This window comes from Mchenga conophoros, linkage group LG14 (genome assembly GCF_057382185.1).
Source record: "Mchenga conophoros isolate Kocher_MC1m ecotype Shallow Benthic linkage group LG14, M_conophoros_male_GT1.1, whole genome shotgun sequence".
In the NCBI taxonomy this organism is placed as follows: Eukaryota; Metazoa; Chordata; class Actinopteri; order Cichliformes; family Cichlidae; genus Mchenga; species Mchenga conophoros.
The window spans coordinates 37347819-37487897 of record NC_140539.1 but is presented as its reverse complement, the minus strand read 5'-3'; the positions used below and the strand labels follow the sequence as shown (position 1 = coordinate 37487897).

General features: G+C 41.8%; 9 protein-coding genes, 14 non-coding genes and 3 pseudogenes across 39 annotated transcripts in view; 14 read left to right on the top strand and 12 right to left on the bottom strand.

Annotated features, from left to right (window-relative positions):
• Positions 1–25579, top strand: part of LOC146560349 (uncharacterized) — a 56213-nt gene extending 30634 nt beyond the window's left edge. For 3 of the 5 annotated variants that reach the window (XM_085244322.1, XM_085244320.1, XM_085244321.1), the window contains 7 exons: positions 1738–1850; positions 13159–13381; positions 13921–14036; positions 14252–14363; positions 16579–16780; positions 20965–21291; positions 21926–25579. In XM_085244322.1, coding sequence (XP_085100448.1) covers positions 1738–1850; positions 13159–13381; positions 13921–14036; positions 14252–14363; positions 16579–16780; positions 20965–21291; positions 21926–22064 — 1232 coding nt within the window. In that variant the 3' untranslated portion in view covers positions 22065–25579. The remainder of the gene's footprint in view (positions 1–1737; positions 1851–13158; positions 13382–13920; positions 14037–14251; positions 14364–16578; positions 16781–20964; positions 21292–21925) is intronic. The other 2 variants (XM_085244324.1, XM_085244325.1) reach the window with 2 other exon arrangements.
• Positions 25580–33933: 8354 nt separating this feature from the next.
• rps3 (ribosomal protein S3) lies at positions 33934–41080 on the top strand. Its single transcript, XM_085244316.1, has 7 exons — positions 33934–34089; positions 35117–35247; positions 36347–36440; positions 38822–38916; positions 39876–40063; positions 40150–40353; positions 40991–41080. Exons 1-6 carry the CDS (start codon positions 33964–33966, stop codon positions 40347–40349), a joined length of 834 nt encoding a protein of 277 aa, XP_085100442.1. The 5' UTR covers positions 33934–33963; the 3' UTR covers positions 40350–40353; positions 40991–41080.
• On the top strand, positions 38553–38702 carry LOC146560348 (small nucleolar RNA SNORD15). The gene has a single exon (XR_014888400.1). It is a non-coding gene; the product is annotated as a small nucleolar RNA SNORD15 (small nucleolar RNA).
• LOC146560347 (small nucleolar RNA SNORD15) lies at positions 39482–39631 on the top strand. The gene has a single exon (XR_014888399.1). It is a non-coding gene; the product is annotated as a small nucleolar RNA SNORD15 (small nucleolar RNA).
• LOC146560346 (small nucleolar RNA SNORD15) lies at positions 40686–40835 on the top strand. The gene has a single exon (XR_014888398.1). It is a non-coding gene; the product is annotated as a small nucleolar RNA SNORD15 (small nucleolar RNA).
• Positions 41081–41975: 895 nt separating the features above from the next.
• On the top strand, positions 41976–46259 carry kctd14 (potassium channel tetramerization domain containing 14). Its single transcript, XM_085245115.1, has 4 exons — positions 41976–42209; positions 44136–44360; positions 44761–44895; positions 45012–46259. Exons 1-4 carry the CDS (start codon positions 42156–42158, stop codon positions 45321–45323), a joined length of 726 nt encoding a protein of 241 aa, XP_085101241.1. The 5' UTR covers positions 41976–42155; the 3' UTR covers positions 45324–46259.
• Positions 46260–49621: 3362 nt separating this feature from the next.
• LOC146560343 (uncharacterized) lies at positions 49622–52883 on the top strand. The gene is made up of 3 exons (XM_085245114.1): positions 49622–49720; positions 50794–51265; positions 51789–52883. Exons 1-3 carry the CDS (start codon positions 49681–49683, stop codon positions 52126–52128), a joined length of 852 nt encoding a protein of 283 aa, XP_085101240.1. The 5' UTR covers positions 49622–49680; the 3' UTR covers positions 52129–52883.
• A 936-nt stretch (positions 52884–53819) lies between these two features.
• Positions 53820–65248, top strand: ints4 (integrator complex subunit 4). Its single transcript, XM_085244308.1, has 24 exons — positions 53820–53931; positions 55180–55374; positions 55491–55608; positions 55692–55798; positions 55911–56025; positions 56232–56317; positions 56470–56520; positions 56615–56703; positions 57278–57398; positions 57721–57792; positions 57886–58060; positions 58513–58718; positions 58799–58941; positions 59038–59153; positions 59333–59466; positions 59639–59805; positions 60021–60114; positions 60200–60280; positions 60360–60490; positions 60580–60639; positions 60805–60964; positions 63380–63523; positions 64397–64517; positions 64633–65248. Exons 1-24 carry the CDS (start codon positions 53878–53880, stop codon positions 64821–64823), a joined length of 2931 nt encoding a protein of 976 aa, XP_085100434.1. The 5' UTR covers positions 53820–53877; the 3' UTR covers positions 64824–65248.
• On the bottom strand, positions 64993–68781 carry aamdc (adipogenesis associated, Mth938 domain containing). 4 transcript variants are annotated; one of them, XM_085244315.1, is made up of 4 exons: positions 67414–67447; positions 66518–66668; positions 66335–66430; positions 64993–65956 (listed from the first exon to the last, which is right to left on the bottom strand). In XM_085244315.1, the coding sequence occupies exons 2-4, from the start codon at positions 66647–66649 to the stop codon at positions 65816–65818; spliced, it is 369 nt and encodes a 122-aa protein (XP_085100441.1). In that variant the 5' UTR covers positions 66650–66668; positions 67414–67447; the 3' UTR covers positions 64993–65815. The 4 variants fall into 4 exon arrangements, with proteins under 4 accessions (XP_085100441.1, XP_085100438.1, XP_085100437.1 ...); XM_085244312.1 differs by lacking the exon at positions 67414–67447 and adding an exon at positions 68679–68781 and having other exon boundaries at positions 66335–66668; XM_085244311.1 differs by having other exon boundaries at positions 66335–66668.
• Positions 68153–68343, bottom strand: LOC146560341 (U2 spliceosomal RNA). Its single transcript, XR_014888430.1, has one exon. It is a non-coding gene; the product is annotated as a U2 spliceosomal RNA (small nuclear RNA).
• Positions 68782–75614: 6833 nt separating the features above from the next.
• Positions 75615–77366, top strand: LOC146560339 (E3 SUMO-protein ligase ZBED1-like; annotated as a pseudogene). The gene is made up of 3 exons (XR_014888237.1): positions 75615–75662; positions 75930–76353; positions 76465–77366. The product of XR_014888237.1 is annotated as an E3 SUMO-protein ligase ZBED1-like (transcript).
• Positions 77367–77369: 3 nt separating this feature from the next.
• LOC146560338 (U1 spliceosomal RNA) lies at positions 77370–77533 on the bottom strand. The gene has a single exon (XR_014888380.1). It is a non-coding gene; the product is annotated as a U1 spliceosomal RNA (small nuclear RNA).
• A 4255-nt stretch (positions 77534–81788) lies between these two features.
• On the bottom strand, positions 81789–81952 carry LOC146560337 (U1 spliceosomal RNA). The gene has a single exon (XR_014888444.1). It is a non-coding gene; the product is annotated as a U1 spliceosomal RNA (small nuclear RNA).
• A 2204-nt stretch (positions 81953–84156) lies between these two features.
• On the bottom strand, positions 84157–84335 carry LOC146560336 (U2 spliceosomal RNA; annotated as a pseudogene).
• A 51-nt stretch (positions 84336–84386) lies between these two features.
• Positions 84387–91226, bottom strand: LOC146560333 (uncharacterized; annotated as a pseudogene). The gene is made up of 3 exons (XR_014888236.1): positions 91211–91226; positions 90826–90896; positions 84387–85171 (listed from the first exon to the last, which is right to left on the bottom strand). The product of XR_014888236.1 is annotated as an uncharacterized LOC146560333 (transcript).
• On the bottom strand, positions 86682–86873 carry LOC146560335 (U2 spliceosomal RNA). Its single transcript, XR_014888378.1, has one exon. It is a non-coding gene; the product is annotated as a U2 spliceosomal RNA (small nuclear RNA).
• LOC146560334 (U2 spliceosomal RNA) lies at positions 89691–89886 on the bottom strand. The gene has a single exon (XR_014888449.1). It is a non-coding gene; the product is annotated as a U2 spliceosomal RNA (small nuclear RNA).
• A 2549-nt stretch (positions 91227–93775) lies between the features above and the next one.
• On the top strand, positions 93776–99082 carry eif3k (eukaryotic translation initiation factor 3, subunit K). 2 transcript variants are annotated; one of them, XM_085244310.1, is made up of 8 exons: positions 93776–93958; positions 95540–95638; positions 96051–96171; positions 96964–97038; positions 97839–97905; positions 98087–98164; positions 98412–98537; positions 98931–99082. In XM_085244310.1, the coding sequence occupies exons 1-8, from the start codon at positions 93897–93899 to the stop codon at positions 98960–98962; spliced, it is 660 nt and encodes a 219-aa protein (XP_085100436.1). In that variant the 5' UTR covers positions 93776–93896; the 3' UTR covers positions 98963–99082. The 2 variants fall into 2 exon arrangements, with proteins under 2 accessions (XP_085100436.1, XP_085100435.1); XM_085244309.1 differs by having other exon boundaries at positions 96961–97038.
• Positions 99083–100235: 1153 nt separating this feature from the next.
• On the top strand, positions 100236–129976 carry LOC146560325 (calpain-9). 3 transcript variants are annotated; one of them, XM_085244306.1, is made up of 20 exons: positions 100236–100489; positions 106362–106431; positions 107667–107785; positions 107881–108014; positions 110334–110505; positions 110645–110716; positions 110897–110988; positions 111500–111574; positions 111872–112032; positions 114035–114192; positions 115089–115297; positions 115651–115696; positions 117702–117776; positions 117894–117951; positions 119100–119164; positions 120196–120264; positions 127154–127232; positions 127742–127868; positions 128466–128524; positions 129474–129976. In XM_085244306.1, exons 1-20 carry the CDS (start codon positions 100238–100240, stop codon positions 129503–129505), a joined length of 2124 nt encoding a protein of 707 aa, XP_085100432.1. In that variant the 5' UTR covers positions 100236–100237; the 3' UTR covers positions 129506–129976. The 3 variants fall into 3 exon arrangements, with proteins under 3 accessions (XP_085100432.1, XP_085100433.1, XP_085100431.1); XM_085244307.1 differs by having other exon boundaries at positions 117891–117951; positions 127742–127858; XM_085244305.1 differs by having other exon boundaries at positions 117891–117951.
• Positions 103473–103545, top strand: trnak-uuu (transfer RNA lysine (anticodon UUU)). Its single transcript has one exon. It is a non-coding gene; the product is annotated as a tRNA-Lys (tRNA).
• Positions 112285–112357, bottom strand: trnak-uuu (transfer RNA lysine (anticodon UUU)). The gene has a single exon. It is a non-coding gene; the product is annotated as a tRNA-Lys (tRNA).
• trnak-uuu (transfer RNA lysine (anticodon UUU)) lies at positions 114613–114685 on the top strand. Its single transcript has one exon. It is a non-coding gene; the product is annotated as a tRNA-Lys (tRNA).
• trnak-uuu (transfer RNA lysine (anticodon UUU)) lies at positions 116190–116262 on the bottom strand. Its single transcript has one exon. It is a non-coding gene; the product is annotated as a tRNA-Lys (tRNA).
• Positions 117472–117544, bottom strand: trnak-uuu (transfer RNA lysine (anticodon UUU)). Its single transcript has one exon. It is a non-coding gene; the product is annotated as a tRNA-Lys (tRNA).
• trnak-uuu (transfer RNA lysine (anticodon UUU)) lies at positions 119652–119724 on the bottom strand. Its single transcript has one exon. It is a non-coding gene; the product is annotated as a tRNA-Lys (tRNA).
• Positions 129977–137790: 7814 nt separating the features above from the next.
• The window catches only part of LOC146560324 (alpha-actinin-4-like), a 56099-nt gene continuing 53810 nt past the window's right edge, over positions 137791–140079 (top strand). For 3 of the 5 annotated variants that reach the window (XM_085244303.1, XM_085244304.1, XM_085244300.1), the window contains exon 1: positions 137792–138196. In XM_085244303.1, coding sequence (XP_085100429.1) covers positions 138071–138196 — 126 coding nt within the window. In that variant the 5' untranslated portion in view covers positions 137792–138070. Of the gene's footprint in view, positions 138197–140079 lie in introns of all 5 variants that reach the window. The other 2 variants (XM_085244302.1, XM_085244301.1) reach the window with 2 other exon arrangements.

Below are 140079 nucleotides of genomic sequence, written 5' to 3'. Positions count from 1 at the left end.
TCGACTTTTGCTGACCGCTCAAGCTTAGAATGTTTTTGTTCACTGTTTTTCTACGGATTTTAAGGATTTGATAACAAATAAAGGAGTTTTAACTTGGAACTTTGACTAACGCTTTAAACAGCGGGCGCGTCAACATTATTCCCCTATTCAGCTGCTCGGCGACTCAAAGGCTTGACAGTCGCCAATACAGTCATTGTGCAAATGTACTGTTTATAAGATTGGGGAAATCTGCAGTCAGCTGAGACTGAAGAAGTCACTTGGACTAGTGACGAAATGTTTCTTCCACTGAAAACACTACATCCAGATGAATCAACCTTTTGGGATATTGTATTTAGCTGCATAAAACCACAGTGAAAGGGGGTACAATGAATACAGATTAGCTGGAGTGGAATACAGAACTTAAATGAAATACAAATAAGACTGCATAAATTATCAAAATGATTACCATGATTACCAAAAGTTATAAATTTATAGTATAAGTAATTAAAGGTGCTCAGCTTTATTGTGAAATATTTAATATCTGTAATTTAAGTTGTTAGGTTGTTCCATAGATCTTTATGGAGAATGCCTGATTGAACAACAGCGCCGTAAAATAAGAAGAATGGTGCCTAATTACAGAGTTAATAATACAGACTTGGTAATATGTCACGTGAGGATCCACCAGCCAGAAGAAGTGTTTACTGGCAATTGACAGTGATAGCGGACATCATCATCACTATTCCAACAATCCTCTCCACACAGACAAGCATAAACACACTCGATTATCACTAAATCAAATTTAACACACGTTTGTAATGACGCTAATTCAGTTTACAATAGGGTTCATTCGCTCAGTCAGCAGGTGGCGGTATCCTCGTACACTGGGGAGTAAACTGCCATTAAACGAACAGAAGAAGAAGAAAACCCCTGCACATGCACGGTACGGATTGGGTAGACCCGATTTGTACGGTCCGACTTTGCACATGCGCAGTAAGGATCGGGAGTCCTGATCTGTCACTGTCTTTTGTTTTTGTCTACATTATATTAAATGTTTCATTATCGGAAACATTTTAAGAGATACTTGTTATTCTTAACATCTTAACAGATACTCTGACCTGTAACTATCGTAAAATGCTTTGACCAGAAGTAGACACCTTTCACGCATGCGGGGTACCGATCGGGTTTCCAGTACGGATCGGGTAGTGACAATGCTAAATGTTCAGTTTAACATTCACACTCCCATGATGCATTGGGTGTTTCTTCTTCACCCACCTTTTTAGTCACTATGTTTATATACCATTCTGCATTTTCATTTCCTATTATTAATCTCTGGTTCTCTTCCTCAATGTTTCTTTTGTCCTGTCTACCTCCCATCACCCCCAACTGGTAGCAGCAGATGGCAGCCCCTCCCTGAGCTTGGTTCTGTCTGAGGTTTCTTCCTGTTAAAAGGGGAGTTTTTCCTTCCCACAGTCGCTACATGCTTACTCCAAATTTTGTTGTTACATCTGCGTTGTTACATTGTTACATCTTGCAATATAAAGTACCTTGAGGAGACTATTGTAGTGATTTAACACTAGATAAATAAAACTGAATTGAATATCTACAGCTTTGGAACTGCGAAGAACAATTCTCCTAGTAACTTTATTACTGGGAGCTTGTCTAGACTTTGGATGCAGAGAATGTGATAAAGTTGGGAACAAGAAAAAATTCTGACGTCATTATGGACAAAGCGGTGTCATCTTTTTTTCACCTATGCAGTTCCTCAGAGACCATCCGCCCAGAGACCGTACACATACACTCTTGCAATGGTTAAAGGCACAAAGACACTACTGGTATCGGCTTATCTGGAACACCGCACAGACAAAAAAAAGGTCAGTAAAGAGATAAAGGTTGTAGTGTTCCATTATTTAAATCTCTATATTGGTTCCAATAATGCATGAACAGTACTGTGCAAAGGTTTTAGGCAGGTGAGGAAAAAATGCTGTAAACAAGGAATGCTTTCAAAAATGGAAGTGTTAATCATTTGTTTTCATCAATCAACAAAATGCAGTGAATGAACAAAAGAGAAATCAAATCAATATTTTGTGTGGCCACCTTTTGCCTTTAAAGCAGCATTAGTTCTTCTAGGTGCACTTGCACACAGTTTTTGAAGGAACTCAGCTGGTAGGTTGTTCCAAACATCTTGGAGAACTAACCACATATCTTATGTGGATGCAGGCTTCCTCACATCCTTCTGTCTTCATAAAATCCCAGACACACTCAATGATGTTGCGATCAGTGCTCTGTGGGGACCGTACCATCACTTCCAGTACTTCTTGTTCTTCTTTACCCTAAAGATAGCTCTTAATAACTTTGGCTGTATGTTTAGGGTTGTTCTCCTGCTGCAGAATACATTTGGGGTCAATAAACAATCATTTATATTTCTGAAAGCATTCTTTGTTTACAGCATTTTTTCATAACTGCCTAAACGTTTTGCACAGTAATAATAATAATAATAATAATAATAATAATAATAATAATAATAATAATAATGAATTGGATTTATATAGCGCTTTTCAAGGCATCCAAAGCGCTTTACAATGCCACTATTCATTCACTCTCGCATTCACACACTGGTGGAGGCAAGCTACGGTTGTAGCCACAGCTGCCCTGGGGCAGACTGACAGAAGCGAGGCTGCCATATCGCGCCATCGGCCCCTCTGGCCAACACCAGTAGGCGTTAGGGTAAAGTGTCTTGCCCAAAGACACAACGACCAGGACAGAGAGCCCGGGGATCGAACCGGCAACCTTCCGGTTACAGATACGCGACCTGGGGGCGACCTGAGCCACGGTCGCCCCCAGTACTGTATGTTTGGGGGTCACTGAACATTCAGAAAATGCCAGACAAGGATTTGACAAGAAATTGACATAAAGACATTGTTAAGGTCTCAGTAATATTTTTTATATGAATCGGTTTTGGGTGGCAAAAATAAATGGAATTTTCTTGTAGAAATTATAGAAATACATATTAAGGAGAAGAGACAGAGGACACAGACAGAGGGGAACATAGGAAGCACAATAGAAGGAAAAACCATCATGTTATGCTATAATGCAACAGGACAATGAAGTGAGCAGCTTTGAAAAGGTAGGATTAATCATAGGTAGGCATTAACTTCAGAGAGGGTAAGCCACTGATGAAATCTAGTGAAACGTGAGTCTTGCGGCTACTCCAACCAATGGCCGCGGCAGGCTAAACATGAGGACCCTGATGACGCGCAACAATAAACGCACAGAACACTTCTGTATCATTCGCTTCTTTATTTCCACATGCAACCGTCCAAACCACAAATCAGCACATGGGATTAACTATCAAACAAACGCACAGACTGCACAAGCAAAATAACTGCAACTCGTCAATAACTGTACTAACTATTATGTCCAATTAAAACCTGGTCTATGGCATTAATTAGTACTCCGATATACAAACACCATCAAGTTACAGTCAAATATATCAAATCATTCAAATTGTGCTCAAGTTGCGCTCAAGTTGCGGTCAACAGAAAGTTTTGCCTCGTGCTCACCCTACCTTCTGCTCATCACAACTGGTGCTGTGAACAGGTGAGTGCAACCACATTTATTATCTACCACACCCATGAGACACGCCCAACACCCATACACCAATATAGTGAGTCCATTTAAACCAACCCACTTCAGACGGGAACCACTCATATGGCTCCTACATACCGGCCCCTAATTATTTTAGAGCAATAATTACCTCACACTTACCATGTAGGAGTCATACTAATAAACATGATCAATCCTTTATCAAACATTCAAAGATACAATTTTAATTCAACATAATAAAATACACAGTAATACATATAGACACTTAGAAAAAGTCAATCTTCATGACTCTTCTGCTTCCTGTAGAAGACACACTTTAGTGATCGGCCTGTCCAAACAACCAGTCTTTGTCTTAACACGAACCCGACGTACAAGTCCTTTACTGTCAGAAATTGCTTCCACAATCCTTCCAGTCACCCAAGAGTTACGAGGCGCAGAATCATCGACAACGATAACCACATCCCCAGGAATGAAGTTCCGTCCGATTTTCTGCCACTTCTGACGCTCTTGAAGCTGGGGCAGGTACTCCTTGACCCAGCGCTTCCAGAACAGGTCAGACATGTACTGAACTTGCCTCCATCGACGTCGTCCATACACGTCCCCCTTCTGAAACACTCCTGGTGGTATCAATGGCTTGGTCTTAAGCAACAACAGATGGTTAGGAGTCAAGGCCTCCAAATCATTAGGATCAGTAGAGGCTTTAGTTATTGGTCTACTGTTCACAATAGCCTCTGCCTCACAAAGAACTGTACAAAGGCCTTCTTCGTCCAAATTCTGCACTTTCAAAATGGAATTTAACACCTTCCTAACAGACCTTATGAGACGTTCCCAAACACCGCCATGATGGGAACCAGCAGGAGGATTAAAAATCCATTTTATGCCCTTTTGCAGCAGCATCTCATGAATCTGTGCCTGATTCCATCCTTCCACTGCCTCTTTCAACTCACGTTCACCACCCACAAAGTTCACAGAGTACACTTCTTCCAGTGTAATCTCCTGGTCCAGTATTATGTCATTTCTTCTGGGAATATTCCTGTCCTGTTGCTGTCGGTTGCCACCAAACATGAAAACAAAGTCACCAAAGAAACTGGGGAAGACATTGCTGTGAAAGCTGTGGTGACCCTCTTTGAGCCTGTATTCTCCATACACGTCATACTGTTTCCTTTTCTCCTTATCTGAGAGAACCTCGTAGGCTGCCCCCAAGTCTGCGAACTTGTCCAGGGCTTGCGGGTCGTCTTTGTTTCTGTCGGGGTGTAACTGCAAAGCCAGCTTTCTGTAGGCCTTCTGGATGTTCCTGATTGATGCACTCTTGTGTTCATTTGCATCAACAGCATGAACTAAAATGTCCATTTTAATTTCTGGATCATTTATGGAGATCTTTCCAAGATCAAGATTCACTGGCCAATTAATTTCTGGTTCAGCAAGAAACTTTGGCCCTGACAACCAGGAATCATCCTTGACAAACATCTGTTTAAGGCTCATAGCTCGCTGTTCTACAGCCTTCCTATTATTTGGCATGTTTACCTGATTGCACCTAAAAGGTAAACCAATGGTGTAATGACCATCAACCAACTTGACAGAGTCCATCACTGACTTCATAAACTGCTGGTCTTCTCTAGATAAAGCCAACTGCTCATCTTGAATACATTCTGGAAAGTCAGTCTTCATTTGACGTTCCCACAGTTCATCCAATCTTGCTACGGAAATCCTATTGACACTCACATCAAAAATGTCAGTCTTACGATCCTCTCTGAGAGGACCATTCACCGTCCAACCCAGCATAGTTTTTACTGCATAGGGACCTCCATTTTGACTTCTGACAACCTCCCATGGCTCTAAAGCCTTGGGCACATTGGTCCCGATCAACAGGTCTACCCCGGAATTTATCTCCAGTACGTTAATATGGCGCAAATGTGGCCATCTGTCGAGATCTTCCTGTCGGGGAATATTACGTTGATGAACAGGCATGCTTTTCTGAGTAAATAAGTCAGGCAAGTCACAGTAGTGATCTAAACCCAAACCAGCTACTTCCAAATCTGAAACCACGTAGCTACTGACCATTTTCTCCTGACCCATTGTCCGCAAAAGAATGCCAGTTTTCCTTCCTGAAAGATTCAGTCTATTCATGAGCGCTTCCGTACAAAATGAAGCTGAGCTCCCAGGATCTAGAAAAACATAGGTTACTAATGACTGAGTACCTTTTTTAGACTTCACTCTAACTGGTATTATGGACAGAGCACTATTTTGCTCACCGGCCCCAGTAACACCACTGCTTTGCACAGCACATGAAGGACCTTCATCTGGTGGTTCTCTCCCTCCTATAGTTTGCACTGCAACACTTTCCCTCTGCTTGGAGTGAATATGTAAGAGTGTGGGGTGTTTCTGATTACAAACTTTACACAAGAGACGTTTCCTACAGTCCCTGCTTCTGTGTCCAATGCGCAGACAACCATAACACACACCATTCTCTTTCAAAAAAGATAATCTTTCACAGTGTAACTTTCTTTCAAATGAAGGACACAACTCCAACATATGCCCTGCTCCACAAAACAAGCAGGCCTTGGTCATAACTGAACCATTTTCTCGCCTCAATGCTGGCTCAATCTTCCCTTCTACCTTGGCTACTGTAGTAGCAAAACTACTCCGCTTAGCCTTAGGGTAAAACTGAGATTTACTATTCCTCGCATCTTTTCTGGTGGCTGTCGGAGGATCCTGTATATCCCCAAACAATGGATCACTTGCAATCTTAACTTGCCTTTCAACAAACTCAACAACATCGCAAAAAGACACTTTACGTTGAAATCTCTCCTGCAAATCGCAGACAACATTTCTCCACTTATCCCTGAGCTTGTAAGGCAACTTTTTTATAACTGCTTGCATATTAGCAGAGACATCCAACTCATGCAAGGACTCAACGTCTCCCATTGCATTACAACATTGCCTTAGTAAAAATCCATATTCCTGCAAAGCCTTCACATCATCAGATTTTATAGATGGCCATTTACTGACCCTTTCAATGTAGGCAGCAGCAATTTTCAGCGAATTGCCAAAGTTCTCTTGGAGCAAAGATTTAGCTTTAGCATATCCATACTCAACAGGCATATACTGACAGCTTCGGACCATTTCTCTGGGATGGCCTCTAGTGTATTGCTCGAGAAAATATAAACAATCCTTAGCACTGTGAGTTTGACTCTCCACCATGTGCCCAAAAGCTCTCATAAATGTTTGATATTGCAAAGGATCGCCATCAAATAACTGAATGTCACGTCTTGGTAACAAAAACAGAGACTGCTGCTCAGCCAATAAAGTTGTAATTTCATTTTGTTTCTTCAAAACTGTGACTAGATGATCATGACCCTCACCACCTTGCACTGTATGTGTGAGAGGTTTTGATTGTGCGTGAGACTGCGAAATCATCTGAGTAGTTGAAACTGCACCTGGAAATACTTGATGTAACTTAGTCTCTGCCCTTTCCAATGAAACGACCTTGGGTTGAAAAGTATTTTTAACCTTGGGCCTTACATCCAATACCTGTGCTTGATGATCACTAGCATCCACACCCTGATATGGTTGTTCTGGTAACACAGGTTTGAACGTCGGAGCATTAGGATTTAAAACGGCTAAACGCCCCTGCTCTCGTTCTAAATACGAATTCATTCCATCAGATTTAACATTAGCAGCACTTGAGACTCGGGACATTTCAGAAGTTTTTAAAACATTCACCTTTGCTGCTGAGGCTGCTATTTCAGTTTCCAAGTCAAGCAGCTCCTTTCTTTTCTTAAGCTGTATTTCTTGTTCTTCCAAAGCATGCTTTTCTTTCAACAACCTCTGTCGAACAAGAAGGGCAGCCATGTCAGCTTCTGCCATTATGCGTGCTGACAAGGCAGATGAAACCATTGAGCCACTGAGTGATGATTTGCTTTTCTTACAACTTTTATTTCCAACATTAGAGATGCTATCACTTGGTTTAACATCATCTATCGCAGCACCTTTACCAACATTCCCGGTGTGCCTAGCAGCACCAGAACCATTTCCAGCAGGTAATGGATCAGAGGAATCAACACCAGGTGGATTTAAATCTGGCAAATCAAGCTCAGACACCTGATTTTTGCTCTGAGGGTTTCCTTTTGCATCATGAAGCCATTTCTTTATCTCCTCCATAAACTCAGTATTATGTGCTCGCACACTTATAAACCAAGCAGTTTGTTTCTCTTGCTCTTCTTGAGGAAGCAAAGGAAGCAAGGTTTCATGCAGATGAGTCGCCTCTTTAAGCAACACAGACAAATTCTCTAACTGAGCCTGAACAGTGGAAACATTATCCTCAGATTGCTTTAACTCTTTAATAATTTTTATGACCTTTTTAATTTTATTAATCTTAGTGTGACGTTCTGTTTGCAGTCTTTCAATCTGATTCTCCAAAGCCTTAGCAGTCGGTTTTGGCTTTCTTTTCTTTCCATCCACATCACCACATTGTATTAATTGGTGTGTCTCCATTTTTCTTCAAAACATTACGAAATCCAAACGCTGAACTGCACCTATGCCACACAGCTTCATTCCAACGCCTCCACTTGATGACATTCACTTCATAAACCCTGGCCATACACAATTGACAGGAGCAATATCCCCCACTAACTGCCTATTAAACCTAACTAACTCCACCTAGTCTTCCGTACATACTAGCGGTGGGTATTTATGTACCTCCATACCGTCAGCTGTGAGGAAGACAAACTGTCTTAAACACAAACTGCGGCGGTACTCCCAAGCCAATGGCTTCAGCCGCCTGATGCACAAATACTAGAAAGCAAATCAGTACAACGCCTTGTGCAGCTGTACTGCTAAAACCTAACAGGGGAACAAGACTCCTGAACAAAATGTGCTTATGTAGCCAAAGGCTTAATCTAAAAGCGGGTGGTAAAAGGCAACAGCAAACTACAAAACTATCATCAATAAAACTCATCTATTTATAAATAATCCAATAAAACCTACAAACGGTTTCTGTTGACAATTTGTTGCGGCTACTCCAACCAATGGCCGCGGCAGGCTAAACATGAGGACCCTGATGACGCGCAACAATAAACGCACAGAACACTTCTGTATCATTCGCTTCTTTATTTCCACATGCAACCGTCCAAACCACAAATCAGCACATGGGATTAACTATCAAACAAACGCACAGACTGCACAAGCAAAATAACTGCAACTCGTCAATAACTGTACTAACTATTATGTCCAATTACAACCTGGTCTATGGCATTAATTAGTACTCCGATATACAAACACCATCAAGTTACAGTCAAATATATCAAATCATTCAAATTGTGCTCAAGTTGCGCTCAACAGAAAGTTTTGCCTCGTGCTCACCCTACCTTCTGCTCATCACATCAGGTGCTGTGAACAGGTGAGTGCAACCACATTTATTATCTACCACACCCATGAGACACGCCCAACACCCATACACCAATATAGTGAGTCCATTTAAACCAACCCACTTCAGACGGGAACCACTCATATGGCTCCTACAGTGAGAAAAGGGCCTGTTAGAAATGGGCAAAGGTTTTAAGTGATGGAAACCCTGGATTTCCATGCAAGTGGTGGGATTGGTACATCATCAACCGATGTCTGTAAAACTGCTGGAGCATTAGTCAGAATTTATAATCTGATATTTGTGTTTATGACTAAACACAATATTTATTACAAATAAATCAGCTAAACATCAGTATGTTAATAAGAGCATAACAAAAGTTTTGAGCAGTTTTTCCGGCAAGTACATTACAATAATCCTCAATATTTTTATCCAGTGTTGAAGTTCAATGTTGGTAGCAGAGTGAAGGTTTCGGACACTCCAAAGAGTTTAAAATCCAACAACCTTTGTAATATGTAGAACTTTGAGGACCATCACAAAGGCTATAAAGGTAAACTGATCTAGGAGTAAAGTAAAAATGTACTTCTAAATCAGATAGTAAAAATTCCTTTATACGTGTTAAACTTTCCATTTTAGTGCAGGAAGAGAGGAGTTATGTAGAAACACAGAAGGTGAGGGTGCTAATGTTGAGAATGGACTTGTATGACCTCAGATTTTAATGCAGCAAATAAGAAATTACATAAATTTACAGTAGCATAGCATAGCATAGCAGCTTTATTTATAACTCACTTTACATCCAACAAAGTTGACCAAAGTGCTACAAATATAAAACAGAGAAGAAACAGTTTAAATTACATATAAAATATCTTAAAATTAAAAATAATATAATTAATAAGAAACAAATTAAGAGACATCAACAAGTCCTGCTGTGCTAAAAGCCAAGGTAAATAAATATGTTTTAAGACGTGATTTAAAAACAGATAAGGAAGGTGCCTGTCTAACATGTAAAGGCAACTCATTCCACAATTTTGGTGCTGCCACAGCAAACGCCCGATCCCCTCTGAGCTTACGATTAGTCCTGGGCACGCTCAGGAGGAGCTGGTCTGCCGACCTGAGGGACCGGGAAGGTATGTATGGATGAAGAAGCTCAGAGAGGTACAGAGGGGCAGCATTGGACAAATATTTAAAAACAAATAAAAGCAGCTTAAAATGGATCCTAAAATGCACGGGCAGCCAATGAAGTAAATATAAAACTTCATTATTCATTACAGTATTCATAAGGGTCTTCTGAACTGCTCTTTGTCCAACTGGTATTCCACACTAGCAGTCTCAGAAAAAGTTGTTTCAGACCCAGGAAAGGTATCAGGAATGAGCTTATTGCCACAAAACATAGTGTTTGACCTTACAGAATCTGCAAAAAAGGTTGCTGTTCCTGAAACCCCAGGCTCAGATGGAGCATTAGGGAAAATGCCAATTTTACTCAGTAGCAGACTCAGAAAATTCAATGTCAGAGACCGTTTTTGGGTGGAGAAACGTTTGTGAGAGCTCTGTTTCCTCCTGAAAGAGGGAGCTCACGAAGGCAGGGCAGCAGACACTGACAATGAGCAATCAGGCATCACTGAGGCAGGCATGCTGGTCATTGCCAAAACGGACATGAGCAGCAGAGGCTGAGGTTCGACAGCTCCTGTCTAATCTAACTGACAAGAGGGGTGAAGCAAAACCTAGCATGATGCACATGATGGAACTCAGTACTCTGGGTGTCTCACTGCATAAGGGAATTCTACTAACAGTTTGGTCCTTTGAACCAGATTTCAAAATCTCTCCAGTTCATTTCTGCTAACGCTAACCGATCGGGGCTCAAGAGTGGGGAGTTTGCCTTGTAATCGGAAGGTTGCCGGTTCGAGCCCCGGCTCCGACAGTCTCGGTCGTTGTGTCCTTGGGCAAGACACTTGACCCGTTGCCTACTGGTGGTGGTCAGAGGGCCCGGTGGCGCCAGTGTCCGGCAGCCTCGCCTCTGTCAGTGCGCCCCAGGGCGGCTGTGGCTACAATGTAGCTTGCCATCAGCAGTGTGTGAATGTGTGTGTGAATGGGTGAATGGGTGGATGACTGGATGTGTAAAGCGCTTTGGGGTCCTTAGGGACTAGTAAAGCGCTATACAAATACAGACCATTTACCATTTAACGTCCAGGAGACCTACAAGACCTCTGCCCCATCACTCATAAAGTGCCGTCTGAGAAGGTGAGGCTGAAGCTGCAGCTTCCTTTCTGAAGCACAGAAAGGAATTGGCAAGAATAACAGAGGAGCAAACCACCAGCTAGTGGTGGACAGAGCAGTTGCCCAAAACTGCAAGACCAGGCTTAGAAATCTGTAGCACCACTTGAATTGACTACAAGAAAGCCTATGACTCGATGCTCCACATGTGGCTCCTTGAATGCCTAGAACTATACAAGATCAAGAGGACCCTAGGAGCCTTCGTCAGGAACTCAATAGGAAGGTGGCAACCGCTGGAGGCCAACTTCAAGCCAATAGCACTGTGGTGGGGCGTGGTTTGCGGTGCTGCTGCAGGTGCGATTGACCCACCTGAGCGGCATCCGCAATCACGCCTCACCGGCTTAAAAGTTTGGAGTTTTGGTGAATATGTTTGTTGTTACGTTGAGCTGGCAGCGGGAGACCTGCAGCTCTGTGTGTGTACAGCAACTGGTAAAATCAGAATCAGAATCAGAAAGGGGTTTATTGCCAAATGTTGAGCAGGTTTACAACATTAGGAAATTGCTGCAGTGCTTCAGTGCAAACATAGTGTCATAAATAGCACTTAAATAGACATGAAAAAATAAAAGTAGGGATAAGAATTAAAAGTGCTACGTAGAAAGATATGTGCATGAGCTATACATGGGATATATACATGAGAATAAGAATTAAGAGTGCTACGTTGAAAGATATATACATGAGTGCAGGTGGTGATCAGTGCCAAACATGGAATGATGCAGTGAACACAGCGTAGGGTCATGTGTTAGTGGTGGGTACAGTCATATGGTTATTGTTCATGTGTCCAACAGCAGAGGGGAAGAAACTGTTCTTATGGCGAGAGGTTCTGGTGCGAATGGACCGGAGCCTCCTGCCTGAGGGGAGCAGGTCAAACAGACTGTGTCCAGGGTGAGAAGGGTCAGCTGAGATCCGAGCTGCACGCCGCAATGTCCTGGAGGTGTACAGGTCCTGCAAAGATGGGAGTCTGCAGCCAATCACCTTCTCAGCAGAGCACACAACACGCTGCAGTCTCTGTTTGTCCCTGATAGTGGCTCCAGCGTACCACACGGTGATGGAGGAGGTGAGGATGGACTCGATGATTGCAGTGTAGAATTGCATCATCGTCCGTGTTGGCAGGTTGAATTTCTTCAGCTGCCTCAGGAAGTACATCCTCTGCTGGGCTTTCTTAATGACGGAGGTGATGGTGGGCTCCCACTTCAGGTCCTGGGTGATGGTGGTACCCAGGAAGCGGAATGAGTCCACAGAGGTGATGGGGGTGTCAGTCAGGATGATGGGGGGGAGTGGGGCTGTGTGCTTCCTGAAGTCCACAATAATCTCCACTGTCTTCTGGGCATTCAGCACCAGGTTGTTGTGGCTGCACCAGGACAACAATAAAGATGATCAAAATGCCACTGGGACTGCCATGTATGTTTACAAGCACAAGTCACCATCAAGTTGGGGAGCTATCAAGGAGATGCTCTGTTCCCACTGCTGTTCTGCATAAACCTGAACCCTCTCAGTGAGATCATTGACAACATTGACTACAGAATGGAGCAATTATCAGCCACCTCCTCATCCACATGGATGACATCAAACTGTGTTGGATTGTAGCTGGTACATCTGTCTCTCTCCATTAAAATACAACTGTCACAAAAATTAGATTTCATATATTAGATATCATAATATTTCTGTAAGTGCTCAAACTTCAGAATTCAGCAGGTTATTGAAAACATTTGCCTTATTTTAGATTAAACCAAGAAAAAAAAGCACTTACCAACATATTCACTTACAGGAACAAGGATATTTTCTGTCATGCACATCTACTATGCAGATGAGTAACACAACATGATTGGCTTGTATGAGTCCAATAAGGCTGTTGATTAGCACTTTGGTGGCAGTGGTTAAACATAATGCTTGTCCTGTAATTTCTCTTATATTAAACCCTCCTTCCTGCCTTTTTCTTGTTCCAGGTTTGTGCCATTGCAGTGGTGCTGCGGAGTGAGAAGGTGGCCTATCGCTGTGTCTTTCGTTGCCAGGAAAAGCAGCTTCTCTCTAATGGTGTGGCCGACATCCACACTGATCACTTTGGTTTTGCCTATGGGACAGCAAACATCATGTGCCCCCTCCCCTCAGGCTGTGAGACACCATCTTCTATTGCCGTGACCTCCGCTGATGCCAACTCTACAAGTACAAGTACAATGTTAACCTTGCTGTGGGGCATGTTAATGGAAATGCCAGTCTGTTTGTCAATTTGGTGTTTGCTTTAAGTTGAAATATCTCAGCAATTAATGAATGGATTTCAAAAATACATCTAGTCCCAGTTCATGGTGTGCATGAGATCAATTAAATACCAAAATATTGATGTAAAAAGTAAATAAATAATAAGGTAAATAATTACTTAATTTTTTAAAGGTTCTACAATAATTTTTCTAAACTTTACATTCTAAGTGAACTATTTGATGACCATTCAGGTTTACATTATGTTGACATTAGTGATTTTCTCATTTTGCCTCCTATGTCACCACCAGGTTTAGACTCCCACTCATTTTGTGAAATATCAATATCTACTCTATAGCCTGTCAGTAAAACAAAGCTTCAGGGAGTAACTGATACCTGAAACATTTTTATATGTCAGTTTGACTTTAAGATTGTTTAACACAAAAAGTATTACTAATTGGAGTTCAGTTACAAAAATAAGATGGTAAAAGTGTATGTTTGTGTGGTCTCTTAAGATGATCCCAACCAAGAGTTTTTAGAGGTGAAGAACCAGCAGGAGAAGACAGAATCTTTTCCTTACAACTTCACCGTCTGCATCTCCACCATGTTTGATTTTACCAACGTGCTGCAGGTACAGTGACATTTGCTTTCTTGCTTTCAAAAGACAGAAAAAATAGATTTTTGAAACTCATTCTCTAAAGTATGCAGACTAAGACAGGAAGAAATAAAACCAGAAAAGGTATATTTTTCCCAGTATTCCTTACAGTTATAATAATAATAAAGAAACAAGACATTTCTGCCATCCTTGCATATTAACACTTGTTGTTCAAATGTGTTGGATTGTAGCTGGTACAGAGTCTTGAGATGCTGCAGTTACTGGGAGTGAACAGAGTGGTTGTCTATAAAACCAGCTGCAGTCCTGAAACGCAACGAATATTGGACTACTACACACAAAAAGGTGGAGTATGGTATAATTTTCTGTCTGAGTGTGTCTTTCCTTATGACCTCACATCACCAGCTAAAGGCATTTTCCCACAGTGAACACTGAGTGAAGTTGCCAAACACCCTGAACTTCCTTCCTTCAGCTAATCACAACTAATGTTTTGTGATCAAAACATACACTAGTTTACTACAGTTTCCTCTATAAATCACTCCAGTTTGTACTGGATTTGGACTTCTCCAGGCAACTTCAGGATTAGCCTGGAGTTTTCAGTACTATGATAATGGTTCGTGTTTAAACAAGGAATATCAATATGGCATCATAGACAGAAAACCTAACCTTCTCAGGGGCAGATCATTTTTAGGATAAGAGATCAACAAGAGGTTAAGTGTGAAATCATTACTGACCAATCAATTCTTTTGAAAATGACATCATATTAAACATGTTAACCTGGGTCGTTTGGCTCTTGGCAGAGGTGGTCGCGTCTTTCTCCCTCATCTTTCCTGCTTGGCTTCTCTTGTCCTTGTCTAGTCTTGTCTAACTCAAAGAGACTCTCTCTGTCTTGTTCTCTAACCAAGAAATTACGGATTTGATCAATTGGTCTCTTGATGCAATTGACATCCTCTTCTCAATGAGAAGCCTGGGCTTGGGGCAGGCTGAATGGAGGACGTTGAAGACATCTACCTATTCGGAACCATGATAACGGGGTTCTTGCTGATTGGAGCTGGCACGGCCCTGGTTTACTGACGACTAATGGAAACGGTTACAGCTGCTCGAAATCCCATAAGGCCGGCTGGATTGATGCCGTGGGTAGAGCCACAAGTACTCAGACAGTGTTTATTGAACGCAATATGGATAAAATCATAGAGAAGCTTGCGACTCCGCAACAGGAAATTGATAGATCTGTGGACCAATGATGGAACTGGAATGCAGAAACCAAACCCGAACAACCACTATCTTTATGTGGCCTCCCCTAACCAGCTGGAAGCTCCAGGGCCAAAGCTGGAACAACAAATTCTCCCAGATAACAAGACAGTGTATGACTCTCTGCCCTTTCCTCCTACTTCTTCAAGATCACCTGCGTCGGCTTGGGGATTGTCGACTTTTGTTTAAAACTGGTGAAAGGGCACTCTCTCGAGTTGGACACACACACATGCACATGCACTCAGACACAGATATACAAATTCCCCCCATCTAAAGTTTTGGTCTTTGTCTGACACACATCAATAGAAGCAGCTGTATCACCTGATGTTTATTTTATTTTATTTATGTATTTATTTATTTATTTATCTAATGCTGGCTATAAACATTTTCATAACAATTGTATTGTTTTATAAAACTTGATATATAATTCTAAAACAGGATACAAATTTGTACTTATAGATCTATCAAATTTGCAAGTTTGTCTTGTTTATGTGCTCTCAGACCATCAAACACCATCAGGGCTGCAGCTGAAATGAGTGAAAGTTAAAACTGTCTTACACATTTTGTCAGATTCTCCCGTGTCTTTATGTTCATGTTTCCACTGTTTATGCAAGTGAGTCATCTTGACTTGCTGTGTATTACAGAGACCTGGAACTGTTTGGTGGTCTCAGTATTAAGACTGCATGAGCTCTCACAGGATCCTTCCGTGGCCATGCTCACAAACTGGATTTATACTTAATATTGGTTTCTCTAATGTTTAATGGAAACATTAAAAATGACTAAAACTAAGTACCTAAAAGAACTGATAGTTCTCTGTGGATTTATGTATTTTTTATTTTTTTGTTTCACACATGGTACAGCAGTAATTCATTTCCTATACACAACCTTCCTTTCAATTAACAACAGAGCCTTTCACTTAGTCACACAGTCCAGTTCTAATATTGGAAACCTTTATGAAAACTAGCATTCATTCTTGGATCATGTTTGAGAGCAACAGATGAGAGTCTGTTTTGTCTGTTTTTAGTGCAGCCAAAACCTTAGGTTGTTTTAATGAGATCATTAAGTTTTTGCGTTGGGTTGTTTCTTAGCCATGTCACTGCTGCTGCTCCAGGTTGTTTATTACTCTAGTCTTATTCACTGAGACAAAAAAAAACAGGTAATGTTTTGTTTTCATGTGTCTGCTTCACCATAAAGATCCAGAATGCATTTCACCAGTTCAATGATTTCAGTTTGAGGTTGGAGTTGCAGTAATTGTAATGTCTAGTTTTAATTACTGACATTGAACTGCTTCCAATGTTTTTTTTCTCAGGTTTACTGGAGGTGATTCCTTGGTCTCTGTCCAGATATGTGAACGTGTCTCGTGGCTGGCTGCCTGAACATGGTCCCGGTGAACTTCACTACTTTGGTCAGATTCCTGCTCTCAATGACTGCCTTTACAGATACATGTACCAGTCCAGATATGTGGCTCTACATGATATAGATGAGCTCATACTGCCCCAGAAAGTCGTCAGGTATGTGTGTGTATTTTCATGGTTTATTATGAAGATGGAAAATATGTGCAGTGATATACTAAAACATGTGCTGCAAACATACATGGAAATACAAAATATAAGACAAAACAAGAACAGTTTGTATGATTAGAGAGGTCAATGAGGTTGAAAGTCAATATTTATAATGTTTTAGTAGTCTTTAGTAATAGTTCTCCAGGCTTCTTGAAGGACATTCAAAGCTCTTCTTTGGATGTTTGCTGCCTTTCGTTTTGTCCTCTGTCAAGATAATCCCCTAACCCTGGTGGTCCCCGTTTCATAGCGTCGTCACGTTTTTGACTCAGTGCACGTTCTATTACATCTGGGGTTCCGGGCCTTTGTTAAATTGGTCAGCTTCAAGTTTGTTTGGCCAGGCCTTCGCAGGTCTGTTAGTGAATGGACTGCAGCGTGCGTTCCATGCCAGCATGCAAAGGTCCATAGGCACACCAAGGCACCCTTTGAACCATTTCTCATCCCTGGCAAATGTTTTTGATCATGTGCATGTTGATCTGGTGGTTCCTCTACCGCAGTCACAGGGTTTCACATACCTTTTGTCCATGGTTGATGGGACCACCCGGTGAACAGAGGTGGTCCCCCTGATATCCACAACTGCGGCGGTGCTTCCGTATTTCCCTGTCTCAGGTTTTTATGTTTCATGTTCCAGGTTTCTAGTCACAGGCTTTTTGTTCCTTTATATCAGGGGTAGGCAACTACAGGCCTCGAGTGCCGGTGTCCTGGAGGTTTTAGATGTGTCCATGATTGGGGGCCCATCCCTGGCGCATGGTGCCGCCGGTGTGTCGAGCCACCTGGGGGGCTCTTCAACTGGTGGGGGAGATTGTCACACCTTGCAGGAGCTTTCCTCTCCTCAGGAACTCTCTGCAGGAGGGGGAGATACAGGAGAGGTGGAGGAAGATCTCAGCCTGGGCGTCTATCGTCTCATGTAATCTGGAAGATGAGTGGATGGGGGGGTGGGTGCAGTTTTCTCTGTGGTGGGGTTGGCTGGACTGTCCCGGGCTCTGTGGGGCCGGGGGGCGCTGCTGCGCTGGGCCCCGGTCTGGATGGGCCTGGGCCCCCTTTCCCTGGCGGGTCGCGGAGTATGGGAGTGCCTACTGGGGTCAGCGGGGGAGCTGGCCCCAGGGAGGGGTCACCTGCCCCTCCCTTCCTTCCCTCCCCATCTCCAGCTGCCTCCCTCTTCCCGCTCCACCACAACCACCCACACATGCAGGGCCTTGGAGTAGGGGTATGTCACCAGGGTGCAGAGGAGGCTACCCCCCCCCCCCCCCTCTGTCCCCTTCTGGCTGCCTCTGCCTCAATTTTATCCCACAACTTAGACATTCACATTACTCACACCCTCATTACACATACATATAGGATCTTGGGGGTGGGCACGATACACGGAGTCCAAGTTACCATCAGGGTGTACACCTCACCCCTGGCATCGTTGCCCACCTCTCAATTTTAAATACACGTAGACATTGAGGGCTAGCAGGAGGGACTATGCGCTTACCTGCTGCTCCTTGGCAGGTAGCTCCAAGCCCTCCTGGGTTTTAATTGCACCTTAGAACACATATGCATCAACACTACAATGAGCGGGTGGAGGGAGGTTTGGAGTCTTCTCTCACCCCCATTCTCTGCGGCCTGCTGGAGCGGGGGGGCTAGGAGGAGTTGGCCGTCCGACTGCGGTCTGGGGTGTGGGGCCTCCCTGCTGCTGCGGAGTCGGGGCGGTCTGCCTCTCCCCACCGCAGGGAAAAGGGTAACACCACCTGGGTCTGGGTGCAGTTCCCCCCTCCAGGGGCAAGGGTACCTAGACCCAGTTGGTAGAGTACGCTTGGGGAGTGTGATCGTGTATACAGCGTCTCTTTGTGTCTGTCTCCACGTTGGTTGAGTGTGGAGTAAGTGCATATGAGAGCATGAGGGTGGGAATGGATGTTTGTGTCTGTGTGTGCCTGTATGTCTGTGTCTATATGTCAGGTTGGGTATCAGACGCCACCTCTCTGGGGACATCTCAGGCCTCCAAACCTTGGAGGGCCTATCTCCACCCACCACCACTTCCCCTGCCGGTGGCGGACTCCCTCAGGTGTCGGTGCGTTGGTGGTTCTTTGTGTCTGGGGGTGGGCGTCCGGGTACACACCGGCTCACTCCTTGGCGGTCGCTTATTGGGGCTCGCTCGGGCCATTTCGGAGGTGGGGTGCCCCCGGCCTCTCGGCCTGGGGCTCGGTCACTCAGGCACAGCTGGCTGCCGGCGGAGCTCACGGGCGTGTCACTGCAACTCCCCCTGGCTTCTGCTCCGCGGCTGCTGAATGAGCCCTCATCTGGGACTCTCCTCAGCTCTTTCTGGGACAGTGGCGCGGCTGCCCCTCTGTGTGTCTTCCTTGGTCTCTTGTGTTCTGGGGGCCTCTGGATGTCTGGAGTTTTGATCTCCTCCATACCTGCTTCATACCATAGAGGACAGGGCTGTGGCTCCCCACACTCCCTAGCAGATCATTACATGGAGAAACCTTTGGAATACAAGCATGCTGATCCACACAGGTATGCACACAGGTGTACACATGGGTATTCACAGACGCGGACTACAGCTTTCTTGGCTGCTGCCTCAAAGCACACTGTGCGCTGTATATCTTGCGTGCTGCACAATATCGTTTATTATTTAGTAACTATTGATATCTACTGCTAGCTAGTTTATTGTGATGGTGCTTTTTTTTTCTTATTATGTTGCTCTTTGTTGTTTGCTTTCTCTTCTGTTTTTTTTTTCTCCATACAGGTGACCCAGGTGTTTTGTTTTTTTTGTTTGTTTGTTTGTTTTTTTTCTCTCTTCCCCCCCTTCTCACCGTCTCTTCTCCCCTTTGGTTTTCTTTCTCTCCCTCTCTTTCTTTCATTCTTTCCCCCTGTCCTATCCCCCAGTCATGTCTTTCCCGTTTGTAGCAACCGAAAATAAAATAAATTCATAATTATATATGAATCCAAATTTTGGCTGACATTGTCATCAATACACACCAACAGGACACACCTTCTTATTTAATGGTTTATATATAATAAAGGTCAATCAAATGGACCAATATGGCAAGGCCATGATGATCCACTTGGTAAAATAAATCCGCTTGGCATCTTTCTTGGCCTTAAGACAACAATTCTGATGGCTATAGATCCAAACGGGACAAAAAAAAAAAAAAAAAAAAAAAAAAAAGATGTGTCTATGATCCATCACAGCTGATTTAAAGGGCTAAATGACTCCTCAGCATTTCTTGAAGTTCTCCAGAGGCCTGGTAATGAACTAATCATTGGATTCAGGTGTGTTAACCCAGGGTGCGATCTAAAACCTGCAGGATACCGGCACTCGAGGCCTGGAGTTGCCTACCCCTGCTTTATATTATTATTTTGTACCTGCTCCCATCATTAACTGATCATTAACTAATAAAACATTCTTATTGAACGATTTTATGTATTGAAAAAAAATTCGGAAACCTGACGATCTGGCTTTGACTTTTTATGCCTCATCAAGCTTTGCCTTAATCGTCAATTCTTTATCAGTCAGCATCAGACATCCAGTCATCTCAAAACCAGTTCTCTTGTTGTTCAGTCAATGTTGAACATTTTTCTTCATTTGAACTTCAGCTTATTAAAGTTAGGAATAAGTGATTTTTATTTTGAAAGTACAATAAATAAATAAAATGTGTTCTCTTATATTTCTTTTATACAACACTTTGATCAGCTATTTATCTTTTTTTTCTTTGATAGGAATGACAAATATCTTGCTTTATAAATTTGAAGTCTGCAGTATGTATATACGATGTAGAAAGGAGTAAAAACAAAGAAAAACCATTAAATAAGAAGGTGTGTCCTGTTGGTGTGTATTGATGACAATGTCAGCCAAAATTTGGATTCATGACACCAATAGTAAGTTAGTAGACTTGCCTAAACGATTCCCAGGTTAGTGAAATAACAAACAAACAAACATTAAAAGTAGAAGGTCAAGTCCAAGGTTTGGTCCTGAAATATGGGAAAATCCAAAGAAAAACTTTGAGAGATCACTTAAGATCACTTAGAGATCACTTAAAACACATTATTGAAATTGTTTTCAACTTTCCTGCTGTGGTTAGTCATCTTTTAATTGCTTGTGTGCTGTTCAAGTGGTTTTACATGTTATAACTATCTTGTTATTCTGTTGCCAGCTGGGTAGAGTTGTTGCCGCTGCTGGAGAACAAATATGGTGCCAACAAGTGCTACATGTTTGAAAATAACGTGTTCCCCATCAATATCATGTTGGCTCCTCCAGCATCCCAAAGTCTGCCACCACAGACTGACTGGAAGAATGTCACTGGTGTGAACATTTTGGCTCACCTGTACCAAGAACCAATCATTAAGGAGACTCATTACAGTAACTTCAAGATCATTGTCAACCCTCGAGCAGTGTTTTCCACAACTGTTCATGGGGTTCTGAAGTCACAGCATGGCTGCTCCTGGATTGACAGGAACATAGCACGGATGTACCACACAAGGTAAATTAGTTAAACAATTCCTCATCATTAGTTGCTACAAAAACCAGCAAAAATTGTGCTCAATCCCATGATAGTCTGTTTCCCTTTTAATGCTATTCTGCTGTGCTTCACTGGATAAACCCATTATTAAATCTGTTTGTTTACCACACTAATATTTCTTTCACCTTCCTCTCTTTATCAACAGATTCATGTTTTTGTTCCTGAGCAGTGACTTTTAATTTATTAAACGCTTAGTTCCTTTTGTTCTGAATATTGTGGATATTATTTATACATTTTACAGATTTCACCCTTGTGCATTAAGATCTATTGTTTCTTTAGACTTTCTGGGGTCAGAAAGAATTTATAATGGTAGCCAAACAAGGACACTCACCGAGTTCCAGGAGGATTTGATGAAAATTGTAAAGAATGTATTTACAGTCAAATCTGATTACAAACAACTTGGAAATTTTTCTTTATACAAAACAATTGTCTAAATAAAGATTACTTATTTATCACTGTGTTTTTACCTGTAAGATATACTTCCAACAGCATCTTTGCTAGCATGTAATTTTTAGATATTTTTATTCTGAATCTTTTGTCTCTCTTATAATGTATTAAGCACATACAAACCTGTTTCATACAATTTTTTTTGCAGATTTCCGAGACAACCCAACCTGGCAGAAGACAAGCTGATTTATGATGGCAGACTGCTGAGCTACAGCGCCCACTTCACACCAGCTGTGAACAAAGTGCTCAGAGAGACTGGATTCCTACCAGAGCACAGCACACAATAGGCTTGGTGCATAGCTAACTCCCTTTGAGAAACAGAAAATAAACAAACAAAAAAAAAAACAGGGGAAGTTTTAGGAGTGACGGCGAGAGAGAGAGAGAGAGAGCGAGTTTTGAGATGTGAGAGATTCGTGACGTTTAGCGTGTTTGGAGTGTGTAGTTAATGTTGTGTCTTGTGTAGTTAGTGTGTAGTGTTGTGGATAGTTTTGTGTTGTGTGTGAGAACAATGAGGCGACGGCTGTCTCCAGGTAGAAACAGGAGTGATACACCTGCTGCTGTCAGACCTGCAGGTATCAGGCTGTGATGTTCTTCTTTATAGTGGACAGAAATTATTTCTTTTGGAGTGGCACAAATAATGTGTGTGGCATCTTATTGAATGCAGAACAGCTGATTGTTCTGTAAATAGTTTGAAATGGTTATTTAAAAAATCAAGGTAAAAGGTAAATGGATGCAAATAACTTTGTTGTTTGCAAAACTTGTGCATATGATTTTAAAATTGACAATTTATATTTACATTTAAAGTTATGAAATATGATTCATTAAACATGTTTGTGGTTGTTACAGTAAAAAAAACTTTTTCTACTCTGATTTTTATGTTTTTTGTCTGATTTTAGATCAATTGTGTTAATACAGTCCGTAAAAATGAAAACAAAACTGTAAATTCAGACACGTGAGGTTGTGCTGAAAAGGATGATACCAAACGAGACAAATAAATAGTTTTTAAATGTGAAATGTGGAGGAAACATCAAAAGTAGTTAAAAATGGCAGATTATACCCTGGACCCCAGAGGGTTAAATGTTTTTTTTTTTTAAAGTAACGCAATAGTTACTTCAAGTAATTAATTACTTTTAGAATCTTGTAACTCAGTTACTAACTCAGTTACTTTTTTGAAAAAGTAACTAGTAACTATAATTAATTACTTTTTCAAAGTAACTTGCTTTGAACACTGCTGTTCACCGGGACAGTTTTGCTTGCAGAGCTATGGACTCCTCCTCCTTCCTTTGAGTCACGGCTTCTTAAAGTTGGTTCATCAGATATGTTTTAATTTACTGCCCTCCCGGCCCCGCTGGTGTTTTTATTCAAGATTTTACAGACTTTTTAGAATAATAATTATAATGTGTACTTTATCGATCCCCGTGGGGAAATTACTCTTTCTGCATTAGTCTTTTCCCATTTACTTAGTGAAGCAGTGGGCAGCCACAAATCAGGCACCCAGGGAGCAGTGTGTAGGGACGGTACCTTGCTCAGGGATACCTCAGGGTAGTGGATTCAAACCCCTGACCTTCCAATCATGGGGCGACCACACTACCTACTGAGCTTGCATTATTAAACTAGAGAAGGTCTTAATGATTGGGGATTTCAACCTGCACGTGGATGATCTTAGCTGTAGCATGGCCTCTGACTTTCTATCCATTACAGACTCTTTTAATTTTTATTTTTTCAATAACCCCATTAACACCTCAAGGATACACAACCCATACCAACATACCCGTGCACCTGCACACACATGAAAATATTAGACAAGAACTCCCTATCAAATCTCTACCTCCTCCCTGTACCCTGCAAAAATCATTTCCTTGAACTGCTTTTTAAACTGCGCCATGCTCGGACTTTGCTTCATATCTTTATTAAGTCTGTTCCACAGCTTCACTCCACACACAGAGATGCAAAAACTTTTTAATGTTGTACAGATACAAGGATGTTTTAAATTTAATTCCCCCCTCAAATTGTATCCCGTTCCCTTTTAGAAAACAACTTTATGATATTGTCAGGAAGTAGGTTGTTTATTGCTTTATATATAATTTGTGCAGTGAGAAAATGAACCAGATCTGTCAATTTTAGTGCTTTTGATTTTAAGAATAGTGGATTTGTGTGATCTCTGTAATGTGTTGAAAATTTTTGATTTTTCTACTAAATAAAGATGTTTTAATTATTTTATATGCACGCTGCAAATGTGCTCATATGAGTTGGCACTCCGTCTTTTGATGGTCAAAAGCTTTGTTCGGCGTGACTGTCTGGACTGATATATAGTAGGAATGATGTAGAGTGCAGAGGGTTGTTTGCAACACGCTTACACATGGAGTAGAGCTGGTTTATTCTTCTGCCTTCTAGCACTCCGTACTTGGGGCTTGGGGATGGTTTGTGGACTCAGGGCTGGTCTTTTGTACGTGATCCAGTCCTGTAGCACCAAAACACCTTTCTGAGCAGTAGGTCCCAGAAATCTGATTGGTTGGTCCTAATATCAGACAGATATTATCACTTTGCAAGATAAGTTCATGAAACTTCATAGGTGGGCAGATGATATCAAGTTTAAGTTTCAGAGATAACAAACGGGTTGGCTGATTATGAAATCTGTTCTACGGCTGTAGAAGAACAGCTTAACAAAAACTAACATGTCTTCAAACAAATTGCATAACTTTCTCCAAACTAAGTGCTACATGATAATAAAATGTTGTCTAAAGATTTAATTATTTTTTATTTTCCCAGGTGACTTTACTTTACTTGGAAGAACCCTCACTTGAACAATCCTAAAATCTATCTTGAGGCATTATAAAAGCCAAATCACACAATCTATCAGCTGCAGCCCCTATACTATTTCTTTAACTTTTACCTTGAAGCTGCTGCAGGTTTAACTTTCCCTGAGCAGAAAGGTAATGAGGACCACCTTCCATAAAATGATGCTGAAAGAACAAGACTGAAACATCTGATTGTTACTGTGATTGTAGCTGGAAAATGAGAGTAAATGTTTTCTACAAACTTGTACATTTTTTAGAAATACTTTACTTTACCTTTACTTTTTGTTTGATGTTAAAAGGTCCTTTACTTTAAGGTTGAAGTTTGACGATTCTTTATTTAATCTGCCGTAGAGAATTGCCTTTGCTCAGTTCCAACCAGAAGTGAAGAAAAGGGCTCAACATCCAGTCTTACATTTGATTTATAGGATCAAAGATAGAATCAAAGTCTGATGAATATGTTGAGTAGAGAGAAAATCTGTTCTAATGTCTAGATTCTGCGTCCCGAGACACAATCCAGCTTCAATCTTTCATATTCATGCCTGGGTGTGACTGAAAAGATAAGAGCTGTTTCACTGACCCATTATCATCATCATCATTGTGTTGCCACGAATAAACACAGAATTGTAGTTCTTTTGAGATTGAACTGACAGATAATTATGCTTAATATTGATCAGAATATAATCTGGAAAATGTAATTATGTGTAAGCTTAATTAAAAAGGATGGGAGTTTGAAAATATAATAGGGATTCTAACAACAGCCCTTCCAGTGAAGTGTAGAAACGGCGTGTGTGCACTCTGACTTTAAAAATCTATGATTTAATGAAAAAGTTGTATTGAGAAAATGATGATGTTTTATGTAAAAATGTGGAAAAAGTTTAAAAAAAAAAAGATTTTCTATATTATATTATATATTATATATCACAGTAAAAAGGTTAAGTAGATAAGTATAATTGATGTGATTTTATTATTATTGAGTGACTTGTTTAATTCTGCTTTTGCTTTTCTCCTGCTCAATTGCTTTAATAAAACTTGCTGCAATTAAAGCCTTAATTGTGGACTTTCTCTTTTTGACATTACATTGTTTAACATCAGAGAAGGACTAGCAGAAGACTGACAATTTTTTAATTATCTCTGCAAAAAGAAGCATCACTTCTGATAAACAATTTAAAATGGTTGTGAATCTAAACCACTTACTATACTTGCCATGACAATCAGTTTCCCCACATGCAATGGATCTAGATCTCAGCAAATTTATTCACAAAACCATGTGGCCCCAGTGAAATGGCCAAAGACACATGTTAAACAAGCCCCTGTCTTGCTAAATAACTGAGGCCTAAAAAATAACAAACATTAAAAATGCCTTAGCACAGATCACTAGCTAATTACAGGCCAGTCTCCAACCTTCCTCTCATCTCATAAACTCTTGAAAGAGTAGTTGTCAAAGAGCTAACCAATCATCTGCAGAGGAATTGATTATTTCAGGTTCACTTCACACGATGTTTGAGTGAGAAAATAGATGAAGCTTTTCGGAAATGCTGTAGTGAAATCTTCTTGGGGTCAATCTGTTAATTTTGTCTTTACTAATATCACCGCTCAACAGGAGGCCAAAATCACCCTCACACTCCCTGTGGCTGGTCCAACTTTACAAAAGGTAAAGAGATAAAGAGAACGTTATTTTCTCTTTATCTCAGAGTGTACTTTCACAAATATAATATAATATAATATAATATAATATAATATAATATAATATAATATAATATAATATAAGATAATAATAATAAATAAATAATAAATTCCAGGCGTTAAACTGTTTAACCACAGAAGAAAACACATTGGTTGGTTTCCAAAGTAGTAATTTGTGCAAACATCAGTTAAAAATTTTAGCCACAATGTGAGAATAAAGGCATAACTTACCTTTTGCAATGTGGGTTATTTATAGTGCACTGGTAAAAAATAAATAAATAAAAATTAATCACTGGTCACACCTAAAGCACAGCTTGAGCCAGTCTGGTTGTCTGATCTATGAGTGATGAAAAAAATGTGCCTGTAAATCTGAAGGAGAAGGTGGATGCTGATGTAACACTGGTTGTTCTCTGGAAGTGACATTTGTCACTTTGATTCTGAGATAACGTTGTACAGTTCAAAAGGCTGATGAGCATCACCTATATTGTACACATAAAGCTACAACATGAAATACAGAAAAAAGTGTAGCATGATTACATCAGGATTAATCCAAATATTATCCAAGAATGCATCTTGTAATATGCATTATTTAAATTATATAATTATAGCATTTTTGTCATATCTTTTGTGGTGACCCAAGCTGCTATCATCTCCTTCCTTCTTAAAATCAAACGTTAGGATCCCTGCCATTACATTTGTAACATTATTATATCCTGTGTTAGTTTTGTTTATATAGCACATCTTCCTTCATGTAAATTCGGTGTGCTTATCAAAAGACATAAAACCTTCAACTGTGTAGCTCTATGATGTCTCAGCTTTGTGCTGTTTTGTGGAAAGATCTTTTTTCTGTTTGTTTGTTTCGGAGCTTTTTTAACCATGTAGTTTAACCCTAAACATCTCACCATGTTTAGGATCAAGACTGTTCTTGGAGAGAAGGGTCATCAGATCAGACAGCTGATTGCTGAGGTTCAGAAGAGGTTTGGCTTCCCTGAAGGCAGTGTGGTGGTAGGAGACAAAACAAATCCTGAGAGAATTCATCCAGATGCCGTCTGCGCTGCGACCTCCTCGTTTGGCTAGCTAACACGGCTCTGAGCACCGAGGCTAGTGCCTGTTTCCATGTTTTCCATATTTTTAGATTCCAGGTTCAGGGTTTGTCATGTTTAAGTTTCCATGTTCTTTCTCTACCGTGTTTAGTAATTTAGTTTCTCCAAATTTAGTTATCACTAGTGTTGTCTTAGTTTCCTTCTGCCCTTTGTTTTGCATGTTTGGTATGTTTTTTTATTCAGCCACAATAAACGGCTTGCCTTTTGTTTAACGCTCAGGTGAGCCTGACCAGCTTCCTCCTTTGTCAGCTGGGGACTCAGCCGAGCCTGACCAGCCCCCTGCGGCTGGGAGGGCCAAAGGATATCGTCTCATCCAGCCACGTCTCAGGCAGAGGACTTCATGCCTTCGGGACCAGCCAAGCCCACGGCCTGCATGTCCGCCAACTGCCAAGCCATGCCACCGGCTGCCACTGGCTAGGCCCGCAGCTGCCAAGCCATGCTGATGGCTGCCACCAGCGAAGCCCGCACCTACCAAGCAACGCCAAGGGTTGCCACTGGCCAAGCCCACACCTGCCAAGCCTCGCCACCGACACTGACCTCACAGTCGGCCCCCAGAACTGTTTTGCCAGTGCCTTCAACCTCCCGGTTGACCCCCTGAACTGTATTTGTTTTAGACCCTTGTGACTTTGTGGTCCAATTTTTGTTTTCTTATGGTCCATCTGCCTCATGAAGTTCAGTGTTAGGGGTGGGTTTAAAAAAATGTATTTTCCGATTCAATAAATTTTGGTTTGAATAATGCGATATTGATTCATTCAATCCTGAATCGATTTTTAAGTATAAATGTATTTTGCCAGAAACACCAGAATCTCTCTCCGTATACATGCCGTTGGGTGCTGGTAGCCGACGTTTCACAGATTCTGAAGCTGCACATTTAAAAAGCATCATCATGGATTCTCTCTTACTTTTGCATTCTTGCTTCCTCTACAATAAAAATCACACTTCCTGCACAGCTCTCTCTCTCAGTGTGGTTAAAGACCAGTTTCCCATCACAAATCTTAGTTTTCTGCATTATTCTTGCTTATTACGCACCAGTCTACCATTGTGTACAGTGTTGTCACCCAGTTTTTTTCTTGTTTCTTTTTTTTTTCCCAAAAATGACCTCCGACAAGAAAGACTAATTTTTGCTGTTAAAAAACAAAGAAATGTAAACTTTTTAAATTATGCCAAATTACAAAACTCCTAGCTGTATCTGTAATAAAACCTGTGTAACTTTGCTTAACTTCAGCAACATCAGGTAATGTTCAGATGTTGATTCATGGTTTTCTTTGTTTTTAAATCTACTGCAGAATATTTTAAAGGGAGTCATCTGCTATGAAAAATCAGGCCAGGAACATCTCCTTCATGTTTTTCTGTTTTTCTGTTTTATCCTCAGTTAATTTGACACAAAGACATCTGCTGTGATGCTTACACCTCTGATGAAGTCTCACAAGTGACAGCTTTGTTATTGTACAGAGATTTAAGTACATGTAATGATAAATGGTCTGAATTATAATATTTCTGACTGAGTCACAATTGAATTTAATCTAATCAGGGATTGAATCACATTAGGACCATGTGAATAGGAATCAAATCGGTTACAGAAATCAATGACCTTGATTCTTCTGAATCCTTAGCCATATTCAGTGTGTTTAGTTCTTAGTTTAGTTCCTTTATATATCTGTGCTTAAAATTAAATCAACAAACCCTTCTTGTTTGTGGGAAATTGCTTTGGTAATAAATGTGCAAATTCATGCCCATCGCATCTGCTCAAAGAACTACATTTCCGTAAGCATGCCAGGGATCTGATGTCACCGAAGCCAGCCTTTCGCTATAAATGAATTTCCGCGTATTCCCGGGGTCCTTTCCTGTCTACGGCCCATTGGAAGATGGCGGTGCAAATCTCCAAGAAGACGAAGGTTAGCCCCCGTTTTATCTTTGTTGTACTCACAAACATGTCGTAATTTCTTTTAAAATTCTGCACGGTGGATGAGGTATGAACATTTTGTGGTTGTCCCGGTATCAGATGTGCTGCTTGGGTTGAATCCTGAGCGGATTATTCCAGATGCCGTCTGCGCTGCGACCTCCTCGTTTGGCTAGCTAACACGGCTCTGAGCACCGAGGCTAGTGCCTGTTTCCATGTTTTCCATATTTTTAGATTCCAGGTTCAGGGTTTGTCATGTTTAAGTTTCCATGTTCTTTCTCTACCGTGTTTAGTAATTTAGTTTCTCCAAATTTAGTTATCACTAGTGTTGTCTTAGTTTCCTTCTGCCCTTTGTTTTGCATGTTTGGTATGTTTTTTTATTCAGCCACAATAAACGGCTTGCCTTTTGTTTAACGCTCAGGTGAGCCTGACCAGCCTCCTCCTTTGTCAGCTGGGGACTCAGCCGAGCCTGACCAGCCCCCTGCGGCTGGGAGGGCCAAAGGATATCGTCTCATCCAGCCACGTCTCAGGCAGAGGACTTCATGCCTTCGGGACCAGCCAAGCCCACGGCCTGCATGTCCGCCAACTGCCAAGCCATGCCGCCGGCTGCCACTGGCTAGGCCCGCAGCTGCCAAGCCATGCTGATGGCTGCCACCAGCGAAGCCCGCACCTACCAAGCCACGCCAAGGGTTGCCACTGGCCAAGCCTACACCTGCCAAGCCTCGCCACCGACACTGACCTCACAGTCGGCCTCCAGAACTGTTTTGCCAGTGCCTTCAACCTCCTGGTTGACCCCCTGAACTGTATTTGTTGTGACTTTGTGGTCCAATTTTTGTTTTCTTATGGTCCATCTGCCTCATGAAGTTCAGTGTTAGGGGTGGGTTTAAAAAAATGTATTTTCCGATTCAATAAATTTTGGTTTGAATAATGCGATATTGATTCATTCAATCCCGAATCGATTTTTAAGTATAAATGTATTTTGCCAGAAACACCAGAATCTCTCTCCGTATACATGCCGTTGGGTGCTGGTAGCCGACGTTTCACAGATTCTGAAGCTGCACATTTAAAAAGCATCATCATGGATTCTCTCTTACTTTTGCATTCTTGCTTCCTCTACAATAAAAATCACACTTCCTGCACAGCTCTCTCTCTCAGTGTGGTTAAAGACCAGTTTCCCATCACAAATCTTAGTTTTCTGCATTATTCGCTTGCTTATTACGCACCAGTCTACCATTGTGTACAGTGTTGTCACCCAGTTTTTTTCTTGTTTCTTTTTTTTTTTTCCCAAAAATGACCTCTGACAAGAAAGACTAATTTTTGCTGTTAAAAAACAAAGAAATGTAAACTTTTTAAATTATGCCAAATTACAAAACTCCTAGCTGTGTCTGTAATAAAACCTGTGTAACTTTGCTTAACTTCAGCAACATCAGGTAATGTTCAGATGTTGATTGATGGTTTTCTTTAGTTTTTAAATCTACTGCAGAATATTTTAAAGGGAGTCATCTGCTATGAAAAATCAGGCCAGGAACATCTCCTTCATGTTTTTCTGTTTTTCTGTTTTATCCTCAGTTAATTTGACACAAAGACATCTGCTGTGATGCTTACACCTCTGATGAAGTCTCACAAGTGACAGCTTTGTTATTGTACAGAGATTTAAGTACATGTAATGATAAATGGTCTGAATTATAATATTTCTGACTGAGTCACAATTGAATTTAATCTAATCAGGGATTGAATCACATTAGGACCATGTGAATAGGAATCAAATCGGTTACAGAAATCAATGACCTTGATTCTTCTGAATCCTTAGCCATATTCAGTGTGTTTAGTTCTTAGTTTAGTTCCTTTATATATCTGTGCTTAAAATTAAATCAACAAACCCTTCTTGTTTGTGGGAAATTGCTTTGGTAATAAATGTGCAAATTCATGCCCATCGCATCTGCTCAAAGAACTACATTTCCGTAAGCATGCCAGGGATCTGATGTCACCGAAGCCAGCCTTTCGCTATAAATGAATTTCCGCGTATTCCCGGGGTCCTTTCCTGTCTACGGCCCATTGGAAGATGGCGGTGCAAATCTCCAAGAAGACGAAGGTTAGCCCCCGTTTTATCTTTGTTGTACTCACAAACATGTCGTAATTTCTTTTAAAATTCTGCACGGTGGATGAGGTATGAACATTTTGTGGTTGTCCCGGTATCAGATGTGCTGCTTGGGTTGAATCCTGAGCGGATTATTCCAGATGCCGTCTGCGCTGCGACCTCCTCGTTTGGCTAGCTAACACGGCTCTGAGCACCGAGGCTAGTGCCTGTTTCCATGTTTTCCATATTTTTAGATTCCAGGTTCAGGGTTTGTCATGTTTAAGTTTCCATGTTCTTTCTCTACCGTGTTTAGTAATTTAGTTTCTCCAAATTTAGTTATCACTAGTGTTGTCTTAGTTTCCTTCTGCCCTTTGTTTTGCATGTTTGGTATGTTTTTTTATTCAGCCACAATAAACGGCTTGCCTTTTGTTTAACGCTCAGGTGAGCCTGACCAGCCTCCTCCTTTGTCAGCTGGGGACTCAGCCGAGCCTGACCAGCCCCCTGCGGCTGGGAGGGCCAAAGGATATCGTCTCATCCAGCCACGTCTCAGGCAGAGGACTTCATGCCTTCGGGACCAGCCAAGCCCACGGCCTGCATGTCCGCCAACTGCCAAGCCATGCCGCCGGCTGCCACTGGCTAGGCCCGCAGCTGCCAAGCCATGCTGATGGCTGCCACCAGCGAAGCCCGCACCTACCAAGCCACGCCAAGGGTTGCCACTGGCCAAGCCCACACCTGCCAAGCCTCGCCACCGACACTGACCTCACAGTCGGCCTCCAGAACTGTTTTGCCAGTGCCTTCAACCTCCTGGTTGACCCCCTGAACTGTATTTGTTGTGACTTTGTGGTCCAATTTTTGTTTTCTTATGGTCCATCTGCCTCATGAAGTTCAGTGTTAGGGGTGGGTTTAAAAAAATGTATTTTCCGATTCAATAAATTTTGGTTTGAATAATGCGATATTGATTCATTCAATCCTGAATCGATTTTTAAGTATAAATGTATTTTGCCAGAAACACCAGAATCTCTCTCCGTATACATGCCGTTGGGTGCTGGTAGCCGACGTTTCACAGATTCTGAAGCTGCACATTTAAAAAGCATCATCATGGATTCTCTCTTACTTTTGCATTCTTGCTTCCTCTACAATAAAAATCACACTTCCTGCACAGCTCTCTCTCTCAGTGTGGTTAAAGACCAGTTTCCCATCACAAATCTTAGTTTTCTGCATTATTCGCTTGCTTATTACGCACCAGTCTACCATTGTGTACAGTGTTGTCACCCAGTTTTTTTCTTGTTTCTTTTTTTTTTTTCCCAAAAATGACCTCTGACAAGAAAGACTAATTTTTGCTGTTAAAAAACAAAGAAATGTAAACTTTTTAAATTATGCCAAATTACAAAACTCCTAGCTGTGTCTGTAATAAAACCTGTGTAACTTTGCTTAACTTCAGCAACATCAGGTAATGTTCAGATGTTGATTGATGGTTTTCTTTAGTTTTTAAATCTACTGCAGAATATTTTAAAGGGAGTCATCTGCTATGAAAAATCAGGCCAGGAACATCTCCTTCATGTTTTTCTGTTTTTCTGTTTTATCCTCAGTTAATTTGACACAAAGACATCTGCTGTGATGCTTACACCTCAGTTGGTGTCTGAGTCAGTGCAGCCTGTAGATGCTTGCAGAAAGTCTGCTTGGTGCTGGATGTTTGAGCGTGTGACATAAACATAAAGCTGACCTGCTCTCTCTCTCTGCAGTTCGTCGCAGACGGTATTAAAGGGGCTGAGCTAAAAGAGTTCCTGACTCATGAGCTTTCTAAGGATGGTCATGCCGGTGTGGAGGTGCGTGTGACTTTAATCGGGACTGAGATCATCATCCTGGCCAGAAGGTGAGCAGTCGGCTAGGTTGCCAAAAAGTAACAACTCAGAATTAAAGAAGTTGTTACATCTCCAGAAGATCGGATTGAGTGTTTAGAAACTAAACAAATATGGAAGCTTAAAATGAGTCTCTGCTGTAAAGTGGATATGCCATTACTTTGGCAGGGCGAGTATGCATGTAAACACTGTTGGTCCATTTGTAAGACACAGAGTGTGTGTTAACAGTGGTCTGTGCATTTGTTATTTTTGGCCATTTTTAAAGACAAACATATTTTAAGCTTGACAAAAGAGAGCATACATTAAAGGGCATCATAGAAATCAGTCCTGATCATTTCCCTTTGATGCCAATGTTAGTTTAAGAGCGTAGCTCTATGTTGTCTCAGCTTTGTGTCTGTGTGTGGAAAGATTAAAAATATTTTGTCTTTTTTTTTTATAACCATGTAGTTTAAGCCTAACCGTCTCACCATCTTTAGGATGAAGACTGTTCTTGGAGACAAGGGTAGTCGGATCAGACAGCTGATCGCTGAGGTCAAGAGGAGGTTCCCCGAAGACAGCGTGGTGGTAGGAAACAAAACGATACAAATAATTCGTATTTTAAGATCACGTGGCCGCCCTCGCTGGCCTCGCTGTCGGCCTTTATAAGTGTTCCATCAGTGCCGTCGACCCGATTTATATCGCCGTGTAAATTCCTTTGGTAATAAAAATAGGAAACACACAAACTCATGCTCATCACATCTGCTCAAAGAACTACATTTCCCTGAGCATGCCAGGGACGGACCGTCACCGGAAGTCAGCTTTTAGCTATAAATCCATTTCCGCATCCTGTGCGGGTCCTTTCCTGTCTACGGCCCATTGGAAGATGGCGGTGCAAATCTCCAAGAAGAGGAAGGTTAGCCCCCGTTTTACTCACAAACACGCTGCATTTGTTTAAAAATGGACTCACGCTGGATTTGATATGGTCATTTGGTGGCCGTCCTGGTATCAGATGTGCCCGCTTGGGTTGAATCCTGAGCGGATGAATCCAGATGCTGTCTGCGCTGTGACCTCCTCATTTGGCTAGCTAACATGGCTCTGAGCACCGAGGCCGGGCACAGTTACACACTGGTTGAAGTGTCTGACTTAAACACGACTTTAATGCCCGCTTTAAATCCTAATATGCGAAAAGACTTAGCTGAACTCTCATTTAAAGGTTGTTTGTGTCTGAGTCCAGGTTTTCGGAGGTGTTAGCTTCGCAGCCGTATTAATATAGAGCCAGAGACACAAACTGCCTCCTTAATGCTACTAATTCACTGAGAAATGTGGTTAATGAGACGTATGTGCAGTTAGAACTGTTCGGGTTAAATGTGGAGTCAGCACGGGGTTCATTTTAGTGAATCGTTCAAGGACATTAATTTTGAATTGGGAGGAATTTCACAGTAAAGCATGCGACATGTGGCAGCCTGCGTTTAAGCACTGAAGCCAGGCAAGCTGAAGTAAGCGGGTGATACAAATACAGCCTGTTTAAAAACTGCAGCGCGATGAGATTCTGCTCGTTTTGTCTTCAGCACTCACTCTGAATGTGACTGTGCTCTCTGTAGAAGTGAATCCTGCTGTGGTTTGAATGCCATCATGGGTAGTTAGGAACTTCAAATTATCCTTTACATGTTTTAAATAAGTGTGAGCAGTGTGTTAGCTTCAAGTAAGCCCGCTTTTAAAGGGTCAAACCCATTCATTCATTTTCTGTAGCTGTATTTTATTATCTGTGTGGTTTCGGGGCCACAGCAGATGCATCAGTGTTGTACCTGTTGCAGCACTTGAAGGATGCATTGGCAGTTGGTGTGTGAGTGTGCAGCCTGTAGATGCTGGCAGAAAGTCTGCTTGGTGCTGGATGTTTGAGTGTTTCATAAACATAAAGCTTAACTGTTCTCTGTCCACAGTTCGTCGCAGACGGTATCTTCAAGGCCGAGCTGAATGAGTTCCTGACTCGTGAGCTTGCCGAGGATGGTTACTCCGGTGTGGAGGTGCGCGTGACTCCAACCAGGACTGAGATCATCATCCTGGCCACAAGGTGAGCAGTCGGCTAGTAGGAACCCAGTGAGTAAAGTGCAAAGGCTTCTGATTTTAAATGGTCAGGTGTTACTCCAGTGATGAGACGGAGCAGGACTCAGTCTGGCTCTGCTGGTCGCTGGTTCTGATCCACGGCTAGGTTGCTTGCCCATCGCCCCTTTTTCATTAGTAGCTACTCGGGTCGACTCGCCACCGATCGACTTGTATGCTTGCTTGCTGTCATAGCAATGCCTCTCAATGTAGCACAACGCAATTAATGTCACATGAACGCTACAGCAAAGGTGGATGTTGAAGCGAATCTATACCTGCTGCTCGGTCTGTTGCATCTCGTTGCACTCGTGGGAACACAGTTGTTTTTGTAGCCATTTCTTTCGTTCCCAAGTTTAAAAAACAAGACGCTCTGATGCTTCAGTTGACGTTATTGATTAGCCAATTGGTGGCACGCAGTCAGAGGACGTCACATTTTAGTACCTGTTTGGAACCCCGGCCGAGTAGGTACTAAAAAAGTAACAGGTACTATGAACCTAATGGAAAACCCTGCAAACTGCTAATGGGAAAGGGGTGATGAGTCCCAATCCAAGAAGTTGTTACCGCTCCAGAAGATTTTGAGTTTAGAAACTAAACAAGTATAGAAGCTTAAAATGAGTCTCTACTGTAAAGTGGATATGCCATTACTTTGGCAGTGCGCATATGCATGTAAACACTGTTGGTCCATTTGTAAGACACAGTGTGTTAACAGTGGTCTGAGCATTTGCTATTTTTGGCCATTTTTAAAGACAAACATATTTTAAGCTCGAGAAAATAAAAGCTTACATTAAAAGACATCCTAGAAGTCAGTCCTGATCATTTCCTTTTAATAATGCAAATGTTGGTTTTTAAATAGGCATTAAGATCACTGGTAAAATTACATCCAGTGTCAGTTTTGTTTATATAGCTCATCTTCCTTCCATGTAAACTCGGTGTGCTTATCTAAAGAGATAACTACTTCAGCTGTGTAGCTCTATGTTGTCTCAGCTTTGTGCCGGTGTTTGTAAAGATCTGGGTTTTGTTTTGTTATTTTTACCCATGTGGTTTAACTCTAATCATCTCACCATCTTTAGGACCCAGAATGTTCTTGGAGAGAAGGGTCGTCGGATCAGAGAGCTGACCGCTGTGGTCCAGAAGAGGTTTGGCTTCCCCGAGGGCAGCGTGGAGGTAGGAAACCAAGAAATAAGACTAAGAAGTGTTTTAAGCTCACTGTCGGATGTATTTTAGTATTAAATAATCCCTCAGTGGAGACATATCGGAACAAATATCTAAAGGTTTGGGGGGGAGGGGGGTGTGAAATTGCTGGTTTGCCACAAAAATGTAAACATATGGAATTTGAAATTATTTTTTTAAGTCCTTTTTTTTTTTTGGTTTAAAATATTAATACTTTGCCAACAGCACTTGACAATAATATCATCCTAGTAGGAACCCAGTGAGTAAAGTGCAAAGGCTTCTGATTTTAAACGGTCAGGTGATGAGACGGAGCAGGACTCGTCCTAACATTTACTACTTTAGTTCAAATCTTTATTCCTAAAACTTTCAAGTAATAAAAAGCAACAGACTACAAAAACATATTTGTAACTCATAAAGTAACTTAAAGTTTCTTATTATTGTTATTATTTATATTAATTATAGAATAAAATGGAACAGAACAGCCTTTTATTGTCATTGGTCATGTACAGTGAAATTGTGGATGCTGCACCAACTGTGGAGGAATAAAAATATAAATAAATTAATAAAAAATATAATTAGTGTCACTGCTGCAGATTTCACCTGCTCTGCCTTTATAATGTGAGGGAGTGGACCTGTCTACCTCCTGAAGTTTGGTGTGTTTTGTTCTGATTTATATTTCCATGATTGAAGATGAACACATAAATAAATCTGGTGGTTTTTGGAAAATTGCTTTGGTAATGAACCCGCAAAATCATGCTCGTCGCATCTGCTCAGAGAACTACGTTTCCGTGACCATGCCAGGGACAGACCGTCACCGGCAACCAGCTATATCTATAAATCCATTTCCGCATCCTCTGCTGGTCCTTTCCTGTCTAAGGCCTGTTGGAAGATGGCGGTGCAAATCTGAAAGAAGGTCAGCACTGTTTTATCCCCGTTTTACTCACAAACATGTGGAAGCCTTTAAAAATGGGCTCACACTGGATGGGGTGTAATTTGTGCCTGTCTGGGTTCAATACTGAGCGGATGAGTCCGGATCCTGTCTGTGCTGCGACTGCTTCATTTGGCTGGCTAACATGGCTCTGAGCAGCAAGGCTGGTGCCTCTTTCCATGTTTTCCATATTTCCAGGTTGTTGATTGTCACGTCTAGGTTTCCATGTTCTTTGTCTTCCGCGTGTAGTAATTTAGTTCCTGCCAGTTTAGTTATCATCAGTATTGTTCTAGTTTCCTTCTTCCTTTTGTTTTGAGTGCTTGGTACGTTTTTTTTATTCAGTCACAATAAGCGACGCGTCTTTTGTCTAACACACCACACCTTCAAGTGTCTGCATTTGGACCCACACCAAGCACCAGCCTTCCCAGCTGTGACAGAAATGCTGCTGGGTCATCATGGTCAGGTCCATGATGACCCAGCAGCATTTCTTTGACAATATTTTTGAATTTGGCATTCGACCAAGGATTCTTGGACTATTGACCGAAGGAGACAGAGTACTTTGTCATGGCCATGATCTCCACTTCCCCGCCAGCTGGGGACCCAGCCGAGCCCTCCCAGCTCCCTGCGACGTCCATGCCACTAGGTCCAGCCACGTCTCAGCCAGAGGACTTTGCGACATCTGGCCCTGCCAAGCCTCGCCACCATCGCTGACCTTGTGGTCGGCCCCCAGATTGTTTTGCCAGTTACATCGACCTCCGGGTTGACCCCCTGAATTGTATTTATTTTGCAGTCTTGTGCTCGTTTTTTGAAAATGAATATCTGCTCAAAGAACTACATTTCCATGAGCATGCCAGGGACGGTCCGTCACCGGAAGCCAGCCTTTCGCTATAAATGCGTAAGACTAATCTGTGTTTTAAGCTCACTGTTGGATGGTTTTTAGTACGGAAAGTAATTCGTCAGTGGTGAGGTGTATCTGAACAAATGTTTGAAGGTTTCAGAGTTTGAAAAATAAATGCATTTGGCTGCAAAAATGTAAAAATATGGAATTTTAAACTGTTTAGAGGTCGTTTGTTTACAATATTAACACTTTGCCAACAGCAGTTTACAGTAATCTCATCCTGGTAGGAAACCCAGTGAGTAAAGTGCAAAGGCTTCTGATGTTAGACAGTCAGATTTCCCTTCAGTGATGATACGATGACGAGACGGAGCAGGACTCGGTCTCGCTCTGCTGGTCGCTGGTTCAGATCCACGTTCTGTGGTTCTGCTCCAGCACCTCAGAGCAGGAAGTCCTTTCCATGTGAAGACACAGAGGCATTTGTCTGAGAAGGGTCGAGGCATCAGGACTGTGCTGCAGACGGTGCAGGAAACCTGCAGTCCATCGTTACACATGCTGGTTTGATCCCGGTGTTTGTCTGTAATACTGAAATGTCCTTCCTCTTTCTTTTAGCTGTATGCTGAGAAAGTTGCCACTCGTGGTCTGTGTGCCATCGCTCAGGCTGAGTCTCTGCGCTACAAACTGCTGGGAGGCCTGGCTGTGCGCAGGTGAGCATGTCTGGATTTCTTTAATTTAACTAAATAATTTTTGTTACAAATTTCATCAGACTGGTGTGATTTAAACAGTTAATGACTCCACAGGGTTAACTTCCACCTTAGAAATGTTTTCTGCCATTGAGTAATAAGTAATGTACGTTTACACATAAGCTCTTTACATCAACACAATCTTGTGAATGAATGAATATTAACTTTAGTTTCACTATTATAATCGTCTGTGTATTGTTTTGTCCTTTAACACAAAGATAATTTATTAAACGTTTCTTAACGTTATGCGTCCTAACATGACATCTTAAGCTCTAAATACATCTCTGCACACAGTTTAATGTTTGGATGTTTTTCTCAAGTCAATTATTTATGAGTGTATTCTGCTCGTGGCACATCTCTTAGTATGTTGGACCCGACCCAAAGTATGAAATTTGATCGTAATCTAGAAGAGTAAACAGTAAAAATGCTGACAGAGGTTAAATTATGGTCAGTAGGAAACACCCTGTCATAAAAAACCTCATGTGTACTTTGAGGGTGAAGCCTGTGTTCTGTGTGTCGGCTTCTGTCCCTTCGGTGATGATACGATGACGAGTCGGAACAGGACTCATCCTGGTTCTGCTGGTCGCCGGTTCAGAATCACGTTCTGTGGTTCTGCTCCGGTTCCTCAGAGCAGGGGGTCCTTTCCAGGTGAAGACATTGAGGCATTTGTCTGAGAAGGGTCAAAGCACGCTTTAATGAAGCTCACTGATGAAGGAGGCGTCTCCTCCTCATGGCATGTTTTACCGATTTAAAACCTGAAGACCTCCAGCTGAACCCACCATGTAGAAAATTGATGTTTTTTATGAAGTCGACCAACCAGAATCATTTCAGTCACAGTGAAAGTTTCCTGAGAGAATCTTGCAGTACTTTGGATCCACTGATCGATTAGCCGCTAACGCTATTTTATCACTCTGCTTTTTCAGGGCTTGCTATGGCGTTCTGAGGTTCATCATGGAGAGTGGCGCCAAGGGCTGCGAAGTCGTCGTGTCCGGCAAGCTGAGGGGTCAGAGGGCCAAGTCCATGAAGTTTGTGGACGGTCTGATGATCCACAGCGGAGACCCCGTCAACTACTACGTCGACACAGCCGTCCGCCACGTCCTGCTGAGGCAGGGTGAGTGCAGCTCGGCCACATGCAGCCAAATCAAACTGCCATCGCGTTGTTTTGGTGGCACTGATGTGTTTATTTAATGCTCTCAGGTGTGCTGGGCATCAAGGTGAAGATCATGCTGCCCTGGGACCCCAGCGGTAAGATCGGCCCCAAGAAGCCCCTGCCCGACCACGTCAGCATTGTGGAGCCCAAGGAGGAGACCCTGCCCACCACACCAATGTCTGAGCAGAAGGGGGCCAAGCCAGAGGTGCCCGTCATGCCCCAGGGAGCACCTGTACCCACTGCATAAGAGGGTAAGAGACAGGGTTTTATTTGACTGCTGCAGGGCCTTCACAAGGCTGTATACTAATGATAGATCCTGTCCTGCTGCTAACCTAAGAGAGAAAACACAAAAAATAAATTAGTTTTTTAGTTCTTCTGCAGTAAAATTGGAGGTTCCTGTGAATTCTGATAAGTAGATATGTTCTGTTTGCTACAGTGGAGCTTCAACAGGTTTAAATTATGACATTTTAGCCATTCGGGTACGTTCGGGTGACACTGTTGCTGTCCTGATAATATATCGCAAAATAATCTGGATCCAGTGATTTAACACAGACTGTGGTGTTGGACGGTCTCACACGGCTCCCTTCGGTGATGATACGATGACGAGTCGGAACAGGACTCATTCTGGTTCTGCTGGTCGCTGGTTCAGAATCACGTTCTGTGGTTCTGCTCCGGTTCCTCAGAGCAGGGGGTTCTTTTCAGTTGAAGACATCGAGGCATTTGTCTGAGAAGGGTTTCAGCTCACAAACACGAACCGTGACACTTTTACAGGACACCAAAAACAGTCTTTTAGGAACTCACAGAAACTGAGGTCAACAATTTGAGCTCAGGATTCAGTTTACTGATTTCTGAAACTGGGTTTAATTCTCTTTTTTTTTCTCTTTGCAGGTTTTCAGTCGTCACACCAGATGGAAGCAAGGCCCTTTGATTTTTGTGTACAAAAACAATAAAATTTGGAAAATACACTTAAAACAATAAGTGGATTTATTTAACTGCCTGTAGGTTTCATGTGGAGTGGGAAAACTGAGGGAAAAGTTTACAATTTTCCCAACCAGCTCATCTTCAAAACATGTCAAAGTGCTCAGAAGATTATGAGCCGACCTCTTAAACACAATGTAATGGTTTTTTCCTGGTGTGTGGGAGCAGCAGGTTTATTTCACAGCAGAATGCAGAGTCACTGCTGAAGTATGAAACCAGTGTTGGGCATAAAGAAAGTATATGGTAGAGAAAAGTCAAAGTAATGTCCCCGTGGAGGACACAGGATGTGAAATCTAATATTCTATTCAAAATAGTGAAAATCTAAAAGTTGCTATGGCGCCCCCTGGTGGGTGGAAGATGGAATTTACACGTAAAGTAAGCTTCAAAATTTGGACATTGTACATGCAGATTGTTGGTTTTAAAATGCGTTTCAGCTTTAAGTTTTGCATTTAATGCACAGCTGGTTGTCAAACTGTGGTGCTGGCCCCGCTGGTGGGACACGAACCACCAGGTAAGAAATATGAATTAAGGTGAAATTGATACTCACCTTGAAAGTAAATAAATCAGGACTTTTGTTTTGTGTGTCAATGACTGATTGAAAAGAGAACTGCGTCAGTGTGGAAACCAATGAGTACAAGACTGATGTTCACAGCTTCACGGAGTGTTTAACGAGAAAAGTGAGTAAGCTGAGTGAAATGCCCCTTTAGGGTGACGTCAGAAGGAAAGATGTGTCACTGCTCCATTTTCGGGTGCAACAAACGTCACGTGTGACGTAAGTGTGGCAGCCTACAGTAAATGTGAATATATCACACCATCCATACAACTTTACACTGAATAAATATATTTTAGAAATATACGAGTATAAATAAACGGTTATCAGTCTGCGCACGCGCGCTTTCCCCGTTTCAGGGTAAATTAAAAAGTTTGATAAGAAAGGGAATCGTGTTGCAGCCGAGTGATCCATCTTCTCGGCACTAAAGAAGGTCCGGGTTAGGCCACGCCCCCTGGTTGCTACCTGTAGAAAAATGTAACAGGTGAACTCCCAGCTCCCACCCGGACCACCGCTGAAGACACGATGAGTCTGCCGGACTACAAATCAACAGAAAAACCGCCTTCGTCCGCGGCTCCGGTAAGACTGCAGCCCTCGGTGCGATCGTTTGGAAGTTTGGTGGAGCTGAAGGAAATCCTCCACCTGCTCGGGGGCTGAACAGGTGGATGCAGGTGTAGCCAGACAACAAATTATAACTTTTTCCAAAGTGAAACAGGGCAGATGTTTGCTGTGCTGCTGTTTCACGGCATTTTAATCTCTAACAGTTTTCCAGAGACGCGTTAAAGGGCGCTCTGGTTCACAGGAATCAAACTTCCAACTTCGAGGAAGTTTCGTCTGAAATGTTCCCAAAACCTTTCCTGCCGTTTTAGGATTAATGGGAACACCGTTTAACTTCTCTGTGCATGTAAAGGTGGAGCCGACGCAGTGAGCGGTGGGATTTCACCGACTTACTGAAGTATTGCTGTACTTTCAGTTTAGCAGTATATGTAGTACTTTACTTGAGGAACAAGGAAAACGCTGTCATTCATTGGCAGCTACGGTCGGTTCCTTTACGGGCAAATGAGGCGCTGATACAAAGCAGTGCACTGTTACAGCCACAGCTCGGTCATAAAACAGCCACTAATCATCCAATTATAGAGGCAATGTTTGTGAATACTGCAGTCAGGAATGAGAATATTTCCAGAGAATATTTTTAATTTAGATGCTTAAGACCATGAAATGTTGTCTCTGTGCATTGGTTTGGTTTTAACGCTTCTTTATAATATTTAAAGTGTGGTGCGCATGTTTCCTTCCAGTTTTTCTCAAATTAGAGTACAGTATCAGAGAAATGTAGTGTAAGTATCACAGGTAAGAGAGTAAAAAGTGACGCATCGCTGGGTAAGCAGCATTTTACAGCTGAAGCTGTTTACACTGTGGGTATGTCCCGGCTCACAGCGGTGAGCCTGTAGGGCTGATCTAACATGTCTGCATGTCCATGCATCTATTTTCTGCATTTTCCTGTCTTTTATGATCATGTGATAATAAAATAGGTGTTTATTTGTACTCAAAGAGCTTACATGCAGGCTAAATGTCCGCGCTCATGAACCATAGTAACATGGGACTTTTAAGCATATTATGTGGCACAATTAAAATAATTTAAAGAAAACAAACAACAGCAAAATGTTAAGAGACAATGTTTTTGTACATGGTGATTGGTTTTGTTTTTTGTTTTTTGTTTTTTTTGTATAATCTTTGTAAAATCTGTTGAAATCTGAAATTTTTATATGTGAATCCTTCCTCTGAATTTAGTGGCATCAGGTAAAAACTACAATATATTTCAAATCTACACTGTTTTCATTAATTTTATATTTTTTAAATGAATATATAATAAACAAATAAACATGTGAAAGGCGTTATCCATAATTTTAATGTTAGTCCTGTGAGGCCGCCCTGACAGGCTGCTTCAGTGTTGACAGACCATGAAGGAATGCAGTCTTATCTACCTGTGCAAATCATTAAGTGGGTGATTCATGCTGCCTGACAGCCTTGCAGAGCTACACACAGTCTGTGCATTCAGGTATTTATTTAGCTTTCTCTATGTGTAGAAAATACTCTTTAAACTCAAGTGAAAATCCTTGTTGTCAGGAATGATCAACATTCAAACTGTATGTAAAGTAAAATGAGCACGCTCCATCGAGACAAGGGGAGGGAAAACTACAAGATGAATATGGATCATCCACAGGAGATGTCTTAGAACCCTCCTTCAAATGCAAACACTTCTAATAAATATGATTAATTTTAAGACTAATTAGTTGTGTTGCAGATTTTGCAAACTAAATTGATCTATTATTGGTTATGTGTGACTTTGACTCACAATAATAAGATAAAAGCTGCTTAAACTTTTGATTTATAATCGTCTGTATTTGAGCATGAGGCTGCACATAAGCCCAGTGTTTAAATACTGTAACTGTTCCTGCAGTCATTTGGTGCACTCTGCAGAAACCTAAATATCGTCTTTTTCCTCAGAACTTTCATGTTGTGCAGTTAAATGTCGGGGGTCACCTGTACACCACCACTCTGAGCACGCTCAGGAAGCACTCCGACTCCAAGCTGGCGGAGATCTTCAGCGGACCGCCCAAACTGCGTACTGACACACAGGGACGCTACTTCATTGACCGCGATGGGTCACACTTTGGAGCCATCCTGGAGTTCCTGAGATCAGAACAGCTGCCCAAGGAGAACATCCAGGAGGTCCGACTTATCACGATGTAGCTCTGCTCGTATAAAGCTCCATATTTTTACTTTCTGATTCTACTAGACTGGCTTTGGATGATTCACAATTCAAAATAATCCTTTTTTGTATTTACTGGGCTTTGGCGCCACTGGCACAAACTGTTTTAACTCCTCCTCCTTTTAATTAAGCTTTCTTCTGATTGGTTGCGCCTGCAAACCTGTTAGACTGGGAAGATTATTAGGACTGTCCTCACACTGTTTGGCCATGTTTAATATGAACATCCGCCATAAGTTTACATCGAAGAAGTTCTTAATCGTTTTAAAGTATTTAAGATATGAATATAAAACCAGTTTAAAAAACAGGGGGTGTGCCCTGCTGCCAAAATGAATTTTAAGTTTGCAACTCGTGTTTCTGCAGGTTCATAAGGAGGCGATCCACTACAACATCAAACCGCTGATCAAACTCTTGGAGGAGACTCCTCGGCTGTTTGGAGAGCTGGTGGGAAGGCAGCAGTTCCTCTCCAGAGTCCCACACTACAAGGAAAACATCGAGGTGAGCTGCACTCACACCAATAATCCACGACTGTTTGTAGTTTACACTCCTACTTTGGAATTCATGCAACTTCACATTTCCACTTTTTGAATGATCATTTAGAATTTTTCCTCCAGGTTCTGATTCGTATCGCCAGGGCCGAGGCCATCGCCGCACGCCACTCCTACATCATCATCTGCGTGCTGAGGACGGAGGAGGATTTGGGCTTCTATGATAATGCCATTAACAGCTTGGAGGCGGCTAAGGAGTCGGTGGTGACGTTCGGGCCGTGGAAGGCCGCCCCGTTGGTCAAAGATCTGCTGGACTGTGTAAAGATGGACATCGAGAACCAGGGCTACAGGGTGAGCATCCAGCCTCACGCCGTGGAGAAGAGCTTCCTGTCCAGGAGCTACGACTACTTTTATCAACTCACATTCACCTGGTGGTGATGAGACGGCTGAACAAAACTTGAAACCGTGCATACTCTTTCTTTAAAAAAATTACAGACTGCACTTTGTTATGTTTTTGTTATAGAGCCACACTAAAACAAAGGCTCAGTAAAGCATCGGTCTATCATTAATTTCAAAGGTACTGACTTCCTGAAAGATGGAGGAAAAAAAAAAGAGGGCTTGTAGCTTCTGCTTGTGATGAGTGAAGTGCATCTTTCCTAGTAGCCAGCAGGGGGCGACTTCTCAGGTTTCAGAAGTCCAGCTGACCTCAGGGGACACTTTAGTGATGAGTTTGGGGTCTTACTCTCTAGCTTTCAGTCTTGTTTACTAGGACATGATGATATGTTTTAATCATTGTCTCTGTTAGTGTCCAGAAGGACTTCAGGCTGGGGCAGCCTTGTGATTTTCATCTGCCTGTCTGTGTTTGTCAGTCAGAGCTACGCCTCACCGTTTTTTCCTTTTCAAACTTGATATTTTTATTTAAACAATAAATGTTCAGCTCAAGGCTTCACAGCAGGACCTGAATAATCAGTGGGTGATGTTGCATTATGGCTATGTTAATGTTTTATGTACAGTCTGTGGGTTTAAGCGCCTGCTGCCAAGCAAAGATTTCTATCTTTTAATTCATTTCAGATGCTTATAAATATAAATGTTGGTTCATATTCAGTGCTGTGTTGAACAAACACTAACTACTCTATTATTAAATCTTCTTGTCCACCCGCAGGTCTCAGTAGTAACTTGTTTAATTAGATGGCATCGTCCACACGTGAAACTCATCCTACTGTCGTTACTGTAACACGAGCCACACAGCTTCTTGCATACGATTTGATGCAAATAATAAAAAGCAATTACAACATTTAGTCAAACAAAATGTCTGAATTTAGTTTTTCACATATTTCCTAAATATTTGGAAATATGTGAAAATGATAACTCAACAGTTATGTGACATTTAAATTCAAAGAATTTAAATAAAACTCAGTTTCTGTTGGTCAGATTTCTTTCTTTTTTTTCAATCAAACCTAAATACCTAACCTAAATATCACAGAGAGAAAAGTAGTGTGATCGCAAACAATCCACAGGACAGCAGCCACGTACGTCTCCTACATTTACAGCACAAATGATCTTCGAGTGAACACAAAGACGTTTAGAAAGGCAAACAGCTGTGAAGTGTCTATGACGGGTCAGGTTTGTCCGTGCCCTGCAGAAAATCAGCCCCGTAGTAGAACTGGATCAAAAGAAACGAAATCAGTTTTTCTTTTTTGTTGACCAAGTGTACCAAAGGGTTTCTTGTTTCTCCAATTTAATTGAGAAATCAGTGTTTGGTTTTATTTACCTAAATTGATCAAGGGGCCTAATTAAGACAGATTTTGGATTTGGTCACTTGGCCACATGATTTCATACAAATCCAGAGTGATGGTTTCTTTCATAAAAGGCAACATGTCCAGTGATCCTTGGCGTTAACTGTCTGGTCATTCAGTCCTTAGCGTGTTGCTGTGTTAGACTTTCTAACCAAAGGTTGGTCGTTTAGTATAAAACTTCATACACTGTAGCCGGGGAAGTTAAGTCAGTGACGAAAAAAAGAGCGTCACACACACGACAACCAAGCATTTCACAACCCAGTTTAAGAGAACTAAAAAGGTCATTTAAAAAAAAAGAACAAGTGTCCTGACAGAAAGCAGAGCAGTGTTTGCCACAGAGCAGGGCATAGCATCCATCAGCTGTCTCATGTCAGACCACATCCTTTGTGATCAGAGTGTGACTAAACGGCAACAAACAGCGGTTACAGGGGCCGATTGTGCAGCTCGGAGGCCACAGAAAGAAAAAATCTGGGGTCGTTTCCACAAGCAGCCCATGAGTGTCCTGCTGGTGTGTCTTCCACAACATTAACCTAGATTTGTTAACATGATAAAATTACAGACAATCTTCAGTTTTCATCTAAAGGACGTTCAAAAGAAAAAACAAAACTAACAAGTAGCACTGCTGCACACAGTGAGCTTGACAGGGAGCATTTAATAAAGTCCCAACAGCTATAAATACCTAAGTTGGTCCACAAATATTTGGTGAATTCATGAGTGAATGTTTGGTCGCTGAAAAGTCAGATGGCAGGATATCTTCTAAACATCAGAATGTTAGCAGCTGACAAGCTCTTCTTGAAGAATTTCTTCGAATTTTAGCTCAAGTGCAGGATGACGCGCAAAGAGAAAAAAGGTTTGCTGAGGTATTAGGTCAAAGCACGATTTCTTCCCTTGTTCAAAGAAAGAGGAGGGGTGGACACGTAGCATACAGTATTTTCACCACAATGACACAATTGCACTTCCTCACAAAAGCCCCTGAGGATGAAATATTGCACAAGATTTCACACCCTGGATCTCATTATAAGAAAAGTGATGCTGCTAAGTGACAATTCAAAAAACTCAAAAAACAACGTTTTTGTTTGTGTTTAACACAAACGCCGTTACTCAGCTCTGAGCGTGAGCAGACATCTTTTTATTCTTTGCTGTTTCACAAAACTGTGCCACCTGTGATCAGCCCAGCAGCACTGTTTGACTGGATCATTTGAGCAAAGCATAAGAGTGCAGTTAACAAGTCCTCTAATCTTGCTTTAAAGCCACAGGTCAGGCACCTTCAGGCAGGCACCAGTAGCAGGAATGAACTGAGCAAATCTAAATTAAAAATAGATATCAATATAAAGATCGATTATTTAGAATTATGTTATTGTGTTGGCGTTTATTTCACTAAAACTTTGGATGTCTAAAGTGGAAAATATCAGAAGAAGTTTGAAAACCACTGATTGAAACCACACACTGTAAAAGAGATGAACACAGCTGCTGTATCACCCACTGGTCTGGCCTGTGCATCTGAAGCTTCAGTGTTTGCATTTTGCCTTCTGACATGTTCGTTTTTCAATGTTGAGATGGAAGCTTTGAGTGCAAAGACCCAGCTGGGTTTTCAGTATAAGGATCCTTGTGCTCTTTTGCGTTCCTGTTTTTTGTGACCACACAGACCCTGCAGAGAATTTAAGCTACAGTCCACCGTCCGTCCACCTTTGATTATAAAGCACTTTAAAACAACTACAGCTGACACAAAGTGCTGTGCATTGAAACTAAACAAAATAATAAAAATACGACATAATAAGATATAAATAAAACCATAAAAAAGATTCAAGCAAACACAAACGTCTGGGATGATTTGTGTCTCACAGGAAACCAAATGATGTGTCAGATAATTCTATTAAAATGCTCCAGAATGAACCAGCACCATAAACATGGTGGAGAGGTCCAGTTTAGTGACGCCAGTCTGGCTCCTAAAAATTGATTAGTGACCACCTAACAACCACCGGTCATCAGGGGAAAATGAGTATCCTAACTGGATGTGACTGGTTGCTGGAGACTGCTGTGACGTCAAATGCTAAAGCTTAATTCATGCAGGTCTGCAGACCAGTCAGTGACCCACCAGTAAGCACCAGGTGGTTGTTGTCATTGAGTAAAACTCCTTGTAAAACGCTTTACTGCACGCTGCTGCACCGAAAGCCTTTTTGGAACAGCTTTGCACTGCAGGTTTCTACAGTCACCCATAGTTTGTATGGAAGACGCTGACTTGTCTGCAAACAGTCACCGACTACAGGCCACTCTGCAGCGAGTCTGTGACTGCAGCACAAACTGGAAACAGAGACGCTTGAATCATGTTGATTTGGCAGTGAGGCACAACTTGTACTTTGAAGTTGTTCGTGGACAAATCTGCGTCTTCACTGCAAATGCATAGCCGCAGCAATCTGCCACTAACTGAAACGATCACTAGGAAGTTTTGGGTGTGGCACCCTGTTTGTAACTGAGACAGCCACCAACCTCCTGCAACCACTCATCATTTTTCCCTGGTTACTGGAGATTACCAGGGAGTTGCTGTCCAGTCTAGGCCTGTGTCACTACAGCTGTATCCAGTGTATGTAACAGTATTTTAGATTTTATTCTCTTAAAAACATACAAGGTACTGTGAAAATCCTTTCACATGGTATCCAAATATGTATGTTTGCAGTTTGGAGTAAAATGCAGAAGCAGCACAGGTCTGATGGGCAGGGACAGCAGGAGCTTTGATGTGATTTAAAGAAATGGAAAAAGCTGCTCGTTATAAGCACAGAAATGAGCTTTCACACATAAACACATTTTACTGAATGTGTTTGTGATGAAAAACATTTAACACGTCGTGCTAAATACCTGTGAGGCTCGTATCAGTGAGGCTGAAGGCTGATGTGAGCGTCCTGTTTTGTTTGGGGTAACACAGGAAATGAAGGCGGCAGTCTAGAAAGAGCTGAGGCAGCAGCGACGAGAACAAAACACGCTCCAGTGTTGAAATCACAAACATGATGAGAGTCCTGCTGCTCACCAGTCTTCTCCTGACAGGTACAGATTGTTTGTTGTTGGTTTGATTCTTAGCTACAGAGGTTTCTCCTTTTTTTGAGATTTGTATTCTTTAAAAGCTCTTTTAAATGTAAATGAACACGTGTCTGATGAAGACACACAGAAAGAAGTTTTGCTTCACTTGAATTACTTTTACTTTTTTATCTAATCTTTTTTTTAGGATCCATTTATCCAATCGTTTTAATATTCAGAACCGATTGTGATTAAAAATGAAATCTGAAACACAGACCTCATGAAGGCAAAGCTTTTATCTCCACACAGGGTTTTGTGTGACTGGTTGGATGTGTTTGATTGTTTGCAGGTTTACTCAAAAATAGATTTGCATAAAAATTCTACAGGAGGTGAAAAAGTCTCCCAACTTGTGAGAAAGTGAGAAATTGTCTTAATTTTCTCATGAAAATAAAATTCAAATTAAAAACTTCAAACATTTCGAGAGACTCACACGTGGAGGGAACTTTTAGTCTGTAACTTAATTAAAATTTACATTTAAAAGATTAAAAACGTCATTTTATTCATTGTTATTTGTTATCCTATATACAACTCTGACTTTTAGGTTTCCATGTCTGTTCCTAATGTTTGATGCAGATCTGTAGTTCTGAACTGTAGCCGAACAATTTATTGGCTTTTTGGGGGGGTTGTGTTTTCCTTCTTTGTTTTTTTGTCATATAATTTTTTTTTATCTCTCATTTCAAATACATTCAACAGGGCGGCTGACTGTATAAAGGTGATTATAGACACAGGGGAAAATCGTTGGTATGCAATTTGGTCCTCGACCTTTTGTCATGTTGGCCTCGTGCAGGGAGTTCTCTGACCTTTTAGTCTTTAAGTCTTAAAAATGTGCAAACAGCACAAGCAGGGAAAGTCTTTCTTTAAACTGCTTTTTTTTTCCTTAAAATGAAAATTACAGACTACAAAGTTGGACTGTACTGTAAGAAAATATTAAAGAGCACAGATGTTTGAATATTACTGCATACTAAATTGCTCCTTTTAGATCTTTCATGTCTTTCATGAAGGTTTTATCAGATTTGTTTAAATAAAAAATCTCTTGTTGACAGGTGCGAGGTGCAAAAAGGACGTGTTTGTGTACAGCACAGTTGGAGGAGACGCTCTTCTTCCATGCATGGTGTCCTCAGACTGCTCCGCCATCTCCTGGACCTTCTTTAACAAAGGCACGGACGTGCGGTTCGTCCATGAGGTCGTCAATGGGAAGGTGACGGCCGATTCAGACAAATCCAGCCGTATGACCTTCACATCCAACTGCTCCATCAGCCTCCGCAACCTCAGGGTGCGGGACGCTGGATCCTACGTCTGCCTGAGGAACGACCAGCCTGTCACTGACGTTTACCTCTCCCTCCTCACAATCTCGTCTTTCTCCACCTTCACCGACCTCCAGCCTGGAGGAATCCTCTCCTTGACCTGCACCTTCTTCACTTACTATGACGCAGGGAGCTGCAAGTCATACTCAAAGAGCGTGTTCGGCCAGAGCTGGGTGGATGAGGATGGGAGAAAGCTGCCCAACAACAGCAGGTTGGTTTTTTAGGTCATTTTATTTCTGTTAATCATAAAGACTATTACCATAAATAACCCATAACACATGTTGTGCTGTATTGCAATAAATGTTTTCTTTATTGCAATCATCTTAATAGATAACCATTTTTTTTATTTTAATCGTTTAAAAACAGCTAGTACCATTAAATATAAAATATGAGAAAAAGTAAAAGATTTATTTATTCTTTATCTAAGGAGGAAAATATTTCCTGTTATTAAAAAAATCTAAATTGCGAGAGTATCTGAGCTGAATTTAGATCGATGAGGTTCTAATACAGACACATACACACAGCAAAATACACAAAATGAGTATATGAGATAAAGACTGAATAAAAAAAACAACCAGAATTATAAACTTATATTTTACATTATAAAAGAAAATGTAAGTTAAATTAAATTATTGTCTCAGACCAAAACTAAAAGCAGAAATGTTCAGGTGAACACTGCCTGGTGATGAACGACAGCTGTGTGATGTTTCTCTGTCCGTTTCACCTCTGTGCAGGTACAACCTGACCAGCCACACTCGCTGCAACATCACTCTGGTGACAAAACTCCAGAAGGACGACAACAACAGGAGGTGGAGGTGTCTGGTGAACACCACAGAGAACAGCAGAGCCGTGTTTCTGGACTTCAGGTCTGCCTTTTTGTTCCAAAATAATGATGATGACAGCCTGAATCCTTCGGTCACGGCGATGTGTCAGGTGAAGCTGCCCATCAGCCGCATCGTGCTCTGTGTGGCCCTCCCGATCATGGTGACCATAGTGGCATTCTTCACGTGGAAGTCAGACCGCGAGAGGGCCAAAGCATCAGCAGAATCCTTCATGCTCCACGAGATCAACTGACCGTCCATCACTGCAGGATTTTTGTAGTATTTTCACTTCTCTGGCCCCTTTTCAATCATCACATCCTCATGGATCCTGTAAGAGAATACTACTACAGTTATGTTGCAGTATTGTATTATTAATGACATATTTTGCATGTATGCAAAAAAAAGGTTCTTGTTGTTTTTTAGTTCTTTGTTTGTTTGGGTTTTTAGATTTGTTTTTATTGCACTGCTGAAATGTGAAAAAGACGTCGCCTGGATGCGATCTGTTGCGTTGTTTTAAAGCCTGTATAGATCTTTCAGCATTGATGGTACCAGGGCATAATCAGACCCAACCAATATAACCCCCCAATAAAATTATGAATTATCTTGCATAAATAGGCTGTTGAATTTCTTTACTGATTTCAGGTATTACCAGCAAAATAGTTGCATGTTTAATCATCTGGGAATTTACCCAGATTTATTTATTTATTTAGGCAGAGATCTTGACCCCCATTGGTAAACATTATTCTGAAAAGTTTCCACAATTTGTAGACAGTTTTTGGAGCTCGGTGAACCTCTGTCCATCCTCTCTTTTTATACCTGGTCTGTTACTGACCTGTTGTTAATTAACACAGCTGTGAAATATCCTCCAGTTGATGCTTTTTAGTACCACTTACTTTTCCAGCCTTTGTTGTCCCAACTTTTCTCAGATGTGTTGCTGCTGTCAAATTCAAAATGAGCTAATGTTTTATAGTAAAATATTTCACTTTAAACATTTTTAATGTTTTGGTGTTGTATGTTGAATAAAATGTTGGTTTATGAGATCTGAAAATAATTGCATTGTGTTTTATTTACAAACTTTGTTGACATTGGGGTTGTAATTGTCTGAAATCGCTAAAAGTGTGCGAAGATGCAAGGTCATAGCTTCACTGCATTACACAGCTACAAAGTATTACAAAGCTAAAACAAATAGTAGATCATCCAAATATCATTACTCACATTTGCTTAAATAGAAAAATAGTAAATACGTGCAGTGATTCACTGAAATATGCATATATACAAAACAAATAGGAACAACAAGAGTACAATTCTAACAAGTCTGAAAAGTCCATATTTGGCATGATCACCTTTATTCATCAGCACAGCTTGAACTCTCTTTCACTGCTGTCTTGTAATTTCTATAAGTGGTCTTCAGGAATAATCCTCCAGACTTCTTTAAAGCTCTTCTTTGGATTTCTTCTGGTCTCCATCAAGATGATCTCACACTGCTACAGTGATGCTGAGTCTTTCCAGATGGTATTGGATTCCAAGTTCCCCAACATCACAGGATCCAAACCACAACAGAGCCTCTTGTAGAGACCCTCTGCTGTACCTCTCTCTTGACCTCCATCTGTCAAATTTCCTCCAAATGTTAGAGACACACTGCACATTATGTTGAAATGTGCCTAATTGTAGCTAAGTGCCTAAAGAATCAACTTAAAATAGCTTCTTTTGCTAGTTGCCTGTTACGTGTAGACATAATACTGGTTTCTCCCTTGACTTAGAGGCTGTCTTATGCTTGAAAAGGTGTTTAGTGAAAAAGAAAGAAAATATTTTTTGCATATCAAATCTGACATAAAGCTATAAAAATAAACAAAATGAAAGTATATATAAATATTAATATCCAAAATAATAATTAAAAGATCGATGTCGCGGACATGGACAATATCAGGAAGTTACGGAAACTGTAAAGGGACAATTTATCCTGCTGCTGAATGGAAACGCTTAGCTAACTGTGTTCATAAACATGGCAGCACATCTGAAAAAGCGAGTTTATGAGGAATTTTCCAAAGTTGTACAGGTGAGCACATTATAACCGTCTCGTCAGCTGTTGTAAACTTAGAGTTTAAACGTTAAAGAAATCGCTAAATGTTACAATTCTGCGCCAAGTACCGTGTTAGCTAATGCTAAAAGATAGCCGCTCACAGTCACAACACAACATGGATCCTCTGAGAGTTTAGTGCAGAGGAAAAGCACAACTTATTCTGTTTAGTGCTTTTATTCTTACACACAGTATAGCACGGTATCCACTGACAGTGGCATTTTACGCTTTGGAAGCTCAAAAAGAAACCGAGTTGTTTACATCCGATTTAGCATTCACGTCAATCATTAATCCGCTAACTGAGCTCGTTCGCATGTTCTGAGTTTTTCCTGCACAGAGGAACTTTTGGCTCCTCTCACAGAGGATTTTTAGCCAAAGTAAGAGGAAACTGTAATAGCTGTTCGAAGCAGTGCTGTTATTAGCCGTTTATGCGTCATGTCATTCGTTTTTGTGGATCTTGTGGCTTCATTAAGCAACAACATCCAGCTCGCAGTGGGGCAGTTTGTTGTTAGTGTGACGAGAGTTGGCACCTCACGGTCCGAGGCTACGGTTCTCAGACAGAAAAGGGTTAACTTGCCTTTGAGGTTACCAGTGTAAACTACAAGTTTAAGCGTCGCAGCTTCTTGGAGATGAGTGAGAGGAGAGCAGAGCAGGAGATTTAAACAGCGTCTGCAGTAATGGTCACAACGCAAAGGTCTGTAGTGATCAAAGAGGAGCAGCTGATTTACTGGATGAACTATGTTCCTACTCTCACCTGTCAGCATGACCTCTCACCTGGGTGGTGACCAAAACAGTAGGATTGCAGATATACGTGGCCTAAATGAGCTGTTTCTAGAGATGGAGCGAGGAACTGAGAGAAAAATGAGACAATTGATGGTTTGAGCTTCTTACTGGGAAAGCTTTAGTACGCCTTCTGGGTGAGATGTTTCAGGCAGGTATCACTGGGGGGAGACCCCTGCGAACACCCAGGCTTGGAAACACCTCAGTACCCCCCAGAAGACCTGAAGGAGGTGAAAGTAAAAAGAGGTCTGGGTATCCCAGCTTAGACTGCTGCCCCTGTGACCTGGATTAAAAAAACAAAAACAACACAGGAGAACATGGATAAATGGACAGTAGCTCTTAGTATATATGGTCAAAAAGAATAGATGGCCCAGTTAGAGAAAAAAAGATTATATGTCAGGAGATTAGATGCTTTTTGTAGTTGCAACTGTGTTTTTACACTTACAGATTCCACATGAAGAAACTCCAGCCAAAAAGCTGCGTCTGTCCAAACCCAGTAAATCTGCCGCTCTTCACATTGACCTTTGTAAAGCCACCAACTCCACCGATGCCCTGCAGTACCTGCTGCAGTTTGCACGCAAGCCTGTGGAGGCAGAGAGCGTGGAGGGTGTGGTCAGGATCCTGCTGGAGCACTACTACAAGGTAAAGAGTTGTGGGTATTTTTTTTCTCCTTCTTTTTAAATAGAGTTGATAAGACCAGAATTTCTAGTGTCCTAAAAAAAAGTCAAACTTCTAAAGATGACGATTCTTTCTTCCAGGAGACGGATAACTCTGTGCGGCTGAAGATTGCCTCTCTGCTCGGCCTGCTCTCTAAAACGCAGGGCTTCAGCCCCGACTGCATCGTTGACGATGCCATTAACACGCTCAGCAATGAGAGTACGACACATCTGAACATTTATCCATCTCCAAAACTCAGAGAAACTTTCATAGCAAACTGTTTTGTTTCTTTGTGTGTTCAGAGTCCCATCAAGTTCTCGCCCAGCTGCTGGAGACCCTGCTGGTCATTGGTACACAGCTGCCCGAGAGTCCTGCACTGAGACTGAGGCTCGTAGAGGTGGCCTACAAGGTGACACAAACACTTATTCAGAGTCCATACACAGAAGTCGTCATTACAAATTCAACAGGACTTTCTGCACAAACCAGTAAATGTCCTCCTCGTTTCTCTTCTCTCCTCTTAGCATCTCTCTGATACGTATTTTGGGGTGAGGAATAAGTGCCTGCAGCTCCTGGGATGTCTCGGCATGGTGGACGCTCCCCTAGGAAAAGAAAACGAGGGCGCGGGCACATCCTTAGGTTTGTATACATACTTATTGTATTTATTTTACCTAAAGCTTAAAATGTTAAAAATACAGAGAGGTAAATCCATCAATACATCCTTCTGTATCTAAATTTGATGTCTGATTTAGTTTAATCCTCAAAACGTATTTATGTGTCATTATTTATTGTGCTTTGAGTTGCTGTGTGATGGTTTTTATGGCGGCCTGCTATTTTGCCTCTAGGAGGATTGAGGGATGTCCAGAGCATTATCAGCGACTACTTTGGAGACCAAGACCCCAGAGTCCGCACTGCAGCCCTCAAAGCCATGGTAGGAAAACCGTGTAACCCCCCCTGCACTGCAACCAGCACTAGACTCATGTGTTTAGGAACCAAGCACAGTGAGCTTTAAGGAAAACAACCCACTCTATTTTCAGGTTTCAATAACTCTGCTTGCTCTCTGTGCTGTTGTTTGTTTTCCAGCTGCAGCTGCATGAGAGAGGGATGAAGATTCATCAGATTATTTATGATCAGGTGCGAGCAGAATACGTCCTCACAGCTTACTGCACTCCCACTGTAGTTTAGATGTTTAATCCAACCTTCTGTATGTATTCTTGTGTGTTTGCAGGCCTGCAGGCTGCTCACAGATGACTACGAGCAGGTCCGTTCTGCAGCAGTGCAGATGGTTTGGGTGCTCAGTCAGCTGTACCCAGAGAGGTGAGGAGACCCGGATTCTCATACTCAGTTTCAGTCAGTGTAGCTGTTGAGTTTGTTCCGCTCTCTGGATCAGAAACCACGACTGATGTCTGAAAAGATAAATCCTAACTGCTGTCTGTAAGCACTGTCTCTGCTGAAGTGCAGAAACCTTCATGAAACTTCCATGTGCGACGACTTTATATTTAGCCCAAGGCTACTTATGTTCTCGAAAGAAGAAGTAAAATAAAACAAAACAGAAAGCTGCCAGCTTTTCTGTGCAACAGATAATTCCAGCAGAGTGTTGTTAGGTCCAAGCCCTTTTAAAAACATCATTTACAGGTAAAAGATGAATAATAAAGTAAAAGTCCCTTAACCTTCAGTATATGTGTTATTCTTTCCAGTGGTAGGTTTGGTTATGGTTTATCCAGAACATTTACTCTGACTTTTTCACAAAACAGTATTGTTGGAAAAACTGCCGTTCATAAATGTTTGTTTTTTTATATTTTCATGTTCCTTCTGGATACAAACTTTGCTTGTAAGCAACATTTCTCCAGTTTTTCTGATTTGTAGCTTGTTGATGTTTCCGTCCAATCAGCATTGTACCCATCCCATCATCCAATGAGGAGATCCGGCTGGTTGATGACGCATTCGGTAAGATCAGTCACATGGTCAGCGATGGTTCCTGGATGGTTCGGGTGCAGGCCGCGAAAACATTGGTGAGTAAATAAAGTCTTCCATGACAACAACATCATCAGCAATTAAGTCAGTTTGATATACGGGACACAAACCTAGAAGAAGTCCTCACATGAAGAATCCACAGGTGGACCCATGTGTCCTCATATCACTGTAGAAACGATGTAATGCATCACTGAGGATGGCTCACCCACCACTCAGGAATCTTACCTAATCCACATATTTACAATCTTTACTGAGTTTGCTCTCATTAAGTGGAAAAATGCCTGCAGATTAATGATGGGAAAGAATCTGTGTGTGAGGCAAATGGTGTTAAAGTGAAGCTTTTATGTTCTCGTGTGTCAGGGTTCGATGCTGCAGGTCAGTCCTCACTTCCTGGAGCAAACTTTGGATAAGAAGCTGATGTCAGACCTCAGGGTGAGTTAATTTTTTTTATCTGACAGTCTGTAGCAAAGTGATGTTTATCGGCACAGCTCCGCTCACTCTCCTTTATTCCTCTTTTCCATCCAGAGGAAGCGCACAGCCCATGAACGAGCCAAGGAGCTCTTTGCTTCCGGAGAGTTCTCCTCTGGCAGGAAGTGGGCCGATGACGCCCCGAAGGAGAAACTGGACACGAACACAGTCAACCTCATTGCCTCGGGGGCTTGCGGAGCCTTCGTCCACGGCCTGGAGGATGAGATGTTTGGTAAAGGAAACCCAGCAGAGTTTTGGATGATACGTTCACTGAGTTCAGGCTGTTACAGCTAAATGTTCTCATAAATGTCTCAGGAGGTTACAGAGAACTTTAAAATGTTGTTTTAAATAATTTTCTGCCAAATGATAAGACCTGCTGTGATGCACAGACTGCTATATAGCAGGTAACTCTGCCTGTGCATTGCATCCATAGATTCCATACTTGTAGCTTGCTAACTACACTTACTACCGTTAACTAGTAACTCCACCCGCACGTCTAAATGTGGTCACGTCTGGCTCCAAAGAAATGGTGTGGTGTGGCAGTGGACAAAATGAAGCTGAGTGTCTGCAGATATAAAGAGTTGAATGACTGAAGTAAATGCTGTTTTCTGTCTCCAGCCTCTGTTGAGGATTCATTTTTCTCTTTTTGCTGAATATTTTCTGGTGTTTTAAACTTTGTTTCAGAGGTTCGTATTGCAGCGGTGGAGGCGTTGTGCCAACTCGCTCGGTCATCTCCGAGCTTCGCCGAGAAATGTCTCGACTTCCTGGTCGACATGTTCAACGATGAGATCGAGGAAGTGAGGCTGCAGTCCATCCACGTGCTGAGAGAAATCTCCACCCACATCACGCTCAGAGAGGACCAGCTGGACACGGTGCTGGCCGTGTTGGAGGTATAAGAGCGGGGAAACGATCTGGAATCACAAACCCCGAGTGATGTTTTTGTGTCTGACTTTTCACCGTCTGTGCACAGGACTCGTCTCGAGACATCAGAGAAGCTCTCCATGAATTACTGTGTTACACCAACGTCTCCACTAAAGAGTGCATCCAGCTGGCTCTGCTGGAGCTGCTCAAGAACCTGAACAAGTATCCCACCGACCGCAACTCTGTCTGGAAGTAAGAGTCTACAGCCCAGTGTATAAATAACTCTGCAGAGCTGCCATGAGTTAAGCTGATGGTTTATTTATTTCTTTTTTAATTTTCTACCTTCAGGTGTTTGAAGTTCCTGGGATCCCGCCATCCTACGCTGGTGTTACCGCTCGTTCCTGAACTGCTCAGCACACATCCATATTTCGACACGCCAGAGCCAGACATGGACGACCCGGCCTGTATCCTTCACACACCTAAAGATCTCAAACACACACAGAGGAGCAGGAACCTGAGTAACGCCACCCACCGAGGGGCTTCGCAGGTCATCCATTATGACCTGTTGGTGCAGTTTGGCTGCTTTGTCTCTCCTCTACTGCTGTGCGCTGCGTTTCCTCTTCCTTGACTCTGTTGATCTCAGATATCGCCGTCCTGGTGTTGGTGTTCAATGCTGCCAAGTCGTGCCCCACCATGCCGGCGCTGTTCTCCGACCACACCTTCAGACACTACGCCTACCTGAGGGACAGCCTCTCCCACCTCGTGCCGCCGCTAAGAGTGAGAACTGAAATACTGCATCACATTACAAACTAGCAGCATTAACAGCCGCTTCACAGTCGGGATGCTTGATTTTTTTTTTCTCAATCATGTTTCTGAGAAAAATGTCCGTCCAACCTGGAAAACACGGTTGTCACACTCACGGTCCTTCCTGTCACTTTCTGTGTTTTAGTTGCCCGGCAGGAAGCAGGTGTACGGTCTCGACTCTGTGGACTCGGGTCCGGGTTCTGGTTCTGTGGAATCTGCTCAGCTCTTCCTTCAACAAAGTCTCAATAGGGTCAGCACCATCCAGAACCTGGAGGCACCTGGAGCCCAGGACCTGCTGGACTTGACCACAAGGTAAACGCACACAGTGAAGTGTGCACACGAAGCACGCAGGAAGGATTTGTGCTGTCACATTTTGAACATGTTTTATGAATGAATGCCAGAAATCCCTTCGATATTTTTTTTTCTTGCAAACGTCAGATCATGAGACTTCCTGATATCCTGAATGAGTAACTGTAGGGATGTGATTGTTATTTGTGAGTAAATGAGTCGTTAACTGGTGTCTGCAGAGACCTGCTGCGGCTCGGCGAGCTGCAGACGGAGCTTGCTGGAGCTGCTGATTTCTGTGCTACATACCTGCGCTGCCAGCTGCTGCTAATGAAGGTAGGAGTGTGTTTCTGCTGCGGTTCTGAGTGTCTGCAAACAGACCTGTTCTTCAGATTCAGAGCTCTGTCCCTCGTTTCTTCAGGCTCTGCAGGAGAAGTTGTGGAACATGGCCGTCCCTCTGTGCCTCAAACAAAACGTCACGGCCACAGCAGCGGCTCAGCAGGTCTCTCTCACAAACACACACACACACACACTGTAACAGCAACAGTGAGATCATGTGATGTGTGCGACTGTGTTTGTAGATCTTGGAGGAAACCTACAAGCTGGAGTTTCTGTACAGCGGCTTGGAGAGCAGACAGGTGGCCACCATACATCATGTTCGACTCCAGGCCAAAGCTCTGCAGCTCGTCCTGACTGCTCGCACCAGACAGGGGTAAACACACACACACACACACGTGTGCGCGCACGCACATACACACACACACATTCTGTACATACTTCCCAGCCTGTGTCTCTCCTCAGGTTGGATCTCCTCATCGGCAGCTGCGAGAAGTTTTTGCAGGATGTCGAGTCTTTTCAGAGGTATGTTTTTTCATTCTTTGTCTTTTTCAGACAGTGAGACTTGAACTCGGCTCAGTCCATATCAGCTGGAGATTCATGTAATCTGTTGATGGTCTGTGTGTTATCGATGCAAAGGACAGCGTCGGACTGTCCTGACTCGCTGTCGGTGTTTCGTGCCTCCCTCAGGCTGTTTCTGACCGAGCTGCCACACCTCCAGGACAGTTTTGTGGATAAGCTCTTGGAGCTGATGCCGCGCCTGTCGTCCTGTAAGCCAGTGGAGCTGGTGAAAATCCTGCAAACGACCCTGAGACAGAGCGGCCTGCTGCAGCTCAGACTGCCCGAACAGGTGCGGTGAAAACACTGAAGCATCACAGCACGAGTTTTCATGACTGAAATCCATACAGCACTCATCTCTCCTTCAAGCTCGTCTCCCAGTGCTTCTGTTTAAGTGACTCTTTGGAAGGCTTTCTTAAACCAGTTATTACACATCGCTCTTTATAAGGCGCTCTCAAGCATGCACATAACCAAGTGCTTACATACATGATAGAGTTGACTCTGAAGTAGCAGATTATAACCAAGAACAACAGTGACCCGCCCACCCTGGGGCTGTGGTAGCAACTAAACTTTCAAAATAAGAGTGGCCCTTCAACTTGAGCTTAATTTGGGGTGATTTTATTCATCTTGACCAAACTCTCACTCAGAAATCTCAAACATCAAAGCACAACTCAAATTATGAATTTGTCTAATTCACATCAGCACGCTCGTGGTTTCACGCCTGACCCGGAGACCCAGCTGTTACCTCCAGTTATAATCTCTCACATTCAAAGTTTATCTTTAAGTTTAAGTGATGAAATTATTAGAGATGGAGCGATCCAATATTACGTATCGGTGTGATACACACAAAACGCGCTACTTGGCGTAACCCAGCTCGGCGCATCGGAGCAGTATGTGTCACGTGACAGAGCGGCTGTTGTCGAGACCTGTCGGCGGTCTGTTGGAGCATTTGGAGCCTCGCTACATGCTTCCTAACCGCGGCGTTTCATCTCGGCGAAAACTATCCCAGAGAAGTAAAGCAAGTGTGTAAGTTCATCCCTGAATGTTTGCAGAGTATTTCCACGTTAAGCTTAACAACTGATATATTGAGCCACAGCTGGACTGGCCATCAGAGCTCCATATTGAGGTGAAAAGGAAGCGATTTGTCCCGTAATTCAGCTAGAATTAAAATATAGACACGAAGCTGGAGTTATTGTGTCTTTGCTGCGCAGTTGCATCTACTTCTCTCATTCACTCCCCCTCCCTCTCCTGTTATTACTTCAAACATGAAACTGATCAATGATCAGCTGATCGGCTTTTCTGCCGCAAGTCCGTCTTTCTTGTTTGTTTATCGCCCACTTTGCACTAGAAAGAGGAGACCAGCGGATAAACAACAGCAGCACGTTTAAGCTTGATCAGCTGTTGTTAGAATGTATTTAATATTAATTTCTAGTATCAGCTGATGTTTGCTGGAGCCACAGCTGTAAAGCTGCTGGTCATGATATGGTTTGGATATGTGGTGAGAGGGAAACATGAGGATGAAACCAGGAGATGTCCTTACTGAGTCATCAGAGCTGAACAGGTGATGGAGAAACAGGTTTACCTTTTAGGTGACATGGATGAGTTGAAGGGAAGTTATGAACTGTTTCTGAGAGACAAATAACACCAGGATCCTTTTCTACATAGCTGACAGCTGGTAACTGTGCAGGGGCGGGTCTAGCAAAGTTTTGTCAGGGGGGCAGGTAGGGCATTAACAGGGAAAGGGGGCACAAAGAAATACTTTTCTTTGTTATGTCATTTAAAAACTTTGAATAAATAATTATCTGAATCTTACAACAAACGTGGTCATCTGATTAAATGTATAGAAATCCATTATTGTAAATAGTAACTAATAAGTTTAATATACACCCTAGTAAGCCATAGTACCATCTGTGCAGTCTGCAATTCTGTTGAAGAAAGATGATGAATCTATTTAATTATTGTAGAAAAATTGATTTCTGTGCATTTGTTTTACACTTGCATTAAATTAAAGTTGATTACATCGATTAAGGGCGGGGGGTGGTATCCTAATATTTTTGCTGGGAGTTGGCAACCCTATTAGTGAGGTAGGTAAGTACTCTTTAAAATACCAGAATGGGGATGGTGCAGGTTTACGTTTATTAGATTGATCAGTGTTGCTGAACAGTATTTTTTGCATACAGGTATAACAGAGTAGCTTCGTTTTCTTGTTTTTTAAAACTTGAGTATGAACTTATACAAAATGCAGCAAGATATTTATAATAAACTGTTTTATTGATTACAAAATACACTATATCGGATTCATATCGGTATCGGCAGATATCCAAATTTATGATATCGGAATCGGTATCGGACATTAAAAAGTGGTATGGTGCCATCTCTATAAATTATAAATGTGTAACAGGTCAGACTGAGACATGGAGCGATCTAAAAACAGCAGCAGACTCCAGATGGCACGATAAGATTACAGAGGTGAACTTTCAGAATAAAGGTCGATCAAAGCTGGAGCCACTCTATATTTGAAACTAGTTCTTGAAATCTCATTTGCATGAATGCATTGTTTTAATTTAAATGTTCTTTTCCACCTGATATTTCCATTTATAAATAAAAGATTTCTGCATTTTTATGGGCGGAGTTCCTGAACTTTGAGCCTCAGAGACTGCAGCGGTGGTGTGGTTTGAGTTTTGTTTAATTTATTGCTGGTCATCAGATCCATCGGGCGACGGCGACCATCATTGAACCAACGGGGGAGTCTGACAACCCTCTGAGGTTCACGTCTGGCCTGGTGGTGGCGTTAGACATTGATGCAACGCTGGAGCACGTCCAGGACCCCCAGAACACGGTGAAAGTTCAGGTCAGTTTGATGTGACGCCAGAAAGAAATCACTTCATCTACTTGAATCCCCCCCAAAACTGCTGTGAAGTGCCAAACCAACAGGTGGTGATCTGACTATAGAAGTGTTGGCCTGCAAACAGCGAACAGTCTGTCAGCAATAAGATTATTTAACAGTGACGGGGGTCATTCAGATGAGTTTTTCTGATTGTTGATTTTGAGGCATTTGTCCTTGTTATTCAAATTATTTTTAATATTTTTTTTTCTCGACCTCGTTGTCGATCTCTGTCTCGACATGTAAGTGTTTGTGATTAGTGTTTAAAGACTATAGATTGTGTGGGTCAGCTGTAAACATGTTGGATTAATAAATTAACCCGAATCTGAAAGAGATCAAGGCGCACACCTTTGACACTGCAAGACAAAAATCTTTCTCTAAAGTGTCAGTCTGTCCTAAAACACTGTGCATGTGTGGATAAAAGACCAAAACACACAAAGTTTTGAGCGTGTAGGTTTTAAGCTTTAAGGTATTTAACAAAAATATTGCATTACCTGTTTAAAACAATGGCCACAGTCTTCCATTCATCCACAAATTAATTGCTCTCACACTGCGGGTATATTCTAGTGCTTCCAGCAGTTGTGGCTAGACATGCTTTTGTTTCCCCACCGATGTAAACGAGGCCTCACCTTTATTGGCACAAAGTTTATGAAAGTGTTTTAACATCTGTTAACCAGCTCAGCGTGGTTTGAGCCACTGACATCAGGCTCGGCTTACTTACAAACCTGCCAGCGAGTGCAGCTTAAATCAGGCTGTGCCGGTTATCATCCAGTCTTATAAGCACTGATTGGTTTGTATTTTACACCCAACATGAATGTTTACTACTCGCTGCCTCTGCAGGTTCTGTATCCAGACGGCCAGAGTCACGTGATCCATCCTAAACCTGGAGACTTCAGAAAGCCCGGACCCCACAGACACAGACTCATCACGCAGGTTTACCTCTCACACACAGCGTGGACAGGTCAGTTAATAACATGTTTTTTTGTCCTTTGAATATAAAGTTATAAAGCATCCAAACTAGTAAAAACTCTCGCTCCATCGTCACTTTGTTTCCTCCCCTCGTGTCTCTGCCTCAGAGCCGTCTCAGATCGAGGTGCGTCTCCTGCTGGCCTACAGCTCCTCCTCAACCTCCCTGACCTCCCCTTCCAAGCTGGGGTGGAGCGAGAGCTTGGAGAGCCTCCCGCCAGCAGAGGCCGCCGTCGAGGGAACGATTCCGTTTAGCAAAGCCGTTAAAGTCTTCATCATGCCCAAGCCCGCACGACGCTAACAAAGCGCCTCAGCTTTAACGTGCAGGACTTTTCTTCTTCTGTTCATCTCTAATTATAACTGTACAGGAAACCACTCTCATTAACGGTCAAGCTGTAGGAAGCACAAGACGGGGTTTTATGGAAAAAGCTTTTTGTATTCAATTATAAAGAAGAAGTCAGGTGGTCAAGTTTCATTCTCCACTTTTATTTTGTCACATGATGAATCAAACTGAACTCCTCCCTGTTTAGACAGCAGGTAACATCCATACATTTCAGCTTTTATAACATGTGACTGCATCTAAAGTCAACTCTAGAAGAGCTTTCTAAGATGCTCTACATTCTTTTCTGCCACCACCTTTAAAATAACTTTTCTCAGAGAGAAGGTGACTCGATTTGTGAATTCTCTTGTTTAAGATGTTTATTTACTTAAAGATTTGACTCTGTGTTAACCACAGTTTGGATGTTCTCTCTGTGCGGGTCTCTCCACCTGATTTTAAAATGGCCACAGGTGTGAATGGACCTAGTTTCTGTGCTGTGATTGGCTCCTGCTGAGCCTGTGGACAGAGACTAAGCCATGAAACAGCTGCAGGCAAAGATCAACAATCGTTCCACACGTTTACCTACAGAAACTCTGTTTCAACTGTTATCGGTGGCTCTTGTTGTTTGAAGGCTTCTTTTGTGCTGAATTCATCAGCAGATGAGTTTGGGCTTTTAAGGCAGGCAGGAAGCACACGGCTGTAAAGGAAAGAGTGCTCTCTAATGTGCAAAGCATGGAAAACTAATGAGCCCTGTAGCACAACAGAAAGCAGGAGAGTCTATCAGTCTATGCCCATTATTGTGTTTTCATAATCAGGAAGTCACAAATGCAAATGAGACTAAAATTTAGTCGGCAGCTTGTTTGCATCTTCACAGTGAACTCAAAGCTTCAGCACCACAGTGGGATATTCTCTCTACAGTGAAAAAGCTTGTAGAGTCCTCCTCAGGTGGCCATGTCAGCAAGGTAAGGGTGACATCAGCAGGTGGAGTGGAAAACCCCGCCCACCTTTGCACCCTGGCCGGCCAGTTTGTTGTATTCAGCGACAGCCTTCTCCGTCTGGAAGACTTTTACATCAACGCCTTTCTGCTTCACAAAGTCCAGGGTGGAGGAGGGAACCTGTTAGAGGAGACGATGGTGTGAATACAGTCTGACAAGCACAGCTCCTTAATCGATCCATCAGCGCTCCAACCACATCCACACACAGGAAATCGCCTTTCAGCCTCCAAAGAACGACCGTATTAGCCAGATTATTTGAATGGATGAACCACCAAGTCTGCAGTCTCATTCTTTTGTGATACTTTATCTAATAGGAGCAGCTTGTGCAACATGACTCGGTCATACAGCAGCTGAGCGTGGGATCTGTTTTATTACATCAAAGTAACAGAAAGCAAAAACTCTTTAAAACAAACAGAACAAAGGTGCTAAGACTCCAACCAAACTATAGTTTATATTTTGGCTTTATTATGTTTAAAGGAATAAATTGGTCTGTTTTACCTGCAGAGCCTCGCTCATGCCTCTGCCAATTACCAGCAGGTCGATTCCCTTCTTCAGCACCTCATCTAGGTCAGCAGGTTGCACTCCAGGGTAATGCTGAGGAGCATAAAGCTCAACATCACAAATTTGCTTCAGAGCTAATTTACAGCAGTCCGTCCTCATTTGGATTCTGGTTTCACTTACGTCAGTCCCAGTCTCTCTCCAGTCCCAGGCTCGGCTCCCTCCAGGCCAGACCTTACAGTCCTTGTAGGTGGAGGAGCATCCCTTCACCTTCATGTGGCCCCAGGAGAGCGAGGCGATCTCTGGAGATGACATGTTTCTTTGAGGCTACCTGCTGTAAGACAAAATAAGCAGTTAGCACAGCTTCTGAAATAGTGTGACAAGATTTCTACAAGCCATCGAAATACTCTGAAAGGTCTCATTAATGCAAGTTTGCCACAACCAGCAGGAGTGATTTATGTGCCCTTGTAAAATGTTCCCCTGCAGGTCAATAACAAAACTACAACTGACTACTACAAGAACAAGAGGGCCTACGTGAAACGTGCTGCTGATAATTCAGTTACTACTTCAGGTCCAAAGTTCTTTTACTTGCATTCAATCAAGTTTGACTCATTAGGAGGTTTATACTGAACAGGTGTATAACAACACCTAACAGCAATAACTTGTGTAAATACAAGAATTCGATCAATCAGATCAAATTATTACATGTAAGCTGCACTGTACAAACTGTGTACTTAGCACAGGCAAATTAGATGCTTACTTTAGCACACATAGATTGCACAGGGTTTAACTAACACACACACACACACACACACACACACACACACACACACACTCAGTATCGCCAGCAACTAAAATCCTTGTCCTGCCATTTCTGTAAGTCGTGAGCTGACTGGGTCTATTTTTATACTTCTCACTTTTAACTCCAAACCAATATAAACCTGCTGTCAAACTCACTTACTGCATCTATTCAAACCGTACCAGACAAAATATTTACACAAACTAGCTGAAATCCTTTTAAAACAGTTTGTTAGGCTGTAACAGGAAAACATGAAGCTAAAGTCTGTGCTGCTGCTTACCCGTCTCGATGTCAACTCACTGAACACACCCCTCAAGTCATTCTTCCTCCCGTAATTAAAGGGACACGGACTAACCTGCGAGCTGTAACAGTCAGTCTATGATTGGTTGTTAATTATCAAGGGTGCTGGAGCTGAAACATCAGCCTTAGTAATAAAGTTTTCCGCACAGCTCACACAACCCTGAGTTTACCTGTGGACCTTAGGCTTGTGTGTTTCGTAGGTTTCAGTTCAGTTTCAGTCTCAAATAAAGTGGAATATTACCTGAAACATTTTAAATACACAAACCGTCAACAATATGTCACCTTATGTGGAACTGTCCTCCTGTGTGACCTGTCTGCACCCTTTTGAAAACTAGTTTCTTAATTCACAAAGTTAGAAGTATTGTGAACGTTAACATGAAAAATGTAAAAAGAAAGAAAGAAAGAAAGAAAGAAAGAAAGAATGAAAAGCAGCAACTGTGACTTTAATCTTATATGCCCAAAAAATTATGATACCAGAAACTATTATTCATGAATTAAACTAGTGGACTAAGCATGGACTCTTTAAGGGGACTGAAATAAAAACTACAAATACTACACTGATATACTGTGCTGTGCATAAAAACACCCTACCATACGCAAAATCCAGTGAACTCACATTTAGGGGATGTTTACGGTACGGTGCACCATACTAACAGATCCACTCGAACACTGCTAATGAACGTAGCTAGTTACGCTTGCATTGTTTTTCCACATGTTTAGGGGGGTGCACCGTTCCTGGAAATACTGCAATACCAGGTCGATGCGTGGAGTGGACGGAGCAAGCCCCTATTCCATCTCCCTGTTCCAAAAATCAATTTAATATATGGTCCCCGGGTAGGGGACGTATCAGATATTAAACTGATAAGAACAGATACTACACTTGATCTTAGCCAAAAGGCCGAGAAGCGATGCCGGGAATATGTCGGAGCAGACGGAGTCACTCCCCGCACCCTCTCCCTGACTCGCGGTCCGAAATCCGAAGTTAAAATTCAACAGTAACGTTTACCGTACAGTTTATGAAATAAACACAAAAACATTCAACTGAAGTAGAAGAACGAGTCGAAGAATCGCTACAAACAAAGTTATTTAAGAAACAACTACGTCTTCCTGGTGGCTTCCTGGTTACGTAGTCTGCAATTGTCCAATCACAAACCGAAGCAGCAACAGAGCAAAAAGGCTACGAAATTTAACATTAAATTCCGAATTTACTGATGTTATCCCTGAAACCTGTCAAATAACTATTACCGAGTCCTCCGAAGGTGAAATTCACGTGGGTAGTCCGTGTTTCTGTTACGGGCTGCGAGGAGCCAGTGCTGCCGCCATTTTGGTCCAGAGAAGCCGCGCCTCCTCAACTCGATTCATTTCATAGAAAACAAAATATCGTAGTAAAATAAAGGAGCTTGTGTAGACAAATATATTATGCAACATTTAACTTGTAGTTCATTTAAATTATTAAAATTTAAAGAAAACAAAAATTACACGTTTAAATTTGAAAAGTCAGCAAAGAAATTAAACATTTGTAGCGCGATTTTCCTTCGCCTGAGTTAACTAAGCAGAGTACAGCAGCAATAGTTGCATCCGGTAATGATTGAACAGAGGGAACACTGATAATAAAATCAAGTTTTATACGTTTTGGGTACGATAAATCTTCACCTGTGAACTTCTACTGCATCCACAGGCCAAAGATTTACTCTTTAAACGCGTAGCGGTGTCTGTGGAAGAACAATCAGGTCACAAACCTGCAAATATAACCGCGGCCAGTCGGCTCTGAAGAACAAATCAAGTACCAGCAACCTCTGCTAGACACAAACCATCAACAATAGCAAGGACAGACAACTGCTGGTAGCAGAACTCGTTTCATGTTATGTACGTTTAGCTGTACAAAACACAAACACGCACAAGACTAATTTGCACTGAAATATTTCAAAATAAATCAACTAAACAAACAAACGAAGACCTAAAACCCCGTTTCAATTACATTCATTTTCATTTATATTGCACCAAATCACAACAACAATTGCACTTTATATTGTAAGGTACTCAATAATACAGAGAAAAGCCCGACAAGAATTTGGCTACAGTAAGAAGGAAAAACTCCCTTTTAACGGGAAGAAACCTCAGCCAGAACCAGAGACTGGTTGAGGGTGTGGGGAGGGCTTTGAACTGGTTTCCAGGAATCTTGAGCAAACATTAACAGAAAACCCATTAAACCAAATATGAAAAAAAAAAGACTGACCTTAAAAGGGACTTGAAATGCTACACATATACAGGTTAATTTACACCACTCAGCCCTGCCCTCAGGAAGCGAGACAGATGGAACACGGTCTGAAGCTGGATTTAAGAAATAAGCGCTTAAAGTTCAAGTTTTAAAAACATGTTTAGCGGTTTAGCTAGCTGCACTCAAACAGGAAAATCCAGCTGTTAACGGTAATGCTAGCAGAGGCCGTTTTCTAGACCTCTCAATTCTTCAGAAGAGCTGCGTCAGACAAAACAAACTGTCAGTGGGTTTCCTCCCTTGGATGAAGACGTTGCTAGTAATGTAACTATTGGCCGGTCATCTGGAAATACAACAAATCCTCCCGCATGTAATATTTCCATCTCCACAGGAAATGACAAATACAAAATAATGAGGAGGTGCTAGAGGGATCAATATGTCTCACTCTTTTGTCACAGGCGTTCCTCAGCACGAAGCACCAACTGTTTATGTTACTCATTGATAAAGAAGAAGCTGGTAAAAGAAAACAAAAAACCCCCAAAAACCCCACAATCCTTCAGATACATGGCAGATTTTAAAATCATGACCATGAATGTCAGGAGATACAAAACCCAACAAAGACAGCAGTAGTTTCTTCTTACCTGGCAACATTTGTTTTTGACATATGTTTGTTACAAGAAGGACATTTAAAAGATGATAGTGATATACTGCTGTTTTCCAGAGAATGGGTTAAGGGAGAATCCAGATTGGAGTGAGAGTGTGTGTCGATATTGACAGTAAAGAACATAGAATAATTAACATACACGCAGATGCAGAACCTCCAGTTCCTAAGGAGTTACTAGCCAATCTAGACATACGTTTCATGACAAATGAAGCTGTTCGGCATGAGCCCCCGCATCCTCAGGACCTTCTATCACTGTGCCATTGAGAGCATCCTCACTGGATGCATCACCACCTGGTACGGCAACAGCACCGCCTACAACTGCAAAGCTCTCCAGCGAGTAGTGCGGTGCTCTGAACGGATAATTGGAGGTGAGCTTCCCTCCCTCCAAGACATCTACAGGAAGCGGTGCCTGAGGAAAGCGGGGAGGATCATCAAGGACTCCAGTCACCCCAGCCATAAACTGTTCAGACTGCTTCCATCAGGAAGGAGGTTCTGCAGCATCCGGTCCCGTACCAGCAGACTGAGAGACAGCTTCTTCCACCAGGCCATCAGACTGCTGAACACGTCATAGACACCTCAGCTTCACTACTGGAACTTTAACATTATGCACTCCATACTGTACAGTAATGCCACTGTTTTGCACATGTCTCAACTCTGTATATTTTATTTTATATATTTTATTTATTGTTTACTCTATTTAATTTGTAAAATATGTGTACACACACACACACACACACACACACACACACAGAAAAATATTTAGTATACACATCCAGAAATGCATATACTATTATATATTGTACATATATTTATTAGTTTCAGATGTAGCCATTCTTGTATTTTGCTTGTTTACATTATTGTATTTTGCACAACTCTGTTGCTTGTGAAGCTCGCACACAAGAATTTCACTCACATGTGCTGTACCAATGTACCTGCACATGTGATGTGACAATAAAAGTGATTTGATTTGATTTGATTTGTTGTGGAGGGTGATTTAAATGGCTCAGTAGACAGAGGTAAACATCTTTTGCTGCTAAAATTATTTATAAAGAATTTGCTTTACTAGACGATTTTAGGGAGATATGTAAGGATGATCCTGGAGATACTTGGGAAAACATTAGAGGAATAAAACCCCAGTTAGATTACATTTTTACTACAAGCAAATACGGTCTGCTAATATTTCTTCGTTTTTTGTTCATTCTTAGCGATAACAATTTTAGGTCCAGCTTTCAGCCCCTTTTAAAGGACCAGGAATCTATACTCCAACCTTGTGAATTGGTGGAAACATGCAAAACAAAGAATAAAATGCTATATAATAAAATATTGCAAAGAAAGATAAAAAATAAATAAATCAAAATTGATGTTAAATTCCACACAAAAAGAAATTGGCAATATATATTCTACTGACAATTCTAATGGTGTAAGTATGGATAGAGATTACTGCAGGACACTTTTTAGAAAAAAGCTTGTACATTTAAAGTGCAGAAGCAGGAATATATGCAAATGAAAGATGCTCTGCCTATTTTTTCAGAAAAGTCAAAATACATTGTAAAAGAAGATCAATAAAGGAACTGCAAAGGAATGATGGGGTCATGGCTAAAACAGGAGGAACTATTGGAGGAGGCTGCATCACATTGCACCCAACTTTTTCAAGTCACTTTTGAAATGGGGAGTACATATTTACATTTGTTTTTTGTTTTTGTTTGTTTTGGGGTTTTTTTTTTACCCTTGGATAAAAAAGGAAAATTAGAAACAGATATTACTAAAGAAGAACTATACATTGCTTTGAATTCAATGAAAAACAGGAAGGTGCCTGGAATAGATAGACTGAGACGAGAAATTTACATGACATTTTGGGATTTACTGAGAAGCCATTTGGGAGAGATTATCAATGAAATGAAATTGAAATGAAATTTATAGCAGTTAGGAAACGAGTAAGAGCATGCACACGTGTGATCTCTCTATTGTATAAAAATATTATGTGTGAAATACAAGATATTGTATAAGACAATTGTAAACCGATTAGCTGCAGCCCTGCCATATATATTTGATAAAGATCAAACAAGTGGGGTTAAAGGAAAGAATATTTCATGGAACATCCAACTTCATATACATGTTTGGGCTTTTTAGAAGATAGACATTTGCCATCTGTATCACACTAGATCAAGAGGGGGCTTTTAATAGAGTTAATCATGGTTTTATAGAAGGGTCTGTGAAGGTTCTCAGTCATCCAGGTCATCGTAGTCTAAGGAGCTTGGAAAGAAAAGCGTCTGGACTTGTTTAAGTTACTTGAAGACGTTTCACCTCTCATCCGAGAAGTTTCTTCAGTTCTAAGGTCAAATGGTGGAGAGTCCCAGATTTAAACCCAGTGGGAGTTTCCCCCCAAAGACGGACAAAGGACCCCCTGATGATCCTCTACCTAATCACATGAGCCAAGGTGTGAAAGCGGGTGTGGGTCACAATCAGCCAGGGTTTCGGGTGAGCTCATTGTGAAACCTGGCCCCACCCTATCATGTGATTTCCTGAGGTCAGATGGCCCAGGATGTGAGTGGGCATTAAGACGTCTGTGGCAGACAGTTGGTGTCGTAAACCACCGCCAACGATTATTTTGATAGTCGACTAGTCACAGATTTTTTTTTTTGCGATTAGTCGACTAATCAGATCATCATCCATTGGACATAAAACGTACAGCTTATTGCACCAGCAGCATCTGGTCTTATATGACTATCATTAGCTTACAGCTTTAAGTGTTTAAGGTGCTAACTAAAAATAAAGACAAGATGATAGTTTATTAAATTTGCAGATTGTTTCGGTGAAGTTTAATAAACTCCTTGCTATCTAAAATATAACAGGACACCGGAGTAAATTCTCGAGCATCTCACACTTCTGATAATCAGCTGTCTGCTTGACGTTTATTCAGCTGTGTAAAAACTATAACTTTAATCTCAGCCAAACCGATTTACTCAGGAACAAATAAAATAACATTTTTAAGTTATCTAAGTGACTTATATACGTTTAACCTGAGTAGCGAAAGATGGCGGTGGGTTTGAAAACGATTTGCCGGGAGTCCGGTGTTCTCACGGCTCTAGTGAGCCTTGCCCCCGGCTAGCTATCGAGCTAGTGGGTAACAGACGTCTCCGAAAACGTCGGAGCGCTTTTGAAAACATGTGGTGTCCTGATAAACTGAGCAGATATTTGAAGTTTACACAGCTACATTCTCGCCTGAAAATATGTTAAACGTTTATTTTGTGACCCAGAAAGAATAATAAGAGTAATATTAAAACTAACTAGCTGCCGCCATCGTTGGAAACTGAGCTGGGCCGCGCTATGAATTCTGGGACACAGCTTCTTCTTCTTCGGGGTTTAACGACAGCTGGCATCCTTGTACATGCAGTGCTGCCATCTTCTGTTTCAGTCCGTTATTACACTCTTAAATCCTACTACTTACTCCTGCGTCCTTTGTGATCTTAGAAAGCTTCAAACGATTTTGATAGTGGACGTAATCGTGACTAGTGGACTAATCGTGGCAGCCCTATTGGCAACACTGCTGGGGAGTAAACTGGAATTAAACGAAACAGAAGCAGAGACCATCTGCACATGCACGGTACAGAGGTAGGGGGATCGGGTAGATCTGATCCCCTGAACTGTGACTGTTGTTCTTTTTCGTTTTTTTTGTCTACATTATATTGAAATGTTTCATTACTGCAAACATTTAAGAGATACTTATCATTGCTAACATCTTAACAGATACTCTGACCGTAACTATCGTAAAATGCTTTGAGCGGAAGTAGTGGCCTTTCGCACATGCGTTGTACGGATCGGGTAGTGACAAGCACAAAGTGTGAACACTTCCCTCCAGTCCAGAGACAAACCACACACCACCTAACAGAACTCTATCAGCCTCTAGTGGAGATTAGTGGGAACTTTATACTGTGGGAAGATTATTCTGAACAACAGAAAGTCCTGTTTACTGTAGTACTTTACTACAAAGTCTTCATTCATTCAGTAACCTTTTCTCTAATAACAGAGCTTTCAGAGACTTGATAAACAGCAGGACACTATTATATCTAGGGCTGCTCAATTAATCGAATTTTAATCACGATTACGATCTGAGCTTTCAACGATCATTAAAAATGACTGAGCCGATTATTAGCACCTCCCTCGTGCTTTACTCTCGCGAGGTGCCAAATCGAGCGCACCTCTCTGCGTTTCGAACACACGTCACATCAATTAAGAGTACCTGAAAGTAAAAGTAAAGTGTGCGTGTTAGTCCCCATAGGGTAATAGTTCCTCTGCATTTAACCCATTCACCCAGTGAAGCAGTGGGCAGCCGCCAGTGCAGCGCCCGGGGAGCAGTGTGTAGGGACAGTACCTTGCTCAGGGGTACCTCAGGGTAGCCGTTCAGTGGAGTCGAACCCCCGACCTTCCGATCATGGGGCCACCACTCTACCTACTGAGCTATCCCTGCCCTGCAGGAGGAGAGCTAAGCAGACGTTATTTGGAGAGGAGAGGATAATGGCTGCTAAAGAAAGAATGCCGTTGGTTGAAAAGCGAGGTAAAACTACTTCAGTGGTGTGGAAACATTATGGGTTCGCGGAGTCCGACGTGGATCAAGTCGATATAGTGTGTAAACTTTGCTACGGTGTTGTAGCTGCACCACAGGGCAACACTACAAATTTATTCAATCATTTGAAGACAGCTCACAAAGTGACATACGATCAAACAATGAAGGAGCATAGAGAAAAACCCTCAACAACACCTGCTTCATCCTCACAGACCTCCATTCACGCTAACATGTACAACGCGACTAAATATCCCACCAGCTCCCAGAGACACAAGGAGATAACAAAAGCGGTAACGTTTTTCCTCGCCAAAGACCAATGCTCAATTAACACAGTGGACACCCCCGGCTTTAAGAAACTAATCCACACTTTGGACAAACGGTATAACTTGCCATCTCGTCACTATTTTAGTCGAGTGGCGATTCCCGCTTTATATGACGAGTGTCATGATGGTGTCGCAAAGGAAGTGGCTACAGCCCAATATTTTGCCACCACAATGGACTTGTGGTCAAGCCGCACCACGGAGCCGTATTTGAGCCTCACGGTACATTTCATTGACATGGATTTCAACATGAAAACGAAATGTCTCCAGACATAATTTTTCCCAGAAGACCACACGGGGCAGAACATAGCTGCAGGTCTGAAACAAGCACTGGCTACGTGGGATCTGGAGGAGCGTAAACTCGTCTGTATAACCACAGACAACGCTGCAAATGTCATACTGGCTGCAGAACTGAATGGCTGGATGAGGCTCCAGTGCTTTGGGCACAGATTACATTTGGCCATAGGTGAGTAGGCCCAATTCCTACTGAATATGATGCATAATGTGATTTTCTTTCAACAAGTATACAACATAATGCTTCGAATGAATATAATAAATAAAAAACAATTTAAATTCAGAGATACTTTTATTCATTCTCACAGTCATACACATTTTCTATGAATTATACAAACACATAAATAAGCTACCATCACTTTTTCTTATTCATTCACACTCAAGGAAATGACAATCATCATCCTGATAATGCTTGTTTATATTTTTTATGTTTTTATAGAAAGAGCCATGAAAGATCACAGGATTGAGCGTGCAGTGGGGGTCTGCAAAAAAGTGGTCAGCACCTTTTCATTCAGTTGGAAAAAAAAGAGAGAGCTGAAAAGGGCACAGATAGACCTCAAACTGCCAGACCACTCCTTAAAGACTGAATGTCCAACCAGATGGGGATCTAGGCAGGCCATGGTTTCCAGAGTCCTTGAGCAGCAGAAGGCCATTGCCCATGTCCTCTCCCAAGACAAAGGAACCAGGCACCTCATCCCCTCATGGCAGGACATTCATGTCCTTGAGGCCATCAACAAGACCTTGGGACCTCTGGTTGAATTCACTGATGCACTTTCTGGAGAGAAATATGTGAGTGTGTCTTTAATAAAACCAACACTCCACCTATTAACAACTCAATCTTGGCTGAGCAAGATGATGACTTTATGAATTTATAGTAATTATTTAAGGATTGTATTTTAGAATGCCAAACCCGAGACAGATAAAACTGGTTCCTCATTCTGTGTTGCTGTCATTTTATATTTGTCCCATTAAAGGAGGCTGCAGTGATGGGGACACCCGTTGGTAACACGGAGGTTGCTGATGATGGTGCATCAAACCAAAAGAAGAGAAAAAAGGGCCTAAGCAGCTTCTTTAAGGCCCCTCACAGCACAGCTCCAGGTGCAGAACATGCTCTTCAACTGGACCAGGCCATAGCTTTTGAGCTTCAGGCCTACCTCCAGGCAGGGACCCTGGACACAGAGGAAGACCCACTGGGGTGGTGGAAGCTATCACAGAACCTCTTCCCACGACTCTCCATCCTGGCAAAGAAATATCTTTGCATCCCAGCCACAAGTGCCTCATCAGAAAGGGTCTTTAGTACTGGTGGAAATGTTGTCAACTGCCTGCGTGCATCCCTGAAGCCTGATCATGTCAATAGGCTGGTGTTTTTGGCTAAAAACCTTTGAAAGGTTGCAGGAACCATGTTTTGTTGAGCCATTTTGAGATTGTATGGGACTCGGGCCTACTAGTTTTTATTTATTTCTTATAAAAGGTACTACTTTCAGTGTTTAATTTTATTTTTGTTCAGGCAGCAACTTTAGTTGACATACCTCAATGTCAGTTTGATGCAATTGTGCATTGTGTGGCTACACAGCTTGCCTTGATGTTTGGTTATTTATATGCATAAATATTATGCAGTAGTTTGAAGTTCACTAAACATTAATGTTTACATTTTTTTTTTATATTGCAAACATTTGCACGGTTATCAGAATATGCACATTATTTTATATTATTTTTTGACAATCTTTAAAGCAATTATTCAATGCATTGTTATTGTTAAATAAATATCGTGAAATAATAGTGATCTCAATTTCATTGGAAATAATCATGATTATCATTTTTGCCATAATCAAGCAGCCCTAATTATATTTGTTTCTTCTATTTCCTTTGAACATGTGATCAGGGGAGAGCGCGAACGCAGTCCCCCACTACCAGAAATTATGCAGTCGAGATTCCCACATTTGGGGAATTCGCAGGGGTCAGCACAACCGGAGTGCAATGGCTGAGCCTCGCCCTGGGTGAACCACCTTCTTGATCATGGTATCTCCCCTGCCAGGTAAGTATGAGTTGTTCACCTCACACATGGGGGACTCTTTCACACACAAACCCTGCACACTCACGGTGCTCACAATCTCACAATCAACACAAACACAGCCTGTAGGAGGCTGGGACTACACACTATTTATATACACAGGAAGGAGCTTCCAACAGAGCCACATCAGGTTATTGAGTTTAAACTATACGGGGAGTCTTTCCCATCATGCATTGCTGCATCTGCACAACAAAAGCTAACTGAAAGATCAACATTTTTCATCCATTTAACCTCCTTAAATCCACCAACAAACCAACAGGAAGTTCAAGTAACTCCAAGTTGAATCAAACTGCAGCTGAAAACTGTTTGATTCACGTCTGATGTTTAGAAAAAAGGAAAAAACGCATAAAGCGCACACGTTTTCTGCTAACAGCACAACCACTTCCTGTTCCTTTGTTATGTGCTGCTGAACAGTTCACTCTCCTCCTGCTGCTGCCCCCTACTGTCCCGGAGCAGGAACAACACTGTTTATTGCACACACATATTCTAAGAGCTTCCTTGTGTGTAAACGACAGCAAAGAAGGAATAAGATGAGTTTCTGTCATAATCAGACTGAACATCCACTCTATGATCACATTACACTACCTGCAAAGCTCATTTCAGCCTTGTAGAAACATCTGCACAGATTAAAGGATGGTGGCATGTAAGGCTACCAGTGGCATGAAGTCGTATATGAGGGACAAGCCCACAAAGTGTGAATACAAACGGTTTGTTCGAGCTGATTGGGCACCGGCTCACACGTGACAGTTTTTTGTGTACACAGGAAAGAGTGAGGTCAACATAAGTTATGGTCTGAGCTGCTCGTCTGTCATAGATCTTTAAACCATTTTCTTTGCTCGGTGGTGGCTACACTTTGGCTAACTGTTCTACCAGCCCTGCCCTCTTCCACAATCTGCATAACACACATGCTGGCTGCTGTGGAACCATTAGAGGAAAGAAAAGGGAAAAAACAGGCTGTCTTTCTGCACATGGACAAAAATGACTTTCCTAACACGACTGAGAGGGACGAGCTGCCCTGGGCCCTGTTTCAGGAAGCCGGTTTAGTGGAAAAACTGAGTAAGTATACCCTGAGTTAACGAAAACTCTGGGTTTTCGGTTTCACAAAGCGAGTTCAGCTGCAGCCTGAGTGAGTCACTATGACGACACACGCCGTGAAGCTAACCTGCCCCCTAGCAGGTTTACTTCAACTAACCCTGACTGTCTCCGCCTCTTTGTCAGAAACCTGACAGTAGGAAGTGTCAGACATGGCGTGCCCCTACCTCGAAGAGCCAGTAGATGTTGAAGCCCAAATTCTCCGCAGAGCTCTCCGCCGGGAGAGAGTGATCAGAGCGCGTTTGGACATTTTATCATTTCCTGATGATTTTCTGTGCGAACGTTACCGTTTCTCAGCACAATCTATAAGTTATTTGGATAACATCCTCAGGCCATATATTACGCATGTGACACATCGCGGACATGCTCTCAGTTCATTACATATTATTTGTATCGCACTCCGTTTTTTTGCAAACGGGAGCTTTCTGTATAATATTGGTGACGCTGAGCACGTTTCCAAGGCTACCGTCTGTCGGGCAGTCAGGAATGTTACAGTTGCACTGAAACGTCTCCTGTACTCGTTTGTGTTCCCCGGTCACAGACCCACAAGATTTATCAAAGAGGGATGCCACAAAATTGCAGGTAGCAGGATGAACAAAACTCAATTCATGATGTGGTGATACTTGAACTACTACTTAAATTTTACATTTATTTTCAGGGTTCCCAGGCGTGATTGGCTGTATAGATGGCACTCACATTCCAATCATTGCTCCTTCAGTAAATGAAGGAGACTATGTGAACAGGAAGTCTTTCCACAGCATTAATGTACAGGTACATAGTTCCCTGTAGCATTTCAAACTAACAAATTATTTCATTATAGTAATGGATGCTAATTTGTGTTCTCTGCACTGTGAAGATCATATATGATGCTACCAACATTATCACAAATGTGGAAGCCAAGTGGCCAGGCTCTGTCCATGACTCACAAATATTCCGTGAATGTACACTGAGCACAAAATTTGGACATGGTGAGTTGAAAATACTTTAAAATATATAAAGACCAATTGCTTCAGGGACATTTGAACTGAAGTGTATCCTTCTGTCTTAGGAGAGTTCACTGGCTACTTGCTTGGTGATAGGGGGTATCCATGTTTACCCTATTTGCTTACCCCTTACTCTGACCCTGAACCAGGCCCACAGCAGCGATATAATCTGGCTAATTGCAGGACAAGAGCCAGAGTTGAAATGACTATCGGAATGCTTAAGGCCCGGTTCCAGTGCCTGCAAAGACTCAGGGTCACCCCAGAAAGGGCATGTGACATTATTGTGGCATGTGTGATTCTTCACAACATTGCCACAATTAGAGGAGAACACTGTCCTTCTGAACCAAACAGCAGTGATCCAAACCATGAACATCCTGACCCTCCCACGGACATACAAGATGGAAGCGCAGTCAGAGACACCATATGTCACAATCATTTCTTTTGACCCATCACCTCAACATGTTGAAAGAAGAATAAACAGATTTTTTGTTCAACTGGCTTTATTGGTCGCCTGTGTTTCCTGTACACAAAGTATTAAAAGATGTAAACCTCATAAAGTGTCTCTGTTGCTTCCTCCTCTGTAACAGCTGTCAATGTTTCTTCATTATTTTCCTGTAGTAAAGAAATAAACAACATTGCTGTTCTACTGTAAACTCATATAATCTGTGGAGTATTACTCACAACTGCATGTTGGTCTGGCTCAACAGGAGGCTGCACCAGATGCAGTACACCATCACCATCAACTGATAGAATATGAGGTTTATACAGGTCACTTATAACTTACAAGGGACCAAATGGCAATTAACAAACATACCAAGCACCTTACACTTCATTGTCATTATGCTCTCAAAGACAACCAAGACTGAGGGAAGGCAAAATCAGTAGGAAAATAACTTCACTACAAAATAATCCATTATGGTAAAGAGTTTATCAAATGAATGAGTAGCACTGCAAAGGTGACTGTGAAGAAAGGATGTATGCACATCATGTATTATTTTGAATTTACCCCCTATGTAGGCACTTGTGTCTTGCGGGGTTATTGACTCAGAGGATGTCCCCACAGAGATGCCTTCGGCCACAGGGCGCCCACTGTTTTGGCTGAGGGCCAACTGCTCAGCCTCTGTGAGTGGTGGTGGTGGTGGAGGACCCCCACCTGTTTTTCGGGCCTCCGCTTTTTTTCTGTTGGCTATAACGGGTCACATTTGAGCATACAGAGTAAGCAAATATGTACTTGTAATGTGCTCAGATAATTTCAATAAGTGCTTACAGAAAGAAAATTAATGTAGCCTCTAACTGCAATTGATTTACATGGGACAAACAGACCAAGCACTATGGCTCATAATACAATTACACCTTACCTGTTTGGACTATATTTTTATATTTCATTTTTACTTGCTGCCAGGAACGTTTGGGGCCTGTTGGGTTGCACCTGCGCTCACATCACGTCACAAAATAAAATGTATAAAATAACAAATAAAATAACATATGATAAAATAACGTGTTAAATGGGTGGAAATCCCTAGATCAATGTTTAAATTAACACTCACGCATTGACTCTGTCGGCTATGTTTTGCCATGCATGCTCCCTGTCTTTTGCAGCTGTCGCTGTGTTACTTTTTTCCGCGGAATTTGCATGTTATCGGCATATGCTGCCATCAGAATTTCGGCCTCAAGCGCTGTAAAATACATTGATCACGCCTTCTTTCCCTCCGTCTCCATGGTGACTCGCTTAATCTGTGCTCCGCTTATCAGGGCTTTATGTATCCTCGTCCGCGCGCTTCACTTGGGGTTAAAGCAACTCCGCGTTGACTGAACTAATTGTTATCAGCCTTTCTGAAACCGAATATTCCGAGTTGGACAGTTCGGGGTTACTCAACCCTGCGTATCGTTTTTCACTCTGAGTTTTCTAAACCGGCTTCCTGAAACAGGGCCCTGGATTAGAAAAGAAGCTGCTGTTTGTTAAGTGGATGAACACTCGGGAGGTGACAGTGTGCTCCACAGTGCACAAAGGACTTCAGTGAAAAGACTGTGCAGCACAAAGCTTTCACTAACATCTTCCTCAAATAACACAACAACGGAGATTTCTGAGCCTTAATAAACAGCAGGACACTGCCTCAGTATCTGCTTCCTCTGTTTTCTTTGAACATGTGATCAGGGGAGAGCGCGAACGCAGTCCCCCACTACCAGAAATTATGCAGTCGAGATTCCCACATTTGGGGAATTCGCAGGGGTCAGCACAACCGGAGTGCAATGGCTGAGCCTCGCCCTGGGTGAACCACCTTCTTGATCATGGTATCTCCCCTGCCAGGTAAGTATGAGTTGTTCACCTCACACATGGGGGACTCTTTCACACACAAACCCTGCACACTCACGGTGCTCACAATCTCACAATCAACACAAACACAGCCTGCAGGAGGCTGGGACTACACACTATTTATATACACAGGAAGGAGCTTCCAACAGAGCCACATCAGGTTATTTCGTTTTAATAAAATACGGGGAGTCTTTCCCATCATGCATTGCTGCATCTGCACAACAAAAGCTAATTGAAAGATCACAATAGTTAATCAATTTAACCTCCTTAAATCCACCAACAAACAGGAAGTTCAAGTAACTCCAAGTTAAATCAAACTGCAGCTGAAAACTGTTTGATTCACATTTGATGCTCAGGAAGAAAAAAATCAACAACAACACACAAAACACACACGTTTTCTGCTAACAGCACAACCACTTCCTGTTCTTTTGTCTTCTCCTGCTGGACAGCTGACTGTCCTACTCCTGCTGCCCCCTATTGTCCTGGAGTGGGAACGCTCACTTTTATGATGTGATGGGGTTAGATCTGAGATTTTGAGACACCTTCACACTGTGCTCAACTCCTTCAAGAGGAGGATGTAGATTTTGATAGTCAGAGGACCTTTGGACTGATTTTTTAGACATAAAAGTTCCACCAGATATTTGAAAAAAAACAAAACAAAACAAGACTTAGAAACTAATATTACTTTAGATGACCTGTTGGTTTCTTTAAAATCTATTAAAGAGAAGATGGATGTTTACTTACACCTTCCGAGTGCGAAGTGTAACGCCAGCATTCTTCCTGACATATGCCACACAATTCATATCGTTATAATATCAACAACCCCTCAAATTATATTGGAAGCGAGATGAAGGCCTACAAAAGTTGGCATGCTTATCGGAATTTTGTCTTAAGATGAGTAACAAACCCCAGTATCTGTAATCTGCTTGGAACTGTAGTCACTGGATCAAGTGGACCACGGTCACTGCTGACGTATTTCCCTGATTTTAATTATATTTTGATATTGACAGGTCTCTGTCCGTTATCCCTTACATTGTCAACGAGTCACTTAAAGGATCTCATTTTACATCTTATTTCTTTTGAGCATCTGGGAATATAACTTTCCATCTAGAGCAGGGCGATATGGCCAAAAATATTTATCACGATATATATTTGAAAATTTGCGATAACGATATAACTGACGATGTAATTGACACGAGACAAAATACAACTCCACAAGTTTACTAGCGCAAAAAACCCCATCCATTTATTTTCACTCAAACAAGCAGCTGTTTTTTTTATGTGCATTACAGCTATATAAAAATGTAACAGTGAAAGTTTAACGAAAAGGCATTTCCAGTAGAAATGGGCTGACATATCCTGAGCATAACCATGTATAATATCCACTGAAGTTAAAAAGAGGTGCTTTGCTACATTATACTGTGATGTGCCAAATAAAAAAGTTAAATATGTAATTTTCGGACCATAAGGTGCACGGGATTATAAGGCACATTAAGCGAAACAAAGCATTCAGATAAATCAAACTTTATTCAACTTTATTTATCTTGCTTCCTCCACTTCTGTACCATTGATTCATTAATGCTGTATTCTATCACAGCTGCTCTATTCCTGTGTTGTTGCAGTATATTATTTACTAACCTTGTATTGTGGATGGATTATCTCAGTTGTTCTCCTGACTGAAGTTTGGTCCGTTTACAGCATCCTGCCATGCGATTGCATTTGTCTCTAACCATCAGGAACCTTCACGTTAACTTTTATCGAGTGGAAAAGTGTTAGTGTTGATTCGTCCAGCTTCACTGTGTGTGTTATGCTAACATAGCTGTGTCGCTAGCGATCACGTAGCACATCATTATAAACCAGCTAGCCCAACTTCAGTAACCCTACAAACGTCACTGCTGTTTAGTTTCCTGTCTTCATGTATGTTGGAAGTGATAGCAGAGCTGTACGTTTTAATTTTTTCAGAAATCTCTCAGTCAGAACATGCTATATCATGCTTAGGTAACTAGCGAAACTAGCGAGCTAACTTCCTGCTAGCTTCTAACTTCGTTAAGTGTAATAAATTCTGTTTTCATGGATGCCTGGATGTTAAACTTCATAGTTACACCTGGTAAAGCAGCAATGCTGATCGTTTTATTAAAGATGAAAGAATTTAGACAGTTTTTAACTCTCGGTGATGTTGTTCGTTTGACTTTGGGACATGAAGAGGACGGAATTTATGACCCAGATTATTATGACCTGCAATACCAGGTCGATGCGTGGAGTGGACGGAGCAAGCCCCTATTCCATCTCCCTGTTCCAAAAATCAATTTAATATATGGTCCCCGGGTAGGGGACGTATCAGATATTAAACTGATAAGAACAGATTTTTCTTTCGAAAAATTTTATTGACACTCAAACATAGAAACCAAACACAGTCATCTCATAAAATTCAAATTCCCACCCAATTTAAAAGATTACTTTTTATTTCTTCCCACCCTTTCCTTAAAAGAAAATGCACAGGAGCGATAAAAAACAGTTTATAAAAGCCGTCCCGTCCTTTCACAAGCTCCTGGTGTTCAGGGGGGATCCTCACCACCTTGCTCCTTCCCACCTGCCTCTCCCGGAGAGCCAGGCCGTTGCTGCTTTGACCTCCCTGTGTGTGGCACCGGCTCTTCCGTCCGAATGGGCACAGAGGCGATTCTTCTTTGTGGCTGCTCCCACGGCTTGCTGCTTGCAGCACAGATCTCTTTTATTGTTGCTGCCGCCATTCGGAGAGCAGTCACGGGGGGGATCTGCATGTGCTTGCTTACCAGCAAGTTTCTGGAGGTCCAAATGGCGTCTTTGATGGCAGCGAGAGTAAGCCACTGCTTCCCAAAGTCTTTCCTTTGTGCCTTTTCTCCCTGGCTCACCCCATAGAGCACTAACTGTGCTGTTAGGACCTCCCTTGCTGGTAAGTACGGGAATTGCGAGGAGCCGGCCATTGCCCACAGGTCTACGGCAGCGCTGCACTCCCAGAGCAGGTGCCTCACCGTCTCTGGCGCGCCACAACCAGGCCGGGGACACATGGCTGTTGCAGACATGCCCCGAGAGTGCATAACGGACCTGACTGGGAGGATCCCATGAGCCACCATCCAGGACACATCCCGGAGCTTATGCGAAAGAATGGGACGGCTCACCAAACGCCACACATCTGTGGCTTCACCAATCGAGAGGCCACGCACTGGAGTCACAGCTTCTCGCTCCTGCACAACAGAGATGAGAGACCGGTGTTTAGTTAAAATGTTTAAGTCTTCATTTTCCAAGTTAAAGGAGACTAAAAAGGACTTTAGCTCAGCATAGGCTGGGGGGAGACTAAAAGAGACAGGCACTTTTAGATCCACCGGTATCAATTTTCTCTGTCTTAAGTAGCTCCCCACCCAAAATCTAACCCACGCCTGCGTTTTGAGGTTACTCGATCGGGCCGTGGCCTGCCTCAGGTGGCTGCTCGTATAGAGACTTCCTACAAACAGATACAGGTCTGGAACCCCCTTTCCTCCATTCTCCTTCATTTTCTTCATTGTCTCCCTTCTAAGTATCTCCCATTTAGAACCCCATAAGAAGTAGAAAATGGCTCGTTCCAGTTCTAAGAGCACTTTTCGGGGAGGGATAAAGACTGAGCTGACTAAGAGAAGTCGGGGTAAAATCACTGCCTTAATGATTAACACCTTGCCCACCAAAGTCAGCGTTCTCAGTCCCCAGTAACCCAGCTGTTGCTTCACTTTCCCTATAATTACAGGCCAATTTGTCTTGCCTCCTCCTTCCTTGTCAAACCTGATCCCTAAAATCCTCTGGTCGTTTTGTGTCAGATTCATCTCAAGCCCAGTCAACTCTGTAGCCTCCCATGGTCCATAAAATTGTACCTGAGTCTTATTCTTATTAAGCTTGGAAGCCGAGGCCTTCCCGAACCAGTCAGTCGCTTCAAAAGTCCTCTTCACCGAAGACAGGCCTGTACACAAAATATTGATATCGTCCATGTACAGGACACATTTTGCTACTTGTCCGCCACTCCCTGGTATTTCCAAACCCTTTATCCCTTTGTCTCTTCTCAAGATCTGCGCCAGTGGTTCTACCGAGTCCATTCTCGGCCCACTTATGAAAATCCTTTGTTGTAGCTCGTCTTGTATACCATAATTTAACTTTAATCAAAGATATCAAATTCACTACTAGCAACAGATATTCTTTCTTTACATGTATTCATGTCAAAAAATACAATATCTTCATAAGTAAATAAGGTAAGGCAAGCAAATAGTCTTTTCAATAGGTTTCAAAGGGATCTAACGAACAGGCAATCCCACGATCTTATCTTCAGCCAAAGGTGAGTAATTAAAAAAATTCAGAGGAATAGGAAGTCAAAATCTGAGAAACACTTGACATTTATGAATATATCTTTGAGACACTAAGGTGTACAAGTTGCTGTAATAAAGCACGTCCAACTTTAAAGGGATATGTGGAATACTTTTACCGCCATTCTCTATAGATTGATAGAGTTTCCTGTTTAATATATTCATTACCACTCTAAAACAAACTAAACATTGACCTTGTCATTTCTTTTCTAACTAATTCATGCATGGCGAATATGCAAGCTGGTGTAGCAGGATAGGAAGTATATCCATTCTCGTCGCCAGTATTTTGCTACAAAAAATTGTGACTGGTTGCAGTTACACTGCTAATAAACCCAGCTAGTAAAACTTTCGTTGTTTTTCCACATGTTTAGGGGGGTGCACCGTTCCTGGAGATACTGCAATACCAGGTCGATGCGTGGAGTGGACGGAGCAAGCCCCTATTCCATCTCCCTGTTCCAAAAATCAATTTAATATATGGTCCCCGGGTAGGGGACGTATCAGATATTAAACTGATAAGAACAGATTTTTTTTTTTCCTTTTTTATTTTTACTTACAACACCATCTTACATTTCCATTTGCTCAACATTCCATTGAATACTTTTCATATTTCACAAAAACATCTTTTACATCATTCATAATAATCCTTCCACCTGTCCTTAATCGTGTCTATTCCCCATCTTTGTAATTCATGCCGATATATCCCCTCAAATTCCCTCTCTATATCCTTTATTGTTCCCATCTCTTTCCATTCATACCCCCCCCTTATATACCCCTGTCTTGCCCTCCATATCTTAAGTTTTGTAATTGATAACAACATACAACGTATTTTATTTTCCTCCTTCTTTTTATCCTTAGGCCTAAGATAAGTTATTTCCTCATATGTCAAAGCCTCTAGTCCCTTATACCTCCTCTTCATTCCAGCCCATACCTTTTTTGCATATTTGCACCCCCATAGGACGTGTTCAATCGTTTCTTCCTCTGTGCAATTATCCCTCGGACATTCTTTTAACTTCCCCAAATTATGTGCATACATCGTAGTCCTTACAGGTAATTTCCTATGTAGGTGCATCCAATTAAAGTCTTTCAAAACATTCTTATAACTCTTATCCTGTGCGTATTCCCAAACTTCCGAACTCACTATCCCCTGGTTGTAGTTAGCATTCCTCACCAGTTTTTTATACAGAAGTTTATGATTTTGTATTGTATCCACCTCCCTGCACTCTATATGTCTCTTTCCCCACTTAACCATCCTCTGAAAGTATTCTGGTCTTGTCTCTGCCTTCGGCCCCTGATTTTCCCACCCAATTAAAAACCGGTATGGAATAGCTAACCAGAACCATAACAATATCTGACATTTATGAATATATGGCTTCTTTAACAGCGTACACACATTTGCATAAAAAATCGTATCTAACTTTAACGGAATGTTCGGTACCCCTTTTCCCCCATCGGCAACCTCCTGATACATTTGTACTCTCTTTACGTACTCGTAACCTCCCCATATAAAGTTAAATATTCCCCTCATTATTTGTGCTCTAAATACTTGTGGCATCGGGAACACATAGCCTAGATACAATAATTTCGGCACCACCTCACTCTTTATCACTAACACCTTCCCAGTAATTGTAAGCTTCCTCATTTTCCATAGTCGTAATTTCCTTTCCACCTCTGCCATCTTCCCCTTCCAGTTCCAAATAGCATCGCCCTCCTTATTCCCAAAAGAAATTCCTAGAATGTCCATAGGACCTTCACACAAAGTATAATCACAAATTTTTCCCTTCTACCTTCCCACGTCCCCAAGTACTTATATTTTGTCTTTTCCTTATTTATTTTTGATCCTGTAACTTCTTCATATATTTTTAATATTTCCACAACTTCTCTTAAACTGTCGTCGTCCGCTAAATATAGTATAGTATCATCCGCATATTGAGATATTTTCAAACATTCCCCCCCCGGCATCATTATCCCCCTCACTCTTTTATTCTCCCGAATCGCACAAGCCAATGGTTCAACATATAATACATAGAGTACCACCGATAACGGGCACCCTTGTCTCAACCCCCTCGCTTGATGAACTTTTTCCGTGAGGAACCCGTTCAATTTGATTTTTGAATATATCTCTTTATAAAGGATCCTCACCCACCTTATAAATTGTTTTCCCAAGCCCATCTTAGTCATTACCTCCCACAAAATTTCGTAATCTAGCCTATCAAATGCCTTTTGTTGGTCTAAACTTACACAGATTGCCGCCATTTTTCTATCCTTTACATATGCAAGTATGTCTCTATGTAATTGTATATTCCATGAAATTTGTCTCCCCTTTACCCCACATGTTTGATCACTTCCCACTATATCCGACATTACCCCTACCAATCTATTTGCAATTATCTTACTTAAAATCTTATAATCTACACATAACATAGTGAGAGGTCTATAATTATCAAGTAAATGAGGATTCCCTTTCTTAAATAATAACGAAATCACACCCGTCCTCATACTCTCCGCCATCTCTTCCCCCTCTAATATTTCTTTAAAGACCTCCAACAAATGTAACCCTATCACTCCCCAAAATACCTCATAAAATTCTTTCGTTAATCCATCTATTCCTGGTACCCTATTTACCTTCATTCCCTTTACCACCTTATATGCCTCTTCCATCGTTATTTCCCTTTCCAGAAACTCCCTATCTTCCTCTACTAATCTCCTCTTTAATGACCCCAAAAGAACATCTCTTTTTTCTGTCCCTACTTTTTCTTTTCTAAATAAATCCTCGTAATATTCTTTTACTACCCCCAACATGCTTTCCCTCCCTATAATCTCCTTCCCATCCTTTTCCAATTTCTCTATAACCCCCCTTTTATCCCTACTTTTCATCTTTTTAAAAAAATATGCGGAACACCTTTCATCTTCCTCATACTCTTTCTGTTTTAATTTATATGTTTCTGCTCTTGCCTTCCTCTCTAATAACTCTTCTTGCCTCATCTTTAAGTCTTCAATTTTCAAATCTACATTTTTTTCCTTCCCCTCCTTTTGTATAACATAAATATGTTCTATCTCTTTTTGTAACATATTAAATTCTTCTTTTCTACGTTTAGATCTATCTGTACAATATTCTATCGTAAATTTTTTTATCTTGCATTTTACATCCTCCCACCAATCCCCTTTTTTTCCATAAAGTTCTTTTACTTTCACCCATAAAGGGAAGATCTCTAAAAATTTATCCCTATAATCTTTTTCCTTTAACACCTCATTATTTAATTTCCAATATCCCTTCCCGTATTCCATCCCTTCTATCTCCAAATCCACCTCTACCGCCTGGTGATCCGTGAGTAGAACCGGAATCGTTTTTCCCCCTTTAATTTTACACTTTTTATCTATCAAAATATAGTCCAACCTAAATACCTAAATACTGCAATACCAGGTCGATGCGTGGAGTGGACGGAGCAAGCCCCTATTCCATCTCCCTGTTCCAAAAATCAATTTAATATATGGTCCCCGGGTAGGGGACGTATCAGATATTAAACTGATAAGAACAGATACTACACTTGATCTTAGCCAAAAGGCCGAGAAGCGATACCGGGAATACGTCGGAGCAGACGGAGTCACTCCCCGCACAGTCTCCCTCACTCACGGTTCGGAAACTAAACCGCTCGCCATTTCAGGCCATCGTATAAAACAGCAACCATGAGATCATTAGATAACGTATAACCAGTGTAATGTCGATGTATGTTATTTGAATCTGCTAGCTTTAGCAAATATACCTTCTTCTGGCTTCTTAGACACGTGGTACGCTTTAGTCCAATAGGAAGCAGAAAAGCAAAAAACAAGAAATAAACATAATAAATTTAGTTTACATTCATGACAACACTCACGCTTATCACGCTAAATATGAGTGTTATTTTAACTTCATTAAACGTAATAAATTTCTGGTAAAGTAAATTAATGTTTTTACGTTTCTCGTTAAGAAAAAACAAACTTTACTAGCGGTCTCTGGTGGCGCGGAGGGCGAACTACACTCTTTATGTTACATGCTCCGCTATTATGAAAAAAATTAACCACTCGGTGACAAACCGCAAATATTAACGCAAATCTTTCTCTTTTTGTTCTGGCTCGAGTTTTCCTTGCAGAACACCCTCTACATGACAGCAGCAGATACCAGTCAAAGTCTGACAACATCCTACCGCTAACATGCAACAAAGTAAAGTTAGCGCATACTTTGAGTCAACAAACTTCATAAAAGTCTCCCGTAAATCCATCTGTCTGAGATTTAAACACGCTATAAATATTCTGCAGGCGCGCCTGGTGTGAGGAAGAAGTCATTATCACGAAAATGGCGACTCTGGTTGAGACCTCCTCACCCCACAAATCCATGAAGAGCCGTGAGTTGGTAAACCCAAACAAACCTTTTAAATACTACCCGAAAAACAGAAAGGGTGTTTTTTTAATTGATACAGTGGTCTCAATGTGAATTAATAATTATAAATTATAAAGTTATTAGGTAGAAATTGACTTACTAAAAGTCTCCTCCAACCTGCTAATTGATGCTCAGGTGGCGTCAAACTGTAGCGAGTCAAACTAACGGCACCTGGGTTTGAGCATGCGCACTAGTCCTGATTTTGACTTTACAAACTACACATCAGCCGTTACGGTTAATCAATATGTTATATAAAATATACTCAGTTCTGACATATAAGCAATAATAGCTGTTAGTATGTCTGTCATGTAAACAGTTTATCTAAAATACAAAGCAAACGAAAAGACTGCATATAGATGCTTAATGCAGCCTCTTCTCAAATAATGCTCTGCTGTTCTCAATTTGCTCGATCATTATGTCGGAAATTCTAAATAATTTTAAATCTTAGGTTTTCATATCTACGACTAAAGAGGTTTAGTCACTACTGAGAGTCTTTGCCATTATTTTTGATGGATTAAGAGAAAAATTATTTAAAGAAACCTGCATGATTTTTATCCAAAAGAGCCTCAATTGACCTAAAAGCTTTGTTTCATTAGCCATAACACTCCTGGTCCCCTGCCTTGAATTAAGGTATTTTATTCAGGTCCAAAACACTCAGATAAAGTCGTGTATTCAGCTGACACAGAGCATGAATAGTTCTGATGGTAACATCAGACTGTTTAGGTGAAATTAGTTAAATTAGATGTTAAAAATCACTAAAGGTGTTCTAGCAAGCAACACGTGCTGAATTTTAAAGTGGCGGAATTCTGGCTAAAGTCTGTAGTGAGAGTAGGGAGCAAGTGAAAGACCGTCTGAAGATGTGGAAGTATGCTCTGGACATAAAGAGGAATGGAAATCAGTAGAAGAAAGACAGATTACATGTGTTTGAATGTGAGGGAGGCAGGTGGGAAGGTGAAGATGCAAGGAGCAGGGACGGTCTAAATACCTGGGCAACAGACAGTAAAGAGAGTGCAGACAGGGTGGAGTGGGTGGGTGGATCAAATCAATTTTATTGTCACATCACGTGTGCTGGTACACTGGTTCAGCACATGTGAGTTAAATTCTTGTGTGCAGCTTCACAAGCAACAGTGGTGTGCACAATCCAGGAAATATAAAAAACAAAATCTACGAATAATAAATATGAGAAACATAAGCATAAATATATGTACAAATATGAGAATGTGTGCACATTACTAAATATTCATACCAAATATATATACATACATATATATACACGTGTATATACATATGTATAACATGTGCAGAAGTCAGCAGATGAATATTTTTCAATATGGAGTTTATGTTTATGGAGTTTATGGAGTTTAAGTTTCGATAAGTGAAAGTGAAGTGTCTATGAAGTGTTAGTGGTCAGTGTTTAGCAGTCTGGTGGCCTGATGGAAAAAGCTGTCTCTCAGTCTGCCAGTTCATGACCAGAACCTCCTGCCTGATGGAAGTAGTTTGAACAGTTTATGGCTGGAGTGACTGGAGTCCTTGATGATCCTCCCTGCTGTGGTCAGGCACTGCTTCTTGTAGATGTCCTAGAGGGAGGGAAGCTCACCTCCAATTATCCTTTCAGGACAGCGCACCACTCTGTGGAGAGCTTTGAGGTTGTAGGTAGTGCTGTTGCCATATCAAGAAGTGATGCATCTAGTGAGGATGCTCTCAATGGTACAACAGTAGAAGGTTTTGAGGATGCTGGGGCTCACTTTTCAATTACTTTGCAATGATGTTGGAGTTGCTAGTGGCCGTGCAGTTGTAGGTGTAGAGTGAGTACAGGAGAGGGCTCAGTACACACCCCAGTGGAGCACCAGTGTTCATTATGGCAGGTGATGAGGTAATGCTGCCACGTCTGACTACTTGGTGTCTGTCAGACAGGAAGTTAAGGATCCAGCTGCAGAGAGAGCTGCTCAGTCCTAGATCCTGCAGTTTCCATTGAGGAAAGAATGGTATTGAATGCTGAGCTGTAATCTACAAACAGCATTCTCACAAATGTGTCTCTTCTCTCCAGGTGCAAGAGGGCAGTACTTAGTGTCAGGGCTACGGCGTCATCAGTGGACCTGTTGTGGTGGTATGCAAATTGGTCCATTGATTTGGGTAGTGCAGAGCAGATGACGTTCCTGACCAGCCTCTCAAAGCATGGGTACAGGGAAGATGGTGGCCATTTTGAAGCAGGCTGGGATCACAGACAGAGAGAGGGAGCAGTAGATATTTGTGAACACTCCAGCCAGCTGAGCCACGGATAACTTGAGGACACGACCGACAATCCCGTCAGGACCAGTGCGTTCCCCTGTCTGAAGCACTTCTGCACATCCTCCTCAGACACCAAAGTATGTATAGTTTGGAGACAGTGGAAATGAAAAAGAAACAGGAGGTTGCGCTGAAGATAGACAGAAAGATAATTAAATCAGAGGGACATCTGAAAAGGAAATTATGTAACCACATAATTTCTTTAGGGATTAATAAAGTTTTCTGATTCTGAGAGAGGCAAGGCTGAGAAGATTTAGACTTGTGTAGGGAAGGAACAATGGATATACTGGACAAAAGATGTTGAAGATGGAGCTGCCAGGCAAGAGGAAAAGAGGAAGGATCCTAAAAAGGCAGCAGATCTGCTGCAGCGGCCCCTGTAGAGAGCAGTAAGTTTTCCTAACTGTACTTGTTATGTAAAAGTATATGCGGAAAATTAAAGTCAAAAGTAGAAGAACCACGCAGTTCATGTAGTAGTTTCAGTTTCAAACAGGAAAGGTCTTTTTCTGTTGTTTGGCGATCAATGAAGTTTTTTAGTGATGTAATTATTTTTTTTAATGTGTTATTTATTTATTTGTTTATTTAGACAATGTTTAAAACGCCTGGATGAGGCGCCTGCTGAGTGCCGATACTAGCTTTACTTTTGCTAAAATACCGATCGGACCAAACATATGTTTTTGAAACGTTTATGAAAATTATGACGGACAAAGTTCACGGAACGACTTTCCACAGGGCTTTGCTCCGGCATTACGGTTAGCGTACCGGTCCATCAACACTTCCGGTCCGACCTTTTTCTCCCTCCGCCCCGGTGCCGTTTCACTTTGCGGCCCACGTGCGGCGTTAATTCGGGTTTTTAGCTTAAAAAAACCAAGTAAAAGTTTGGACCAAATGGCGTCGTCTTTCGAGCAGATGAGGGCGAACGTGGGGAAGCTTCTCAGAGGAATCGACAGGTACAAAGAACAACAGCAGACTGAGTTAACAGCTTAGCCTGGTTGCTAATATCGCAAGCTAACGTTTGGTGCAGTGAGTCAGTGGTGGCTAGCCCATACAGGGCAGCTTGATGCCTCATTAAACGAGTTTTATTGTTGGTTAATTACACCAACATTATATTAAAGAAATAATAAGTCAGAGTTAACAAATATTGGATAAAATATGTTTAATGTTCGTGTTGGATTTATACAGCTGCTAGCATTAGCCGGGTTTGCGCCATTGAACTGTAGACAATTTGTATTGGTGAGAAACCCTGGCTTCTGCGGTATATTGTTGTTTACTCATTTTCATTAGATGGACATTAACGGTTCATTCAGGTTAAAAGCGGTGATCAAAGATATTTCACACAAAGGAAGTCATTTACTGCATGAATAGGATTGTTTTCATCAGCCCAGGGTTCATTTTCTGCTTTCACACAGAAAATTAACCATTTACGCAGCTGTTGTCACCTGAGGCTCAACTGGTGGACCTTTCCACCGTCTATGATTTGAAATGATCACTAATTTGTAATCATAATACCTTACTAACCCAAGACAATTGCTTTGTTATAGAGCAGGGGCCGGTGTCCCTGCAGGTTTTAGATCTCACCCTGGGTCAACACACCTGAATCACATGATTAGTTCATTACCAGGCCTCTGGAGAACTTCAAGACATGTTGAGGAGGTCATTTATCCATTTAAATCAGCTGTGATGGATCAAGGACACATGTAAAACCTGCAGGGACACCGGCCCTCGTGGACTGGGATTGGGGACCCCTGTTATAGAGGCCCAGTTAAGATATAAACGTGAAAGACAGGAAATTGTAAACGCTATATTTAAAAAAAACAAGGGAAAAAGTAAGGTGCAAATAAGATATGGCGATTTAAGAAAGCCCAGATGTCATAAGGAGGAGACGTAAAGTTTGTTGGCCACAGGTGGGAAGGATTTCTCATGGTGTTCTGTGCTGGATTATCTTTTGCTAAATGTGCTCCTGTTGCTTTCCAGTTTGAACGGAGGACCTGCGAATATTTGTCCAGTAGTGTCTGAATTTCGCTAGCCACGCTGTCTGGCATACAGTGCTGCAGACACACACTCTGTGGTTTCAACTATCCAGGGAAGCATGCAGCTGAGCCCAGTTAGTTTGATATCAAGTACGGTTGGTTTGATGGTTTTGAAGGCACTGAAAAAGTAAAAAAAAAAACAATACACAAAAACTCTCACAATGCTCGCTAGCTTTGTAGACCTGTTTGAGCAGGTAGAGACTGGCGTCCTCGTCTGGGCTGGTAGATAAACTGCAGAGGGATCCATCCGTGGGCTGATCACGTGCCGGGGCTGGTCTAGGATGAATATCTCCAGAGTATTCATAATAGACAATATCAGGGCCACTGGGATGGCATGACCTCTTCCACAGCATGGGAACCCAATGTAGAATCAGGGTTATCCTGAAGATGTAGTGCAACTCTCGACAAACATATTTTAAGCTTATAAGCACATAAATGAAAAAAAAAAGCACTGAAACATTTGCTTTTATTTATGGATAATAATCTCATCTCCCCTCACAGGTACAACCCAGAAAACCTTGCAACGCTGGAGCGCTACGTGGAGACGCAAGCGAGAGAAAATGCCTACGACCTGGAAGCAAACCTTGCTGTGCTCAAGCTGTAAGTTACATAAGTTACCCAAACAGCAGCTATTCGACTTTAAGACACTGGATTTTTTTAAATTTATAAATAAAGGGAAAAATGTAATGATAGGGGGAAAAAATAGGTGGAGGAAGTTTTATCCAATAGGGGAGTCAAGCCCTGACTATGGCCTGATTCTGATCATAAAACAAAGGCAGCTCAGTCTCTGCCAGCCTGCCTCTACTGCTGGATGTCGGCTCCAGGAAGCAGCAGATTTTCCTTCGGTAGGAAAGAAAGCGACTTTTACACACTGCTAAAAATATTACCGACTCTAAATAATTTGGGGACAGAGGCAGCTCTTAGGAATATACCAGAATGGTCTTTATTTGATTTACCTGTTGGATACCTTGATGTTTGAGTGGTGATGACTCTAATCTTGACATCTGTGCAGGTACCAGTTTAATCCAGCATACTTCCAGACTCAAGTGACCTCACAGATTCTGCTGAAGGCGCTGACCAACCTGCCACACACCGACTTCACACTCTGCAAGTGCATGATCGACCAGACACATGTATCCTTTTGGTGCTTTTTCTCTGAGCGTTGCATTCTGGGAGATTTATATGTGACAGGTTCTCTGAATGTGTGTGTGTGTGCAGATTGGAGTTATGGAAACTTTAAGAAGTTGATTAGAAGTTCATACTTCTGTCCCACTTTGGACAGACATCTTTTTTTTTTCTTTTTTTTTTGCTGAGTATGAATATTAATCCTTTTACACTGCTGCAGTAGAAATATCTCCATTGTGCCTGATGGAGGTCCACCTCCTGTTATACCCAATGTAATCCTCAGTGAATTGAGCTAACCAGCTAAAATAATTATTTCCTCCCATTCTAGACAAAGTTGAAATAGTATTGATATGTTGTCTGAATTCCACGTCCATGCAGGTCATTAACAATGTGAAATCAGAATTTTCTGTAGGTGTTAAATGTTTGTTGTTATAAATTACTGGAAGAAAAAAAATATCTGTGCCAAAAAGATTAAAAGCACTATGAGTTATTATTTATTTTAGATGCAACCCCCCCCCCCCCCACACACACACACACACACACACACACACACACACACAGTATTCAGCTCCATGGGGCCCTGTTCATGGTGGAGTACCTCGAGAGCGCTCCCTTTGGAACAGGAAGTCTATCGAGTGGCAGTTCTTGCTTATATCAGAAATTCTCTGATTAAGGCTGTATTGGTGATGTTAGAGAATCTTTGTGCAGGGCTGTGTATAAACAGATCAGGGTGGTGCTGGTGGCGGAGCTTGGCTCTGTGTTGGGGTCAGGGGGGCATTTCCTTGACTACTGTGTCGCAGCAGGAGGAGCGGCCCATCAGACAGATCCTCTATCTGGGGAACCTGCTGGAGACGTGCCACTTCCAGAGCTTCTGGGTACGAAACTCACACTAAACCACATGCACATAATCTCTGCATCCATGTAAGAGAAACACAATAAAACCTCAACAGGGCCATCAGCTGAAGGGCTGTGCTGAGGACACATGGTTTCCAGAAACTATTAGTATGGCCTTTTTTCTCAAGCAACAAAGTAGCTCGTAGAATTCAGCTTTTAGGCTGTTTTCTGCTTTTCTTTTTTTTTTTTTAGCGTCTCCTTTCCCAGCAGGAGCAGCAGAGTTCAAAGGGCAAGTCAAAGTGGTTGGTCCAGACGCTAGAGTGCGTTGATTGGTTGACCATAGAAACAAGATAAGATAAGATAACCTTTATTAGTCCCACACGTGGGAAATTTGTTTTGTCAAGCTCTCAATGTTAGCATTTAAAAAAAAATGGAATGAAAAATGTGGACACACATTAAAAATTGTGTCCCGTCCTCCTGCTTCTACTTAAAATTGACATTAATCACCAAAACGGATCTCCGACCTGCCGGAGTCATCGGTGCTCATCTTTCCCTCAAACCTCGCCTGCTGCTGTTCCCTTCGTTTTAGTGTGAACTGAATGAATGAATTGTGTCCTAATCTTTCTTAAGTAGTTTGTTTTCGGCCCAACTTGCTCTTTGAATGAAGTATTCTGCTTCTATTTGTCGAAATGCTTTTGAAGCACATTTAAAAACAATTTTTATTATCATTTTAATCCTAATTGCCTTTCAGGACATTCCTGATTTCTGTGTTGCGATTTTTCTGGTTTTCTCGTGCTGATGTTTGTTTCCTCTCCTCTCTGTCCCGTCCCGTCCTGGACAGACGAGTCTAGAGGAGAACAGAGAGCTCATCGATGGCATTACTGGTTTTGAGGACTCTGTGCGCAAGTGTGAGTATCGTCCTCTGACTCAGCACGTTGGGCAGCACGCCACTACACTGAACACAAACAGCTGGTTTAATTGAACAACCTCAGACACAGACACGCCCACACAGTGCAGTGATGCAAATTCTGAGAATAAACCACATGAAACTGTTTGAACATGATAAAAACTCGAATGTTTTCTGTTTAGTTATCTGCCATGTTGTGGGCATCACCTACCAGACCATCGATCGCCGCTTACTGGCCGAGATGCTCGGAGACCCGCTGGGTAAGACCTTTGACACACACGTGTAAAAACCTGGCAGACGGCTCAGTGCAATCAACCTTTGATATTTAAAGACTATAAGTTGTTTTGACTGTGTGACACGTAACAACGCGCATCTGTTAAATCAGCAGCTACAGAAGCTTCTAATGGGCACAGCTCAACATAAATCGGCCGTCTTTAAAGTAAAGCGGACGATTGGACTCCATGTTGGTGGTAAATCTGTGTGAACCTCTGTTTTCTGTGTGTGCAGACACGCAGGTGAAGGTGTGGATGAACAAGTACGGCTGGACGGAGAACGAGGATGGACAGATCTTCATCTTCAACCAGGAGGAGAGCGTCAAGCCCAAGAACATCGTGGAGAAGATCGACTTTGAGAGTGAGTGTTGCTGCTGCGCGTATTAGTGCTGAGAAGTCACAGCTAATCAAAAAAACCCACCGAGAGTCAAACCACTCGAACGCCGCATTGTTCTAACTACTTGTGTTGTTTTACAAAAGCAAAATCGCCGGGGTTGTAATTAAAAAAATGTTTTTTTTAGAGAGGGATCTCATTTGTATCAGCATAAAATCCATTTGTTTATTCTGTTAAGTAAGACTCATTACTGTAAGACAATGCACGCCACCACCCCCTCGTAGGCCTGGCAAACCCGGGTCCTTGCAGGTCTTTTGTGTTTTATTTGTTTCACTGTGACTGGAAGTGAAGTCAGAGATTTCATATTCATGCCTCATTTCCTTCTCTTTTCCCTGCTCTCCCTTTGTTTTCCTTTTGCAGGTGTATCCAGCATCATGGCCACATCTCAGTGATGGAAACGCATAAATACACTCACACACAAACAACCACACGCAGCAGTTAGGATGGAGTCAGACAGGTCATTAGTTTTCATAATCACAAGTTTTCTCAATAAAAGTAATTTATCATTTCCAGCCTGTCTGCGTTTGCTTCTTGATTGATTGATTTTTGATCTGTTCTCCTAAACGGTATCAGGGCGTTGGCTGAGAGCTGTTGGGAAGCCTTAAGGAGTCTTAAAGCTGCTACTTAGTCATCCTGTGGTGAAGGTGTTGTAATTTTAGGTTTGCTGTGTGTTGAGTGTGTGATGGTGTAAGAGGAAGTTGGGTGACTTATTGTTCACCCGCTCAGCAGCTTTGTGTTCTACACAGAGGTTTCCTCATCACTACTAAAATCTCAAATTCATGGGTGAGAAATGCGATTTGTTAGTCTAAAGTTAGAGTGCATCAAGGACCACTGATAACATTACAGTCTGTAAAATATGTCAGTCACCTTTTGGTTTGTAAAGTTCCCGTTATAAAGCCTCAAGTGGGGTTTTATTGATGTCACCATCTTAGATTAGATGAAACTTTAATCCCTCGGGTGGGTTCCTCCAAGAAATTCGGTTTCCAATAGCACAGCACCGACAGAAGTTACACATATGTAACTACAGAGACGTATATAAATACTGCGTATACAAAAGGGATAAATAGGAATAAGAATACAAGGGAATTGCACATTTCAAGTATTGTGAGTAACTTTAATAATAGTCTTTAACATGGTGTGAGAAGTCATTTACAAAATAAGAGTCAGTGTCAGTTAATAATATTTGCAAGGAGTAAATGGCCCATAAAGATATCTGGAAAGTGTTAACTAAGGTCAAAGGTTAAGTGAGCACAATTTCACATTTTCTGCAGATATCTAAACAGTCTAGGCTTCTTTTCCCACTTTCAGGAGGCGCCCCCTGCTGGTAGATAAGGTGTAAGGCACTTGAGTTTTAACTTCACAGTCTGTGGCAAAATTTGTAAGATTTGTAACAGTTACTGGAATTGGACACTAGTTTTCACACGCGTGTGTATTGGTAATGCTCCTGTGGCCTCTCCACTGAGGAAATCCTGGAAACCTTCAGCGGGTTTTCCGCCTTTACTGACTGAACACATCTGGGACTGTCTCACGCAACGCAATAAAAACCCTCCGGGACTGTTTTTCCCGCCCAGGTGAGCATCTACCTGGGCGGATTTATCAGGGGGCGTGGCTTATCTGTGCACCTTATAAACAGGAAAGAGCGCCGAAAGTCAGGTAGAGCACGGTTAATGTTCACCATGAGAAAGTCTTTGAGTGTATCGTCTGACAGCTCCCTGCCGCCGCCGGAGGACGATGTGGACTCGGTGTGCTCCGACGAGCTAATGGGCTCGCAGTCCCGCCGCTGGCTGGCGGAAATTCTGAGCGGGGGCATACCGCCGGAGAGCGGCGAAGTGAGCCCGGCGAGCGGGCTGTTCGTGGACTTTAACTTCCCCATGGGAGAGCTGGAGATGCAGCCCGGGGTCAAGTGGAAGCGACCAAAGGTAACTACGAAAGGGAGAACAAACCCGTAACAGCTGCGTAACGTAAATGCATAAAAAACTCCCACAGAGTAAATACTGCAGTATCGAGCTCTCTTCATTTACATATCACACACACACACATATGTATGCGCATTCTTCTTCAGCACATTTCAAAAGGTAAGTGTGCTTTCTGCTCCACAGCTAATAGTCACTTTGCAGATTACAGATGTTGCACATACGCACAGTGACACCATCCTGCAGGGCAGTAAAAGACCAACACAAGTAGCGTAAGCTGCTCTAATAAAATAGTAACGGATTTCAAATAATAGATAAACACAGGCTAGTTTGCACTGCCCGAGTGTTTTCAGGTGTCACGCAGACACAACAACAGTACACGATGCAGTTTTGAAGTGCTTTACTTGTATTTCAATTTCATGCTGCCTACAATTAAGTATTAGTACAGCGTGATGCGTGTAGCTGGTTGTTCAGAGTTCTTTAAAACCAGCAGCTCTCTTCTTCCTTCGGTAATAATGTTGTAATCTCTGTGTATGTCTGCATTATGTGCTTGAAGTTGTCTGGTAGTAAAACTCCTTTGCTCCTGCCACCACAGAGAAACAGAAGGATAATCTTTTAACATTTTACATCATTGTGCACATTTTGACTTTAGAGTTTCATATCTGGGATCTTCGCGTGTTTTGCATGTGAATTTTTATCTGTTGTGCTGCACCACAAATGTTTTACTTATTAACTTTTAAATATGTAAATATATACATACAGTAAAAAAAAAATGGTATATTGAGAAAGCGTTCCTCCTTTGGCGAGGATGAAAAAGCTGAACGTAATGATTTATTCCTTTTTTTCTAGACATCTGTTAGACTGTTAAAAAGTTTCATGTTTTTGATGCGATATTGTGAATAAAAGAGTTGAAATACAGTAAAACACACAATATTACAAAGCTTCAAAATAAACTCCCACAGAGCTCCATGGGTTAAGTTAGGAAGTGAAGTGAAAGCCTTTATTGTCATTATACTGGTATAATGAGATTTAAAACGGCTCCATAAAGGTGCACATGTGCTTAACACATTATAAAAAAAATACAATAATATAACTATACACGTAATATAAATCGAATCGAATTTCGAATATCGAATTTCCCAGAGGAACCCACCCGAGGGATTAATAAAGTTCTATCTAATCTAATATAATCTAATCTAAATACACTGCACTGGGTGACACAGACAGACAGCCAGAGAATGATGATACAGTCAGTGCAAATTAGTTTTGTGCATGTTTTGAGTTGAGTATGGTGATGGCTTTGGGGAAGAAGCTATCCCCGTGTCTGTTTGTTCTGGCCCGTATGGATCTGAAGCGCCTGCCAGAGGGGAGTAGGTTAAAAAGATGGTAACCGGGGTGGCTGATGTCCTTCAAGATGTTTCTGGCCCTGCTGAGACAACGGGAGTTATAGATGGCAGACAAAGAGGGCAGGGGACAGCCACTGATTTTTTTTTGCTACGTTTACCACCCTCTGTAATCTCTTCCTGCCTGCCTCTGTGCAGCTGGCGTGCCACACTGTCACTGCATAGGTCAGCAGGCTCTCGATGGTGGATCTATAGAAGGTCACCAGCAGTGGGGTGTTTAGTTGCTCCTTCCTGAGCACCCTTAGAAGTGTAGCCACTGCTTGGGCCTTCTTGACTAGCACCGTGGCGTTGACTGACCAGGAGAGGTCTGCAGAGATGTGGACACCAAGGAGTTTGAAGGATTCCACTCGCTCTACAAATTCACCGTTGATGTGCAGAGGGGCAGGGGCAGCTCTCTTCCGCCTGAAGTCCAGGATGAGTTCCTTGGTCTTGGTGATGTTAAGTGCCAGGTTGTTTAATGCACCCAGCTTCAGGACCTCATTTCCCCCTGTGACCAGTACTGTGTGTGATGCTGTAATTATCATTACAGAGTAACAGTCACATTTACACAATAAAGGCTGTATTTATACTGATTAAAATACTTTTAAGAGCAGCTGAGGTCACTTTGAGAACACCTGGATGGTTTTTTAAATACCAGGTAAAGGCAGATGGACAATAACTAACACCACATGGTATAACAGGACGATTCCACTCAGCGGGTCGAATTGCAGTTTCAAATTACACTTAATTTCACACTTATTTAAGTCGTTATTTTGTTTCTCTGAGTCTCTGTGGCTTTCTTTTACCTTTAACATTAAAAACTCACCTGGTAAAAATCAAAATTCTGGTGGATCTCTGTGAATCACTGTTACCAGTTACAGCCTTGTGCCAGATGTGAACCAGTGGTTTTTTTGCCCTGTAGTGTCCGAGTTGGTCAACTGGAGAGTTACAATCAGTGCGTGACAGAGTCATATTTGCAAGGGTGTGTTTCAGAAAGGCTCCACAGAGATAAAATGAAGGCAACCCAAACCCTGCAGGGCAACAGGAGGGAAACAAAGACAAGGCTCAGTGTTGTCCTTTAGTTCTATATTATCCTGCATCCGCTCGCTTTGCTTCTCTTCTTTCTGACTTGAGGGCTGGGCAGGATGCAGGGTGGGTGAGATTAAATCTGCTGCTAAACTCTGTGTTGGCTAAATATGTAAAATATGCAACTAAGGTATCTGAACAGGAAACAAAGAATGCAGCCTTTCTGTTCACTTGCTTTAATAGAATATAATGTACGGTATATACTATAGTTTGGCAGGTTTGTTTTATATTTGCTAATATATGTAAGATAAAACAAAATAACACGCATGTTCACGTTACACCGGTTAAGGCGCTCGTTAAAGTGATGGCTCACATTTCTGTCTTCACATGCAGAGTACAAATTTTGAGCATGTAACTTCTTGTTTCATGGTTTTATAACTCAGATCGTAGAGCTTCATGGTTCTAATGATTGACACTGATGAGATAATCACATCATCTCAGTGACTGATTGAGAGGTTTTGCATGTACCACGCTGGCTGAAGTTCAGTTTGACGATAGAGAGATTTCCCCTCCTTGCGGGAGCCTGGATAGCTCAGTCGGTAGAGCATCAGACTTTTAATCTGAGGGTCCAGGGTTCAAGTCCCTGTTCAGGCGATGTTGCTTTTAATCTGTTATAACACTGTCAAAGGGCCTGTTGTACCAATGGATTTACTGAGTTTATCTGAAGATGGTTGAACAGAAAAGATATCAAACAGCTAACTAAGCAAACACTTAACTCCTGTGTAATTCAAGTCTTTAGGACAAACATCGACCCGTAGTTACATTTTTGCAGCATTGCATTAAAATTGAGTTCCGGTTGTGGCATAAGTTACAAAGTAGATCTGACACAGAGGTATAATTCAGGTGTATAGCATCACACCAACCTTTGCCTTAACTGGAGGCACTTCTTTCAGAGTATCATGGAAACGCTCTTGACACATTAAAACTTGTTCACCTAAAAACATTCCCTTTGGCCAGTTTCTGGGTGTGTTCCATGTCTAGAAATAGATTTTATTTAGGTTTTCATGTTTAAAGCAGTGTAGTATTCATTAAGATTGAGTCACTGAGTTCCTATAGATAGATCACGGAGTCTGTACTGACTGTTATTGTACAAACTGTATCTACACAAGGCTTACTGCCTGAATGGAGCACGCAGTATGCAGTGGGCACAAACTTGCTTTCTGTAAATTCCCTCACATGGAATCAGAAACAGAACTTCCTGCTGCTGCTGACTCAAAAGACTTCAGATGGCAGTGAAAAGAAAAATGTCAGAAGTTCTTTGTCTTTGGTCCAAACAGGAAGAGCTGGAAGCACCACAGAGGTAAAAGGACAGAGGTTTAAAGTCTGATCCAGTGTTTGCAAGAATAAAACAAAGCTGAATCCATAAATGTTAAATATTTGAAATAGGATATAAAGTGAACTTTTCCTTCAGGTATTACTCATCTTCATATTCTATGTATTCAGTGTAACCTGAAGTGTAGGCTAATATAACAGCAAACGGTATGTTAGCAAACTTCCTGGAGCTGCAACATGTCTCTTTCATTTATCGCTGTTTGCATCTAAATACCAAGAAAACTGTTCAGCAGTGTGAAGTTCGATGTGTCTGTTTACAAAATCCTATAACCTGTATAGACCGATGCAAACTAAAGAAGACAGTTAAAGGCAGACATTTCTGAATGGGCAGGCTGTGAATTAGTACAACACACACTGATTTAGGGAGAAGGACACATGTCACAGGAACACCATCACAAAGAGAGTTGTCCTTCCTCTTATGCTGCATTAAGCCAGTGTTGACAGAATGAGGCCATAAATCCTGCATCGCTCCCTCCTAAATCGAACCTCTGAGTAATTACCTCAGAGACGCTTGTCACTCGTGTGTTCACCATCGTAGTTTGACACCTCACTGTCCAGGAAATCCATAGAAATCCTGTAACTGTGGACTCTTTACCACAGACATATGGATTAGACACATAATGTTACTCAATTAAGTCAAGTTTACTTTTAAAGCACTTTTAATTTTATTCCCATCATGCAAAAAGTAAAAAACAAACAAACAAACAAATACAACATACAAGTGCATGTAAGATTAGAAGGTTTTAAACATTAAAAAAATGAATGCTATAAGTGTTTAAAAAAATTCTATGTAGTAAGAGTAGAGGGCAGGTGTATGGGAGATGGAGGTTAGCTCAGTAGAAACAAAACAGAATTCCTGTGTATGAATGAGATGTAAGAGTGAAGCTGCAAAGATCAGAGGTAGTGAAGATGAGTCAGCCATCCAAAGCAATGCATACAGCACAAGAAGAGTGCAGACAGGGTGGAGTGGGAGAAGATGAGTGGGGGTGATTCGTAACAGTATGATAGCAGCAAGAGTCAAAGGGAAGGTTTCAAAGATGCCAGTGAGACCTGCTGTGAGGAATGGTTTGAAGAAGGTGACGGTCATGAAACGAGAAGCTGAGCTGAAGCTTTTAAGATTTTGACTGGGAGTGAGCAGGATGGACAGGATTAGAAATGAGTATATTATCCACACATTTATCTCATATCGTTAGCTCTTGATATCAAAGCCAACACGTAGTTACATTAACAGCTAATCATTTCAACTGCTAATATCCACATTTTTAGGTAAGAATTTGAACTGTTCCACTAACCATTAGAGCCTGAGCAGCTCTGTAGAAAAGCATCAGCCTTTTGATCCTGGGTTCAAGTTCCTGTTCATGCTTTGGGGTTTAAAAATGTAAAGTATGCTGTCTTTGCTGTGTTGTACCACACAGGTTACTTCAAGAACACGGTGCTCTATAGCTTTCACTCATAAAAAGGTGCCCATAGTTTTTTTTTTCACTGATTCCACCGTTAATGTCATAATCAGGGGGGATTCTCTCATATCTGTTAACTATGTGCAACCTAGATAAGTGTAAACGTAGCAAACGTTGGTGCCACACACATTTTTGAAGACTGCATATGCTGGTGAATACACAGACAGTTTTTCAAAGTGTTTGTACTGATAACAAGTCATAACTCTTTGCAATCTGAGCAAGTCCAAGTATGCGGAATGACTCGAGTCGCCACTAGAGGAAGTTGTGGGGACGTCATAGATCTCAGGTTATAATAAAAGTTGCTTCTTATCTTATCTCAGTTACTTTGTAATTGTCACACGAATGATCATTATTTATAAAAATTTGATACATTTTATTTATGCACCTTCAAAAATTCTATCATGATAAACACTGAACATTGGTGAAACTAATGTCAGTCTTCCTGTCTGACTCGGAGTCACACATCCGGCAGTGTGCCAAGTTTGTGCCACAATGTTCTGATGGATGAACTTTTATCTGCCTCTCCCTTTGGCTCTGCAGACAAGTCAGATCAAGTTTATTTGCGTTCATATTCCTGCTCTTTCTTGTCTTTGTTTCAACCAATCATTGCTCTGTTTCCAGGAACTCTGTTCATCACCTCAGTTCATAGTAGATGGCGCAACGAGGCTGGATGTTTGCCAGGGGAAACTCAGTAAGTAGAGATCTCCTGTACTACTTAGTTGTATAAGCTAAGTATTTTCAGTTCAAGTGGACCTATTCTGCTCATTTCCACCACCTTTTCATTCTTGGACTCCACCAGAGCAGCTTTGCATGATTTGCTGTTCAGTCTAATCCTTCGCGTTGCCCACCGTCAAAAATAAGCTGCTATAGCTTATTTCTGACAGCCCTTGAACCCCAGGAGTGCACTGATGTGGTCACCAGAGCTGGCCCCACCCATTCAACATAGCACTACTGATTCCAGGAAATGCCCTGCAGCGTGTTTTACAGGCCTCCTAGAAATGCTAAGTCTGTTTTTGACAGGAGGGAGGGCAGGAGTCGGATAAAGACACAGCACAGATCCAGTCTGGATAAACAACCTCGTGCTGATGTTGATACTATTGTCCTGATTCAATTCAGTTCAGTTTAATTTTATTTATATAGTACCAAATCACAATAACAGTTGCCTCAAGGCACTTTATATTGTAAGGTAAAAACTCACTACAATAACACAGCAGAGAACTCCAACAAACACTCGACCCCCTATGAGCAAGAGCTTTGGCGACAGTGGGAAGGAAAAACTCCCTTTTAGCAGGAAGAATCCTCCAGCAAAACCAGGCTGTTCTGCTGGAAGATTATGTGTATAAACACATAATAAGTGGAAAATGTGACTAAAAAAAGAAATCCTCCAGCAGCCTACACCCTCAAACCAAGTTTTAAGACTAGTCTTAAACGTAGAGAAGATCAAAGAGATGCTGGAACCTCTCCCAGCTGACACTGGGTCACTTTGGAGGGTGGGAGGGGTGCACCCTGGAAAGAGTTCAGGGCCATTGAAACTGTGTATATCTCTGTTGCAGTACTTGCACTGGTGACTGGGTAAAATTAACTGAGCTGAGTGGCATCAAGGACAAAACAAATCGTATACAGTAGCTACATCAGATTGAGAACCTCAGGTCTTTTCTGTTCCTTCCACACAGGTGGGTCTGTGTCACACCCTGAAGACCAGGTTAAACATGTTCCTCCTTCCTCAAATACAACAGTGCAAACAGCTCTCTGTAGATGCTGTATGTCAGCGTTGAATAGCTGTTACACCCAGCACATAAAGGTTTAATGGAGACTGTAGGTGAAAGATGGTGCACAGCTTGAAGTGATTTAAAATGGAAAGAGGACCATCCAGCATTGTGCACTGAAGCTTTAAATGATGTCATGACCTACTTCATTCTTTTCCAGGTGACTGCTGGTTACTTTCGGCTATAGCGTCTCTCTCCATGAATCAATCGCTGCTCAAGAAGGTTGTGCCTCTGGGCCAGAGCTTCCAAGATGGATACAGTGGTTGCTTCACTTTCAGGGTACAAAAGCTCTGTTTAATATGCAGTTATCTTCTTCAAGTGAATTCTCAGCCTAAATCAGATGATATTCTCTCTCTCTTTCTCTCGCTGTGTAGTTCTGGCAGTACGGTCAGTGGGAGGAGGTACGGATCGATGACCTGCTGCCCACTGTGGACAACAATCTGATCTTCCTCAGCTCCCCAGAAAGACAAGAGTTCTGGAGCGCCCTGCTGGAGAAAGCCTACGCCAAGTGAGTCCCAGTCAGCCGCTGTCTAGGTGTTCATGTCTCACTGCACATTTCAGCCTCTCTGATAGACATTTGGTCTTCTTTTGCCTGTTACATAACCACAAATCCATATTCCATATCCATACGTTTCACCTAAACCCCTTAATTTTATCCAAAATTTTAGCATCATACTATGAATCTTTCCTGAATTCCAGGTCTTTCAAGTTCGAGTTTTCCCACCATTTCTGAGCCCTTCATAAGTATAGGAGATAATGACATGACAGCATGTGTTTTTCTGCTCAGAACGAATCACTGCTAGAAGATCAGCCTGGTGTCGTAATGTTAATAAAAAGGGAGAGCGTTCATATGCTGTAAGCTGCCACCTATCCCACACGGTGATATGACTAGGGATGGGTATTGATAAGATTTTCACGATTCCGATTCCATTTTCGATTCTGTTTAACGATTCGATTCTTTATCGATTCTCTTATCGATTCTTTTTAAAAAAGGAGAACACTAAGGTCGAGTAGCTCAGAACTTTGTTTTATATCTTCTCTTTGAACAAGAAAGAAATTTAGGAGTAACATGGCCTTACAAACCCAACAGTGAGATCTTAAGAGATCCAGCCTACGGCTCTTCAATGGGTCACGGGGTCCCCAGGAAAAATAATTGTAAATGTAAAATAATAAAATAAATATTCTTCTGTAGCAATTACACATGAATATCCAGTAATGTCCCTGCCTACAATTAAACACATTCACTTACCGAAAATCATCTGCTGTGGCAAATGGGTTCAAGCCTTTGACCACAAACTGAGTCACTCCTCGGTGACATTGGTCTATCCTGCCTGAAAGGAGACGCTACCGGTCGACTGCAGCGAGAACTGCCAGCATCTGAGCCAGACTCTGTCTGTCTCATCATGGTCACTAAACGCACAGTGATGGCAGGTTTGTAATAAGGCAGATTGCGCTAACATAATATGCACTGTTAGTTGATTATTTACCTGCCGCATTAACGGGAGAGGACGTGCAAACGTTACCGCTGCTGCTGGGTTGAGAGTCACGAGTCCGGAGCGGAATTAAAAACACGACATTCATTTAAGGTCATCACGTGTTTTGTGAGCAAATGCTTTTGCATATTCGCAGTGTTTCCTCCCTTAAATGAAATATCTACTTTGCAAGTATTGCAAGTTGCCCTGTTGTCATCCGTTCTCGTAAAGTATAACCAAGCTTTTGAGCGTTTGAGCCACCGTGTTTCCTGCCAGGTAAATGACGCTCCGCAACATGGTGACGTCATTCGGGGCGGCTGGAATTGATAAGGGAATCGTTTGCAAAAATGGCAAACACTTCCAAGGAATTGAAACAGTGGGAACCGGTTCTCAACAAGAACCGGTTTTCGATACCCATCCCTAGATATGACGCTTGAAGAATCACCCAAACTATACTTTTTGAACGTCTTGATGCATTCTCAATCATCCAGGAAAGTAAATCTCCAAAAGCTGATTCTGTGGACGTAGCGTTTTGTGGGAGAAACGTTTCGTCACTCATCCAGGTGACGTCTTCAGTCTCAGCTGACTGCAAGTTTCCCCAAATCTTATAAACAGTGCATTTGCATAATGACTGAAACCAGCACACTGAAGGAACAATGGGCTGGGAGGTCAGTTTCTTAATCTTAATTATGCAAATTCTCATGACCATTGATCAACAACCACTGATCAATGGCCATGAGTCCCATTCACAGAGAGTTGGGGAATGGCTGCAATCACAGGTACGCTACGTCCAGATGAACAGAATCAACTTTTGGAGATATACTTTTTGAAGTTTTCTCCAGTGAATTATCAGATACAATGATACAGATACTGATGCTGAAAACTGAATTTAGAGGAAATAAAAAATATGTTGTTTTTTTTACATAGTGCCATGCGGAGTGAACATTTTCCAGATTTTGTTGCATTTATATGGAAAAAAATAAATATGACTATATAGCAGCAAGAGAAATGATACAACAAATAAACATGTAAACATGCTGAAATGGGTAAATAGTAACTAACATCCAGTGTCTGTGTTTTAAAAGATTCTAAATTTCAGCGTCTGTTCCTACTCAGAGTATTGTGGATAATTTGAGCATCTGTTCTTCACACTTTAAGAACAAGTAGTTGATAAGTGAGTGAAAAAGTGGGCATAACAATGATAAGGATAATAATAATATCTCAAACATTAAATGTCCCATTGTTCAAATCTTTCCTGGGCAGATTTGTCAGTCAGAGTTCAGTTAGAAAGACAAATTCAGGAGATCTTTAGAAAACCGTTCAGAAAACCTCTGATATTTCCCTTTCTGTCTCAGGTTGAAGGGTGGCTACCGAGCTCTGGACATGGGCTTCCCTCATGAGGCCATGGTGGATATGACGGGCGGGGTGACAGAGGTTTTACAGGTGGCCTCACTTCCCAGAGACTTGCCGACCTTCCTCAGACACCTGCTGGTCAGAGGAGCACTCATCAACTGTGCCAACTGCCAGGTACAGTAAGAACCTGTGAGGGATGATTTAGATCTGAACCTGTTGGGAAACACAGAGGCGTTCCTGCACTCATTTATGAGTCATATTGTTTGTTTTCCTTCTGTCCTCACTGTGGTTGGTTGGCTTTTCCCCCCTCCAGGGTCCTCTGGAGCACAGGAATGAACTGGGAATCATGTTTAGACATGCCTACGCTCTGACTGCAGTGGATAAGGTAACTGTCACTGAACACGGCCAAGAAATGTTCATAAGTCCTAATTACACATAAATACAGATGTGAACCTCAAAAGCAGGACAAATTAAATGCAGTGTTTCTGTATCTTAAGTAGAAATCTAAATGACTCACAGCTGCTCTTCACTGCACTCTCACCTGATTTGCCTCCTCTCCTGCCAGGTGAGGACGACACTCGGCACTGAATATCTGGTGCGAATCCTCAACCCTTGGGGCAACACAGAGTGGGAGGGGCCCTGGAGTGACTTCAAAGGGTATGAAGATCATCCAATGAGCAGTGCTGAATAAAACTTACTCTAAATTTAAATCCTTTCAGTCAACTCAAAAATGGCATCAGAAGAAGAAGTAGCTGGTAATGCATAGGAGGAAGTGAGGGGAGTGAATGGGCTAATCGCAGTAATCGTGGGCCATCGTGCAGAGCACAGATCACAGTTTCTTGTGGTTCGTGGTTTTTATTACTGTTGTCTAAAGTCAAATGTGAGATTAAAATTGAGTGTCTTGTGAAAAAAAAGACACTGAACAAAGGGAAGTACAAAAACACAGAAAATAACATAACAACATCATAAGGCTGTGAGAAAATTGGAAAAAATAGTTAAATAATCTTAAAATAATTTATGCGTTTGCACTGATCTCATAGCTCAATTTACTGCCTCTTTAATCTGAATCCATGAGGTCACATACAAACCAAAATGTCACCTTACTAACTCCCCTTCTTGAGTACATACTTCACACATTTACAGCACGTTTACAAACCTGTGTTTGCAGTCAAGAGTGGAAAACGGTGAGCATCGAGGAGCAGAAACGACTCGGCAGAGTCAGACAGGAGGACGGAGAGTTCTGGTGAGTTTATCGTAATGTCATACCAGCGACTGTCACACAACTTTTATGGGGCCCCCCTGTGGCTGTTCCTGCTCATTACAGGGTAGATACTCAGCAGGGATGAATGAAACGGTGACAACGATGATTAAAACGACACCAATATTTCCAAACAGAGCAGATGAGATGATTGCAGTGAAGAAACCAAATGTGTCTTTGTTTTTGAACTTGGATGTGCCAATGCTATTCAAACACATTAAGTATTTACAGACGAAGGAAATCTGTTTGGCCATTCGCTCTGTTCCTCTCTCTCTCTGTCAGGATGTCGGTGTCGGACTTCCGACAGAACTTCGAGGTGATGGAGGTCTGTCACCTGACGGAGGCTCTCGGTGAACCAGGCTCCAGCATGTTGCCTTTGAGCTGCATTATGCATCATGGCAACTGGGCGCCGAATATCACAGCAGGAGGCTCTCCTCAAGGAGGTAAGACGGGTGATGACGTGTGTCAAATGTTTTGTGCCTCACTCTTAACTCTGAACCGCACAAGCCCAGCAGCTGGTTTTAAAACTGGAGATAAAGCTGGGATATTTAAAACTAGACAGAAGTCCACCTCAACTGTCACAACTGAATTTAAGAGTAGGGGCCAATCTGGCAAACAGTTAGTTTCATGTGTTAATTAGTCACTATTAGTCTTAATCTTTGCTGGCAGTGATCAGAGAGTCTTTAAAAGAGCCACGCCTGAACAGGGACTTGAACCCTGGACCCTCAGATTAAAAGTCTGATGCTCTACCGACTGAGCTATCCAGGCTCTGAAGGTTGTGTAGTGCACTCTGATTTTAGCATCAAATATGACGAAAAATACAAGAACAATGTTTTAATATTTCTTGCAGCCGACACAAAGGAGTAGGAATACAGTCTCTCCTGAGAGTCAATTTTAACTGATGCTCACCAGGGAAAGACCAAAACTTTAGCGCCTCCTGCTGCCTGTGGACAGATTCCTCAGGCATCTTCCAGAAATGGTCACACTCTTTTCTGCACAATTTTTCAGTAGGTGCAGTTTTTTTTCTTGTTGTCTAGAAAATACAATACTAGTCAAAAGTTTTAGAACACCCCAATTTTTCCAGTTATCTATTGTAATTCAAGTTGTTCAAGTCCAACGAATAGCTTGAAATGGCACAAAGGTAAGTGGTGAACTGCCAGAGATTTAAAAAAGGTAAGGTTACCCAAAACTAAAAAAAGGAATTTCAGAATTATACAAAAAGGGCTTTTTGTATAAACCACATACCATAGTATTATACAGAATAAGACAAAGAGACTTGCCTGGGCCATGAAACACCGCTGTGAGAGGCACCCTGAACCAAAACAGCTACCACAGCATTCTGCAGCGCCATGCAGTACCCTCTGGTATGCGCCTAGTTGGTCAGGGGTTCATCCTACAGCAGGATAATGACCCAAAACATAATCCAAGCTATGCCAGAACTCTTGAAAACACGGAGTGTCCAGCACAGTCCTCCATACTTAAACCTCATCGAGCTGGTTTGGGATGAACTGGACAGAAGAGTGAAAGCAAAGCAACCTACAAGGTCCACATTTATGGGAACTTCTGCAACAAACAGATTGATTTCTATTGTAGAAAGAATGCTACGGGTGTGTTCAGCTGTTATATCTGGTGGCTACTTAAAGGTTAGAATACATTTTGGTCTATGAATTGATTCCATGATTTCTTTTTGAACTCCAATTGCTTATTTGTACTATGCTTTCATTTCAGAGTGCAATCAGACATTAAACGGCATAATTGCTGGAAAAATCGGGGTGTTCTCAAACTTTTGACCGGCAGTGTATTTCGCTCCAGTCTCGAGCATAAATTATCAAGACGTAAGAAGTGAAGCACCTTTGTAACTGTGAACAATGAGAGTTAAACCTGAAGTTTCCCCTCTAATCCCTCTGTGCAGCACAGGTCTCTGACACGCCTGTCTGTCTGTTCCCAGATGCAGTTTTTTTTTTCTTTAATTTTATGTGACAGTCTTTGTTTCACTTGTACATTATGTAATATATTACATTTGACGTGCAGCACTCAGAAATAATCCTTGTGCTTTTGTTTGAGATCTCTGACTGTATAATGTTTATGAAGGATTCTGTAACTCAACAAGCTGAGACGAGCTTATTTGTACAGTCTTTAATAACAGAGCTGCAGTTTTACAGGTAGACCAAGTTTTGATATCAGACACTGCCAGGTAAACAGTTAGGAATATAGCCACACAGATCACACGCATGGAGTCTGGTTTTGGGTAACTGGGCTTCCCGTGATCCTGTTCTAGGTCTGTTAGCTTCTGTTTAAAGATCTTTGGACAGAGGACCAATAAATTGCACATTTGGAGGCAGTTAAATCAGGTCCAGCTTGGAACATGAAAAAAATGAATTATGAAAAGAAATGTTAAAAGTTACACACGATAGGAAAACTAACAGTGTGTTTGTGTGTGTGCAGGTTGGTTCTATCAGAACCCCCAGTTCTACTTTGTTCTGTCAAAGGCGGACCAAAACCCCGACAGCGCTCAGAAGACCTGCTCCTTCGTTTTGGCTCTGATGCAGAAACACCAGAGACGAAGAGGCATTAGTCTAGCCATCGGCCTTCACGTATACCCGGTATAGTCACGCACACGGGGTCTGGTGTTTAAATGAAAGGCATAAACGTGATAAAAGTCCTGCCCAATGGCTCTTCTCTCTTTGGACTGACTTCCTGAATAGCGCAGTAGTTGCTATTATTTTTATTCCTATATGAAGGTATTATTGCGATATTTAGTTCAGCTTGGAAGCTGCTATTTCACAGAGCAGAAAGTGAACATGGACGGTTTTATTAGATAGTTTTATTCCTCTGAAATTTCAATCGATGTGCTGTTTATTCATATTAAGGTGCTTCTTTGGAGAATGATTACAGACTGCGAGGCTGTCAGACTGACTATATTTGAAATGTCATCGGTATGAAGGCGCAAGCAGATATTTTGAGGAAATGTCTCTTGCTTAGTTTATGGCCATATGTTGGAAAGCAGGTCTTTTTTGTCAGGAGCCTGGATAGCTCAGTCGGTAGAGCATCAGACTTTTAATCTGAGGGTCCAGGGTTCAAGTCCCTGTTCAGGCGATGTTGCTTTTAATCTGTTATAACACTGTCAAAGGGCCTGTTGTACCAATGGATTTACTGAGTTTATCTGAAGATGGTTGAACAGAAAAGATATCAAACAGCTAACTAAGCAAACACTTAACTCCTGGGTCATATGTAGCTAAAAACAAAAGTTGGAAACGTTCACCTGAAGAAGTTAAGGGACCCAGTGATCAGTAGTTTATATCAAAACGTGTTACCAAGGTGACTGCTAGGTGTTGAGACTTGCCCCTAAAAGGACGTCAATAAAAGCTGAACATATTTGGTTAAACTGTTTAGATCAGAAAGCGTCTGAAAAGCTGTTAAAGTCTTTCTAAACTGTACTTGAAGCAGTAACTGTGGATGAGGAAGGGCTGGTGTAAATGAGTGTGTGCTGTCTCTCCAGGCCCATCCTAAGAATACGTACCTGTCCCGTGAGGACCTGAGCGTGCTCCGCCCAGTCCTCCACAGCCCCCAGTATGTCGCACGGCGGGAGGTTGTTCTTCGTGGCTCGCTCCCACCGGGTTGCTACATCATCATCCCCTCCACCGCCGAGCCTAATCAGCAGGGAGCCTTCCTCCTGCGGGTGCTGGCGGAGCAGGGCAACAATGCCACGTGAGTCATGGAGTTCTGTTGCCGTCTTGTTGTTGTGTAAAACCGGATGTGGAGAGCGAGGGGCGGACCAGACTGTGAAAGCATTCATGAACGGCCTGTGATCGACAAGTCGTTAGCAAATGAGCACACCCTGAATAATGCTCTTTTCTGAAACACAGAATGAATTTACAAATTTAACTTCATTTTATATGAAATTTCTTTAAATGTATTTTTACTGTGGTCACACAGGAAGGGAGCTGGGAGGTGTTTTCCCATCGTTAGTCCTTTTGAATGAAAGTCACCAGAATAAAAAGCAGGTTTAAATGGAAGCTGACTTCTCTATATTTTTTTGATTGTTTTGGTTTTTGTTACAGACCAGCTCGAAAACCATCAACAGAAGACATCACATCAGTAACAGAGGTAAACCAATCAGCAGTTAATTTAATAGACTCAAACCAGTGCGAGCTGCAGATGTGAACTCTGATGGGAGTGTGTCTGTAGAGCCTTTAATATTTTGGAAGCTAAATTTAAGGTTTCTCTTTAGAAAAACTTTTATCCAGATTATTAGATTAAAGATTATGAAACAGAGGAGCACATAATTGCATTACTTGGAATAAGCAAAAAATAAAAATAAAGAAAAGAAAATATTTGTATTAAATGTCTTAAAAATGTTTGAATAAATCCATCTAGAAGTAACTTAGCAGCTGTCTGGTTGTGCATTTTGAAGCCTACCCAAATGTGGAGAGTGCAGAAGCTTTTTTTGGTGCTCATTAGGACAACAAATGCTCCTACAGTGCATTACATAGGTCCTCTGTCAGTTAGGCTTCAACTTCAGGCGCTGCTTTTTGTTATAGTGGACTGAAAATGACTGCGTTAAGTGCAGAAAACCTGCACATTTGTCTTAAAGCTAGTCCGCCTGAACAGGGACTTGAACCCTGGACCCTCAGATTAAAAGTCTGATGCTCTACCGACTGAGCTATCCAGGCCCTGCCTGAACTCAGAACTATGTGAATATTCACAAGTGGTGAATACGCTGGACTGATAATGAAATGTAACGAAATGCTGACGGTTTCTAAAAGACTGTCTAATCTAGGGTTTTGTCAACTTTCTCACCGACGGCACGTACACAGACACGCCGTCGGGGCTGAAAGCCGACAGCTCACAGATTTGGAAGCTGCAGGTTTTGTCTCTCTCCAACCAAAATTCACAGAACCAGCAGCAAATGAAGATCCAGACTATCCTTCATGTTTGAAAAACATCGTCATGAATTCCCTTAGTTTTGCGGTTTTGCTTCCACCGTGATAAAATAACACTTCATGCACATTATTCTGCATTATTTGCTTGCTTATTACGCACCAGCTTATCGTCGTGTACACCGCAGTTGGTCATTGTTTTTTTTTTTTTTTTGTTCTTTTTGTTTTGTTTGTTTGTTTGTTTTTCCAAAAATGACTTCTGACAAGAAAGCCTCATTTCTGCTGTTTAATACCAAAGAAATGTAAACTTTTTAAAATGATGCCAATTTGCAAAACTTGTAGCTGCATCTGTAATCAAACCTCTGTAACTTTGCAGCATCAGGTAATGTTCAGATGTTGATTCATGGTTTTCTTCAGTTTTTGATCTACTGCAGAATATTTTTAAGGTTCGCTGCTATAAAAAACCAGGCTAGGAAAATCTCCTTCATGTTTTCCAGTTTTATTCTCAGTTATTTTGACATAAAAGCATCTGCTGTGATGCTCACACATCTGATGAAGTCTAACAAGTGTCAGTACTGATAAATTATCAGAATTATAATATTTCTGACTGTCTGAGTCAAAATTGAATCGAATCGGGACCTTGTGAATCGGAATCGAATTGATTATAGAAATCATTGACGAGACCCGTTCCCAGTGAGTGTCGAGCCAGATGGCATTAGCTTCCACTTTGAACCACATCATATGCTTTTTGCAGACAAGGTGGTTCTGTTGGCTTGCTCAGGTAGCGGCCTTCAGCTGGCACTGGAACAGCTGAGCTTGAAGCGGTAGGAATGAGAATAAGCGCCTCAAAATCTGAGGCCTCAGATTTCAGCTGGAAAAGGGAAAGCGGAGGAAATGGAGTATCTCCGGATCTTGTTTACGAGAGAGGGGAGTGGGGAGCAAGAGATTGACAGACGGAGTTGGCCAAACCTGAGCTAGAGATTAGAGTTTTAAAACACACATCGCCTGAACAGGGACTTGAACCCTGGACCCTCAGATTAAAAGTCTGATGCTCTACCGACTGAGCTATCCAGGCTCTCCTTCCAGCTGCCTGACAGCTGTTTGACGTTTCTGTGGTCTTGTAGTGGCCAGGTGAAGATTTTTGATCTAATAAAAGTATTGACAACTTACGAGGATGGAAATAAATAATGAGATATGCAGCGTGTTCATTTACTCTGTGTTTCTCCCACCAGCTTTCATTTCCTCACCAAGCTGCCCTCCCTTCACCTCAGGCCATCAGACAGTTATTTCAGAAACACTGCAACAAGGTGAGATTGAAGCACACAGCTGCCTGTTCTTGCCCTGCCATTACTGGTTGATATAAGAGGTTTTAACAGAAGTAGTGAAACACTGACCCCTTTATGTCTTTTTTGTGTCATAAGAAGGGATTTTGCAAACCACTGCACCTCTACAAACTTCTGACTGAGGCCATTCAGGGTGGAGGTCAGTAATCCTGCTGTTCATCCTGCTTGTTCAGTCATATCTCTTTCAGCAGACGATTGTTTCAAAACTTCAGTCATCTGAACTCCGTCCAAAAAAGAAAAGTAAATAACCTCAAAAAGCTAGCATTATGCTAACTAGCCTCCAGGTTAGGTGATGCTGCTACTGAACTCCAACAGGTGCTGGTAAAAGCATAGACTGGATGTAAAAGATGGACATAGACTATTTTATTTTTAGTGGGGTGACCTGGTTGAGGGTGTAACATTGAGCATTACACCCTGATATAAAGCCCGTGGCTATTTAGAAATGATGGTGGCTCAGGAGTTGGTCTGTGTACGCCCCACAACACGCAGAGCTTCTGCCAAAAACAACGTTTTGGGTGATTTTTGCATTTTGCAGAACTGCTGCATGTCTACTTTAGAGTTTTCTCACCTACAGAGCCCCACACCCACCACTACTGAACTGCCTGTTTAGGGTTCATTAACATAACAACATCAGCATTCACACCAATGATTGGAGCGAGACTTGGCTGCGTCTACACTAATCCGGATAAATTTGAAAATGGTGTTTTCGTCTAAAAATGCTCCACACTATCGTTTTCAATGGTTTCTGAACAGCTGTTCATCCACACTGAAACGACTGAAAACGCTTACGTTCCTGTACTGCGCATGCGTGAAACGTAAGATGGTTTGACCTGCGTGATTTCCATCTGCTGTTTATTTACTTTTCCGTCGCGGCAAAATGTTGAGGAGAAGCACCGAGTTTTTTAAATGGACTAACAATGAGGTGGTCGTTGCTGCGAGTAACACAAAAGTAGCAAAGTTGCAAAAGCGAGTGAGAATCAAGAATGTGAAGAAATCTGGAGCATGTACAGACTGATATTAATCTTTAAGAGAGCTGTCAGCGTTTTCAAATGTATCCATTTTGGAGAGCGTTTTCAAAAAGCTCAAGTTTTCCTTGACCAAAAACGCCGTCTCAGTTTTCAATTTTCTCAGTTTGCGTTTTCAAACGAAGACGTATTAGTGTGGACATGGCCTTAAACATCTGTTGGTATTTACGGTGAAGAAAAACACCCAGCCTCACACACTGCTTTGGCCTTTTTACATCAGGTCTGTATGTCTGTGTTAAAATGTTCCCTCTGCTGTGTTCAGTGCTGGCAGGAAGCGAGAAGTACTTGGCTTTGGAGCAGTGCAAGAGCCTGGTGGTCCTCATGGATGTATCCTTAAAAAACACACAAGAGTGTGACACAGGCAGACGACCTGCGTGATGAGAGTGTTTGGAGTACTCGGTAATATGTCATAACCACAGCATGCAGTTTTTCTCTTTGTGAACATTTCCAAACAATTCCAAATTAGTGTTCATAGTTAAAAAGAGCATAAACCATTTACAATTGGCAGGTAAAAGCAAAAGAAAGAGGGGGAGAGGTGGAGATGTGTTTTTTTCCCTGCCCCATTAAAATAACTCAGCTGTCTGAGCACTGCAACAAGAGACTTTTGATCAAATGAAAATGTTTTTGATTCTAAAAACAGCTTTTTTATCACAAAAAGCCTTCCTCCTGTTGGAGTATCATGAGCTGGTTTTACACTTCAGCTCTAATAATATGCAATTATTTATGGCAGGACACCAGCTAGTTTTTATATAGTGAAGTTAATTGACATTAACTACAGCTGGTAGTGATTGAGAATCTTGATTTAAGAGAGCCACACCTGAACAGGGACTTGAACCCTGGACCCTCAGATTAAAAGTCTGATGCTCTACCAACTGAGCTATCCAGGCTCTAATGATCCTTTCACATGTGTGTTATAGGCAAGGAGCCGTGAGACCCCAGTAAAACGTCTGGTGTCCATAACTGAAAGTAAGAGCTTTAGATAATGTGTAGAGAGCCACAGCTTTTAGTCACACTCACAGCCAAACCTGTAGAAAAGGATTTCAAAAGAAAATTTGTTTAAAGTTTATCATGTAATCAAAATTTTCTATAAGAAAACTACAGATGAATGAATGACTGTGAGAGCTGCAGGTAATGTCGAGCATTAATATAAGACCAAGATCGTCACAATTTCCCCCCAAAAAAATTGTTTTTGTGCGCAGAAGTCTAATCTGTGATGAATCCAAAGTCGTTTGCTGATAAATTCGTACCCTTCACACATCTGTTACCGGCAGACTCTCAGCAGCCTGTCAGCTCGGTGTCCTCCGAGGCCTGTCGGGATATTTCTGGGTTAATTTCTTTGACCTGAGAATTTTCTCCAGAGCCAAGGCATCGCTCAGCTAAACTGGCCCGAGTTCCAGAGTCTTTGGGACAAGATCAGGAGGTGGACGGTAAGATCATCACCAGCAACATCAACAACACTGCTAACATTGTGGTGGTAGCAGAAGCTGAATGCAACTGGCGATCTCACTCCTTACACGAACTCTCAATTTTTAAGTCTTGTTAAACTCTTTTCAGGAGAGACCAAAATAAATGCAAGAACGTGTCTGAACTAGAGCCACAGAACACGTTTTCATTGGTTCTGTGTGAATTACACTTTAAAAAATATATAAGTGCATAGAAAAATGCTGCAAAATGTATTTAATGAGTTTTTGAAAATGGTCCAAAAGGAACTTTGGGGAGAAAATAACTCATCATTAAGTAAAACCATCACAGCTGTTCACATTAAAACCAACAAATCTACACTTTTTTCTAGCTTCTAGTGTTTGTTATGCAAACTTCAAAATACATATCCATATTAAAATAATACAAATCACTGCAGAGCCCGTGCTGTAGTAGCTGACGTCCGCGCACTGTGTATCTGTAAATGTACAAATAATTGCAGTATTATCCATGTGCCAGACAATATACTGCATTTACTCCATATACTGTATTACTACCAAAGAGACGGTTGTGGAGGTCACCGTTGAGGCATAATCAGGCACATTTCTGCGACACCATATGTCCAGATATAGTCTAGAATACACTAAAAATAAACATTTAAAACATAAAAACGATTATAACAGACAAACTCAGTCTGGAAACCAACTAATTTGAAAGAAACCAATGCTGAAAATAAAATAACATCTGTAAAACTTTTCCAGCTCTGATTCTGTTGTGATGACATCAGGAAGCACTGTGATGCAATCTGAAGCCTATATTTGTTGCACCGGATAACACTGGACATATTTTACTCTCAGAAAACTGCCACAGAAACATAAAATGATTCAAGCAAAAAGGTGGACAAGTCCAACCAGCAGCATCAAGTTATGTGACACAAAATGTGCCCCACGCCTTCCAGGGTGGGATTACTAAAAGGGAAAGTGTATGTTTGTGCGAATGCAGAGTAGACCATGGATGCTCGCTGCTGTCGCAGTTTTTTTTTTCCAACAATATCTTTATTGCGTTTCAAAATTACATACAGAAATTGGAGTACTTCCACAGCAAAGGAAACATCCAGGGCAGCTAAATTATTGTATAACAGTCAATCGCCCTCCCTTGCAAATCAGACACTTATAAGATGTTAGAGAGCAACAGTTAAGTGGAAGTACAAACTATATCACCTGTAAATAATAACTTAGTCAAACAAAGGAAAAGGAAAACACAACCCCCCCCCCCCCAAAAAAAAAAAAAAAATATATATATATATATATATATATATATATATATATATATAAAAAATATATATAAAATAAGCTTCTCTATTTCCAAGGGTTGCTCAACATCAACTCGGTTACACTATTGTGCATGGTTCAAAGTTACAAACTCAAATGTACAATTCACACAGCATTAAAGATCAAGTATAAAAGAGATTAATTTAGGAAACTGCAGAGGACCACCAACATTTACACCCCATCTGCCCCATCCACCATACTGCCAAGATCCATATTTCCCATATATTGCATAAAGGGACCCCAGATGTTTTGAAAAAGTGGTAGTTTCCCCTTGATAATGTAAGTAATTTTTTCCATAGGTAAAGTTGTGGACAATTCCTTAATCCAGTTAATGTATTTTGGTTTACTGGTCTTCCTCCATGAGAGTGCTATGACTCTTTTTGCCAGCAGTAGACATAAGTCCAGGGCGGTAATTACCTTTCTAGACATAAGATGTCCATCAGGATATAACCCTAAAATAAAAAGTTTAGGGTCAAGAGCTAGTTGTGTACCCAATATAATATCCAGAGCTTGTTTAATCTCTTTCCAAAACCGTTGTACTTTATTGCATTCCCAGACACAGTGGAAAAACGTCCCTTTCTCCTCTCCACACCTGAAACACAAGTCTGGGATATCACCATTATACTTATTAAGCTTTTCTGGAGTCACATACGTCCTCATTAGCCAATTATATTGCAATACTTTGAGACGAGTATTGGTAGTTTGTGTTTGTGCTTCAGCACATGCCTCCTCCCAGTCTTCGGAGGATAAGTCCTCCTGTAAATCTTCCCTCCAGGCATTAAGTTTTCCTAAAGAAGATTCAGGGGAACCCTCTACTAACATATTATATAATTTGGAGATTATTCCCCTTCCAAAGCAATCTCTTTTCATTTCTGTTTCCAAAGTGGAAAACGGAGGGATTGACAAACACTGATTTTGAGATGATCTAATAAAGTTTCTCACTTGTAGATATTTAAATCGATGTTTGCATGGGATATCATACTTGGAAATCAACTCCTCAAATGACATCAAAATCTCACCCTCTGATCCCACGAGATCCCCTATTGTCTTTAAGCCTTTGTCAGCCCACTTCCTAAAACCAGGGTCTGCTCTGCCTGGAGGGAAAAATTGATTACCCCATATTGGGCTAAAGCGTGCGAAAGAGGTGGGTTCACCCAGGTATTTTTTAACCTGATACCAGATCATAATCATATTTCTGACTATAGGATTTTTTGTCTTTTTTTTCAACATTTTGACTTTTGCTGAGTATAGGTACTGGGGAAGGGGAAGAGGTACTGAACTGTTTTCCATATTTGTCCAAGGCGGGGGGGATTTATCTGTAAAATAATACATCATAGTCCTCCATTGGGCTGCCCAATAGTACCAAAGTGGATTGGGACATTTGAGGCCTCCTCTTTCATACGGTAAGTACAAGAGTGATAAACGGAGCCTTGGTCGTCTATCATTCCACAAAAAACGTACAAAAATTGTCTTCAGGTGTGAAAATAAGTTAGCAGGGGGTGACAATGGGATGTTCTGGAACAGGTACAAATGTTTGGGCATTATGTTTAATTTAAGAACATTAATTCTCGCTATAAGTGACAAGGGCAAGGGCTTCCATCTATCTAGGGATGAGCTGATTGAGTCTACCATAGGGGTGTAGTTAGCTCCAACAATGTCTCTCAAACATGGCACTATCTTAATCCCCAGATAGGTAAAACAGTCTACCATTTTGAATTGGAAAGAATTTCCAGCACCCTCTCTCTCTCTTCTGAGTTAAGTATCATTAATGAAGATTTTTCTTTGTTCACTTTATATCCTGATATCCGTCCAAATATGTGTAGTAGATCCAACAAGGCTGGGATAGACTCCTTCAGCTTTTCCAAGAAAAGAATAACATCATCTGCAAATAAAGCAATTCTGTGTTCCTGTTGGTTTACTGATAGACCAGTTATGCTCTTATGGGACCGCACCGCAATGGCAAACGGTTCGATTGCTAAAATAAACAATAAAGGGGACAAAGGGCACCCTTGCCTACAGCCCCGTTTAATTTCAAACGGTTTAGATATAATTCCATTTGTCAGTATTTCAGCATATGGCTCATTATATAAAAGTCTAATCCACCGACAGAAATTATCCCCACAGCCAAATCTTTTTAATATTTCAAATAAATAGGGCCACTCAACTCTATCAAAGGCCTTTTCGGCATCTAATGATAGTAGAGCAGTGTCCGGTTTTCCCTCCTGACTATGAAGAATATCCAACACTCTTCTCACATTATGAAATCCCTGTCTACCCGCAATAAACCCATTCTGATCACAGGTAATTAGATCAGGTAAAAATCTCTCCAGTCTTCGAGCCAAAATTTTGCAAAGTATCTTTAGATCCACATTAAGAAGACTTATTGGTCTTAGGTTACCACATTTATTGCACGGTTTACCAGGTTTGGGCAATAAAGTTATCAGGGCTCCTCTTAATGAGACCGGAAGGATTCCCTTTTCAAATGAATCCGAAAACATGTCAAAAAGAGGGGACAGCAGTTTAGTTTTAAATACCCTATAAATTTCTGTCGGCAGCCCATCTGGGCCTGGGGCTTTACCTGTTTTCAAATGGTCTATTGCTATAGATATCTCCTCCTTTGTTATAGGTGTATCAAGATCTGCGCTCATTAGTCCTGAAATGCTGGGCAACTGAAGGGTATCTAAGAAGAGATCTTGCTCTTGTCCCATGTGTGTTATGTCTGAGTTATATAATTTTTCAAAAAAAACCTTAAAAGTTTCATTAATTCCTAGAGGGTCAACAATAACCTGTCCATCACTGTTTTCAACTGAGGCAATGTTTTTCTCATTCTGTAATTGACGGAGGCGCCAGGCTAATAATTTCCCGGGCTTTTGATCATAGAATGTCTGTTTAAGACGCAAAAGATGTGAGGCTGCCTTAGAAGCAGAAAGTTCATTATACTGTGTTCTTAGTAACAGAAGCTTTTGATGGACTCTTGGACAAAAACTTTGAAAATATTCTCCCTCAAGCATCTCAATCTCTGCCTCCAACTTTTTTGTTTTCTGATAAGTTTGCTTTGCTCTATAACTTGTGAAGCTAATAATCTGACCCCTTATGTAGGCCTTAAAAGCTTCCCATCTTGAGCAGGGTGATGTTTCATCCCTATTAGTATCAAAAAAAATGTTTATTTGGTTATCTATGAAAGATATAAATTCTGAGTCTAGGAGCCACTTTTGTTTAAATCTCCACCTAGGGGGATCTCTCTTCAGTCGCAAATCTTCATATATTAACGAGTTTGGCGAATGGTCAGATATTAAAATATTATCATAGTGACAGTCCTTTATTTTATAACTCAAATTGGCAGAAACTAAAAAGTAATCAATACGCGAGTATGATTTATGTGTATGTGAATAGCAGGAGTATTTTAAGACCTTAGGGTTCATATCCCTCCAAATATCCCTCAGATCAAGTTCTTTCATAAAATGTTGAATAGTTTGCCTACTTTTAGGATGAGAGAGATCAATACCTGAGCTCCTATCCAATTCTGGGTTCAACATACAATTAAAATCCCCTGCTATAATAAGGCTACCAGACAGACATGATACTGTAAGAAAAAGATTATGAAAAAACTTTGGGTCGTCAGTGTTTGGAGCATAGATATTTATCAGGATTATTTTTTCCGTAATAAGTGTGCCCTGTAAAATAACATATCTCCCAGCCTTGTCTTTAATAACCCTTGTCACCTGAAATGGTATAGATTTGTGGATCAAGATCATAACACCTCTTGCCTGAGAAGTGAAGGGCGCAGAATATATACTGCCTTGCCACCTCCTCCTAATCTTCGCCTCTTGACTAGACAACAGGTGCGTTTCCTGTAGCAGCATGATATCAGAGTGCATAGAGTTCAGCCTAGACATTACTTGTTTTACCTTCTCCAGTTTTTGTAGTCCTCTGCAGTTCCAAGAAGAAATTTTAATTCTTATCCCACCAGACATAACATATAACACTGAATGAGCTTCCCAACACATTTGAAATATTAAAGGACAGAGAAACAAATAATACCTGAATGTCAAAAACTACATCCATAACCATGAATACTGAATATGCCCCTTTAACTTGAACTTGGGCACCCATTTCCCTCCCCCTATACATATTGGCACCTGTCTAACAGCTAAAGGTTGTTCCACCCAAAAGTGAGGATCAACCGACTGTGCCTGAACACTTTTCCCTTACCCCACCCCGCTATGCAAACAAAAAACTCGTTATTGAATACGATAAGAAAATCAGGGTACTAATAGTGGCTGTGAGCCTCTGGACCAATAAACAAATAAATATAACAAACTGGCCTTTCTCTCTCTCCCTCTCACTTCTTTTTAAACTTAAAGCTCAGTAATCACCCCTCCATGCCAACACACTGTAGTATGACCATGATTACATCATCTCACCCCGGTCCACTTTCTGACCTCAGAGCCTTCACAAAGTTCTCCGCTTCACCTGGCAGGTTAAAGATGCGGGACTGTCCGTTGTGTGTCACGATCAGTCGCGCAGGAGGAATCATGCCGTACCGGATACCCATGGAGCGAAGCTGTTGTCTCACGGCGTCAAACTCTTTCTGTTTTTTGTGCACTCCGGTCGCTAGGTCCTCATAAAATCTCACCGGGCGATTCTTGAAAAGAATCTGTCCCTTTGCCCTGGCAGCTCTTATCACGGTCATTTTATCCTTGTAATTTAGAAACTTCATGATCATAGTCCTTGGTGCAGCGGTATTTGACATATTCTTCTGGCCGACCCGATGCGCTCTCTCCAGCGTCAGAGTGGTTCGTAGCGGCGCCAAGTTCAGAGCCTCCGGTAGCCAGTTTTCCAAGAAAGCGCACGCGTCTTCTCCTTCTGCGTCCTCGGGCAGGTTAACAAGTCTCAAGTTAGATTGTCGCGATCTGGTCTCCAGATCCAGCACTTTGTCCTCGAGGTTTTTGTTGTTATTTTCAAGAGTCCGTATCTTTGCTTCCAAGGTGGTAATGCTATCTTCTGCTGCAGATATCCGGGCCTCCGCCTCGTTGACCCGCTTGGCACACTCATTAACATCCTTCCTCACGGTCTCTATTGCTGACAAAGTACCATCAAGTTTGGAGGAAAAATCGGATTTCAAGCTTGCAATAGCCGCCAGTATTACGTCTGAGCCTTCGGCCGTCTTTTCTCTCTCAGTCGGCTCATCATTTCCCTCCTCCACCGCCTGGCTAGCGTTAATATTAGTCTCGCTATCTTCACGGCTAACGCTAGCTTCACAGCTAGCCTCAGAGTTCAACTTAGAAGTGAAGTCAGATAATTTCGATTGAGTCGGTCTACCAATGTTTTTCCCGGGTTTCCTTTGCGAGAGAAGCATCACAGCTGTCCTAGGTGTCGTTCAATGTCTAACAAACGAGTATTATTCAGGATTTTACAGAAAGATAGCGGAGCAGAAGTGGGCACGTCCTTTCAGCCAGCCGCCATTACCGGACTTGCTGTCGCAGTTTTATCAGATTATAACAGAATGTTTGTGTATATGCAGCTTTTCAGGCATTTATTTTTACTGTGTTTAATCTCTCCTCAGGATGTCTTCCTCATGCATGACAAGGACAAAACTCAGCGCCTCGAATATCAGGAGGTCATGCCCTCGCTGAAAGCAGCAGGTAGCATTCACAACACTTTTTCATCCTGTGTCATTTAACCGCTGAGGGTCTCCATCGGTCGGTAAAAATCCGACCAGCAGAGGGAGCCAAACACCTTTTTCGCTCAACGTGTGATCCTAAAAGGGTCACATGTTTGGTCACATGTGTAACTAAAGTCCTGTGTTTCCCAAGTCGTCACATTAGTCAAACATTTTTGCACCATTGAAGTTAAATTAATTAATAAGCAGACCGTTTTGATTACATGAAATGAAAAAGATGTGCAGTTTGTGTGGAGAACTTTTTTTTCTGAAGTCATTAAAATCACAAAACACAAACGTTTTGGTTCATCACTCATACGTCACTCAGACGGGAGCTGCCTAATGGACTGGCTGGGATCAGGGAAACGAGTGTGCGGTCATATATGTCACCTGTGCACATGTGGAGTTTATTGCAATAAAAACAGGTATCCCACCCAGTGCTTCTGCACCTGCGTTTTACCCCCACCTCTGCTCCATCTGTCCCTGCTGCAGGCATCCGGGTGGACGAGTTGGTGATGCAGCTGGTTGGACTGAGATACACGGAGCCGGACATGACCATCAGTTACCCCGGCTTCCTGTACCTGCTGATGAAACTGGAGAGCATGATCCGTAAGAGGGGGTGATGCGTTGTTACAGCTTTCTGTCTTTCAGAGGAGATGAATGGTATAAATTAGAAACAGCAAGTGGTTTTAATCACCATATTTGCTGGTAAATGACACCACAAGGCCACGAGAGAAAGAAGCAGAGGATGACAGAGGAGCGAGAGAGAGAACGGATGAGGTGACAGAGGAGGCGTGGGAAAAAAGGGAGGAGAAACAAGAGGAAGAGAGACGACGAGGAGAGAGATGTTTTCATAAGCTGGAACAGAAAAGACTGATTCTTTTTATTACTGAGCAGGAAAACAGTTCAAGCCTGTCGTATTAACAGTTACTTACTCCCCCAAAAAATAAAATTCACGTCTACTTTTCACGTTTAGCTTAAACTGCCCATAATAACCCTGTTTGTTGTGTCATTATACACAAGCTCGTTTTGCCCAGAATCAGTCATGTGATGTTTTAATTTGAACTAAAAGTCAAAGTTAAAACATCACATGACAGGAATGTTTGGAAAGCCTCTATAAGCCAACTCAGCAGCTCATTCGTGATTCTCTGAACTGTTTTGATGCAGACGACAAACATTAGCTGTGTCTCAATATCGTCTTTTCGTCCTCTTGCAGACAAATTTCAGGCATACGACGTGATGGGAACGGGAGCAGTAACCATCAGCTACAGACAGGTATGAATATAGTGTAACGTTAGAGCTGAAGAGTGAACTTAGCGATCCTTTAAATGTGAGAGTCCTGTCACTTCATGTCTCACGGTTGTAAAAACAGAACAAAATGAAACAGGAATCACGGGGCGCGCAGCGGTTTGTGAGGCTGAAACTCACTTGTTTGGACCTGTACAGTGGGTGAGAGGTTGTTCTCATGAAATGTCATCTGGTAAAGTCTGACTCTTCAAATATCATTACAACATAACCTCAGGCTTCTTTAGGTAACCAATGCATATTAAGGCTACGAGTACGTGTGAAACTGCTTTCAGCTTTGCAGTTTTCACTGTATGAAATGCCATGAAAAGTAACAGTTAAAGGGAATTGTGGAAGATCTGGAAGTGCAAGAAAACTTCAAGATGAAAGTGAACGTCTCCTGGGCAGGAAGGCAAAGATAAACACCCACATAACTGCAGAGAACCTGCAGGGAGCTTTAGCTAGCAGTCGAGCAGTGACATCCCGAGTAATTGTGAGCCAGTTTCTGTAAGCAGGGGTGATCAGAAGGAAACCCTGTTGCACGTCTACAGAAATGTGCAGCATTTGATCCAGAGAACACATAAAGAACACTTCATCAAGTCTTAAACGTACAGCCGTAAATGTTCAGCTCTGTGAATGTGTGAGAGTCAGCAAGCATGTCCGTCCAAATCAGAAATGCAAACCTGACCAAAAAAACAAAACAAACTGTGAATAAAGTGAAAGGATGCTTGCTGAACTTAAATGGGCTGCTTGTAGAAGGCAGACTGAAGTATCTCAGAAAGGTCTCATAAACAGTGCACACAGAGCTGCTGTGGAGTCACGCACAGGTTTGGGTTTGTGCTTCTTGCAATGGACACAGTAGAGAGCGCACAGTTAGTATGATGGCAGCTTTAATGTCAATAATGATATATCACTTCTTCTGCCCTCTGATTGGTTCCAGTGGCTCCACATGACCATGTACAACTGAACTGAACTGCTCTACCCAGACACCCTCACCTGGATCACCTCAGTTTCGTTTTTCCTGCTCTTTTTTCATTTTTGTACGTTTGTGTAGTTCTGTGCCAAAAATGTTTATTGCAGAAACAGAAACATATGGCAAACAGAAAAGTGAATATTTCTGAAGCTGTTTTTCTTTCCTCACACACTCAAACAATAGCAATGGAAACGACCTTAAGAACTCTCCTGAGTCGTGCAAACAGCCAAAGTCAAAGGTCAAGGCAGGATGTGCTGCTGTGAGGAAGTTTATGATGAAACTTCAGTGACTTCACCTTCATTGTCCTCTCAGTCTGACATCATTTCTCAACATGCCTCTAAATGAGAGACAATAAACACAGAGCCTCTTTTACTTTGTTCAAAACCACAGAAGACTGTTTGCCTGTGTCCAAACACCGATCATCATACTTCGAATAATCAATAAAATATGCTGTCCTCCTGATCAACATGCATTTTTGTTCAGACTCATTTAATTTACACTCAAAATCTAAGTGTGTGTGCGTGCATTCATGTATGTGTGTATGTTTGTTAACTTGTCTTTTGTGTTTCATTGTAAAATTTTAGGTTTTTATCTTGTGAGTTTGAGTATACTGATGTGTGCTATATTAAGAAAATTGTCATAATTTATGTGGAGTAAACAAAAGTTTTGGTTTGAGATTAGACAAAAAAAATCTGTTAAAACATTTCAGTGTGTTGTAATTACGTTCAGATCAGTTTTATTTACACCAGTTGACTCAAGGTGCTAATTCAAGTGGTTTCCAAGGAAACCGGTCTCCTGCACCTCCTCTGAGCTGCATTTTTAGCCCATGATAGATGACTTTGTAGCCAAAAAAGAAAGAAAAAGGCAATGTTTATAACATGCAGTTGTGACATGTAAGTACATGATGAGTTAAGAAGCTCAGTGCATCACTGTGCGTCGGCAGCCTACGGCAGCATAACTATGGAGGGTTCAGGGTCACCTGATCCAGCTGTAACTACAAGCTTTAAGATAGCTAGAGAGAATATGGTCATCTCAGGTACACAGCCATTCAAATCTGCTGTTCACAATGGACAGTCAATCAGAGCAAAGCTATCTTAAAAGAATAAAGGCATGCAAAGCTACTCTACTGGTGTCTTTTAATTTTATGCAAGTCTTTCCCTCAGCCAGACCAGACTTATCTCCTTGTTGCCTGGTTATGTGAATGTGCCGTACGGTGACCGTAGCCATGGGAGATCTTCTGAGAAATGACCCTCTGTCCTCTGCTCATGGCTGGAATGTGTAAATATCCGTCTTCCAGCATCATTCGTCAAAGTGAGAGCAGTCAGAGATGCACATACCAGCGGGTCTGTGCGTGTGTGTTTGTGTGCTTCCTGCATTTTTAGAACTGCATGTCACACTCATAGATCCACGCTCTTCAGTGGAAGCTGCTCAAATGATTTTTTTCTTTTGTGCCTGGTTTCACAGTAACATATTTATACGGAAATAAAAACAATCATCAGTTCAACATAATAAAGGTGCGTGTGTTCCCCCGTGTTTGTTTTTCCATAAAACACCACACATGTCCTGAAGAAACAAGAACACTATATGCTTAAAAGGTTCAGTTTTCAGTTGTTATTACACTCTGAAATCCGACAGTAGAAGTAATAAAGGTTTTTTTAAAGAGACTCATTAGTTCAGCTTTCTGTTTTAGCTCGATGTGGTTTCCAGTTTCTGGCTCTTTCCTCCTGATGTTTTTTGGATGAACCCTTGACCAACCAGTCTGTCCTACTCTGGTTGTTTTTTTCCACTGAGATAAAGTGTGGCTTCCTGCATGAGAAATGTCTGAATGCTTGAATTCAATTCAATTTTATTTATATAGCGCCAAATCACAACAAAAGTCGCCTCAAGGCGCTTCATAGATACAGAGAAAAACCCAACAATCATATGACCCCCTATGAGCAAGCACTTTGGTGACAGTGGGAAGGAAAAACTCCCTTTTAACAGGAAGAAACCTCCGGCAGAACCAGGCTCAGGGAGGGGCGGGGCCATCTGCTGTGATTGGTTGGGGTGAGAGAAGGAAGACAGGATAAAAGACATGCTGTGGAAGAGAGACAGAGGTTAATAACAGATATGATTCAATGCAGAGAGGTCTGTTAATACATAGTGAGTGAGAAAGGTGACTGGAAAGGAAAAACTCAATGCATCATGGGAATCCCCGGCAGCCTACGTCTATTGCAGCATAACTAAGGGAGGATTCAGGGTCACCTGGTCCAGCCCTAACTATATGCTTTAGCAAAAAGGAAAGTTTGAAGCCTGATCTTGAAAGTAGAGATAGTGTCTGTCTCCTGAATCCAAACTGGAAGCTGGTTCCACAGAAGAGGGGCCTGAAAACTGAAGGCTCTGCCTCCCATTCTACTTTTAAATACTCTAGGAACAACAAGTAGGCCTGCAGAGCGAGAGCCAAGTGCTCTAATAGGGTGATATGGTACTACAAGGTCATTAAGATAAGATGGGGCCTGATTATTTAAGACCTTGTAGTGAGGAGCAGGAGTTTGAATTCAATTCTGGATTTAACAGGAAGCCAAAACAGGAGAAATATGCTCTCTCTTTCTAGTCCCTGTCAGGACTCTTGCTGCAGCATTTTGGATCAGCTGAAGGCTTTTCAGTGAGTTTTTTGGACATCCTGATAATAATGAATTACAGTCGTCCAGCCTGGAAGTAATAAATGCATGAACTAGTTTTTCAGCGTCACTCTGAGACAGGATATTTCTAATTTTAGAGATGTTGCACAAATGGAAGAACGTAGTCTTACATATTTGTTTAATATGTGCGTTGAAGCTTTCCCAACTGAGAGAAGTGACCCTGACGTATCTGCATCCAAAATAAGAGTTGGTGGAATTCAGCATTCCCTTTATTACCTCATTCAGCAATGAAGACAATGAACCATTGAAGTGTGATCCTATAGTTATAACAGTTTTCCAAGCAGATGCTCTGTTCTGCAACATTACACTGCTGCATTAAAATGTATAAAAACCATATTGTTATGATGTTGATGCGCCGTGAATAAAGATTAAAAAGCTGAACATAGCATCAAGTCACACAAATCCTAAATAAAGGCAGGATGTAGACTGAACCACCTTTCAGGAGGAAGAGAGAGAGAGTGTACATTTTTCTTCTGTTTGTGTGTCGTGTGTTATTTTTTATTCCTGCTCTTTTTGCTGCTGTAATGCTTTGAATTTCCCAACTATGGGACTGATAAAGGCTATCTTGTCTTACTTTATCTTTACATTTCCAACCTAATGAACGGGCATTTCCCATCTGCTGTTTTCTTCGTATGACCTGCATGAAGCAACATGGTAAAACCTTTTTGTTGTAGTCCATCCTCAGGTCCTTGCAGTTACCAACATTATTAAATAGTCTTCATTAAACTGCCCTTCATGCTTTTTGTTGACCTCATGATTTTTTTTCTACTTAGGTCAGGAAAAGACAAAAGAGTTTTTTATTATTATTATTAATTGACCACAGTTGTGGTTTTCGGGGCTTTTTTTCAAGTTATTTCCCATTTTATTTTCTACTTTCTGTTCTCTTTATTCCTCTCTCGGTTTCACTTCCTGTCCTTTTCAGCTTTCCCTCTTGATATTGTGGCATTTCCCACATGATCTAAGAGAACAAGCTGGCAAATTTTCTCTACCCATAAAGGAAACATTTAATACTTTCATTTATCCTTCAGAAACATTCACATTCAAAATGTGTGATTTTATTCCCTAGACAGGAGTGCTATTATGGAATATGACTGTTAAATGTAAGCAGCAATTAAATCTGTCAGAGAAATGCAGTGAAGTGCAATATAATAGATGTAGAAAGTGACAGGTACAAGTTTATATCTTCATGAATCACCGAAGTTCTCAGGCGCCTTAAGTGTATTTAAATAAGCAGTGCATTCTCTGTCTTGGCTCAGCTTCCCAAGATGCAGCACATCTCTCTGGAAAAGATGGAGGGGAAACAAATGAATTTTATTTTTCTATAGCTCATGTTTGATAGTTGGCATCTGAACTGTTTCACTGAGATTTGAATGCAAAATGTTGTCAGTATTTGTATATTTACACGACAAAAGAAATATTATTGGAAGATACACAAGCAGGGAATGTGCAGAGCATTACATCATCAACTCATGCGTTAGCCTCACCGGCTATCCGGGACTTCACAAGTGGCCTGCTGATGATGACTGAAGACGCAGACTGTACTTGCAGCACTGAGCTGTGAGCAGCACCATAATGCCCCACATGAAAACATCAGAGGTGGAGCATTGTCCCGCTGCAGTCTCTGCTGTACGTGCTGCTCTGGACCGCTGTGACACTAATCAAGAAGGACAGCCTGAGCGTGACCTACTTCTGTAGGTGGCTCCTGCAGGCAGGACAGTCACCCTGAAAACAGCCTGAACCGCCTCCTGCCAGATGGAGGCGATGATACCGCAGCTCAGGCTTTCCTGTTTTATGATGCCAGTCCTCTGGGTCAGTGCTTCTCAGATGGGTTGGATCATGACCACTTTATGATCACAAGCTGCACAAGAATCAGCAGCAAAAGATTTGCTTTCATTTTCTGAGCTGTTTCTTTATCAGAGGAAGCTGTGACGTCTGTCATTGCTTCATAATTTACTACATTTATAAGCAATAGGCTTGTATAGCAGTATTCCTTCTTGGTCTCCAAGTAAGAATCCTCTGGCCAGGCAGCATTATGTTGTCTGTCCATGTTATTAATTTAACGGATTATTACAGCTTGTTTCAGTCTACTGTATCTTCCTGCTGCACAACAAGTGTGAGCTCTCCAAAATACAAGGGCCACCTATAAATGAATGAACCATCAGGCGCTGATGAATATTCCGGTGATTAGGCCAGCTGGCCACCATTCCCCAGCAGTGATCTCTAACAACCGTTCCAACGTGTCCATCCCAGACAGCTCGTTCCTGTTTTTTTGCTTTCAGCCAGACTGAAAATTAGCTTTTTGGAAGCTGCAGGAAGCTCACACCAGCTGACCTGATAGCCAGTGTTTTGTCTGTGACTCCACATTTCCTTAAATCTGAACAATGAAGGTGAAGAGTGCAAAGATAGCACAGAGACACAACAGACCCCTATGCCATGTTGAAACTAATCAGGTTCATATCTTGAGTGAGGCTTTTTTGTGGATCTTTGCCCACCTCAGAGTCACAGGATTTCTTCTACGCTGCTCTTTAAAACTTTGTTCATTCCAGCTCCTAAATCTGATGCAGTTCTGCATCAGCTGCAATCACAGCAGCGACTTCAGAACACAAACACTGTTTTCAGCATCGCCACTGTCATCCGAGACCTTTAATATCTGTCCGCTGAGCAGGCACACTGATGACATCAAGCCTGCAGAGAGGCCTGTACAGGCAGATCTCTATTTTTCCTTGTGTTCTGATTCTTTCTGACCAAATATGTGGATCAGAAGTTTAGGACTAAAATGAAATATTTACTTTTTTATGGATCAAAGACTTTTGGAATAACAATAATATAATAGTGTAACATACTTTCTCATATGTGGGACAGTTGCAGTCGTCAGTATCATCAGAGTTCTCATCAGTCATGCTAATTACTTCTGATACTAAGAATACCCAAAGTTACTGCTAACAGTATCATTACACCGAGCTTGGTTGTGATCCCAGTGATATATTGCCAGGACAATATTACTTATTTGAATTACAGTTGTAAAAGTCAGTAGGAGTCACCTGAGGGGAACCTGTGACAGCCCTGGACCCCCAGGGGTGCCCATAGCCCCCAGTATGATTGTGAAATGATGGATTCTGTATCATGAGCATGAGTTTGGCTTCTAAATAAAATCAAATAAAATGCAATGTCCTGACTGTGGTGACCCTGTTGATTTTGATTGTGTGATCCAAATACAATCACACACTTATTCCTGCTCTTAAAAAACAAACAAACAAACAAACAAAACAAAAAAACCCCACCCAAAACCCAATAATTTAAAGTGTCTAAATTTATATTGTGAATCCGAAATGTGGGCGAAGCAGTCGTGATAAAGGACCATCAGTCACAGATCCCATCATGGCGGGGATCTGTTTTTTTTTTTTTTGCTTTCGCTTGTAAATACTTCGGATATTTCAAATTTATAAAGCTTCATTGTTTCAGCAGCTCACGTTCAAATGCTGTATTGAATATTCATGAAAGTTGTCTTGGCCTATTGGAGGACAAGTGTGTCAGGTCTCTGCAGATTCATAGCGGGAAACCGGCGATGGTACTTTCAAAATAAAATAAAATAGCTATAGAAAGAAAGATCACGCTGGCTTTTGGACTTTATTTAGATTCCATTTAAATTAATCTCTAGCTGTAAAAGTTTGAATGAACACTGGAGGGTTTTTCTACCTGCATTAACGGGATTGTACTACTGTAATACTTCACTACCAGTGGAAAGTAGGTGAGACTTTTTTTTCTGTTTTTGGTAAGATTCCCTATTTATATGTGTTTTCTCAGTTACACACAGTTCACAGGGTTTGGGGTTTTATTGACATATACCACTTCAAAAATTGAAGTTAAACCTGTTTGGAAAACAAAATCGAGAGCTTTTTACAGCATAAATGTGAAGCCAAATGAAACTTAATTTGAAATATAAACATTTCTGGCTTCTGTGCTGATTTAGTGTCTGTTAACAACAAAACTTGACTTACCTGCTTAAATAAAGGTCACGCTGACTTTCTGCACCCCTAGTGGTATCAATTTGTATTACACTAATGTGTAGCCTAGCTTATACCAACTTCCTTTAATATCAAAAACACAAAACAAAGATGTTTATGAAATAAAGTCATAGCAGTTGTTTCTTCACATTATCTTAATAGCTTGAGCTAATCTTGGAAGGTTTTTAAGTCATTTTAAACACAGCAAATACATTTTAGCACCCTTAAGTCCCAAAGTGGCCTGACAGTTTTCAGCAAAGAAAATCTCCAAAATTTACAAGATCACATCCTGGGCCATCTGATCTCAGGAATTCGCATGATAAGGTGGGGCCAGGTTTCACAATGAACTCACCCGAAACTCTGGCTGATTGGGACCCACACCCAGTTTCACACCTTGGCTCAGGCGATTAGAGGATCATCAGGGGGTCCTTTTGTCCCTCTGTGGGGGGAAACTCCCACTGGGTTTAAATCTGGGACTCTCCACCATTTGGCCCTTAGAACTGAAGAAGCTTCTCGGATGAGAGGTGCAACGTCTTCAAGTAACTTAAAGAAGTCCAGACGTTTTTCTTTGCAAGCTCCTTTGACTACGATGACCTGGATGACTGAAAACCTTCACAGACAAGATTGCAGAATCTTCAAGTAACACATTCATTACTTTCAATTGACTCAAAACTTTAAAAATAACTTAACTGTGTTTTATATTTACAAATGAAAAAGTTTAGAGCAAGGTGCACACTAAAAGTGAATTCTTACAAAAAATAGGAGAAAAAAGCTGTTTTGGTTAACTGGAATAATCTAAGGAGCTTGGAAAGAAAAGCGACTGGACTTCAATAGTGAGTCGACGACTCTCTTAAGAGACAACTCCCACTAGGGCTTATATAGCTGGGACTCTTCACCATTTGGTCTTAGAACTGATGAAGCTTCTGGAATGAGAGGTGAAATGAAAAGAATCTTAAAGATGTCCGGTCGCTCTTCCTTCTAAGCTTCACAGATTACCAAGACCTGGATGAGTGAGAACCTTCACAGACTTAACAGACTAATTTAAAAAGAATAACTAGACTTTTAGGGAAAGAGGAAATCTACCTAGTGCACTTAAACAACAACAACAACCCCCCGGAGAAAAACGATTACTCTTTAATTCAGTCAAAAAGCATATGAAGTACTTTTAAACACAGGGATTTGCAACATGAACGCCTCCAGAATTTTGGGTGGCACCACTAAAAATATCAAGGTGGCCCAGGACAGGAAATAGTGAGGGGACATACAAAGTGACACAATACAAATGAATGAAATTGCAGGATTAATAACAAGGTAACGTTTCAACTCATTGTAGGGTGTCTTCCTCTTTATTAAATGTATTGAAATTATTACCAACATAGAGTGGTCTTGCCAACAAATTTTGTGGGGAGGCCAGTGCCCCCACTATTTCCCCATTGGTGGCGCCCCTGATTTGCAATCAGTGCAACAGGAAATAGTAATAACGTATAATTAATTTTAAAGAAAGTAATCAGAGGAACGGTGACGCGCATCTGATTTATTTTGAAAGGCTTCACCGGAAGTGCGTCTTCTCGGTGGGTCGTGCTTGCCGGTGTCGGTGTGTAGGAGCGGCCGGTTCCTCCCAGCAGCCACACCGTTTAGAAGCAGAGCTTTTCTTCACACAGCAGCAGCGGCACACACCGGATATTCATCTCATTAAAAACACTCACGGCTGGAAGCGGCGAGAGAAGAAGGACTCTTTCCTGGCTCGGTTATCCCTCCCCGTCCCGCCTCTCTGATTTGGGTCGTCTTTGCTCTCCCCCCCCCCATTTTTATTTTTTATTTTTGTACATTTTTGCCTGTGACAGTTTCTCCGTGGCGCACTCAGGTTTCTTTTGCTGACATGGTAGATTATCACGCTGCCAATAACCAGTCGACCGTCGGCGGGGCGCAAACGTACATGGAGCAGGAGAACGACTGGGACCGAGATCTGCTGCTGGACCCGGCCTGGGAGAAGCAGCAGAGGAAGGTAAGGCAGCCGAAGTCTCGGGGCCCAGCTGGGCCGAGTGGAGCCGGGCTCGGAGGAGGCGGGCAGAAAGAAAAATGGCAGTGGAGGAAGGATGCGATGGGGAGGTCAGAGACCGAGTGTGGGCCTCGGTGTAGCTTCACAAACCCCGCATTTACTCCCAGTGCTATTCGCCTTCTCTCTCCTCAGCCCGGGGGTCCTCCGAGCTCTACTCCTCGGTGCAAAGCCCCCCCACATAAGCTGGTTTCCTCCTCTCTAAATCACTGAATGAAAAGTCCTGAGTGTGTGTGTGTGATATTAGCTGCAGCTTTCACTCCTTCAGATGTGATTTTTTCCCCCCTCCTCTGAGTGGAAACAAGGCGCCACATTGTTGCAGAAAAATCCACGCTGTGATTGTGCAGACAGCTCAGCCTCACGATAACCGCACAGCGGACTTTACGAAGGCTTCGTGCAGGCGGCTCGCCTCCCTGGCACGCCTGCTTGTGTGGTTGGTTGGAGGCCGATAAAATTGTTGGAAGATCCGACCGATACTGTGGCGTTAAAGGCCGATATTCAGAGAATTTCAAGTTGAGGATTCTCAAGCATTTCGAGAGATGCTTCGGGTGATATGCGGGCAACTGAAATTCTTTCGCGGTTAACTTTTTCTCTTCTATCCTTCAGAGTGCTTTGGTCATTGCAGCTATTCTGAGATCGGTTACAAATGATTACATAGTGATTTGTAGATCCCGTGATGATCGAGGTTATTTAATCCCAAGCCACAGTGCTAAGGTGTTAAAATGAAATAAAGCTGAGCTGTCAGCAGTAATGCTGTACGAGCAGAGCACTTCTCTCTGGTGTGACAGTGGTTCTCTCAGCTCTGGACGCCCACTTCCTGAGCTGCAGATTTAAACCAGCTTTAGGATTATTCAGCAAAAATGTGGAGAAGCCAAATAACATGAAACCACTCAGTTGGCACCGTGAGTGCATCTGGCTATTCAGCTTCACAGATCACCAACACTCTGACCCCAATAAGAACATTTTGAGTCTTTTCAATAATCTGAAACGTGGTCCCCTTCCTGTCCACTCATCTTTCTCTTCTTCCTCCTCAGCAATGGCTGAGCTAGCTTTTTTATTCTTGAACTGCTTGATATTCTGCAAAGTGGTTATAAATGATGTTACACTAGAGCTGCTTGAGTATGGAAAAAATACAATTATTTTGGTTATGTAACATGATTAATCCTAAACTTAAACGGCTACCCTGAGGTACCCCTGAGCAAGGTACCGTCCCTACACACTGCTCCCCGGGCGCCTGCTTAGTGGGCTGCCCACTGCTTCACTGAGTGAATGGGTCAAATGCAGAGAAAAACAAGTAATTTCCCCATGGGGATCAATAAAGTATCCATTATTATTATTATTATTATTATTATTAGTCTTATAATGATGTACGATTGCCCTCCCAAACTTGGATATAATTCAGATGAGAAGGTGTTGAGGGTGACAGCTGCTGCTGCGTCCAGACTAGCAGATGTGAAGAAGTTCAGCGGATGCACTTGATGTGTAAAATAACCCAAATTAGGTCTTTGTAGGGAAGAAGAATGCAGACAAACTAATCACTTTATACTTTCCGATTAATTACCCCGCCCTGTGATGCACCCGTGCTCTTACCACACCACTAAACCGCTCCCACATCAAATGCTTTACCTTCTAAATCTTCAGAAGGGAGCGGCGAGGCGGTCTAATGGAAGATAATTTGAAGTGAGGAATGATTAAGAGTATCTCTTTCATTGACTGGCTGGATGACTGACATACTTTTTGTTGGTGTGACGGCATGCCGAGCCTCGACTCCTGCATTGCTGTTAGGCCGCTCAGCATTTTAGTCATCGCTGACATCACGCTCCCTCCACCTG

Excerpts from the sequence above, each read along its gene's own strand:
- rps3 (XM_085244316.1), top strand. The coding sequence starts at position 33,964 with ATGCCAGGGACGGACCGTCACCGGAAGTCAGCTTTTAGCTATAAATCC. Across the intron at positions 36,441-38,821 it reads TCCCCGAGGGCAGCGTGGAG|CTGTATGCTGAGAAAGTTGC; the intron begins GTAGGAAACCAA and ends TCTTTCTTTTAG. Across the intron at positions 40,064-40,149 it reads CCACGTCCTGCTGAGGCAGG|GTGTGCTGGGCATCAAGGTG; the intron begins GTGAGTGCAGCT and ends TAATGCTCTCAG.
- kctd14 (XM_085245115.1), top strand. The coding sequence starts at position 42,156 with ATGAGTCTGCCGGACTACAAATCAACAGAAAAACCGCCTTCGTCCGCG. Across the intron at positions 44,361-44,760 it reads CCAAGGAGAACATCCAGGAG|GTTCATAAGGAGGCGATCCA; the intron begins GTCCGACTTATC and ends GTGTTTCTGCAG. Across the intron at positions 44,896-45,011 it reads ACTACAAGGAAAACATCGAG|GTTCTGATTCGTATCGCCAG; the intron begins GTGAGCTGCACT and ends TTTTTCCTCCAG.
- LOC146560343 (XM_085245114.1), top strand. The coding sequence starts at position 49,681 with ATGATGAGAGTCCTGCTGCTCACCAGTCTTCTCCTGACAG. Across the intron at positions 49,721-50,793 it reads CACCAGTCTTCTCCTGACAG|GTGCGAGGTGCAAAAAGGAC; the intron begins GTACAGATTGTT and ends TCTTGTTGACAG. Across the intron at positions 51,266-51,788 it reads AAGCTGCCCAACAACAGCAG|GTACAACCTGACCAGCCACA; the intron begins GTTGGTTTTTTA and ends ACCTCTGTGCAG.
- ints4 (XM_085244308.1), top strand. The coding sequence starts at position 53,878 with ATGGCAGCACATCTGAAAAAGCGAGTTTATGAGGAATTTTCCAAAGTT. Across the intron at positions 56,318-56,469 it reads CTGCAGCCCTCAAAGCCATG|CTGCAGCTGCATGAGAGAGG; the intron begins GTAGGAAAACCG and ends TTTGTTTTCCAG. Across the intron at positions 63,524-64,396 it reads AGAACACGGTGAAAGTTCAG|GTTCTGTATCCAGACGGCCA; the intron begins GTCAGTTTGATG and ends CTGCCTCTGCAG.
- aamdc (XM_085244312.1), bottom strand. The coding sequence starts at position 66,649 with ATGTCATCTCCAGAGATCGCCTCGCTCTCCTGGGGCCACATGAAGGTG. Across the intron at positions 65,957-66,334 it reads GCATGAGCGAGGCTCTGCAG|GTTCCCTCCTCCACCCTGGA; the intron begins GTAAAACAGACC and ends CTCCTCTAACAG.
- eif3k (XM_085244309.1), top strand. The coding sequence starts at position 93,897 with ATGGCGTCGTCTTTCGAGCAGATGAGGGCGAACGTGGGGAAGCTTCTC. Across the intron at positions 95,639-96,050 it reads AACCTTGCTGTGCTCAAGCT|GTACCAGTTTAATCCAGCAT; the intron begins GTAAGTTACATA and ends ACATCTGTGCAG. Across the intron at positions 97,906-98,086 it reads TGAGGACTCTGTGCGCAAGT|TTATCTGCCATGTTGTGGGC; the intron begins GTGAGTATCGTC and ends TTTTCTGTTTAG.
- LOC146560325 (XM_085244305.1), top strand. The coding sequence starts at position 100,238 with ATGTTCACCATGAGAAAGTCTTTGAGTGTATCGTCTGACAGCTCCCTG. Across the intron at positions 110,989-111,499 it reads CCCTGGAGTGACTTCAAAGG|TCAAGAGTGGAAAACGGTGA; the intron begins GTATGAAGATCA and ends CTGTGTTTGCAG. Across the intron at positions 114,193-115,088 it reads TCGGCCTTCACGTATACCCG|GCCCATCCTAAGAATACGTA; the intron begins GTATAGTCACGC and ends CTGTCTCTCCAG.